Raw genomic sequence first — 144,179 nt, 5'->3', positions numbered from 1 at the left:
GTATCTACAAGATTAGGGCAGTAGTACAGTGTGCTCTGCAATTAATCTTATGCAGTTATGATTTTAAAATGCATCTTTACATTTGTTTACAATTCTGTTAACAGGGAATGGTGCCATGTATGTAGGGTTTCCCAAAGTCCCTGTGTGTGCATAAGCTTTAATAAATTCTAACTTCTTACAATAGATTTGTGTATACTTTATGGTAGTAAATGGTAAAGTAGACCTGTATCTACATATGTTTTATGTATTCATGACATGTCTAACTTTTTCTTAATTTTTTCATGTATTTGGGCAATGTGATTCATCTGTTAAGTTTTTTCAGATGTAGAAGATCTTTTAAAATGTCCCAATATATTTATTGAAAAAGATCTGCATATAAGTGGACCCATGCAATTCAAACTCATGTTATTCAAGGGTAGCTATGTGTATGTGTAATTATTTAGTATAGCTATGCTATTTCATTTTTGATTATACCAGTAACATACTTTTCTGTGAACAAAATTAACAAAATGTGAGTATTTTGTATAAATGACTACTCATTTAAATCAAAGTGCACAGAGAGCAGTATTTTCTAAATTGCACTTTTTCCCCCCCTTCGTTTCTACAGATTTCCTTTAGGCTCTTTTCTAATGGGGCTTCCCAGCTGATAAAGAAATCCTGCAATGCAGAAGACCTGGGTTTAATCCCTGGGTTGGGAAGATGCCCTGGAGAAGGAAAAGGCTACCCACTCCAGTATTCTGGCCTGGAGAATTCCATGGACTGTATAGTCCATGGGGTTGGAAAGAGTCGGGAGTGTTGAAATCAGAGATTATTTTATATAGAAATTAGATTGTAATAAGATCCTTTTTTTCTGTTTTAATGAGACCCTTTATTGATAGGGTTTTTTTTTTTTTTTTTAAAGAAAACTTTTTATTTTGTATTGGGGTATAGTCGATTAACAATGTTGTAGTAGTTTCAGATGAACAACGAAGGGACTCAGACGTGCTTATACATGTATCCATTCTCCCCCAAGCCCCGCTCCCATCCGTGTGCTGTACAATAGGTCTTTGTTGGTTATCCATTTTAAATATAGCAGTGTGTACATGACCTTCCCAAAGTCCCTAACCGTCACGTCCCCCGGCATCCATAAGTTCATTTTCTAAGACTGTGAGTCTCTTTGATGAGACCCTTTAATATTGATTTTTTTCCTCAAATGTAGTTTATATTAGATAAAGTAAACAGTACTTTAGTTGGGGAAAGTTAGTTGCCTTGTGAGGTACATTTTGAAGGCTACCCATCTGATCTCCTATAAGTTTCACATACATGAGAAAGAAGGTTCATTTTGAATTACAGTATATATATTGTCTATTATACATATTTATATTATAACTGTATATTAAATATAATATTTAAAATTATAAAGCTTGTTAGCAAAGCTTCCTGATTTTTTCAGGAAAATATAAGTCTGTTTATATCTCTTAAATATCTTAAAATATGCTTCTCACCTAGTAACTCTAGGAATCTAAATATGTCCTCAGTTTTATAAAACAATATCCTTGATAACTGTTTTAAAGTTTATCAGCCAGTTTCTTATCAGTTTCTTATCATTGTGTATTAGAATGAACAGAAGTAACCCAACTTCAAGGGCAAGTAGCAAAAAGTTTGATTTTTAATCTAAATATGGAAATCTATTGATGGCCTATACATTAAGAATACGAAATATATCTTGCATAAGTCTTTTAAAGCAGCAATTTTGTTTTTTTGGTTTTTTTCTTAATTCAGTTAATCCTATCCTGGGCTTGATTGTTTGCTTTCTTGGTTTTATTTTGTTTTAGAATAATGAAGTGATTGTAAGAGAGAAAGATTTTCTGGAGAGAAAGGCTTTTTGCTAAGGATGCATTACTCAGTTTTGCTAACTTTCCTTTCCAAGGTAACTGATGCCCCAGAGTCTACACCACCAGCACCTGCACCCACTTCAGGAATTGTAGGCGCATTAATGGAAGTGATGCAGAAGAGGAGCAAAGCCATTCATTCTTCAGGTATATTTGCATGTGTATATGTATAGTTAATAAATTTGAATATTTGAAGTTCTGTTTCTCTTTTTATTCTGTGACACAGTCTTTTCTAGATTTTCTTCCTGCTATTGGATAACTTATTGATTTAGGTTCTCAGACATATTTTAAGAAGTTGTCACTGTGACTAGTCTGTTTGAAGCTTAATGGATGCTATGTCATAACCATAAATTAGAAGAACAGTTTTGGCAAAAAATGGCAGTTTTGTTTCCCAAACTAGAAGTATTAATAGAATGCCTGGCAAACAGCTTCTTAAAAAAGACTTGACATTCCTGTATCTCATTCCTGAGACATTCTTGTGACTTAAGAAATTTAGGTTTCCCTGATTTGTAAGAACTGGGACTGAGAAATGAGATATATTGTATTGTTTCCGGGGTTTACTAAAGAACCCTAGTTTTTTGTTTCCTCTTTTTTGTTTTTTCCCAAAACATTGTTTGAATAAAATAGTTTGTACTTGTGGTTATTAAACATAGGCACACCACTGTTAAATGAGTATCATTTTTGAAAGAGAGAAGGAATATGCGTTTTGCTGTGGTAATGGTTGAGATTTACCGAAGAACATGATGCACTAGAAGCAGATCTTTGTTCTTATTAAATCTATTATTTACTCTGTGTGGTGGACCTCAGTTCTCCAGTTTGTTACCTGGAGAGAATTCATAAATCAGATGATTGATATGAACAGCAAATTATTATGCAAATAACCAGCAGGTTGCTGAGCACATAGTAGGTGCTCAATAAATGTTGTTTTCTTTCTGTTTATTTCCCCTTAAGGATGTGAATGTCTATGATCCTTTAGCAACATTTGTTTTCCTTAAATAGGCATTTTTATTTCTATACTGTGCTAAAAAGATAGAATAGGCTAATTCAGTCCACAAGTATTTATTGTGAGATAATAGAAAAAGAAAAATCCCTGCCTTTATGGAGCATGCATTCCAGTGAGAAAGAGAGAGACAATAAATAAAACAAATTAGAAAATATGTACTTTAAATAGTGATATGTACTAAAGACAGAAAGTAAGCAGAAAAGGAAAAGACTAACAGACTGTGAGAGAGAATTTCATTTATCATAGGATAATGAGGCTTACCTAAGATATCATTTGAGAAAAGACTCAAAGGAGTTCACGGAGTAAACCATGTAGAAAACAGGAAAGTATGTACAGCCAGTACAAACTCCCTGAGGTCAGTAGGGGTAGAACAAGAAGAAGAATAAGGAAGAAAAAAATAAGGAAGTAGTATGAGAGGTGACAGGAAGCCAAGAGTAAGGCTTTGGAGGCCATGAATGTGGTGGGAAGCCACTGGAAGGTTCTTAGCAGAGTAATGAGTGGCAGTGATCCAAGCAGGAGATGATGCAGGTTTGAATCAGATTGGTAGCTCCTGAAAAGTGGTTGGATACTAGTTATACTTTGAATGTGGATAACATTGGGTTTGTTGATGGATTGAAAGCAAGGTTTGGGAAAAAAGGAGTGATGGATGAGTCTGAGGTTTTTGACCTGAGCAACTGAAAGAGTGAAGTTTTCATTAATAGAATGGAGAAAGATTTAAGAGGAGCAAGTTTGAAAGGAAGGATAGGAATTTGATTCTGTACATATTAAATTTGAGATACTTACTAAAAATTTAAAAGTAGATGTTGAGTAGGCATTTGGTTATGAGTCAAATTCAGGGGAGAGATGTGAACTGTTAATATAAATCTGCATGTCATTAAGTACGTGGTATTTAAAGGTACAGAACTGGATGAGATCATCAAAGAAGTGGGTATAAACAGAGAAGAGAAAGTCTAATAGAGTTTGGAGGACTGGCGAATGTGGTATCCTAGAAGTCAGGGGAAAAAGTTTGAAGGAGGGTGTGGTGATCATCTGGGTCAGATGGGTGTGATGGGTCACGAAACTGAGAACAGAGAATTGAGCTTTAGCTTTAGGAGAAGGGAAAGACTATCCACTCCAGTATCCTGACCTGGAGAATTCCATGGACTCTATAGTCCATGGGGTCGCAAAGAGTCGGATACAACTGAGCGACTTTCGTGTTCAGGTTCGCTTTTAGTGATAGTAGGTCCTTGGTGACTGGTTCAAGAGAGAATCGGGGTAGAAAAAGAGATGGGGTATTGGGGTGCCTACTCTGTTTCCTTTATGGCTTAGTGCTGATGCAGTTCCTACCTGTCACTGGAATTATAACTGAAATCAGCTAAACAATGTGCAAGTATATTTTTTTTTACAGCTTTTCTTGTGATATGTGTGTTGATTCAGAGAAAGTGAAGTTTTAGTTGCCCAGTCTGATTCTTTGCAACCCCATGGACTGTAACCCACCACGCTCCTCCCTACATGGAATTCTCCAGGAAAGAATAATGGAATGGGTAACCATTTACTTCTCCAGGGGATCTTCCCAACCCAGGGATTGAACCGGGTCTCCTGCATTGTGGGCAGATGCTCTACCAGCTGAGCCACCAGGGAAGCCCTGTTGATTCAGAGAGATCAACTCATGTGATTTTACACATAAGGAAGCACAGGTTGAAACTGGTTCCATAGAGATTAAGGAACTAGAATCCACATCTTCTTACTCCTAATCTTCAGCTCACAATCTAATACTCTTTAGATGTATTTTATTGATTCATTTTAATCCATCTTAGTAACTGGATTCCTCCAGGTTGTATTTTAGAAGTTGAATAGCAAAAATTATGTAATGTTATTTTATTTATGTGTATGTTTTAACTGTCTTACTGATTCTCTTCTAGATGAAGATGAGGATGAAGATGATGATGAAGATTTTGAGGATGATGATGAATGGGAAGACTGATCTATATATTATATATATATATTTTTAAGGTGAAATACTAAACACTACTTTCTGTCTATGGATTCTGTAAAATTATCATGTAAATGTTCTACCAATTTGCTGTATATTTTTGTTGCCTTTTTGCTTTTTTTTTATTAATCTGTGCAATACCTCATTTAATCTGTAAGGGTTTGTCATAATCCTCTGCAAAGCTACTCCCTGTGACTGTGTGCACGTTTACACCAGGATGCTCACTTGATTTGTGAGTGTTTTTCATTCCATCAACAAGGGAGTTTAAATATTATATGTGAGACTGACAAAAACCTTAATGTAATTTAGTTATAATGCCAGAAGGAAAACACTATTTTCATACCCTAGTTTTTCTGTACCTAAATTTTCTTATTAAAATCTAGTATAGCACTACATTCTTTTTTAAGTGATGCAAACCTTAGTTTATTTAGCCCCTTCTTTTTGAACACATGCCACATGAATGTTGAAACTGATACATTGCACAGTTCTCTAGACATCACTACACTGATGCAGGTTCTCAAATTTTAGCAATATGCTCGACATAAAATCACTACAGAGATGCTAGTTGGGAAAAGGAGTAACACACCTCTTAGAGCAATATTGCCTGTTGTTGTACAGATCTGGTATTTGGGGGCTGGAATCATAAGGAGCCCTTGCATCCCTAATACTTAACTGAGGTTATTTTTGTGTTATAGTAAATGTGGCAGGCTCTTTTTGGCAAAAATTTTTAAAAAGTATTTTTGGTATTATTCTGAAAGAAAAGTTAAGATGTTAAAGTTTAGGGCATCTTAGAGATAATTCCATACTACATGAACTGAAGGAGGCTATACATTGTGGTATTTGATTAATTCACTATAAAATTCAGAAAATGATAACAGTGAGGTAGGATTAAGTATTTATATTTTACAGTCTGTATGGATTGAGATATTCAGAAATACCAACCATAAAAATCTTACCTAGTTGGCAAAGGTATACCCTATAATAGTGAAACTATAATATGCGGGGTGTTTTTTTTTTTAATTTTGATAATTTCTCAAGGTTTTTGTCAAATGTTAGGTGAAGGGTTACCTTTTTCTTAAAAGATTGGTGGTCCCAATGTCAAGTTTCTTGGAACACAAAACCAAACGATAGATTTTTAAAAAGCAAAAATAAAACTTTACAACCTGCATATTTGTTATATATGCTACATGATGTGTTAAAATTAGGGTTTCCTTGCCTCTCTACAGTACACTAGTCTGCCTAAGGGTGATTGTTTCATATATATAGCATTAATTATCATACCTGCCTACTTTAAATTTTAGGTAGAAAAATGATCTGATTTAAATACAGACACCTATTTTTCTCACATTGAGTCATATACAGAATGTAGTTCCAAATGTATTTCATTACTAGTCACAATATCTGACTAAAAATTAAGCTCTCAATTGTACCGACCAAAATCTAGTTATTGGCATGATCTTGACAGGCTGGACCTGCAAGATGTGGCTTGAATTTTAACCAGTTATCACATAATCTCTAGTGATCATGCATCTAGTTATCATGAGAAATAATTTAAAAGGTTTTGTTGCTGAAAGCAGTAAGTGGTGCAGTACAATAGTTAAGTTATTCAGAGAATGTTACCTACCTTGCAGGAATAATTTAAGCTCATGGGAAAGATTCTAGACTTTTTGTTTCTTGCAAAAAACAGTGCCCTCTGCTGCTAAAAACCTTTTTCTGCTTACTTTTTTTTCTTTTTTTAATTGTGGCTTAATCTCTGTGGGTCTCGTGTGGATGAGGCTGGACAACAACTAACCAATAAAATTAGGAATTTGTGCAAATGGTAAATAGAACGTTTTAATTATTTTAAGTAATATCATTTTCCTTCTTGTTTCTTTCTTTTAGACATTATATAAATTTTTTACAATATCTTAGAAATGTCTTTAATGCCAACTTAAGATATCTGTTCACTTTGGGGCAAGGAATGCAGGGTTTTCTAGCTAACTTTGTTATAAGAAAGATTTATCAGGAGCTGCTCTGAGCAGAGGATATCAAATCTTCGAATTGGAAACACAATTCTAAACATGTAAGATGGGTATAAAATTTGCCAATGGTAATTGAGTTTATTCTTTCTTCTTAAAGGAAAAAAAAAATAAGACTTTTGTTGTTGCACAAAGTCTAAATTAACATTGGTTGAAACAGCAGCTGTGGGATTCAGTCCAGGCATGAAGACTAAATCCACTTGAGTGTAAAGGTTGCATGTTTTCAGTCCTCCACCACCTCGCACTGTGGACAGCATTATACCTGTGCGTCGTCTGAGAGCTTCCCACATGCACTCCAGCTAAATGATTGTCTGGTAGCCTTCGCGTTTAACAAACTAGCATGAGGCTTTTTATATCTAAACGCTATGTGATAGACAATTTCAGCTAGCCACATATTGTATGTATGAGATTCATAAAGACTTTCAATCATTCATTTCCATTTATCAACTGAAATTTTGTTTAGTATGTGAATTTTTTTTTTGAAATGTATAGTGAATAGGATGTTGCACTGGTGGCAATTCATCATGGAGCATAATAAAATTAATTTGACCCAAATAGTATAAAATAGTGTGTTTTTATTTGTTTATTGTTAAGAGATTAAAATGGGTAAAAAAAAAAAATTCAAACTGTTTAGTAATGGATTCACAGCAGTGAATGGAAATGGTTGAAGTTTTCAGCCAACTGCATGCCCTGAGAGTTGGAGTGTGCCATTAAATAAACTTGGTGAGCAAAAGAATGTTACACCCTGTTCTGCCGGGAAACGTGACAGCTGCTCAGCTGTTCCCCTGGGAGCCACTGCTATGGTATACAGAGTGTTCACATTGCAAGGTCACATTGGAACTCGCGTACACCGAAAATGTTGTGCTTTCCTAAATCAGAGTGATAGTGGAGTTTACTGGTAGCTTCACTAAAAGCCAAATACAGTAATTCGTGTGGAAGGAACTTAAAGAGCTTGCTATCAAAGGTGGTGCTTACTTTTAAACAGGAAATTCAGTTTTTGATAAATAGAATTTCCTGTTCTACTCACCCTGGCACAAGTGGGTGTCTGAAGATTAAGCTGAGTTGTGGAATCTGTTGTGTAGGATGCTACAAAATGCCTTCTAAAAGCATTAGTCACATTTAAACATTTTCCATAATGATATGTCCTATTACAAATTTGTTTCTGTTGTACAAATGTGAACCCTTAAGAATGTATTAACCACGCTTTTTAAAAGTTTTTTAAAGAGAGAAGGGCCTTAGAATTGCTCTTGTAACATTATATTTATCTATTCAATTAAATTCCTGAAATTACTTACTCTGCTTTAGAAATGGAGTTCTTAAAGGACAGCTATAGGGAAAAGGCCTATTACAATACAATGGAAAATTCTTTATGGAAATTTTACTTGGCACACTTACCTTATTGACACTGTCACATTATACCTCCAAAACAGCATACTTTTTGTAATCTCTTGTTCTATTATTCTTAGATTTTTTTCCTTTAAGTATGCTTTTTAGTGAAGCCACTAGAAAAAGGCATAATAACCTGGCTCTTATGAATATGATGGGGAACTTTCTTTGCAGTTAATGTTAAGACTGTCTGTACCTTTTGTATGTGCTGCATGACATCTTCCTTTGCCATGAGGGAACCCGTTGAAAATTTTGGATTTATAAATAATAAATCTGGATAAATCAACAGCAGCTTAAATTTTTTTTTTTTTTAATTTACATGAGTGATCAGGCTTGCCTGATGGTTCAGATGATAAAGAATATCCCTGCAATGCAGGAGACCCATGTTCAGTCCCTGGATTGGGAAGATTGCCGGAGAGGGAAACGGCAACCCACTCCAATATTCTTGCCTGAAGAATTCCATGGACAGAGGAGCTTGGCAGGCTACAGTCCATGGAGTTGCAAAGAGTTGGACACAACTGAGTGACTATCACTCACTCAACTCACTAAAAAAGAAATGTTAATTTGCACCAGTGATCAGTCTGTTGATACATATATAGTACTACATTTTACACAAGTCCAGTGTAAATCTAAACCAGCCATGTGTACCACTCTCAAGATCAGTCAAGATATGAATAACAATTACTTTGAGTAAAATATAACAACAGTAGCTTATAGGTGGTTTCTAGCTTAGGTGTTTGCATATTGGGGCATTGCTGGTAAATTTGAAGTACTCTTAATTTTTTAACAACTGCAAAAATTTCTTATCCTTAGTAAGGATTTTTTAAAAATTTGTTAACTACAATTTTAGGAGTATCAAATTGCATTATGGAAATTGAAGTTCCACGTGTCATATTGGCATTTTTTAATCTTGAATTTGGTTGGCATGTCTTGACCTAAATTGAGTTTTATCATAGATCTTGCTAGATGTTTGAGGATTTTCATCAAGGCCAGCATCAATATCTCCTTATTTAAACTGATTATTAAAATTAAATACATGATGGGCATTAAAATATAACAATAGTCTCTGATCCCCTCCTTCCTTAAATCTAAACTACGTCACAACTGAAAAACAGTTGGGAGACCATCGAGTTAAATCAAGCATATACTCATATCCTGGATGAGAGAGTATCTGGGATAGTTGAGGGACTTGCTTGAGTCCCATTAGAGCCAAATAATAATAGTAAAAGCCAGATCTGACTACTAAATCAGTTGATCTTTCCCATATACCATAATACTGTTTTACTCTTGTTTTCTCTGTTTTTCTTAAGTTGTGGATAAATTGCAGATTTACTTTGTTTCTGGAAGATTTATGGCTACAAATTTCACCCTTTTTCACATGTCAGCTGGGTGTTGATAAAAGCCTCTAGCTTCCTGTTCCCGTCTTTGCCTAGTAAAGCTGGCTGGCTTTGAGGAGCCAGCCCCTGACTCTGAAGCATGTGATAGTATCTTGGCTCAGTGATAGCAGTCACCCTATATTGTCCAAGCATTCAGTCAGCACAGGACACTTCTGTCATTTAGTACTGAGTTGAAAACAAATTGAGGTTTTTATTCTACATCCAAATTCTTTTCATTAGGTTCTTGTAAATGGGCATTGCCTTTATTTAAACATAAGTGTTTTGTAAACACTTATGGTCAATGGCCTGACAGAAAATTACTTTGAGAATGTATTAATCTTTCTGCCTAATTATCAGCCAACAGCTGTACTGTCAATTTAAAGACCAGGAGTTCTTCCAAGGAGCACAAGGACAAACTGGATACTTGAAAGCCAACTTTTTGCTTCTCTTATTGTTGAGACAGGAGAATTCTAACTAGGTTGCATGTACTTCACCTTTGCTGTAAAAGGGACAGGAAAATAAAATATATCTAGTATTTGTGGTGTTGAAAGAAATTAAGTGAAAGGAAAAGACATTATCCTGTCCACGTAACTTTAGGGAAATCAACAAAGCCACTCATAATGTCTCAGTTCTGTAGTTGTCTATTTGACAACTTGGGTCCTTATATCAGCTTCCAGGCCTAAAAAGAAACAACCCTTTTTTTTTTTTTTTTTAAATGAGTGGGAGTCTAAGGAGGCAGAGCACAGAAGAGAATTTTGTGTATGTTTGTCTACACAGAATTTGTGTCTCCAGCCATTGTTTTTAAGACGGATTGAGAGAAAACTCAGCAAGTAAAATTAAGTGGGTTCGAATCTCCATTTTGAAGGATAATAACTAGTTAGGGAGAAAGTGATGCAATAGAATATTTGGGTTTTGTTTGCTTATTGAGCAAGGATGTAAGTGTAGAAGGGCCAACTTCTTAGTTGTATATTCAACTAAGGCTCAATATAGTCCATTCAGATAGAAAATTTTTAACTTTCTTAAAAACGTTGCCAAACTTTGCTGTGGGTATTTGCTGAAGGTTGTGATGTAGGTAACATTAATAGTTAAGTAATTATGACAGTCTAATAAACCTCATCCTAAAACGAACTACTTTCCAAGCCACCTCTAAATGATCTATTGTTATAGTCTTGTTTTGTTTATGCATTAATGCCTCCAAATCCCATAGAGCATGATTATAAGGTCCTGCTGCCTGAAGATGTTTAGAAAGTGCAGGTAGATTGTGAGCCAGTTGAATGCTTTAAAATCTCTACTAGGGCCTCACAGTTTATAGCCGACATGCCTGGGACAGCCTGACATGGTTTATGCCAGTTAAACAGCAAGCAAAGAGAAATTCTACATACAACCTGAGCCCTGTCAGCATGCTTTTTACTTGACATTTTCATTGCTTTGATTTCTAGAACTCAGAACAACAAAACCTTGTTGACAGGAGTCACTGCAGTCAGCCCTCTGTTTCTGTGGGGTTTGCATGAAAAGATGAAGGGCTAATCATATTCCCTGTACTAAACCATATTATTTTTAATTTTTTATTTAAATTTTTAAAAATTGTATTTTTTAATTTAATTTTTTATGCCACACCATGCAACTTGTGTGATTTTACTTCCTCAGCCAGCGATCATGGCAATGAGAGTGCAGAGTCTGAACAACTGAACTACCATTTTATATAAGGGGCTTCAGCAGACTTGAATTTTGGTATCCATGGAATTCTAAGTCCTCTGTGGATACTGAGGGATGACTGTGTATTTTTCATATGTTTCCTCACTTCCCAGCTAACTGAATATTAAACCAATCATTATTCCGTTGGTTATTCCAATAGCCTGCTTGGGAAAAGATGGTAGGGAGATAACATTATGCATTTGAGTTCCGTTTTGATTCTCTAAAACTTACTCCTCTAGTCACGTGCAGTTCAGGTCAGTTGCTCAGTCATGTCCGACTCTTTGTGACCCCATGGACTGTAGCATGCCATGCCCTGTCCATCAATCCCAGAGTTTACTCAAACTCATGTCCATTGAGTCAGTGATGCCATCCAACCATCTCATCCTGTCATCCCCTTCTACCATCCTCAATCTTTCTCAGCATCAGGGTCTTTTCAAACTTCGCCTCAGGTGCCCAAAGTATTGGAGTTTCAGCTTTAGCATCAGTCTTTCCAATGAATATTCAGAACTGATTTCCTTTAGGATGGACTGGTTGGATCTATGCGTCCAAAGAACTTCAAGAGTGTTCTCCAACACCACAGTTCAAAAGCATCAATTCTTCGGGGCTCACCTTTCTTTATAGTCCAACTCTCGCATACATGACTACTGGAAAAACCATAGCTTTGACCAGATGGACTTTTGTTGGCAAAGTAATGTCTCTGCTTTTTAATATGCTGTCTAGGCTGGTCATAACTTTTCTTCCAAGGAGCAAGCATGTTTTAATTTCATGGCTGCAGTCACCATCTGCAGTGATTTTGGAGCCCCCCAAAAATAGTCTGCCCCTGTTTCCACTCTTTCCCCATCTATTTGCCATGAAGTGATGGGAACAGATACCATGATCTTTGTTTTTTGAATGTTGAGTTTTAAGCCAACTTTTTCACTCTCCTCTTTCACTTTCACTTTCACCTTTTTCACTTTCCTCTTTCACTGTCTTTCAAGAGGCTCTTTAGTTCTTTTTCACTTTCTGCCTTAAGGGTGGTGTCATCTGCATATCTGAGGTTATTGATATTTCTCCCGGCAATCTTGATTCCAGCTTATGCTTCATCCAGCCCAGCATTTCTCATGATGTACTCTGAGTATAAGTTAAATAAGCAGGGTGACAGTATACAGCCTTGACGTACTCCTTTCCCTATTGGGAACCAGTCTGTTCCACGTCCAGTTTTAAGAGTTGCTTCTTGACCTGCACTCAGATTTCTCAGGAGGCAGGTCAAGTGGTCTAGTGTTCTCATCTCTTAAAGAATTTTTAAGGCTTTATGGCATAGTCAATAAAGCAGAAGTAAATGTTTTTTTGGAACTCTTGCTTTTTCGATGATCCAATGGATGTTGGCAATTTGATATCTGGTTCCTCTGCCTTTCTAAATCCAGCTTGAACACCTGGACGTTCTTGATTCACATACTATTGAAGCCTAGCTTGGAGAGTTTTGAGCATTACTTTGCTAGAGTGTGAGTATACATATACATATATCCATTCTTTTTAAGATTCTGTTCCCATATTGTTCATTACAGAGTTTTAAGTAGTGTTCCCTATGCTATACAGTAAGATCTTATTATCTATTATATTTTTTCATTTTTATTGAAATATAGTTGATTCACAACCAGTCTGCTTTACAACAAAGTGACTCAGTTACACACATATATACAGTCTTTTGTAATGTTTTTTCCATTATGATTTATTATAAGATATTAATGTAATTCCCTATGCTATACATTAGGACCTTGGTGTTTATAAACCGAGCTGTTTTAAATGATTGTTGTTACTGTAATTTGGAAGTAAGCCTCAAGATAAATTTCTCATGCCATGTATTAATATATTTCTACCTTAGGGTAATAGACTAAATTCATGTGACCACATAATTTTAAGACCCATTGAGAGATCAGGCTTCCATCTCAACCCTGTCTGCCAGATCCCTAGTAGGTTTTTGTAGTTTGTTACCTTGACGCAACTAGGAATAGAAAATGTGTGTGCATGCTAAGTTGTTTCAGTTGTGTCAGACTCTTTGCCACCCCATGGGACTGTAGCCTGCCAGGATATTCTGTCCGTGGAATTCTTCACACTTTAACAATGCTATCAACTCATGAGAATTGTTCTGACAAGTCTGGAGAAGCAAAATTGATGCTATGTCAAGATCAAAATATAGAAACCTTTTCCCCAAGTTTTGGTTTCCATGCCTTAATTCCCAATGGCTTTTTTTTTTTGTTTTTACAGCATCTTCCCTAAAGATAGAAACTACTACACAATGTTGAATAAGAAACCGGAAGAAGCAACAGGTTTCAGAAAATTACGAGGCTGCTTCCCAGTCTTCAGTTACTGCTTCTCCTGAAAGCATTGTCCCCTTAAGTCATCCTCTAGCTTTACTTTTTCTCTGACTCAAAGCAACAACCTCTATTCTGCTCACCTCTCCTGGAAATTATCCAACCCAATTTTTTGCTATTGTTGTATGGTTCCAGTCATCCCTCCCCCATGACAGAAAATAATAATTGGTAACCAAGAGGGCTAGCTAGGGAGTATAAAATGCACAGAAGAGGACTTGGCTTTGCATGTGTGAGTTCTTGAAACTTGTGAGGTATTACTGGGACTTGGGGAGGCACAGTGAAAGTTGGCTTCTAAGCATTCATGATATCAAGAACACCTTCAAGTAAGGACTACCCTGGTGGTCCAGTGGTCAAGACTACACTTCCAGTGCAGGACATATGGATTTGACCCCTGGTTGGGGAACTATTAATAAGATCTTGTGCCCAAAAAGAGGGGGGAGGTGGGAAGAACACCTTCAAATATTGGTTCTGCTTTGTCTGGGGAGTACATTACCTGCCCACACAAGTGTTTTTCTAATAAACACTGTCCCCAGAGGGTACTGTCAACACTTGCTTGCAATTCCCAATGTAGATTGATTTCTGACTTCCTCAGCGAGGCATCCCCTGGCCCTGTCTCCTGTCTGCAGAGGGTACTGAAATGTGAGCACCCAGCTAGTTCGGACCAAACCACTTTTTGATGATAATGGTGAAGCCAGTAAAGGGGCTTCCAGAAGCCCCTTGGCTGTGCTTTCGCCACTGCCAGACCTTTCATCACTGAGATGCTGAGAAAAATCAGGTTTAAAGGGACCCATCATTTCCAGGCAAGAATACTGGAGAGGCCATTTCCAACTCCAAAGGATCTTCCCGACCCAGGGATCAAACCTGCATCTTTTGCATCTCCTGCATTGCCAGGCAGATTCTCTACCAATAGCGCCACCTGGGAAGCCCCATAATATTAATATAACCACTATTCATTGGAATACTTAGTAAGTTGGGCATGACATGAAATGTTTTACATGAAAGTTATTATTCCAATTTTTTAGTCAAGCAAATGCAAAGTTGAGTTAAACAATTGGCGCAAAGTTAAATAGTAAATTGGGGCTTCTCTGGTGGCTCAGCTGGTAAAGAATCTGTCTGCAATGCAGGAGACCTGGGTTCCATCCCTGGGTTGGGAAGATCCCCTGGAAAAGAGAATGGCAACCCACTAGTATTCTTGCCTGGAGAATCCCACAGACAAGAGAAGCCTGGTGTGCTACAGTCCATGGGGTTGCAAAGAGTTGGACATGATGAGTGGCTAACACATACAAATAGTAGATGGCAGAGCTGAGCATCAGACTTAGGTCCGACTTAATACAAAAGATGTACCCTAAACCACTATAGTTCTCTGTCTCCTAACAGCATTGACACCAGTAATGATCTGAATAAACAATTAAAATATTACTGCATTATCTTTACTCAACTGTAGAAGGCTTGGCATTGTTCTGCTTTTGCAATGCGAAGACCCAGAGGGAAATGCTGTCATACTCCAGGTCAGTCGCTCAGTCATGTCCGATTCTTTGCAACCCCATGGACTGCAGCACACCAGGCTTTCCTGTCCATCGCCAACTCCCAGAGCTGGCTCAATCTCATGTCCATTGAGTCAGTGATACCATCCAACCATTTCATCCTCTGTTGTCATCCCCTTCTCCTGCCTTCAATCTTTCCCAGCATCAGGGTCTTTTCCAATGAGTCAGTACTTCCCATCAGGTGGCCAGAGTATTGGAGTTTCAGCTTCAGCATCAGTCATTCCAATGATTATTCAGGACCGGTTTCCTTTAAGATCGACTGGTTTGATCTCCTTGCAGTCCAAGGGACTCTCGACAGTCTTCTCCAACATCACAATAAAAAGCATCAATTCTTTGGTGCTCAGCTTTCTTTATAGTCCAACTCTCACATCCATACTTGACTACTAGAAAAACCATAGCCTTGACTAGACGTACCTTTGTTGGCAAAGTAACGTCTCTGCTTTTTAATAGCTGTCTAGGTTGGTCATAACTTTTCTTCCAAGGAGCAAGCATCTTTTAATTTCATGGCTGCAGTCACCACCTGCATTGATTTTGAAGCCCCCCAAAATAAAGTCTCTCACTGTTTCCACTGTTCCCCCATCTATTTGCCATGAAGTGATGGGACCAGATGCCATGATCTTCGTTTTTTGAATATTGAATTTTAAGCCAGCTTTTTCACTCTCCTCTTTTGCTTTATCAAGAGGGCCTTTAGTTCTTCGCTTTCTGCCACAAGGGTGGTGTCATCTGCATAACTGAGGCTACTGATATTTTTCCCAGCAATCTTGATTCCAGCTTGTGCTTCATCCAGCCCTGCATTTTGCATGATGTACTCTGCATATAAGTTAAATAAGCAGGGTGACAATATACAAACTTGATGTACTCCTTTTCCTATTTGGAACCATTCTGTTGTTCCACGTCCAGTTCTTCTTGACCTGCATACATATTTCTCAGGAGGCAAGTAAGGTGGTCTGGTATTCCCATCTCTTTAAGAATTTTCCACAGTTAGTTGTGATCCGCACAGTAAAAGGCTTAGGTATAGTCAATAAAGCAGAAGTAGATGTTTTTCTGGAACTCTCTTGCTTTTTCTGTGATCCAATGGATGTTGGCAATTTCATCTCTGGTTTCCTCTGCCTTTTCTAAATCCCGCTTGAACATCTGGAAGTTCTCGGTTCATGTATTGTTGAAGCCCAGCTTGGAGAATTTTGAGCATTCCTTTTCTAGCATGTGAGAGGAGTGCAACTGTGCGGTAGTTTGAACATCTTTGGCATTGCCTTTGTTTGGGATTGGAATGAAAACGGACCTTTTCCAGTCCTGTGGCCACTACTGAGTTTTCCAAATTTGCTGGCATTGAGTGCAACACTTTTCACAGCATCATCTTTTAGGATTTGAGATAGCTCAGCTGGAATTTCATCACCTCAACTAGTTTGGTTCTTAGATATGCTATTAAAAAAAGAGAGAGAAAAAATATGTTAAAATCATACAGCTAAACCAGCAGCCACTGAAGCAAACCAAGGCAAGTTTTGAGATTACAACAGCCTCAGACTTTTGGAGTATTCACGAATAGAATCTTGTATCATTTTTTTGTTTGCTCATCCCCAATTCCCATTCCTCTGCCCATCACCATCAAAATATTTTTTTTTCCATTTAAATGTTAGCTTAGGTAACTGGCATGCTTAATAATCCCACATGTTTAATAAATGATTACAAGTGATTTGAGTCATCCCAAATGCTTAATAAATGATTACACAATAATTTATTTGGAATTACCTTAGAATCTTGTCTCTGAATTTCAAATTATCTCTGTCAGTGTGTCTCTTTCTTTAAGCATTTTTCATTGATTTCATATTTTTTCATCCCATGGTGACTTTTAACTTATGACAATCATACATGGAGAAGAAGCTGGATTTGTTTTGCCTTTTATTCTTTTTCTTCTCTTAAAAATAATTCACATTTTAAAAAACAAATTTTATTGATATTAATGACAGCTTCTGGGGGTAAAAACATAGATACCATCCCCATAAGTTTGATGGTCAAGTTTCTTGTTACACTTGTTATACTTCCTACAAGTGTCTCAGAGAAGAGTCACCGAAAAGTCTTGGCAGCATTCAGAGAAAAATAAATATATGCATTGGAGAGTCTGCTCGTGCTCCTCCTGACTGTGTTATTTTCAGGTTTCTGCTGGTCTCCTGCATATTCTGTACCACCCCCCAGCTGAAAACGATGATAAAGAGTCGCAGATTAATGTGTATCTGCCAGAAAGACATTCACAAATACATATAAGTGAATGCATTTTCTCTCTGACACTTCCTTTAATGTCAAAAAAATAAAAATAAAAGCTTAATTTTCCCAATTTTCCTCCAGTGTAAAGAGTTTCTCCAGCTGCTGTTTTGTTTGTTGGATTATTGGTTCACGTGTACGTTAAGTGCAGCTGCCACCCAGCCCCAGCTTGGAGGGGAACTGATGCTTGAGAAATGCAGGAAGAGCAACTTCCAAACTGTAATCTGAGACTGCCTTTAGATCATTTTTGTATTTATGTACTTCACTGGTGGCTCGGAGGTAAAGAATCCACCTGCAATGCAGGAGATGCAGGTTCAGATCCCTGGGTTGGGAAGATCCTCTGGAGGAGTAAATGGCTACCCACTCCAGTATTCCTGCTTGGAAAATTCCATGGACAGAGGAGCCAAGTGGGCTACAGTCCCTGGGGATGCAAAAGAGTCAGACACGACTTAACGACTACACAAGGACTACACAGATGGCTCAACTGAGATTTCATTCAGGAAGAGAGAAAATTTAACAGTTGGTGCTACTGATAACAGGATTTTGATCAGAGATGACCAGACTTTCCAAATACATACCTAATTTTTAAAACTTCTAAACATATAACCACAAGAGTCGTGTTGCTAAGAAGCTGCTGAACTTGTCATAAAGCCTACATGGCTAATTACACAAGGTTTCAATCTGAGACAAGTGATTAGTCATCTGAAAATTAGTGCAGAATAGCCAATGAACAAGCAGATAATAGATCAAAGTAAAGACTTCAGCTTCGGAGTGAGAATTTGTCTAATGAATTCAATGTTAGGAGGTTAAGGATTATACAAATTTGACCTCAGGATGGTTTATTTAGAGAACAAGACTTTTGTTTTCCAGTTGTCAGTCCTCAGCTCACCCAAACACTCATGACTGTGTCCTGAGCACAGATCCGTGATCCCACGGGAGAAGGTAGAGTGAGGCTTCGAGGGGAGAGAGCCAGCAAGAGTGGATGCAGATATTCTTAGAGCTCTGGCCCTGCCATGCACACAGACAGCCTACCTTTGGCTGCTCCCTAGAGATGCCATCCTTGGAGCTCCTAGTCTCCACATGTAGGTCCTGCCCTGTCATGAGTGGTCATAGTAGTTTGGTCGCTCAGTCCGAATCTTTGCTATCCCATGGGCTGTAGCAAGCCACATTTCTCTGGCTATGGGATTTTCCAGGCAAGAATACTGGAGTAGGTTACCATTTCTTTCTCCAGGGGATCTTCCCTACCCAGGTATCGAACCTGTCTCCTGCACTGGCAGGCAGATTCTTTACTGCTGAGCCACCAGAGAAGCCCCACCCTGTCATAGACCCTGGGATAAATCTTGCCTCTACACTTCCTTTCTCAACCACTACCATTTTTGGTTCCTCATTACCCTTTAGCCACCTGGGGAGGAATGGCGAGGATATACGATCACACTGTCTCTTCATTGCTGAGCAGCTAATCATCTCCACCAATTCGTATGTATTGAGTGCTTGCTGTTTATTAGCAATGAAGGTAAGATAAAGTCTCTGATCTCTAGGATATAGAATCCAGTAGGTGAGCAGGAAGATTAAGACATCTACACAGACAGCATATATAATGCAAGGCTAGATGTATTGTGAGACTGTGGAATGTAGAATACAAGAAGGGTAGATGATGGAGGAAGAAGATGAGCTCAGCCTTAAATACACTGTGACTGGGGTGCTTGTTCTTTTAAAAGAGTGGATTTAGAATCGTAAGGGTGGTATTTGTGCTGGAGGTAAGAATTTGGGTAAGAGTGGAATTTAAAGATGAGACTTTGGACGAGGTCACCCAGGGAGAGTGTGGAAAAGAATAGATCCCCTTAGAACTCATTTCCCCATCTCCTTGGTGCAATAACTGACTCATCTTTCAAGGTCTTCTGAAGAATGTCCCTAGATGTAGAGAGTGGGAAGGGAATTCCTGGCAGATCGATGGTCTGCGAAAGGTGTGTGTCAAGAGGTGGCATCACTGATTCAGTGAACTGCTTAAGTATGGCTTAAGCATGGGGAGCATGAGGATAGATTGATCTCAGGTCGTCTCGGTCTACAATGACTTGAGGCTGGGTTTGGGTTCCCAGGCAGAGATTGAGGCTGAGTCATGGTGGTGAGAGAACCAGATCCTAGCCACTGGGTCGGTGGTCTGTGACAGGGCACCTGGCCCTTTGGCTTTGCAGAAAAGAATTCCCACTAAGACAGAAAGTGATCTCTGATGGCTCAGATGGTGAAGGATCTTCCTGCAATGTGGGAGACCCGGGTTTGATCCCTGGTTCAGGAAGATCCCCTGGAGAAGGGAATGGCAACCCACCCCAGTGTTCTTGCCTGGAAAAAATCCTCAGACAGAGGGGCCTGGAGGGCTACAGTCCATAGGATTGCAAAGAGTTGGACATGACTGAGTGACTAACATACACACAGTGAAACAAGTGAAAGTATTTATTGATAGAGAAAAGCATAGTATGTGTAAACAGAACTATCTCAGAGAGAGAGAGAGAGAATTGCTGAGTTGTACCCTTTTGGCAGTTTGAATTACTTTTATGGAGCATTTCTTCTGGGTTTCCTTTGGCCAATCCTTTTGGTTTGCCTGAGTCACAGTCCATATTTGGTGTATCTCAGGATCCTCCCATGAGTTCACACACAACTCTTAGCCAAGATGAATTACACCACAAAGGCCTATGGGTAGAGCATCCCTTGACATCGCTCTCATTTTGATCTCCAAGGAGCTTTCCTGAGTATGTGTAGTTGGAGAGGTCTCCTGACTTGGAGAATGAGAAATATGTGGACTGGGTAGGGCCCAATTTTAATTGTCCTGCTATTCTTGTCTTGGAATTTTGGTCCATAGGGAATGACTTGCCAATCACTTTACCCTTGGGGGCCCCATCTACTTCCTGCCTCAAGATGAGGACGAAAGATCAGCAGGGCCACGTTTGCCAGGCCAAGGGAGCTGAGCTTTATTCTGTAGAATGTGGGTTATCACAAATTGCATTTGGGAAAAATATCACTTAAGCAAGTAGAGAAAAAATGGGCGAGGGAGAATGGAGACAGAAACCAGTTAGGAAGCAATTGGTTAGGAAAAAGCCAGTTCAGAAGCAACAGTCCAGATAATAGATTGTGAGTGACTCCTCAAAGGTTTTTATGGTGGTTAAGGAGAGGATATGACATTTTTAAGAGGAGAAATTCTATTCATGACCATAACCTGAGGGAATCTCCTGTTAAATTAAAGCTTCTTCTGATCTGCCTCACCCTGACCAGTTTGCATATGCAAAAGTAAACCGGAGTTGCTCTTGGGCAGGGGTTGAAGAGAGTTGAATTTGCTGTGCAGAACAGAATGAAAAGAACTTGGAACTCCCAAGAGTGATATAGGAGGATAGTAACGAAGACGAATCAGGAGAGAAGAAGAAGGAGTGATAAACTAACAATAAAATACAGACTATTATGTTGTATAAAATTTAAGTGGGGGGAAAAATCTCAAATAGGGAGTTAGTCCCTCTGTTACTATTTTAACATCTCATGCTTGAAGTCACTGTGTCACTGTAATAACAACCTTTCCTTCATTTCCCGAATTTTCACATAATGTCGAGCCTGTGGAAACCAAGAAAGAGGGCTGATTGTCACAGGTCTATTGTCACATTAGGTCACTGTCGACTGAAATAGGGCCAGGCAACCATAGGTTTGCAAGAGGCATGCTTGGTGCATGGAGCCAGAGACAACCATGAGCAGATAAGCCTCTAGCCCCTACCCCTTCATCCCAGGAATTCTCAGAACTCTTTGGACTGTCACAGAGGTGCACTGAGGTTTCCAGTTAACTTTATCTTGACTATTAAATACATGTGTATGGCACATACAGTCTTCCCTGCTGGCTCAGATGGTAAAGAATGTGCCTGCCCTGTGGGAGACCCGGCTTCAGTTCCCGGGTTGGAGACATCCCCTGGAGAAAGCAATGGCTAGCCACTCCAGTATTCTTGCCTCGAAAATCCCAAGGACAGAGGAACCTGGCGGGCTACAGTCCACGGGGTCACAAAGAGTCAGACATGACTGAGTGACTAACGTCACATCACATCATATGCACATACATGTCACTTTTATTTGACATGAGGAAAAATATGTACATAATATATACAGGTATTTATATTTAAGCATGTAAATATTATATATAAATAAGATTTTCTCACATCAAGTAAAAATTATAGTAGATACTTGCATATGTAAATACATCTGGTTGGCCAAAAATGTTTGTTTGAGTTTTTCCATAAGAAGGTACAGAAAAACCCAAATGAACTTTTTGACCAACCCAATATATATACTATAATGCAATATAATGACATACCAGGAATATGTGACTTTTACTTCTGAGGTTTGTGGACACTCCGACCCTCCTCAAGAGGAGCATATCCATTTTCTGAAGCATTGTGCCACGGTTGTCATCCTCGTGATAGAGTTATCGCACTCCACCCCTCCAACCTGATGTCCATCTTCACGGCTGCCGTGGACTTGCTCCTGCCAAGAGCATCAGTTCGAATGATCGCCTTTGAGCTCAGGAACACACTGAGGCATTTTGTACTGCCAAGTGGCCCTTCCTTAGCGCAACTCTCTGCTTTGCCACCTGACTCTCCTCTGGCTTTTCTTTAGACGTACTCAGCCTCTGCCCTTTTCTCGGAGTGACCTCGTCCAAACCCCCATCTTTAAGTGCTACTCATACTCAACCCCGCAAATCCTTATTTCCAGCACAAACCTACCTTCCCCATGATCACTACTTTCAAATGGACAGGTACCTCAGACACAACACTATTTAAAACTGAATGTATCTTCTTCCTCCGATGCTTGCTGTATCCTGTTCTCCCATTTTGTGACTGTCCACCCAAACGGCCCAGCCTGGATGTGTCAACCTGCACACCTCTCTTCTGTTGCTCCCTGCCTCCCTTTGTCTAATCAGTCACTAAATTCTGTGGAGCACACGCTTTCTCAGTCTCTGCTTTATCTGTTCTGATGTCTTCACACCTACACAGTGTTCACAGTCTGTCTGGATTGCTTCCTTCCTAGATCATTGCAGTGGTCTCCTTACTGGTCTTCTTGCCACCAGCCTGGGCCTCACCGAGTCCATTCTCCTCTCAGTTGCTGTTGCTCAGTCGCTCAGTTACGTTCGACTCTTTGCAGCCCCATGGACTGCCCTGCCAGGCTTCCCTGTCTTTGCTGTCTCCTTGTTCATGCTTATGTCCATTGAGTCAGTGATGCCATCCAACCATCTTATCCTCTGTTTCCCCCATCTCCGGCCCTCAATCTTTCCTAGCATTAGGGCCTTTTCCAATGAAGTCAGCTCTTCGTATCAGGTGGCCAAAGCTATATTTTTGCAAAGTTGTCCAAACATCATGTCACACTTTTTGCAATTCTTTGATGCTTTCCAGGACCCTCAGAATGAATCCCCATTCTTTAGCTTACGCTGAGTTGTTCAGGGCATACTATCGTGGCTCTTAGACCCTTCCAGACTTTTTATTCAGACATAGATAATTTTATGGACTTTTGGAAATTTGTCTTACCGAGGCATGCCTCTGTGGTTCAGATAGGCGTATGATTTGACAGAGAGAAAGCTGGTAAACAGGACAGTTTGGTTGAAACCTAATTTCCAGTTTTGATGTACCATAATGATGGTGTACTCACAAACCCTTGTCTAACTAGGGGTGGCTTCTCAGCTGTGATTTTTTTTCAGTCAGTCATTTCTTCTAAGGGTTTTTCAGAAAAGTTGAATGTTAGAATGACTCAAAAAGATAAGTTGGAACAAACCAAATTCCAAATCAGCAGTCTAATCAAAATAACCTAAATATCCAAGTTATTAAAATTGCTTAAATAAAATACAGTAGGTTATGTGATGGTATGTAAGTTATATGTGTGTTTAAATATGCATTAAGGGTCTAAAAGGATATACTAAAGGGTTGTCAGCAATTCTGCATGGGTGAGATTGTGGAGATTTTTATGTTTTTTGCCTTATCTGTATATTCTAATTTGTCTTAATGATCACATACTGCTTTTGTTAAAGACCATGCAGAAACTAAATACTAGTACTATTCTTAATCCACAAAGCCTGTCAATACTAGAAGAAAGACTGAAATATTAACTCTTCACCAAATTCTTGCTTTTTATAGAATGACATTAACCCTATGACTTTCTATTTTCTGTAATACCCTGTTCTCTCAAGCTTAAATGTCTCTCTTCATTCATCACCCTTACCATTTGATTCATTTTTCAGCCTGGTGTCGTCTCCATTCTTTAAAATTCTAAAACAAGTGTCACTTTTCTTGAGAAGTTTTTCTTGACCCCTTATCTGCTTATGGTCAAGGGTCTATGGTAAACAGTGGCTAGCTCACAAGTCAAACCCATCCAATTCTTCTACTGTCCAGTCTGCAGACTAAAGAGAGTTTTAACATTTTTTAATAGTTGAAAAATGATCAAAAGAAGAATATGAACAACACATGAAAATCCCATGAAATTTGAATTCTAGTGTCTACAAATAAGTTGTATTAGAACACAGACATGCTCATTCATTTGCATATTATCTGTTGCTGTTTTCACCCTATAATGGTAAGGTTGAGTAGTTGTGACAGAGATCAAGTGGCCCAAAGAATCTAAAATGTTTAAATATGTTATACAAAATTTTAAATATCTCTAGCCCTTTATAGAAATTTGCTAACACCAGTTTTAGAAGATTAGGCTTCCTCAGTGCTCACACAGGACTCTATACCTACTGGAAATTCTGGAAGGAATGAGGATCGTCACTGTTTGGAAGTGAAAGACACTTTCTAATTCAGCTTGGGCTCCCCAGCATCAGGCAGAGAGCCTCAACCACAGGAGGTACCTGATAGGCACACAGTGCCTGAAGGAATGGTATCAGGTCCCTCCCCTAGACTTGTAAGTGACATGAAGACAGGCAGTTTTATCTCCTTTGTTCACTGCACATCCTCGGTGTCCAGAAGTTTTTGGAACATGGCAGGCACTCGGAGAACAATTGTGAAAGTTCAGTGCCTCAGTATCAGTGCAATATTTCTGAGTTTTGTAATTCTTAGGTCAGGTCTTTGACTTTTACATCTACTATTTGATGACAGATGAAAACAAAACCCCACCTTCCAAACCTCAGAGAAACAAAGAAAAGACAGTGTGAACTTCTCATGAAAGGAAGTAGTTAAGAGGTCTTTTCAAGAATATATCGATTTACCCCTGTCTATGGCGCCTCTCAATACACACACTGCAGTCTGTTTTTACCTCTTCTTCTCCCTCACTTGGAGCAACTGCATCAGGGCAGGTATTAAATCACGATCCTGCTGACACTGAGTTATTGAATACCTGTGGCAGCAGGGCTCCAGACACAGAGTGAGACTCAGCATTTTGGCCCTGTTTCAACCAGGATGAGGTGTACTTTAAGAGATTAATGTGCAGATATAAATCATGGTCTAAACACTCCATCTGGTCTTGGACAGCCCCTCTCCCAGTGAGCTGAATGCTCTTTATAGGGGATGAACTAGCTAGCTTTCATACCAGCTCTGTGAGTTTGCAGGGACGATGAACTTGGGATTCCTGTTCTGTGCTGAAGAGTCATGACACCTTGCCTGGCTCCAGTGGTGTCTTCTGAAATCACATTCTAAAAATGCTTTCCTTGAACGAAAAATATGCCAACTTAGTGTCTGGCTATATCATACTTGTCTTATTAGGGGCTTTACAATGTTTTGAAGGTTGAGTATGGGGATCTGGATGCTTATTTCCATTTTGTTAAGTGCCTTATCAGTGCCCCAAAATTTCCAGCAAGGTCAAAATCTGAAGGAGGAGATATTTGTCTCCCAAACACTCTCGTTTGGCGAGAAGGCCGAGCCAGTCCCCACAGCCTAGCATCTCCTAGCAGCCAAGGAACTAGTCTTTTCCTCTTAGCTCTGCACACCCTCTTTTTTCTGGCATTTATACATGGTTTTGGAAAAGGCAATGGCACCCAACTCCACTACTCTTGCCTGGAAAATCCCATGGATAGAGGAGCCTGGTAAGCTGCAGTCCATGGGGTTGCTAAGAGTCGGACACGACTGAGCGACTTCACTTTCACTTTTCACTTTCACGCATTGGAGAAGGAAATGGCTACCCACTCCAAAGTTCTTGCCTGGAGAATCCCAGGGATGGAGGAGTCCGTTGGGCTGCTCTCTATGGGGTCACACAGAGTCCGACATGACTGAAGCGACTTAGCAGCAGCACACATGGTTTTATCAAAGGATCTATTTATCAGCAACCATTTACTCCTTTGCTTCATCATGGTGGAGCTGAAAGCTCTTCACATTCAGAAGAGCCCTGTTCTCATGCACACACAGAGGCCAGGAGAAAGGAAGATCGGTCTTGGCTTTCTGTGCTAATTCACTACACACACACACACACACGCTTGCCTTTTAAAAACCTCTATTTTAGCTTTTATTTTTGCACAACAGTCAGTTCAGTTCAGTTCATTTCAGTCGGTCAGTCGTGTCCTACTCTTTGCAACCCCATGAATCATAGCACGCCAGGCCTCCCTGTCCATCACCAACTCCCGAAGTTCACTCAGACTCACATCCATCAAGTCAGTGATGCCATCCAGCCATCTCATCCTCTGTCATCCCCTTCTCCTCCTGCCCCCAATCCCTCCCAACATCAGAGTCTTTTCCAGTGAGTCAACTCTTCGCATGAGGTGGCCAAAGTACTGGAGCTTCAGCTTTAGCATCATTCCTTCCAAAGAAATCCCAAGGCTGATCTCCTTCAGAATGGATTGGTTGGATCTCCTTACAGTCCAAGGGACTCACAAGCACAATTGTGAACACTCATGAAAAGGGGTAAAATACTGAAGTCACTGCAAAAGGAAACTGACATTCCCACTGTCCTTCAAAGCACAGGAAGCCTTAGGACTCTGAGTCCAGATGGAAGCAGAGACATGCAGTGATGCAGAAGGAGCGTGCATGGGCTTCTGAAACAGTCTCCCACGCATCCCCAGCCCCTCTGAACCCGGTTTTCCTTGTGAATTAAATGGGAAGAGCACCTTTTAATGTTGTGAAAAGTATACAACTTAGTTCAGAAAATGTCAGGCACTCCCCACACAAAGTCAGGAAGTAATTATTAAATGGGTGACCCAAGAGCTCACACTCTGTAGGACACAAAGGAAACATTGCTAATCAAAGATAATACGAAGGACTTTAGAGGAGATTTGTAGCTTTCATAAGCTGGAGTGCAGCATCAGGTGGAATGAAGGTAATCTCTGACAGATCTTTCTCTTATCTGAAAATCCAGATCTTTCTTGAATGAAAGAGAGATGGGGTAGGATGATTGCAAATGCATGCACCCTTGTCCGTGGATGTGTGTAGTGGACGCTGATATCACCACTATGTAGGCAGAGTACAGACGCACTAAACTCAGGGTCCCCAACCTCCAGGATATAATGCCTGATGATCTGAGGTGGAGCTGATGTAATAATAATAGAAATAAAGTACATGTAATGTTCTTGAATCATCTGGAAACCATCTTCCCCTTCCCCACCCCCTTCCATGGAAAAATTGTCTTAAATGAAATCAGTCCCTGGGTCCAGAAAGGTTGGGGACCACTGCACTAAACTAAAGCTTACCACAGGGAGAGCTCAAAGGAGACTTGCGTGGTGACTCTTTAGCATTACCCTCGAGACAGCTCTGAAGGCAGGGGGCCTATCTTCCAGGTGTTCCCTTAGCACTTGTTCCATCTCTACCAAGAAACTTTCTAATTTGCCATTTTTTCCCCAGAAATAGTTAACTTTAATTATAAATGATTGAATGACTTCTGGGTGTCTATCAGCCTTATGGGAATGGGGGAGTGTCACTCGACATCCTGGGTTTAATATTCATGCCTCTAGGATGACAATGGTCAAGTTGGGTTTTTTCCCAAGCTTTTATTAGTATCTCACTACCAAAAAGACCTTTAAAAGGGTTCTTGATTCCAGACCTTTAGAGAGAGCTCTGATCATATTTTCTTAGACATGAGAAAACAAAGGCAAATGCTTAGTACCCAAACCTTTTTTGGGGTGAGAATGTAATATGTTTAATATTTAGCAAAGTTACAAACACACCTGACAGATGTGATTATCCACTTACAAAAAATATTAGTTTGCTTTAAAAAAAAAAACAAAAAACTTCAATCCAAATTTATTAGGATTACAAAAATAACAGCACATTTCATGAACTCATTACAGCTCAGAGTTACCAACACATCCAGAGCATCTTTAAATAAACTGCTTCTTGTCAATACAAATATCTCATGACATAAAAAAGAAGTTTATTTTCATATTTACAGAAGAAACATGCCGGTAGTTTCTTAACATTCTCTTTGGAATTAATGGGTGAGGCTATTTTTAAAGTCAGAGAACATTTCAAATTGAAGAAGGTATTTTAGAAACATCTCACAATACATTTTATCTAATACCAACTGAATAATTCTGCATCCTCTTCTAAAAATCAGGCTTTTATCGCAGAGCTTCTGGAACTTCCACCTACAAAAATAGGGGATTCTCTTTCAATAAAAACAATGCAAATGATAAAGTGAAGAAAAATATATCTGTAGAGTATAACTTTAGCAGTATTTTCCAGAAAGAACTCAGATTGCTGTGAGTGTGTGTGTGCAAATTGCTTCAGTCGTGTCCAACTCTTTGCAATTCTATGGACTGTGGTCCACCAGGCTCCTCTGTCCATGGGATTCCCCAGGCAAAAATACTAGAGTGGGTTGCCATGCCCTCCTCCAGGGGACCTTCCCCAGGGACTGAACCCAAGAGGTCTGTTACCTCTCCTGCATTGGCAGGTGGGTTCTTTACCACTAGTGCCACCTGGGAAACCCAGATTTTTGCTGGGTGATGTTCAAATTTTTTATTATAAATTAAGTGTTAAGTCATTTGCAAAAAAGAAAGAAAAGGAAAAAGTCGCTCAGTTGTGTCTGACTCTTTGTGACCCCGTGGACTGTAGCCCACCAGACTCCTCCATGCATGGGATTCTCCAGGCAAGAATACTGGAGTGGGTTGCCATTTCCTTCTGCAGAGGATCTTCCTGACCCAGGGACTGAATCTCCTGCATAGCAGGCAGACACTTTACCCTCTGAGCCACCAGGGAAGTCCAATCACTTGCAACTCGGTGGTAAAATTTTTGTCAAGTGATGAATCTGTTTTGGAGACATATACCCTGATTTCTTATTAAGGAAATTGGTATTTTTTTTTTCTTTTTTAGGTTGAAATGTCTTAAGATGAGCCTGGCCCTTAAAAGAATGAGATGCCAAGAAGGTGGACCAAGCGCATCTCTCAAACAGAAACGTGCTCTCTCTAGTGAGCTGCTCTTGATGTTCCAGATTTGGCAGCCTGCTCTGGCGTATACTGATAAGTGTTAGAGAGGTGCTTTGGTACCCGAGTGCGGTGGAGGCTGACTCCTAAGCTAGGTGCTCGCCCCAGGCTGCCCTTGCGTTACTTACCCGCCTTAGCTGTTTAATGCTGCTTCCCCGAATAGCTTCCATGAGATTCTCGTGAGCTGATCTCTGTGGGGTAGAAGGTCGGGAACTGTCTTCCATTTTCTTCTCCTGCACCGACCTCAGGGAATTTTTTATTTCCTTTAGGATATTGTTTGGCTGTTTCTTAGCCTTTTTCCCTTTTTTCTTTTTCTGTCCGTTTTGTAACGCCCGCTGGGCACTCTCCTGCTGTTTGATGACTTCCGCAATGTTGCGGGTGATGAGCTTCTTCTCTGCGGGCGGAGGCGGGGGAGGCGGAGGCGGGGGTGGCAGCCTTTGGGGAGCAGGGGGGGGGGGCGGGGGGGGGGGCGGAGGGGGGGGCGGGGCCGCCGGAGACGGAGGGCGGCTCCTCACAGTTTGGACCTTCTTGGGGAGTTTGGGGGACGACCAGGGGGAGTGCTTGGGAGACGCGTAGGGTGAAGAGCCTGGCGTGCCTCTCTGCCAGACTTTGGTCCTAAGGTTGGCTCCTCCGTCGTATCCCTCCTGCTGTTTCTGCTCCTGCATCCGCTTCTGCCGCTGCTTATCCATGTTTCTGGTCAAGAGGCTGGTCATGCTCATTCTTGGTCCTGGCAGCTCGAAATGGTAGCCCAGCCTCAGGAGCGTGGTGTTGTCCCTCAGCAGCTTGACGATCTCCATCTCCACCTGGCTGCCCATGATGTGTCTCTGGTTGTGGAAGCGCAGCTCGGTGAGCGCGGGGTTGTGCTGCAGCGCCCTCATGATGGCCAGGATGCCCTTGCCCGTGATGAAGTTGGACTCGATGTTGACGCTGGTGATGTGCCGGTTGACCCGGAGCATGTCCGCGATGGCCGTGGCCGCGCTGTCGTCGGCGCGCGTGTTGGCCAGGCTGAAGGCCTTCACCACCGTGTTGGCCTTGAGGGCCTCGGCGAAGCGGGCGAGGGTCTGTGAAGTGATGTTCTCGATATTGTTCAGATTGACTTCTGTGGTGTAGGGGTCGTTGTTTTTAATCTTTTCCAGAGCATCCTCGATCACTGTGGGGTTCCCGCAGGGGTGAATGGCAGCCGGGGGGGACTCCGTGTTCCTTCCACCGTGGCCATTAGTCAGATGTATGTTTTCGATCTGACTTTTAAATGTCTTTGGCCTCCCGTTGTCAGAATGGACACTATCGGAATGCACAGCTCCGTTCATCCCTTCCTCGTTCGCACCTGTTCTTTCCTCTCCTTCGCTGTCCTCCTCCTCGTCCTCGTCCTCCTCCTCCTCTTCCGTGTATACATCCTCAGAAACCTCACTGTTACATTCTGTAAAGACAAGCTCTTCCTCACTCTCCTCTTTGTCCTCTTCTGCAACCTGAAGAGCAGAGTATCCTCATGAGGTTTGCCGTTTTAAGCACGTTGTTACATTTTACAAAAGTAACACATGGTTTTGCAATATATACATGTATCAGATCATCACGGTGGTCCCTCTAAAACTCCCACGATGTAATATGTCAATTATATCTGAATAAATTCTTTAAAAAGTAACACACAAGCAAGTAAGACAAAACTTTCTAAGAATAAAAAGTTCGTCTCCAGCTGCTAATCTCCCTAGTTCAGGTGACCAGGGTTAACATTTCCTTGCATAACTTTCACCAACTTTTTCTGTATTCTGCAGAAATTTTTTGTATTCTGCAAAATAAATATCTAGAATTCAGTTGATGGAATAGAGTTTGCCATCATTTTGCCAGTTTTTAACAAATAAGCGGGAGCTTCTGCTCTGGAAAACCCTTGATAGCATTCTTATTCTCTTAACTCCCTCTCCTGAGCGATTTGGCTTCTAGTCTACTTACAGTTTAGCAGAGTCAGCCATCCCTTGGGGAATCACCCTTCTGTCCTTCCTTATTTCTCCATCCCAAACATACAAATGACAACAAAAATACATAACACATTTATGAGTTCCCTTTCTTTTCTTTAAGATTTTTTTTTTTGAGGGGACCATTTTTTAAAAGTCTTCATATCGAATTTTGTTCCGTTATTTCTTCTGCTTTGTGTTTTGGCTTTTTGGCCTTGAGGCATGCGAGATATTAGCTCCCTGACCAAGGATCAAACTCACACCTTCTGTACTGAAAGGCAAAGTCTTAACCACTGAACCATCAGGAAAATCCTTGGGTTCCCTTTTTTAATGTTCAGGAATTCTTCCCCCAGTCTGCCTTCTACAGTCTCTGTGACAGGAGCCCAGAGCCTTCTGCCGTGTCCTATGTCAGGGCATACAGAGGCTGGGCACCTCCCTCTAAGTAGAGCCTGGCATGGGGTCTCAGAGACCACACCACCTGGAAGCTGAGGCTGTATCTGTTTTTTTTTTTTTTTTTTTTCTGAAAAAAAAAAAAAAAAAAACAAGGGAGCAGGTCAAAACTCATCTCTATTCAGAAACTCATTTGGGTCATCCTTTGCAGCAAATCAGCTTGAAATCTCATGTTATCACTGGGTTAAATGAGATGGGACTTCAGAAGACATGAGGTGGGAAAGTGCCTTTGGCATTTCAACCGTCATGTGGAACAGCAGAGAACAGTAGAAAAATCTTGAAGCAAGCTACTGCCTCAGCCTGATGGTCTTAAATTATTTACCAGGTATCAATTATGAAAGACTTTCAGGCAAACACAATTTCACTTCATCTTGGTCTTTCCTGTTTACAAGACTTTGTACTGAGAAGTTCAGCTGACCCCCCCCCTTTATTCTTTGCCTCTCTACCTTTTCTGATAAAATAAAAATCTGGCAATTGCTGACAGAGTCCAATTTTCCCTAATGCTATCTTTTTAATCCTTTAGTTTCTCTAAAGCCTGGAGACCCTTTCCTGTCCCCAAAGCCAGAATTCTTCCTTCTACATGGGAATGGTTTTGACCCCAGCCTCCTGCTGCCCAAGGCACGTGGAATGAGCTTTGGAAAACACTGCACTGGTCTCCAGGTTTGTTTGCCCAGTTGCTGTCACAAAATAGCCTCCAGTTATCCGCTTGTTTGGAGTGGCAGGCACCAAGTGATGGCCTGGGGAAGGGGTCAGCCACTCCTGGGATGGCTTGTCCAGTCTTAATTTACTCACTTGTTCAGGAGCAGGAGGGAGAGTGACACTGTGTGTGTGTGTTTGTGTGTGTTTAGCTGTTTCAGTATTTGGAGAAAAGGGGCCTGTCTCAAAATTCAAGGTATACTGCCTGTCACACCACTGTTAAATGGTACCCCTCTAGTTTTTCAAAGACCTTTAGGCTTTATCTGCAAGAGATGTTTTTCCCTTAAATATATTTGCAGAGATCGTATCTGAAACTCTTATCCAGCAATGAGTTGTCCTGTGACATCTCAATGACATTTCCTCCAGAAAGCCTTCTTTGACATCTCAAATTATCTTTGTGATGTGATCCCACAATGCTGTAACTCCTCCAATAAAGTACCTCTTTAATTATTTGTTTTTTTTCTCCCAAAAGACTGTTTGCAGGGTGACAAAAAGGATCATATCTGTTCTCACTTCACACAGTGCTCAGCAGGTAGTAGGGGCTCGGTAAAATTTGTTAACTGAGTGGCTCTAAATTGACATTGGTTAACAGCCTCTGGTGTTAACAGCCTCAGGCTTCCCTGTGACTCAGTTGGTAAAGAATCCATCTGCAATTCAGGGGACCTGGGTTCGATCCCTGGGTTGGGAAGATCCCCTGGTGGAGGGCATGGCAACCCACTCCAGTATTCTTGCCTAGAGAATTCCATGGACAGAGAAGCCTGGCGGGCTATAGTCCATGAGGTCACAAAGAGTCGGACACGATTGACTAACACTTGCAAGAATGGGGGTGGAAAGGTCAGGGGTGGGGTGAGGCAGGAAAGCTTCAGGCACTGAAGGGGGCGATAGGGAGAGGCGAATATGGGTACACTTAAGGAATAAATAAGGCAACAAGAAGAGGGTGGCCAACCATTTCTCCTCATTACTTCCCTAGCACCATTACATGAAGAAGGAGGCAGCAAGAGTGGTTTCCATTCTGGTTCTGGTTCTACCCATAACGAGCTGGTTTTGTTTGTTGTGTTAGTCACTAAGTCATGTCCTACATGTGGTCACAAAGATGTGACCCCATGGACTGTAGCCCACCAGGCTTCTCTGTCCATGGGATTCTCCAGGCAAGAATACTGGAGTGGGTTACCATTTCCTTCTCCAGAGGATCTTCCCCACTCAGGGATCGAATCCATGTCTCCTGCATTGGCAGGCAGATTCTTTACTGCTGAGCTACCAGAGAAGCCCCAAAAAGAGCTGGTTGATTTTAGACAAATCACTAAATCCCTGGGATAGACAGTCTCAAGGAAACTGCAGTAGAGGCGAGCGGTTCTCCAACCACAGGGTGTGTCAAAATCACCAGGAGCACCGGGAGAAGCCACACAGCGCTGGGCCCTACTCCCAGAGTTCTTCGTTCATCTGGTCTGGGGGAGCCCTAGAATGAGTTGGAAGGTCCCAGGCGATGCTGATGTACCCACATTTTGAGAATTGCAGTCTTTGTGCCAACAGGACTTGGTTTGAATTTCAGCTAGAAGCTGTTAATCTCAAGTGAGTTTCTTAACCTCTCCCAGTCTCACTTCTCACATCCAGAAGGTGAGAGTTCAGTGAAGTAATGTGAATGTACTTATTGTCACCTATGCCTGACACCCAGCAGATACTCAAGCTCAGGGAGTTGGACCTTTGGGTCTCCAGGGCCTCTTGGAGATGTTTAATGCAGGATAAGTTTGTGGGAGTCCAGGTGGACAGAAGCTGTCATTCAGTAGGTGTTGAACATGATTTTCATAAATATTTACAGCCCACAGCAGCCTGAGAAGCATGACCCCTCATCTCCTTCTCATGGTCTACACTGGGCTGCTCTTCACTTTCACTGTCACCCCTTCCCCCACCCGCCCACCAGTCAGCTGCTCTGAGCTTTTTCCTGGAGTTGAAATGGGTTGACACCCTCCACTGGCAAACTTCTGCTCAGCACTCCTTGTGACTCTAGAGACAATTTGCCAGCAGGGAAAGGGGAGCGGGAGAAAAGTTAAGTAGCTGAGAAAGGAATCAAAGTTCATCAACACACAGCCTCTCTAATTGAGCTGATAAGCCATTGGCAGGGCTCAGGGATCAGCAAAACCTTTGGCAGGAGCAGGTGGGTTTCATCAACAGCTGACAACAGGCTTTGTCCTTTGTTTTCCACTCATCTCAATACGTTATGACATTAAAATGCCTTTGTTGGGTGATTACTCCAGTGGCTGTCTGTCCTAGATATTATGAGGCAATTTTAATCTTTTTTATTAGGGAAAATCTTGAACTGTTAGGAAAATGTGATACTTCCTATATTTGACCAGATTTCAGACACACATTTCCACATCAAAAAAAAAAAAAAGACCTTACGTTTGTGGAAGAATTGACCAACCCAAATCCTGGCCCATTTTGTGTATCCTTCCTTCTCACCACCACCTTCAGACCCTCAATGCAGGTCGCCACTGTGGCCTTGGCGAACCCTGGCCTGATTCTGGTGGCCCATTCTACAATGATTGACATGGACAAAACTCACACATATCTTGCTACAAATGTGGCCCACACACTCTATCATCAAGATCATCTAACAGTTCCTGGATTAGTACTATGAAAGTCTTGCCATTGGCTTCAGGCCATTTTGATCTTAGATGATTCCAGTAGAGCACACAGGTTTTAAACTATTGCTCCTGACCAGTGTTCTTCCACAAATTCAGGAATTTGTTATTTTTATATTCTTATTGCCATAATTATCTTTCCAGAGCTTAGTCTTTTGAACCTCCTTTTGTGAATGATTTATTTGACAAATTCAAATTAACTATTTACTGGGCAGAGAATAAGAGCTTAATAGACCTGACCTTTAATATAAGTGCATTTTCTGGCCTCAGAATCACCATTATAAAATAGGAAGGAATCTTAGAGATCATCCTAGCAGGGATGCTTAACCTAGAGCCTTAGGAGGGTTTCAGGATGTGTGCCATCATTTTGAAATTCTATGTAAAATTTTGTGTGTTTACACAAGCACACATGCATTTTCTTAGGAAAGTCTTTAACATAAAAATCTCAAAATGGTGTCTGAAGAACACCCTCCATTGATATGAAAGAGAACTCTGCGGAACTGACTCTCTGTTCAAGGTCTTACAACTTCAGTGCAGAGCAGGAATAAGAAATAAGGTCCCCTGACTCTCAGCCCCATATATTTCTCACCACCCCATGTTTCCTGGTGTTGGAAAAAGGAATTAGTTTTATTGTAGCCACCGTCACAGTCCAAGCAACAGATTACCCACTATTGTCTTTATAGAAGAAAATAAATTTACTCAGTTGCCATATACATTTATGTTATTGCCATATATATATGTATAAAATAAGTAGTATGCCACATCCTTAACTTATAACTCAAATTAGACTTTTGTTTGGCAAAATATCTAAACCCATGCTTTGCTTATGAATTATTTTCCTCTTGAAGATCCCATCCTTGTCAATCATGGGACCCCCCAACTAAGAATCTTTCATATAATCCATTAGGTTGTCATAAAAGTTAAGATGACTATTTCAGCCTGAGAAAATTTTCAATAGCAGGTGCAAGTGGATTACAAGAAAAGTGATGTGGAATGAAAAATTAGAAAAAAATAAGAAAGATTCCTGGGTTCTGGGTTGGGGGATTGGGAATAGCTAAGGAAAAAATATCCAAGAGCCTACCTTTCCACACTCCCCCAGCCTCTCCTTCTCCAAGAGTTTCTGGGACTCCTTTTCCCAATAGGCCATCAGCGCCTCTCTGCTGAATGTCCCTGTGGGGGTTTTCTCGGTCAGACTCTTTTGCCTCATCCCCACCGGGAGGCTGTGATCAGGTTCAATGTCGTCCAGCTCCCTCTCTAGCTCCTTCAGCTCCTCAGCTGACAGGGAAGCCAGGAGTTCGTCCTCATCGATGGATTCATATTTGCTAAGTCCTCTCCTGTAGCCAAAGGTAGACATGGTCCCTGCTTCGTCAGACCCACAAGGAGCTCGGGGAACCAGGCATTCAAGGCAGCCAGCAGCAGGCAGGGAGGAGAGTGGGCAGGCTGGTTAGCAACTGGTGCTGGGAGTGCCTGCGATAGCCTTTTAAGAGTGGTGATACAGGCTGTGACAATGCAGACAGGGGTGAAGGCATAGGCTGTTTTAAGCATCAGACGTCAGCTAGACATTTGAACACAAAGAATGTCACATCAGTGGTGGATGGAGGTCTCAGAACCAGTGGGGATTATTCACATACTGGCCAGGGACATATTTAGCTGAGCCTAATGGCTCATGAGGACAGGCACACAGCGCTTCAGATAGGAAGTAACCAGCTTCTTACTTTGTTTTCAAACAACAAGAGGGTAAAAATGTATTTCTAAAATGGCTCACTACCACCACCCTGGTCATGAAAAGATTCTCTTCCTATAATCTTCCAGGGTGAGAAATTACTACACATGCATTTAGAGGCATTATTCTGGTTCTCCTAAAAGACATATTGTGGGGTGGCACTGATGAGGACAGAAGGTTATAATGAAATAGCATTTTTCTACTGTCATTGCATTTTGCAGTTTACAAAGCACTTGAATGTAATTTTCCTAATCATAAGTCCTGAGAGATGACTTACATTAATTATCTCCCTTTACAGATTTTGGCAAGTGAGGCTCTGAGAAATTAAGTGAAGTCAGACAGCTACAAGGGTGGAAGCCTTTGCACTCTCTCTCCTCTGCACAAAATGGTTTCCTTCTCCTCACCCCTAAGTGTTAGTAAACAACTTGATTCACAAACAAAACTCCCCCAAAGACAAATAACAATATTGGACAAGATTTATTATCTTGTCCAATAGCCAGTCTAGTGCTAAGCATTTTAAACATTTATCTCACTTAATCCCACAGTCCCATGAAGTGTATACTATTACCCATATTCTACTAGTACAGATTCTGAGAGGTTAAGTAACTGCCCAGGACCACAGAGCTAAGAAATGGTGGAGCTAGAATTGTAGCTGGATTTGTGTCTGGGCTGAAAACTGAAGAGATGCTAATTTGAAATTATATACCTTCCCACATTTTTGTGAATGTGATGAAATACACACACAGTTTACAGGGTTTCATAAATATATCATCCTAGCATACAGATACATGAACATCTGTTAAAATGTATATATATAGAGAACTATACATATGTCAACACAAATACATGATATTTTGTTTATACATTCAGTAGTTGTGAATGTTTGGGTTGTTTCCAGGTTTGGGGAGTTATAACCAATGTTGAACACTTACTGCAAGTCTATGTAGCCACATGTTTTTATTTCCCTTGGGTAGCTAGTTTGCAGTAATGGAGTTGCTGAGTTATATGGTAAATTTATTTTTCATGAAACTGCCTAATTATTTTCCAAAATGGCTGTACCAATTTACTTTCCCACCAGCAATGAGGAGCATTCCAGTTTCTCCACATCCTAACATGTTTTTGCTGAAATGTTGGATTATAGCTATTTCAATGCCTATGAAATGGTATTTCTTTATTGTTTTAAATTTCATTCCTCTAATAACTAATGATGTGTGCTGTGTTTAGTTGCTCAGTCGTGTCCGACTCTTTGCAACCTCATGGGCTTTAGCCTGCAGGCTTTTCTGACCATGGAGATTCTCCAGGCAAGAATACTGGAGTGAGTTACATGCCCTCCTCCAGGGGATCTTCCCAGCTCAGGGATCGAACCCAGGTCTCCCACACTGCAGGCAGATTCTTTACCATCTGATCCACCAGGGAAGCCCATAACTAGTGATACTGAACATCATATATTTACTGGCAATCTTATGTCAACTTTGGTAAAATATTCATTTAAATCTTATGCTCATTTTTAAATCGGGTTGTCTTATTACTAAGTTATAAAAATTCTTTTTATAATCTAGACTTTATCAGATTTGCAGATATTATCTGTCATTCTGTGGATTGTCTTTTGAAAAGTAAACCTATTTAATTTTGATGAAGTTTAGTTTATCTATTTCTTCTTCTATTGCTTGAGCTTTTGGTATTATAACTAAGATATCTTTTTCCTAACACAGGATCTGAGACTTATTTTTATGCATTCTTCTAAGAGTTTTATGGTTTTGGGTTTTCAGAGGTATATTACACATTTTGATTTAATATTTGCATCTGTGTAGGGTAATGGTCTAAATTCATCTTTTCGTATACAGATGTCCAATTGTCTTAGGATTTTTTTATTGAATTGCATTGGTGCCTTTGTGGAAAATTAATTGGTCATAAATATAAGGGTTTATTTCTGGACAGTAGGTTATGTTCTATAGATCTCTGAGTCTATTTTCTTAAGACAGTACCACCTAGTCTTAATTATTATAGCTTTGTAGTATGTACTGAAACCAGGAAGTATAAGTTCTTCACTTTTTTTCTTTTGCAAGAATGTTTTGGCTAAGTATTATGGTCTTAACTCATTATGAAATTCTGTCTCTCAAAATAACTATGACTCTTTTCAGTGATACTACTGGGATAATTATGATATTAGAAATGATGAGTTCATTGTTTTTTTATGGCCTTTAGCATATACCTTTGTTGTAGCCTTAGTGATAATACATTTTTTATGTGAAAATAGTTTTGATTTTTGGAAATGACATCAAATATTATATCCAAATCTGATGAATAAGATGAGTTATTCAGCTGAATAATAAATTTTAGGTTAAAAGATGAATTATGATTACAACTGTATAAAAGCCTCTGTTTTTTTTAAAAAAAAGATGAAAAATGCATTAAAATGATAGTATACTTTTGTTTCAACAAGTAGGTATTAGGCACATATGATATGCTGACCACTATATAAATTTGAGATGCATAACTGTAAAAAAATGAAATTGTGTTTTACTTTTTCTCTCTTGTTTATAGTTTTTCTATAATATTTTAATATTATTTCATCTGACAACTTATTGAACATACACTGCCTGTCAGATTCTAAATTAAGTGCTGGCATTGAAGAAAATCAAAAATAAAAATTTCTTCCTTCATGGAGTTTACAGTCTCACTGGGGGAAACAGACAATATGTAAATAAATGAGTAAATACAGAACGTACAGACAGAAGTTCAATGGAGAGATATAAAGTGGGATAAAAGGGAAGAAAGAAGATTGTGCAGGTAATATTTCAAGTAGGGAAGATCTCTGTTTTAATAAGATGACTTTTGAGCACAGATCTGAAGTAAGGTCTTGATGCAATAATACACAGTTAATATGACTATAAAATAATGACTGAGATATTTTTGGAATCACAGATTCTCAGCTTTCAAAGGGACTTGGAAAAATATCAATCCTCTGTGACTTCTATAAGTGGTCATTTAGTGTTTGCCTGAGTGCTTTCAGTGAAAAGTGTACATTACCAAAAACTCCTTCCCTTGTTGGAGGGCTCAAATCACTACAACATCTTTCTTTCTATTGTGTTAAAACTGATCTCTTGAAAACTCACCATAAATATATTTAAGTTTTCTCATTGGAACAATGCAGAATATATGTTCTCATGTGAGTTTCTTCTTCCAAATCTTGGGTAGCCCATGAATGACTCTGAAAATAACTCTGGAAAAGGAGACATTAAAGTGTTTTGCTCTGTGGCAGCATCACTGGCAAAAAAAAAATATTATGGCCTCTCAAGACACTCCATGAAGAACAATGGTCATTCAGACATCCTAGTATATATATTACAAATCACTCTAATTATGATAAAGCTCATGGATGATCTTAGTTCACTGGTTCCCTCTTTATGTTTTCTCCGCAGACTTTAAATCCATTGGATAAAATTGTGTTGACTAATTAAACACCAATGCCTGACTCTGGCCAGACCTAAGTACAATGAAAAATTCAGATTTCTTTTCAAACTTGTCTGCATCGAGGGGAAAAATCTCAGTCAAAAGTTCTCTGAGCATCACCATTTTCTATTTTGTGATTTTTTAACCTGATTACACTGTGTTTTCGAGTAGGATTGTTTTTAGAGCCATCAGTACTACAAGCCGTCTGAAGATTTATATTTTCTCTTTAGAACCATCTCTCTCGGAGAGAATTGTTTTCATGCTTCTTGATTGTCAATCAGATATACACTATTTCCCAGGACATCAGCAATTTTCTTTTTAGTAAAAAGTTTTTTTTTTTCTTTCAACCTTTTTTTCCCTTTGACTTCCTCTTGAAAATGCTATTATTTGTTTCTTTATTCAACGTTCATTTACCAGATGTCTGCTGTGTGGATAGGTGCTATGCTAGAAGCTAGGGTTATAAACTGAAAAGTAAAAATTGATCTAGACACTGCTGCCCTCAGGAACTCTGCTCCTCATAGAGAGGCAGACAGCTGACAGTAACACAGCGCAGTGACAGCTCCGCCGAGGTGCCAACAAGAGTAGAGCTGTGGGATAAATACAGATGAAGAAGCAAGGCAGCCCACGTGGCGGCAGTTGGAGAAGTCACAGGAACCATAAAGAGATTTCCTGGAAGAGAGAGAAGCCTCTGAGCAAACACACAAGAGTATGAAAACAAAAACGCAAACAAAAGCAAAGCCAGGCATTGTTCAGTAGAGACGAGGAGCAGGTGGAGCTAGCATAAACTGGCCCTGGTTCTTACTTCCCCTGCAACTCCTTTATTCCCCTCCTAGCCACCACCATCATGGCTGACACCTGGTAGACACATATAGATGCTGAATATTTTATATTTGAAGGGTCATGTCGAGAAGTTTTGGACTTTATTACATCTAAAGTTAAGTGGAAATCTCTAACATTATCCCATAGCCACAACTTGCCTTCTTAAATACAAGCTACCGTTAATCCCAGCAAGTGTCCTGGTACTAATGGAGACTCAAGAAGAGCAAAACTCATCAGCACCTCCAAAAATCAGCACTACGGGCCCTGCCAGCAGAGCTGGTATTTCACTAAGTAATATTTTTAGGCAGTGATCAGACACCTCCTAACTCCAGTGGTGTGTAATAACTACTTCAGCCTAACCCTCGATAATTGAGGGAGACCCTCTCTTTAAGGTGAGTTTCTTGGCTTGTGGCTTATGTGCTTTTGGCTCTTAATGTTCAGAAAAGTTGAGAGGTCAGTTCAATTAAGTTCAGCCTCTCAGTCATGTCCGACTCTTTGCGACCCCATGAACCGCAGCATGCCAGGACTCCCTATCCATCACCCACTCCTGGAGTTTACTCAAACTCATGTTCATAGAGTCAGTGATGCCATCCAACCATCTCATCCTCTGTCGTCCCCTTCTTCTCCTGTCCTCAATCTTTCCCAGCATCAGGGTCTTTGCAAATGAGTCAGCTCTTCACATCAGGTGGCCAAAGTATTGGAGCTTCAGCTTCAACATCAGTCCTTCCAATGAACACTCAGGACTGATCTCCTTTAGGTTGGAGTGGTTGGATCTCCTTGCAGTCCAAGGAACTCTCAAGAGTCTTTTCCAACACCACAGTTCAAAAGCATCAATTCTTCAGTGCTCAGCTTTCTTTATAGTCCTACTCTCACATCCATACATGACCACTTGACTAGTCAGATCTTTGTTGACAAAGTAATGTCTTTGCTTTTTAATATGCTGTCTAAGTTGATTATTAACTTTCCTTCCAAGGAGTAAGCGTCTTTTAATTTCATGGCTGCAGTCACCATCTGCAGTGATTTTGGAGCCCAGAAAAATAAAGTCTGATACTGTTTCCCCATCTATTTCCCATGAAGTGATGAGACCAGATGCCATGATTTTAGTTTTCTAAATGTTGAGCTTTAAGCCAACTTTTTCACTCTCCTCTTTCACTTTCATCAAGAGGCTCTTTAGTTGTTCTTCCCTTTCTGCCATAAGGGTAGTGTTATCTGCATATTTGAGGTTATTGATATTTCTCCCAGCAATCTGAACTCCAGCTTGTGTTTCCTCCAGCCCAGCGTTTCTCATGATGTACTCTGCATATAAGTTAAATAAGCAGGGTGACAATATACAGCCTTGATGTACTCCTTTTCCTATTTGGAACCAGTCTGTTGTTCCATGGCCAGTTCTAACTGTTGCTTCCTGACCTGCATATAGGTTTCTCAAGAGGCAGGTCAGGTGGTCTGGTATTCCCATCTCTTTCAGAATTTTCCACAGTTTATTGTGATCCACACAGTCAAAGGCTTTGGCATAGTCAATAAAGCAGAAATAGATGTTTTTCTGAAACTCTCTTGCTTTTTTGATGATCCAGAGGATGTTGGCAATTTAATCTCTGGTTCCTCTGCCTTTTCTAAAACCAGCTTGAACATCAGGGATTCTACGGTTTATGTATTGCTGAAGCCTGGCTTGGAGAATTTTGAGCATTACTTTATTGGCGTGTGAGATGAGTGCAATTGTGCAGTAGTATGAGCATTCTTTGGCATTGCCTTTCTTTGGAACTGGAATGAAAACTGACCTATTCCAGTCCTGTGGCCACTGCTGAGTTTTCCAAATTTGCTGGCATATTGAGTGCAGCACTTTCACAGCATCATCTTTTAGGATTTGAAATAGCTCAAGTTGAATTCCATCACCTAAGGTTCTGCAAAAGGTTACGCAAAGTAGGAAATCAAGTAAGGTTATACAAAATAGGAAATCAAGAAACACCTGGAGTAACAGGCAAATTTGGCCTTGGAATGCGGAATGAAACAGGGCAAAGACTAATAGAGTTTTGCCAAGAAAATGCACTGGTCATAGCAAACACCCTCTTCTGACAACACAAGAGAAGACTCTACACATGGACATCACCAGATGGTCAACACTGAAATAAGATTGATTATATTCTCTGCAGCCAAAGATGGAGAAGCTCTATACAGTCAACAAAAACAAGACCAGGAGCTGACTGTGGCTCAGATCATGAAGTCCTTAAAACCAAATTCAGACTCAAATTGAAGAACATAGGGAAAACCACTAGACCATTCAGGTATGACCTAAATCAAATCCCTTATGATTATACAGTGGAAGTGAGAAATAGATTTAAGGGCCTAGATCTGATAGATAGAGTGCCCGATGAACTATGGAATGAGGTTCGTGACATTGTACAGGAGACAGGGATCAAGACCATCCCCGTGGAAAAAAAATGCAAAAAAGCAAAATGGCTGTCTGGGGAGGCCTTACAAATAGCTGTGAAAAGAAGAGAGGTGAAAAGCAAAGGAGAAAAGGAAAGATATAAGCATCTGAATGCAGAGTTCCAAAGAATAGCAAGAAGAGATAAGAAAGCCTTCTTCAGTGATCAATGCAAAGAAAGAGAGGAAAACAACAGAATGGGAAAGACTAGAGATCTCTTCAGGAAATTAGAGATACCAAGGGAGTATTTCATGCAAAGATGGGCTTGATAAAGGACAGAAATGGTATGGACCTAACAGAAGCAGAAGATATTAAGAAGAGGTGGTAAGAATACACGGCAGAACAGTACAAAAAAGATCTTCATGACCCAGATAATCATGATGATGTGATCACTAATCTAGAGCCAGACATCTTGGAATGTGAAGTCAAGTGGGCCTTAGGAAGCATCACTACAAACAAAGCTAGTGGAGGTGATGGAATTCCAGTTGAGCTGTTTCAAATCCTAAAAGATGATGCTGTGAAAGTGCTGCACTCAATATGCCAGCAAATTTGGAAAACTCAGCAGTGGCCACAGGACTGGAAAAGGTCAGTTTTAATTCCAATTCCAAAGAAAGGCAATGGCAAAGAATGCTCAATCTACCACACAATTGCAGTCATCTCACACGCTAGTAAAGTAATGCTCAAAATTCTCCAAGCCAGTCTTCAGCAATACATAATCCGTAAAATCCCTGATGTTCAAGCTGGTTTTAGAAAAGGCAGAGGAACCAGAGATCAAATTGCCAACATCCACTGGATCATCAAAAAAGCAAGAGAGTTTCAGAAAAAACATCTATTTCTGCTTTATTGACTATGCCAAAGCCTTTGACTGTGTGGATCACAATAAACTGTGGAAAATTCTGAAAGAGATGGGAATACCAGACCACCTGACCTGCCTCTTGAGAAACCTATATGCAGGTCAGGAAGCAACAGTTAGAACTGGCCATGGAACAACAGACTGGTTCCAAATAGGAAAAGGAGTACATCAAGGCTGTATATTGTCACCCTGCTTATTTAAATTATATGCAGAGTACATCATGAGAAAAGCTGGACTGGAAGAAACACAAGCTGGAATCAAGATTGCTGGGAGAAATATCAATAACCTCAGATATGCAGATAATACCACCCTTATGAAAGTGAAAGAGGAGAGTCAAAAAGTTGGCTTAAAGCTCAACATTCAGAAAACGAAGATCATGGCATCCGGTCCGATCACTTCATGGCAAATAGATGGGGAAGCAGTGGAAACAGTGTCAGACTTTATTCCTTTGGGCTTCAAAATCACTGCAGATGGTGACTGCAGCCATGAAATTAAGAGACGCTTACTCCTTGGAAGAAAAGTTATAACCAACCTAGATAGTATATTCAAAAGCAGAGGCATTACTTTGCCGACTAAGGTCCATCTAGTCAAGGCTATGGTTTTTCCTGTTGTCATGTATGGATGTGAGAGTTGGACTGTGAAGAAGGCTGAGCGCCGAAGAATTGATGCATTTGAACTGTGATGTTGGAGAAGACTCTTGAGAGTCCCTTGGACTGCAAGGAGATCCAACCAGTCCATTCTGAAGGAGATCAATCCTGAGATTTCTTTGGAAGGAATGATGCTAAAGCTGAAGCTCCAGTACTTTGGCCACCTCATGCGAAGAGGTGACTCTAAATTTTACAAGACTCTGATGCTGGGAGGGATTGGTGGCAGGAGGAGAAGGAGAGGACCGAGGATGAGATGGCTGGATGGCATCACTGACTTGATGGACGTGAGTCTGGGTGAACTCTAGGAGATTGTGATGGACAGGGAGGCCTGGCATGCTGCGATTCATGGGGTCGCAAAGAGTCGGACACGACTGAGCAACTGAACTGAAAGTTTTGTCAATTGAGTCTTGATTTTCTTTAATAACCCCCACATTTCAGGAAGAATTTGGTAATTTCATGAACTGTTCATATTTGAAAATATTTATATGCAAACCATTATATATAGAATGGATAAATAATAAGGTCCTAGTGTATAGTACAGGGAGCTATATTCAATGTCTGGTGTAATAAGTCATAACAGAAAAGAAAAAGAAAGTTTGTATAGGCATTTTTAAAATTTATAACCACAAAGAAAAGTATGTATTATAAGAATATATTTAATAAACCTTTTGATTTCCCCTGGTTCTTGGCTTTATTCTGTAGGCACTTGTCACTCACAAATTTAATATATGTATTTTCAGTGATTTGAAAGGACCCCAAAGGACCAAGATTTACAATAACATGTAATTTGACTGAGCTAATATTTGTGTCCTCAGGAATTCTTAAGAAACCACCAATAAAAACTTCATTGGAGGTGGGGAGGAAGTGGGGTAGGAAAGAGTGTTGTCTCATGGCTTGAAACCTCAACTTGCTCCAAATCAGTAACCTGATTTTCTTCTTTCCACTTCCCCCACCCCAAAGCTTTCACATTTCTGAAAATGGTCTCCTCATCCACCTAGTTGTGGACCTGTGTGTCATCTTCTCTCACCAATATTACCATATTCAGTCACAAGCTCTTGAATCCTACATCTGAGTATGCTCGACCCGGTCCCAGTCTAAGCTCCTGTCCTCATTTTCCCTGATGCCCAACATCTTTTCCTTTGCCACAGTATAGCTAGAGTAATTTTTTGAAACCACAGATCTCATCTGGTCATTCTCTACCTAAGACCCTCATATAGGGCTCCCATTGTCCTTCAGAAAGAATCTTTCATCGTGCCCTCTGGCCACTCCAGGAAAAGTCCCCGCTCACCTCTCCAGCCTCAAGTGGGTCACTTCCTCCAACCCTCACCCGCAGCCACTCAGAGCTTCCGAACCCTAGGCTGGCTCCCTGGCTCCCATCCCAAGCCATTCGTGTGCTCCCTCCACTTGCCTGGGAGGCCTCTGCTTCCTCCTCGCTTTTTCTTTTTTCCTTTGTGGCAGTTACTATTTTATACATTCTTCTTTAAAAATTTAATTTTTAATTGAAGGATAATTACTTTACAGAATTTTGTTGTTTTCTGTCAAACATCAACATGAATCAGCCATAGGTATGCATATTTATGTCCCCTCCCTCTTGAACCTCCCTCCCATCTCCCTCCCCATCCCACCCCTCTAGGTTAATACAGAGCCCCTGTTTGAGTTCCCTGAGACATACAGCAAATTCCCATTGGCTATCTGTTTTACATATGGTGATGTAAGTTTCCGTGTTACTTTCTCCATACATCTCACTCTCCCCTCCCCTCTTCCTGTGTCTGTTCTCTATGTTTGTTTCTCCATTGCTGCCCTGCAAATAAATTCATCAGTGCCATCTTTCTAGATTCCACGTATATGCATTCAGTTCAGTTCAGTTCAGTCGCTCAGTCCTGTCCAACTCCTTGAGACCCCATGAATTGCACCACGCCAGGCCTCCCTGTCCATCACCAACTCCTGGAATCTAGCCAAACCCATGTCCATTGTGTCCACGATGCCATCCAACCATCTCATTCTCTGTCGTCCCATTCTTCTCCTGCCCTCAATCTTTCCGAGCATCAGGGGCTTTGCAAATGAGTCAGCTCTCCATATCAGGTGGCCAAAGTAATGGAGTTTCAGCTTCAATATTAGTCCCTCCAATGAATACCCAGGACTGATCTCCTTCAGAATGGACTGCTTGGATCTCCTTGCAGTCCAAGGGACTCTCAAGAGTCTTCTCCAACCCAACAGTTCAAAAGCATCAATTCTTCAGCACTCAGCTTTCTTTATAGTCCAACTCTCACATCCATACATGACCACTGGAAAAATCATAGCCTTGACTAGATGGACCTTTGTTGGCAATGTCTCTGCTTTTTAATATGGTGTCTAGGTTGGTCATAACTTTCTTTCCAAGGAGCAAGCGTCTTTTAATTTCATGGCTGCAATCACCATCCACAGTGATTTTGGAGCCCAGAAAAATAAAGTCAGCCACTGTTTTCACTATTTCCCCATCTATTTGCCATGACGTGTATATGCATCTGTATGCGATATTTATCTTTCTCTTTGTGACTTCACTCTTATAATAGACTCTAGGTTCATGCACCTCATTAGATTCTTTACTCTTAAGTAACACTCCCAAAGAGAGGTCCTTCCTGATTCCTGAGGTCAGCTTAGTTCTCTAAGTTCCCACAAAACTTTATTCTATGAAGCCTCCCACTTGGGATCACTTGATTTGAATTTGTCTTCACAGGAAAGGAATTTTTTCCCAAAGGAAGGAGTTATGTCTGCCCATTCATCCTCCCCAAGGCCTACTAAAGTTCTCAGGTGTTTAAGAAGAATGTGTGTGTGTGTGTGTTTTTTTCCAAAAAAGCGCAAAACCCAGAGACTTTCCTGGCAGTCCAGTGGTTAAGACTCAGGGCTCCCCATTTGGGGGTGGGGGGCAGTTTCCCTAGACAGGGCTAGATCTCACATGCCATCTGGCACAGTCTATAAATAAACAAATAAGATAAAGTAAAAATATAAAAGAAAGAAAAAGTTGAAAAATCAACTCAGATGGTTTCCAGTGTAGGCAGGGGTAGATCCAGGTCTTATGGAGTCTAGTGATTTTACAGTGGTGGAGACCTCTTTAAGAATAATAATATAAAACAAAATTAGTTATAAGAGTGTATAAAACACCGCTACCTTTGTGGCTCAGCAGTAAAGAATCCACCTGCAATGCAGGAGATACAGGAGACTCAAGTTTAATCCCTGGGTCCAAAAGATCCCCAGGAGGAAGAAATGGCAACCCACTTCAGTATTCCTGCCTGGAGAATCCCATGGATAGAGGAGCCTGGAGGGTTACAGTCCATGGGTTGCAAAGAGTCAGACACGACTGAAACAACTGAGCAAGCAGAGCTTTTTTCTCTTGAAGGGGCTTACCAGAAATGCATATAGAGAAATGGCACCTAATTATAACCTGGCTTCTTTCTCACACAAAAACCTGCTCAACATTCCATTACTCCTGGGACTCCCAACACTCACAAGGGCCCAGAAGCTCCTGCTTCATGATCAGTCTGCCTCTGAATGTGGCTCCCAAACTAACAAATTAGCCTGACTGGTCACTATGTGTTCATATCTCACAATGACTTTTTTGTTCCTTCCATAGATGCCTTTCTTATTTAAATTGTTCTCAGTTTGCTGATAAGGAAACATGAAAATCATATGCTACAGTGTCATCTGCAAAGTTGGGGAACTGGAAATTCCCTTATTTTCACAAGTATCCACTACCTACTGTTAACAAGTTATTCCTAACTTTCAGCTTCTATTTTTGCTCTTTTTTTTTTTTTAAGGCTTAGCTCATCTCTCTCATTGTACAATTGCCAGATTACTTCCTGAACTAGATTTAACCTGTTTCTCACTTATGCAGAAGAATTTGGGTTTTCAACAATGCCTATGGCTGGTTGATCCAAAGGCTGTAAAACTAACGCAATGACCTCTAAGGAAGTGAAGCTTCCGACTTCACTCAGTCTGTCTGCTGGGAGCTTCTCAGATAGCAGGAGACAGGATCCCAGGGGGAATGTCAGGCAAAGGTCAGGCCCAGCACAGACAACAACCCAACAGGCCCCATGGATCAGATGAGAACTGGCAATACCCTTATCAAGTCTTCTCTCTCAGGCTTGGCAGCCAAGTAAATCTCCCAGCTGTGCCAGCTTGTGGTTGTGAGCATGAGTCAAATTTAAAATTATTAGAGCTATTTATAAAGCTAATATCTTACCATTGTATAACGTTTATAGTTTACAGAATGCTTTTACCTACAGTGTGCCAGGCAGTCCGACATAGTAATCGGATCTCCACGGAATAATTGTGTGTAGCTGCCACTTACTGCGTGTGAGGCAATGCTTGGTGAAATAGATACTATGCCACCCATTTTATAAAGGGTGAAAATGGGTTCTGGGGTTCTGAGAGGTTAAAAAGTCTCTTTAAGTATACCCAGCTACGATGTGATAATTAGTGTTATGTTCTGTAAGTCCGAGTGCTTCTCATGTTGAGATTTTCCAGTTTGTCATTTCAAAATGTACCAAAATAGAAGACAGATGGGATGAAAGACAGAAATTTTTAATAGCACAGCTAATGCTTTGCCTTGTGTGTAGCAGGTTCAAGTATCCTTTGCTGAAGTAATTTAAACACATAAAAATGAGCCCTGGTGCAAATTAATAGACAAGCTGATAATGTTAAAATTATAAAGACCAAAAAAAGTGGTTGTTAGAAAAAATTCAAAAGTGAAGAAAGAATAGCTGAATTTCTTCCATCAGATTTTCCTTCTGAGGCAGCTCATAAGCATGGAATTCCATTTACAGAAGCGGGAACAGATTTGACATATATCATATGAAATCCTGATAAAGGAAATTTTACGTGGGGTATCCTGGAAGGTCTGAGGCTTTCATCTGTTTCAGTCACCAGTTAGTTGTAACCCCATGTGTTGATATGACAGTTTGGGGCCGGTTTGTTCACTGTGTATTAGGAAGAATGATCGGCACTCTAGACCACCCAAGACACAGATTTGTTCCCTGGGAGGGCTCTCTCCTCAGGTTTATGACAACTGTCACTTAAGAAAACTCCAGTCCTGCAGGGAAGTAGTAACTGAAAGGACAGAACAGTTGAGATTCCACTGTGAAGAGGAGCTAGAAGGGTAAGTTCAGTGTCAAAGTCTAGGAATTGTGGGGACACGGTGTGTTCCGAGATGGCACAGTCAGTGCTTGAGAGCTGGTGTCTGGTTACTGAGCTTTTTCATTGGCAAATTTCTCGGGAAAATCAAGGGCACTGTCTTTTCACACAGACTCACAGTTCCTCACTGACATTTCCTTCCTCGGTTGTCCTGGATCCCTGAGATCCACAGCCTTTTGAAAGCTTGCCTTCTCTGGTTTCCCCTGGAATGCCATCCCTCCCCCCATTTCTCCTGGCTTTCTTTTCCACTGCACCCCCAGGGAATCTGAACTAGTTCTCATGAGTGTTACAAAACACCCATCCATCCCAGGATACCGTGATTCCTTGTCGGTTTATGCCCTCACTTGGACAGGAAAGCTTCATTTCTAGCTCTCTAAACTGCACGTTTTTGTGTGTTTTGTAGATAATAATAATAATAGGTGGGAAAGTCGTATTATAAGCCTCATGGAGATGTCAGAGGCTGGCAGAGCAGGCTGTTTGTTTGGGTTTGAGAGCCAGGGACACTGGTGAAGGCAGCAGGCACTGCCCTTGAATGCTGTGTCCTCCTCTGCTTTTCATGGTCTTATCAGCAGCGCAGAGCTAATAACTCATGGGCTGCCAGTGCAGGAACCGAGCGCTCTCCTCGGAGCCAGATGACTCCATTGTTCGGCTGGGCGACCTCGGCAAGGTTGTAAACATGGCACCACCTGTCAACAAGAGACATGCTCTTCTAGTTCGTTTCTGTGTGTGTTTTTTAAAGTGATTTATTCAGATGTAGTTGATGGGCCATAACATTCACTCAACTTTGTGTAAAGTTCAATCCTTATTTTCCGTAAATTTACCAAGCTGTGCAACCGTCACCATGATTCAGTTTTAGAACATTTCCCGTGACCTCCCCAAATCCCTGTGCCCACTTGCATTCAACCTTTGTGCCCACCGTGTTGAGCTCCAGGCAACCACTCCTCTGTTTTCTGTCTCTGCTTTGGCTGGACATTTTCATATAAACGGAATCCTGCAACAGTGTTATTTCACGTGTGGCTTCTTTCACTCAACATAATGCTTTTGAGATTCATCCATGTTGTAGTATGTTGCCAAATAGTAATCCATTGTATAGACTGGCCATACTGTCTTTATTCATTTACCAGTTGATGGACATTTGGATGGCTTCCACTTTGGGGTTGTTCTAAACAATGCTCTCCTAATCCGTACTAAAAATGATGTGGTGAAAACAACATGGGATTTGCAATCAGAAACCCTAGACTGCATCCTAGCCCCAGCATTGACTATCTTAGTTAACTGTGAAACTGATTTCCTTATCTATAGAGAGGAGTTCTTTAACCCTTTCACTGTCCTGCTCCTACAGCAAAGGGGGATGACATATGAGAAATGCTTTGTGAACTGTAAAACACAGGACAAAGGAAAGGCATTGTTATTGAAGTAGTACTGCTGCTGCTGCTAAGTCGTTTCAGTCGTGTCCGACTCTGTGCGACCCCATAGACAGCAGCCCACCAGACTCCCCCGTCCCTGGGATTTCTCCAGGCAAGAACACTGGAACATATTAAAATGAACTATATTTCTCTCAAGAATCTTTCCACATTCATAGAACAAATGATCTATGGCAGGAGGGTAGAAAGTAACTACTTTTTTCCTTCCATGGTCATTGGGGTCTCATCATTTTCCCTTACCAAACCCTGCTATTTAGAAAGATTTTTAAATGATTCTTCTTAAATTTATTTGTGTTTTAGACTCTTATTTTTGACTGTCAAATAAAAGGCTTTGTTTCCCATTGAAGAGAGGGTCTTCAGATATCCTAGAATCAATCATGAAGTTGGACTCAGTACAGTTGCAGTTCAAATTTAATCAGGGCATCCAACACACAGATTCACTTTTTGCCTCTTCGGTACCTCAGATGACTCTGAAGGTCAGGCCCCCAATAAGGGGCTGAGGGCCACAGTTGAGTCCAAGTTGAAAGGCTTCTAATGAGTTAAAGTCTGTGCAAATATTTCCATCCTCCAGACAAAAATTATTAAAGCTGGTGCTTCACTGAAACAATATTAAACCAACTGAGGTACCTAGATCATGAGGGGCTACTAGAACAATCAGGAACATAGATTGTTGACTACTGAATGTCATGTCTGGTTATTTGACATCCATAAAGCATGAAAAAGTTTTTTTAGGAAGCCAGTACAGGCTTTGCTTCAAACCGAAAAAACCAGATACTGCTGTCTCACACCCACTCGATCCTCAAGTAAGTATCATATTTATCACCCTCCACACCTTCTACCTTATCCAACACTACAGGCTGCTTCCAAGGAGTTTTATCTAAAATCATTGGAATCTCCCGGGATGAAAGACTTCCAAAGAAAGAGAAAGGACTGTCTCTCATCTACTAGAATCTGAAACACAGAATGTGAGCACCCATCCAGTGCCTCTGGTGGAATCCCTGGTCAATCCATCATTAGAACTCAGGCACTCCCAGTGCCCAGATTCAAATTACTAGACTGTCTCCTTCCGAAAACAGCAAATCCCCAGACATCTCTAGCACTCCATGAGATTACACAACACAGGCCGCTGAGGTCAAATAAGTCTATTTCCTTCCACACATCTTCTCCCCTAAGAAGCCCTTCTTCCTTTTTGATGATCAGGACTTTATCGAGCAATAGCAGATGTGGGGTTTCATGTGCTATGTCATAAAAGACTCCATCTTTTTTTTTGGATCCATGCTGTCTCACCCTTATGCACTGATTTTTCAAAAACCTGCATCAAAGCAAGTGTTCCCTAAGAATATTTGCTGTACAACATTTACACAATTGTCACAACTTATGCACCATTGACTTATGCCTGGAAACATGTTCTGAGACTATTTAAAATGATTAACCCATATTCTTCAGGAGGTACATGGCTTCAGTGAGCTTATGAAATTATTGTAAGTCAGAAATGGAAATAGTATTTAAAGATGACCTACTGAAAAACTAAACAAACCTCACTCAAATGAGAGGCCATATCTGCTTCTTCCCAACCAGAGTCTCTGTATGGTACAAAACAGAATCCACAGTTACCAAAACAGCTATGATCATCTTGGCAGCATGGAAGATGTCATCAAAACCCTATCGTGTTGATTAAACATGATAGTGGTTAAACAGGCACCATGTAGAATGTTTGGCTTCTCCTGAAGCTCACTGGGGAGAAGCAGCTGTTGCCCTCCCAGATAAAGTGACATATTCTTGGAGAAACAGAGTCCTAATTAGATATAAAATAATCCTCTTACCATCCAGCTCACCCCCAAAGAAAAACACTGCTAGAAAATTTCAACATGTAATAAGAAAGAGGTTGAATCCATTTTGAATATAGTGATTGTCTCAGTTTCATAGAATATATTTTTCTCCTGCTTCACAAGTACCAAAGAACCACTTTCAACCCATAGTAGGTGCAGTGAATTCATATCCTTTCATTCAAGTGTTTCTTGAATATATTTACATAAAACGCATTAAAGAAAATGTCAAACTTTTGTGTACTAGAGTTTATTTAATATCTGAGGTATCTTGAATGTATTTATACAAAAATACAGTAAATATCCAAGTTTTAGTTTACTTAATATCTGAAGTATCATATGGTACACTTAAATCTTTAAAAAAAAATCTACTTAGAGTAATATTATAGATAACAATGCATTTTAGCCACAAGTAGGAGAGCAACAGAGGAATCACAAAATCCCATACCCAAAACATTATAGTTCTAATTAAATACATTAGAGTTTAATCTATATGAAAATATATTCTTTAGGGAATAAAAGTGGTTAAAAGGATATGTCTAATTATACAGTTTTTTCATACTTATAGCTAGAGCTAAATACAATTTGTATAGCTCATAAACTAGTGAGATAGTACTATTGAAAGAATACAATAACTCAAGATAAAAATGATTATAAGAAAATCTAAGAATGAATCCAAGTAATTACATAATTAAAGCTATATAACCAATTCAGAGATTCAGAACTATCATTTTACCATGAGGTCACTGATTAATTTTGTCTGGATCCTATATAACGTAACATTCACTATTCAGTGTATTCAACAAGTAATTTTTGAATTCTCTCTATGCTCTAGGGAATGTGTTTGGCCCTAAGAAAACACTGTAAAACAAATCGGACATAGACCCTGCCCTCACAGAGCTTACAGTCTAGTGGACAGACAGATGGGAACACAGGTTTCTGTAATACAGCATGAGAAGTGCTGTTCTAGGGCCTCCCATCCTAGAGGAGGGAACACCTAAACTGAGACCTGTAGGATGAGGTGTGGAGGGAGGAAGAAGGAGATGGAAAGGGGATTCCAGGCAGAAGAAGAAGAGCATACAACGACCCCGAGGGCCAAGAAAATAGAGACTCTTTTAAAACAGTGGTTCCCAAATCAAAGACCTCAGAGACTTGTTGGGCTAGAATGAAATTTTCACTCATCAATGTGGAAATGAAGACCAAACTGTTAAGTTTTTACAAAGATAAAGTAATTCAATTTTAATAATCTAGTTTAAGGCAGCCCCATTTTCTGGCATTAAAATGGCCCTTCTTTTATGAAATATCCATGATAATAGATTTTATATATGTATATATAAAATAGATGACCCTATTTTTAAAACAGAAACTAGTGATGTATAGGTAGCCTAGTTGGTGAAGAATCTGCCTGCAGTGTAGGAGACCCAGGTTCTATCCCTGGGTTGGGAAGATCCCCTGGAGAAGGAAATGGTAACCTACTCCAGTATTCTTGCCTGAAAAACCTCATGGACAGAGGAGCCTGGTGGGCTACAGTCCATGGGATTGCCAGAGTCGGACATGACTTAGCAACTAAACCACCACCACAGTGATGTACAAAATCACTGTTCAAAGCATTAACTTATCAGAGGTATTTAACATGTTTAAAGAGCTGGCATACGGGAAACACCAAGAGATAAGGCTAAGAGGAAGGCAGGGATTTGGAGCAGATGGAGAACTTTGGACTTTATCCCAAGAGCAGTGGGAATGATTTTAAGCAGGGGAGTGAAACTTGCTTACATTTGTAAAAGATCACTCTGGGATGTTATGTGCAGAACATGGGTTAGATGAGGCAAGATAGCAGAGAGGAGGATCAGTTTGGCAGCACTGCAATATCCCAGGAAGAAAGGAGATGAGAGCTGGTATTCAGGCTGAATCAGTGAGACTGAGTAGAAGATGACTTCATGAAATAAACTTGGATAAGGAAAATGGGATGGTCAAGTTTTATGTGCAAGCTTTTGACTTGGGAAACTGAATCAATAATTGGGTTAATGAGAGTCTCTTGGGCTGCAAGGAGATCAAACCAGTCAATTCTAAAGGAAATCAGTCCTAAATATACATTGGAAGGACTGATGCTGAAGCTGAAGCTCCAATACTTTGGCCACCTGATACAAAGAACTGACTCACTTGAAAAGACCTTGATGCTGGGAAAGATTGAAGGCAGGAGGAGAAGGGGATGACAGAGTATGAGATGGTTGGATGGCATCACTGACTCAATGGACATGAGTTTAAGCAAGCTCTGGGAGTTGGTGCAGGACAGGGAAGCCTGGCATGCTGCAGTCCATGGGGTCACAAAGAGTCAGATATGAGTGAGCGACTGAATAATTGAGCTAGAGATAGTAAAAGAAGGAGACCTTTTGTGTGTGTGTGTGGAGGAAGACAGCACATTTGCTTTAGGATGTGTTGAATTTGGAGGTTTCTTTGTGTTCAAAGGTCCTTTAGGCCAATTGTCTACACAGGTCTCATGTGCATGAGAGAAAAAGTTGAACTTCAGATATAAATTTACAGTCAAAAAACATGTAGGTTGTAAATAAAACCATAGGTATGGATGAAATGTCCTGTTGAACGGAGCGTAAAAAAAGAGAACTTAAGGTATGTTACTAAAGAGTTGGTAGGAGATGCACAACATAGAAGAAGCCAGAAACAGAGTGGTTAGACCGGCTGGAAGAGAGCCAAGAGAACAAGACACCTGGAAAACCAAGGGAAGGTCATTTCCTGGAGTAGAGTAGGTAATAGTGTCAGATGCAGCAGCAATCAGTTGCAAAGACTGGAGGATGCTCACGGAAAGTAGCAACAAACAAGTTGATAAGGACCTTGGGAAGGGCAGTGGAGGGAGTAGAAGCCAGATGACAATGAGGGCATCTGCAGAGACAGGGAGGAGCCCTTTTATATAGTGTGGCAATAAGAGAAAGGACAGAGTGGGCCAGCAACTGGGGTTTGAGAAAGTGATTGTTTTACGAACAAAGGAGAGACTTGCTCATGGATACTGTAGGAGCCACCTGATAAGGAGAGTTTGAAGACTTGTTGCAAGCCAAGATAATCAATAGAAGATCACATGCAGAATATTAACTCTCTTAAAAAAAATCACAATGTAAAGTTCTTTAAAAATGTGAAATATGGTGTTCCCCAAAGAACCCAGGATCCAGTTATAAAATTGTCAATGGTTAAATATATGTCAGGATGTAAAACGATTCCAAGAAATTCTCAGAGGGAATCTCATTTAAACATATTTTTAAAGTCACATTTAAAAATATTATTTTAAATTATGGCAATTTTAGCTCTTGTCCATAGAGGTCATACTCTTTAAATAATATGTATCTTTGAATAGTTGGTGGTAGAGAGAGCTTCTCCATCGAGGTTGGCTGGCAGAGCCGCTGTAGCCCCATCAGTCTTCGAATTTTTAACCGACATAAATGCTTTAATGAGCATGGATTCTCTAAAGTGAATGGGAAAAACAAGCAAAAAATAGAAACAATATGAATGAACCTGTAAGATACAGACTGTTTTAGAATAATACTAAGTGTCATTCTAAAAAACAAGCATGCACATGTTAGTAACTGGTGACTAAGTAAAATTCAAATTGCAATTAAGCATTCCACACCCTTCCTCTAGAATGCAAGCTCCATTGAGGTAGGTATTTAGTGTGCCTCTGTGTCAAAAACTCTGGTACTTTGGCCACCTCATGCGAAGAGTTGACTCATTGGGAAAGACTCTGATGCTGGGAGGGACTGGGGGCAGGAGAAGGGGACGACAGAGAATGAGATGGCTGGATGGCATCACCGACTCGATGGATGTAAGTTTGAGTGAACTCTGGGAGTTGGTGATGGACAGGGAGGCCTGGTGTGCTGTGATTCATGGGGTCACAAAGAGTCGGACACGACTGAGCAACTGAACTGAACTGAACTGTGTCAAAAACAGAGCTTGACTTCTAGGGAGTGTTCAACTAGAATATGCTTTTTGTTTTTGTTTTAACCTCGCCATGTGACATGGGGGATCTTCCTCCCTTGGGGATCAAACTCCCTGCAGTGGGAGTGTGGAGTGGAATCTTAATCCCTGGACCATCAGGGAAGTACAGAATATGTTAAATGAATAAATGGACTTGATTAAAGAAAGCAAATGCTCATATCTCCTACTATTTATTTTTTAGAACAGTATTTTAGAGATATATTCCTTCGCTTCTGTTCTCTCCTACCAATCTTTCTGGTGAATAGTTATCTGTGAAACATCTGATACAACTGATTCCATATGTCAATGATTCAATCTTAGGTTTGGTTCAGTGTATGACACCTAAAAATTTTATATTTTCCAAAAAATCTGCTAATGTTGTTCAAATAACTGATGTTAGTCTTTCTTTTCAACTCGTACTTTATCTCTAGTAACTTTATCTTTAGTATAATTACAGTACAGAAATATTAATCCAGCAACAGGAGTGAGTGAAAAGGCAGCATTGCCCACAAGCTTAAAGGTAAGCTCTGGACTCAGTCAGCTTGGATTAAAATCAAGTCTCTGCCACTTAAATAGTATTTGTGTTACCCTGGACAAGTTACTTAACCCGTATGATCTCAGCATTCTCACCTAGGAAATGTGGATAACAATGGGACTCACCTCATAGGGCTGTTTAAATGTCAAACAAATTAATTCATGTAAAGCATTAGAAAAGTGTTGGTACATTGTAATCATTTGTGAACGATCACTCAATTCAATAATCAAAGAGATCACATTTCTTGTTATATTTGCAATTATAAGTACTCAAATTATTTTGAAAAAATTAAGACTGTTTTTCAAAAACTATTGAGGCAAAGTTATCATTACTAAAATAGACAGAATAAACCCATCTTTAAAAAAAATTTATTTTTTCCTCTAACAAAAACTCTGCCCTACATATACCTGGAGAAATCCTGACATCCAGTGGTTAACTATACTTATAGCATCCAACTGACTACACTCTAGTTGCTATGATGTGTCTGAAACAACTAGAAAACTTTCTGGTCTTATTCTTACTTGGATTTCTTTTCTAAAGTCACAAGAATTTGTCATTCTTTTCCAATACAAACACACGGACAATGTATTACTAATTAGAAGCAAAATCTGTTCTATGACAGGAAGTAGAGTAGTATTGGAGAAAGAGCCTGTGTTTAAATGAGATGGACTAGAGTTCAAATCCTTGTTTTGCTATTTTTCTGTCTGCAACTTTGGGAAATAATTTATATAAGCCTTATGGTTTTTTCCTTTACAATCTCCAAAATATTTTAACTCTTTCATTGTAAAATATAGATAAAGCAACGGTACATATCGTTTCTTAAATGATTATCAGGTGAACATCTGCAAACCTCTCCTAGGTCATGAATAGAACTTCCCCAGTCATCCCAGAATTCCCTTCACAATCCATCCAAACTTCATTCCTTCCTTTCCTGTAAGAAACTACTCTTCAGACTTTTATAGTAATCGCTTTCTTTACAGCTTCATTATCTTCATGTGCTATCCCTAAACTATAGTATTGACAGTATTTTTTTTTTTTAGTTTGATGTGTTCTTTTTAATTCTTTTAATCTGTTGGTCCTTCTCTCCATCCCCCTTCTCTTTCTTTCAGTTAATCTTTAAGATCCAAAATGCTGTAGTTCTTCATCTATCCTGCTTGATTTTGACTTCACTCCTAAGTTGGGCTTTTGTTCAGAAGGGTAACTAGCTTCAAGAATTTATAGAGTCCAGACTATTATGTAAATCCCCTTCAGCCTTAGTTTTTAATTTTTAAAAACTAGCAATGATAATATCTAACTCTTCAAGTTGTGGGGGTTCATGACATGCTTCCATACACATTTCAGATACTTCATATAACCTTACCATGTAATAAAATAACATAAAAATACTAATAATTTAGTCTTTAAAATAGGTAAATTTACTAAGTGTTTTTAATGCTGTAGGCATTATGCTAAGTGCCTTATATGTGACATCTCTTTTAATTCCCACAACAACCTTAACAGGTAAATATTATGCAAGCCCCATTCTGCAGTGGGAAAACCTTGATGTAAAAAGAATAAGTAACCATGCTCAAAGTCACACAACCAGTATGACTATCTTGGTTTTCTTATAGGAAATTAAACATTAAAAAAAATCCCCTCCCCTGAATGAAACAAAAATGACAGAATAAATTGTTGCTTGTTTCTCTGAAAATATCAGCCCTGAATGACCTAAACACTATGTGGCTCAGCAATTCTATACCAGGCCAATGTTGCATCCTATTTCAGACCTATCTGACCCCAGAGGTCAATTTCTAGGCTCTATCATTCACTAGATTCTCTGAGATTCTTGTTTTAGTTGCCCCAAAGTCTATTCTATCATAGAACTCATTCCAGTGGAAGAGCCATGTGAGGAAATTCCAAGCTTACCACCTAATGTGTGTTCAGCTGAACTAACACTCTTTCTAGCCAATCAAATCTCCACCGTTTCTGCCAACTTCCGTCTCTTGCTACCATGGTCAAAACAGTCCAGATTCAGATCATATACTTTAATGTATGAGACTCTGATTGAAACTAAGTACTTAGATGAACATTTCTTTTTATAGAACTTTATATCTAACAAATATGGTATGTAAATCAGGTAAACATTTCAATCTCACCTTTTTGACTATAAAATATCATCTACTAATTTGCATAAAATTTGCTTGATCTTAAAGAATGGGATGTTGTGGTTTTGTTATACCATTGAAGATTGATTTAGGTGTAGGTTCTAGGATGCTTCTTTAGCCTCCATGAAATTGTCCAAGTAGGTTTTGAAAGTACATTTTTCCAAACTCATATTTTGAAAGAGAAAACATTCCAAATTTATAAATTATTTTCTGGTTGTTATATGTATTTGGGCTTCCCTGGTGGCTCAGAGGTTAAAGTGTCTGCCTGGAATGCAGGAGACCTAGGTTTGATCCCTGGGTCGGGAAGATCCGCTGGAGAAGGAGATGGCAACCCACTCCAGTACTCTTGCCTGGAGAATCCCATGGAGGGAAGAGCCTGGTAGGCTACAGTCCATGGGGTCGCAAAGAGTTGGACACGACTGAGCGACTTCACTTTCTATATGTATTTGGAGTAATTTTAGATGTATTTTTATTGAAACTTTCATAATATGATTCACTTTTATGATTGTAACTAAGCTTTAACCTAGAAAATACAAAATGGCCTGCCTTAAAACATACTTTTCATAGTAGGAATTTGTCAGTAAAGACCCAGAGAAACTGGATCAAAAAGGATATTTTAATTCATTCCATTCGTTCATTTATTTAGTATTGAGTATCTACTGCTTATGAGGCATTATGCTAAGCCCCGAGAGTACAAAAATAAACAAAACAGATCCCTGCCCACATGGAGAATCCTATACTTTATGATATTATAGAAGTTAACTTTTAAAAAGTGAGTTCTATTCAGAATGTTAATATAGTTATGGTATTGTTCATTATACAATTAAACAGTTGGAAAGTGTCAAGAAAAAGCAAAAAGTATCTTCTATCAGAGGAACAATTAAGGATTATTTGAGAAAACAGATAAATCCTAATATAAGGTAGCACTGAAAAAGTATCAAAACTGACATTAAGAAATTTTTCCTATATACATTCTCCATAAAAAATTTTGTAGAAAAAACTTTTGCTTTTACCTAGTATTTGACGGATTTCTGGCCATTCTCTCTGTACTTCTAGCGCAGACTTCAGTTTAGCACACAGAGGGATATAATCCGTGTAATCTATTAATACACGAATAACACTGCCTACCAAGTGCTTCATCCAGGGGACTGTAATAAACTCACAGAACTGAAAGAAGGAATAAAATTGAAGTTAGTAGCACTTTTAATATACTATATTCATAAACAATTTTGTTCTGACAAATTACTTCCTTTGCCTTTTTACATGAAATAAAAGTACACTTCTTGTTATGAACCAAAAAAGCAAAGTAAATGATTTGTTTGTTTCTGTTAAACAGTGAGCCCTGGAGCATGCATGGCTCTGATGTGACAGTACTTAGCATAATGTGGAAGAACCATGCTATTTTCCGTGATTCTTCTTACCATGTTTCTAGCCCCCAAATTCCACCAAATAAGCATGAATTATTAACTGCATACATTTTCCAAATTATTCAACATTTGGTTTCCAATTCAAGAAAACTATACTTTGGGGGGCTTAGTTTAATGTTTATTTCCCCATCTCATTGCAAACAAAAACACAAGAAGAAAAATATAAAAGTTGGAGTTGATTTTTCTTTTCTTGGAACATCCCTAAACGAGCAAAATTATGATGCTGACCCAATATGAAGAAGAGAAGGGGGTAACTCACCGGGTTATCTTTTATGACACAAGATGTCCATCCCGGCAGTACCTCTTCCTCTATCTCCGACCACACAAATGAGTTTCCAAAGATGTCCCCGTGCATGCATTCAAAGCACATCTCCACCTGGTAGCCATTATTCAGCAACAGCCTGAGCATTACCTCGTCATTTAGGGCATACTGTATGGCACTGGGGAAACGAGTGTCATTCACGTGCATGAAGTAACAATTGACATTAGCTCCATGGGCAAGAAGCAGCCGGACAATTTCATGATTACTGGCCCTCACTGCCACCAGGAGACAGTTGAGGGGATCTAGGTTTGGGTCTGCCCCTGCAGCCAGGAGGATTTCTGTGCAAAGGATATCATTATTGCAAACAGCAAAATAGAGCGCAGTCTTTCGTTCGTCATCATAGCTCTCAGAAATGTGGTCAGAAAGCAAGCTATTGACATCAAAGCCATTTTCAATAAGCAGTTCTAGGCACTGTGCATTTTGTCCATCTGCTGCTGAGTGAATTGGTGTTAGCCCACTTTTCTGGATTGCATGTTTGGATGTTACTGGAATAAGATATTTCAGTGCACTAAAAAAAAAAAAAAAGAATTAAATATCCACATGGCAGGAAGAAAATCAAGAAGCGAAATAAACCAGCTTCCATGCTGGACAAGTGAATGCAATTTGATTAGTTTATTTTCTCTAGATAACCTTACACAAAAACGTTCAGTCTTTTTCCATAGACTTAGTACTATTCAGTTTAGTTTTGATTTAGCTTCCCAGTCTAAATATTCCTGGGGAACCTACTAGATCTTATATATTTGGTTCTAGAATTGTGATTCCTCAGGAACCCTCCCCAATTTTTCAGTTCTTCTCTGAACAACATATTATCTATAATCAACCAAGGCTACTTAATGAAGAAAATATAACAGAAAAGTAGGTCCATTCAATGTTACAGATGAATGCTTCATACTGTTGACCATTAATTAGAACCACGGAGTCACAGGAAATTAGAGCTGGAAGTCACCTTGGGCATTGCTGAATCCAACCCTTTTATTACCAGCAGAGCCATACGAAGACTTGAGAGGTGAAATGACTTGTCCAAGGTCACACAGATGCAGAAGAGTAATGACTAGAATTTAGGCCTCTTGAATTTTTATTTGTTATTCCGCTTTCACTGCTCCATGAACAATCTATGCTTTAATATTGTCCATGTATTTCCTCTCTACTTACTTGAATTTGAATTATTAGCAACAAGAAGGGTCTTTATTGTTCCATCAATCTTACATGATTTCAATTGAGATAACTAATCACAGCTTGTATTACTAAGAACCTGTGACGAATAGCTGTGAATTTCACACTTGACTGATGAATTGGACATGTATGAGAGCCACAGGCAAGGAGAACTTGATCTCTTGTGCCTAATTCAGAGCTACCAGGTGTGAATTTATGAACACTGGGAGTAAATCCAGGTAAACTTTAACAACATGTCACTTCGCATCAATTACTTGTCATTAGCCACTTAACTTAGCCAACGTCACCACTGAAAGTGATGAAGCCTAATGAGTTCACAGTTTTTGAATTTATGAAATACATTTAATTGCCAAACACCATCCTTTCAAGGTGGGTAGTTTATTATGATTATAGATTTCTATTGATGTGTTGGTTGTGGCACATTTTGTGATTTTAAAATATATCTGACCATTTTCTTAAAGAAACCTAAATTTATAATGATACCTTTCTATTCAAGGATATATTTTATATTTATAATATCTGTTGATGTTGATAAAAATTGGAGTAATACAAATTTTAATCCTTTGCCAAGGGCAAAATATTTAGAAGCCCTGTAGTCTTCTGTTAAACAGATTTTTTAAAAAAGGCACATTTGGGTGGCACATGCAGAAGTCTCACTTATAACTTTCTTCTAAGAGAAAATACCTTTTCATTTGACAAGCAGTATAAATTCAATGTGGAAATTTTTTAAGGTATAAGAATATAAAAAGAAGGGGAAAATCAAACAAACACATAGATATACAAAACTTGTGAACATTTTACCTTTTTCTTTTTGGATTTTGGGAGACATATTTAAGATTATACCACATATACAAATCTGTGTTTTCAACTTGAAGTGATCATGCTATGATTTATTACTCACAGGTAATGTCCCTCATAGGCAGCTCGGTGTATAGGAAGATGCCCTGCTCTGTTAGGTATGTTTCCACTTCCTCCGTATTCCAGCAGGAGGGAGATGCAGTCAGGATTGCCCCCTCCTGCTGCCTCAAACAACACCGATGCACCATCATCCGCCAAAGCAAGCACATCACCTCCTGGCAGTATAACACAAGCAGCAGAGTGATCACTGGGCAGATGCAAGGTCATCTCCTTAAAAATAACTTTTTGTTTGCCTTTCTGATTAGGACTTAAAAATACAGAATTAAGAACATCTGTGTTCTTAGCCTTTTCAATAAACAATCATGAAGCCTCTTTCATTCTATTAGAAAATCTTTCCCTCATTGACATCTGAGAAATCAAGTCAATTTTCATGATAAATTAATGCTCCCTAAAAAAGGTCTAGTTAGACTTTTAAAGACAACAGTTAATGCTCTGTCTCATTTCAACAAATCTTTATCAGCTGTCTTCTATGTGTAAACACCATGCATGATCCAGCAGAAGATCCTAAGATGAATAAGCCTGACTATCTTAAATGGCTCAGAGGGGAAATGACACAAAATATCATCAGAGAACACAAATTGTGTAATATTCAAATGTCATGAGGACCAGAAGGCATGATGTAGGGGAAAGTGGTCTGTTTGAATTACGGCTTTGTTGCTAACTGTGAGAGTTTGGGGCAAGCTACTTACTTGCATGAACTTCCAACTCCTTATCTATAAACTAAGTAATATAGCTTATTTCATATGGCTTATTTGATAATTAAATGAGTTGCATTGTGGGGAAAGTTCAAAAATGCTAGTCTTTTCCCTACAGAGGATCCTTGAGAATAATGTGGTCCTAGGCAACCCACTCCAATACTCTTGCCTGGAAAGTCCCATGGATGGAGGAGACTGGTAGGCTGCAGTCCACGGGGTCGCTAAGAGTCAGACACGACTGAGCGACTTCACTTTCACTTTTCACTTTCATGCATTGGAGAAGGAAATAGCAACTCACTCCAGTATTCTTGCCTGGAGAATCCCAGGGATGAGGGAGCCTGGTGGGCTGCCATCTATGGGGTCACACAGAGTCGGACATGACTGAAGCGACCTAGCAGCAGCAGCAGCAGCAGAGATAGCCATCAGGGCCGGGCACTCAGATTTGTAGGTCCCCATGCATAGGATTCAAGTGAGTCGTGCAATAGGGGCCTATTGCGGGGCTTATTGAGGGATGGGGTAAAAATCTGATGCCCAGATACATTCAGGAGAGGAAGAGGGGCCAGTGAGAGATGGAGAAAAGGAGATCTGAAGGGAGGAGAAACACTGTGCTTGTGCTCAGTCGCTCAGTCGTGTCCGACTCTGCAACCCCATGGATGGTAGCCCTCCAGGCGCCTCTGTTCATGGGATTTCCCAGGCAAGAATACTGGACAGAGTTGCCATTTCCTCCTCCAGGGGATCTTCTGACCCACGGATTGAACCTGTGTTTCTTGCATTGGCAAGCAGATTCTTTGCCACTGAGCCACCTGGGAAGGCCAGGAGAAACATCAGCAACATGCAATTCCTTTCCACGTACCTTTGTGGATCAGATGTTCCAACACATCACAGTGACCATACTCGGCCGCAACACCTAACGGGGTCACTCCAAATCCGTCTTTTAGGTGGACATTGCCTCCATTGTTTAGTAGCAGAGCTATGATGTCTTTTCGGCCTTGTTTGGCTGCTTCATGCATTGCTGACCATCGCTTCACACAGGGCTGGTCAAGACTGGTGTTGTGTTTAAGCAGAGCAGACACCATGTCATAGGAGCCTCTTTTAACAGCTTGAAGATGATTTTTAAAAAGAACAGTCAACAGGAGGCATATAACATGAATCCCTTACATGGCACTAAACTAATTACCAGATTTAATGTCAAGGGAGGTATTAGTGACAACTTTTCTTGTATTTTCCATACCCCTCTGTTTCGCATAACAGGTTTCTCTTGAGGAATGTAAGCATATAAGATGATACTGCCTTTTCTTTAAGACCCTGACCTGAGGAGAGGTAAGAATTTGGTGGAAAACAGGGTGCATGTCACTGAGTTAGGATACTTTGTGTACTCTTCCTAAACTTCCACGACATTGCCAAGATGGAAATAATATCAATTTTTGTATCAGTTAAATAAATAAATTAAAATGTATATAAAATGCTTAGTATACAGTAGGAGCTCAATAAATGATAACCATTATTATTATTATGATTTCCTCACTTCTAGGATCATGGAGCCACCTGTGCAGATAATGTTTATCAAGTTTTTCTCCCTCTAGAGAGTTTTTTTCCCACCAAATTAGGACATATTAAATGAACATTTCTTTCCCGTACTCTTATGAGATGTTAGCAACAGAAATGTTTAGAATCCAGGTAGGTCACTTGTTCTTACAGGTGAAGTACATAACAGCTGATGTACTATGTTTTCTGAGGTTCAGTAAATCAGATGTCTCTCTCCCTCTCTTATTTTTCCTAGTAGCTAAAATTACACTGTTAAGTCTTTTTCTCTTCCAGATTGTTAATGGATTCTCCCAGTTCAGTTCAGTCACTCAGTCATGTCCGACTCTTTGCGACCCCATGAATCTCAGCACGCCAGGCCTCCCTGTCCATCACCATCTCCCGGAGTTCACTCAGACTCGCATCCATCTAGTCCGTGATGCCTCCAGCCATCTCATCCTCTGTCTTCCCCTTCTCCTCCTGCCCCTAATCCCTCCCAGCATCAGAGTCTTTTCCAATGAGTCAACTCTTCGCATGAGGTGGCCAAAGTACTGGAGCTTCAGCTTTAGCATCATTCCTTCCAAAGAAATCCCAGGGTTGATCTCCTTCAGAATGGACTGGTTGGATCTCCTTGCAGTCCAAGGGATACTCAAGAGTCTTCTCCAACACCACAGTTCAAACGCATCAATTCTTTGGCGCTCAGCCTTCTTCACAGTCCAATTCTCACACCCATACATGACCACTAGAAAAACCATAGCCTTGACTAGGCGGACCTTAGTCGGCAAAGTAATGTCTCTGCTCTTGAATATACTATCTAGGTTGGTCATAACTTTTCTTCCAAGGAGTAAGCGTCTTTTAATTTCATGGCTGCAGTCACCATCTGCAGTGATTTTGGAGCCCCCCCAGAAAAGTCTGACACTCTTTCCACTGTTTCCCCATCTATTTCCCATGAAGTGATGGGAACTTGGATTCTCCCAAGTGAGGTATAAATACTTCTCCAAGATGTCATGCATTTTCCTCTTATCAGTATGTAAAATCTTTTAAGAAACAGAGCAGAATGAAGGTTACTCTCTAACGCTTATTCATTCTTTCATTCAGTTAATATGTGCTGGCTATATGTAAGTGTTAGTCATTCAGTCGTGTCTGACTCTTTGTGACCCGGTAGACTGTAGCCCACTCGGCTCCTCTGTCCATGGAGATTCTCCAGGCAAGAATACTGGAATGGGTAGCCATGCCTCCAGGGGGTCTTCCCAACCCAGAGATTGAACCCAGGTCTCCTGCATTGCAGGCAGATTCTTTACTGTCTGAGTCACTTGTTAGGTAGAGGGGGCAGCAGGAAAAAGACAGACATGGTTCTCACTTGGGGAATTTGCAGCCTGGGGGTGAAGGCGATACTGTCTTCTGTTTGAATAAAAGATTCAAAGACTGGGCCTTTGCTGGGAAAGACAGAAGGGGATGTGGGGGCACACGGAACATTCTGGGCAGGTAAGAAGCCGAAGGTGGAAAGGCTCTGAGGCCAAGGCAAGAGAAATGGCTCCAAAAAGCAGAAAAGGAGGATGAGGACAAATTGTCTATTTCACTAGGAGGGAAGCAAGCCATCACTGCAGCAACATTTCAGTTTTTCTCCTGCTCACTGTCTGAAGCAGAATCTGTTGACAAATGCCTTTCTCTGAATCACCCACCTGCCACTGGCAGCTCTAATTACAGTGAATTACCTCATTCTAGCTGGTGCTCTTGCGAAGCAAACATCGATAACTTAAACTAAATAAGAGATAATGTGCTCTCATTTATCTTCTTGCTCCTATTCCATTTTTTCTAATTAGAAAAAAAAATGTGATAAAATAATGAACCTCTTCCTTTATGATCTGTTTTCCTTTCATCTGACTCAGGGAACATGTTGATTAGAGATACTAGCCTTTCTTCAAGAAAATAACAGCATATATAAGCCATATTCAACTTGAAATAACCAAAAAAATAAAGCTTATTTGTAGTTCAGTTTTTGGAACTAAGAATATATTTTATTCCTCATAGAAATAATAATGAAAATCGTGGGGAACCCCTCTTCCAAGCTAAACCGTGAAGACATCCTTAATCGATAATTGGCTAAAATACTGAAAACTAACAAGGTACAGTATGTGTGAAATGTAACTAAGTAAAACACAAATTAAATAATTTATGAAGTAAAGAATACATTTCACATAATATATGTATCTCTATATGCTTAGAGGAGAGCAAGCCTCAGCTGAAGAGTTAGGGAATTTAAGGGGATATTTTGCATAGGTTATAGGCACTTTTGAACACTTTATACTTTACTGGCACTTTCTTTCTTTAAAAAAAATGTTGTCATTTCTTTCTGGATATATGTGTTTTGCCCTTCCAGTTCCAGTTCAGTCGCTCAGTCATGTCCTACTCTTCATGAGTTTTGCCCATATAACTTACTTAATATTTTCAGTGATCATCTGACTCATACCAATAGAGATTTTTTTCTGTAGTACCTAGACAAAGATTGGAAGACTGAAAGAGGAGATGGAGTAAAGAGGATATATACTGATTTGTAAGATAGAAAATGAAGTAAAATTAACTGAGCTGTGAATGGCGCCATGTTTTGGGAAAGTGGAAAGCAGAGGAGCTGAGCTGTTGTACCAGACAGTTCCCTTGGCTTCCTCTGCACCCTGGGACCCTCTGGCCAGGACAATCATGTGACTGTCCTACTGGAGGAAGGCGACACCAAGTTTAGAGGGATGGGCTGAGAAGGAGTCTGTGTGCAAAAAACACTTAATAACTATAAGATCATCACATATCAGATATCTACACTTGGCAAGTAACTGTATAACAAGATTGTAATATATCAAAGTACCATAATTAAGGGTCAGCTGGCTGCTGGGGGAAGAAGGGCCCTTGAGGGACCAAGAGTGAATTTACTTTTTTCTTTCTAAAGGATATCTCTAGTGTTAAAGAATCTGCCTGCCAACACAGGAGACTCAAGAGACACAGATTCAGTCCCTAGGTTCAGGAGATCCCTTGGAGTAGGAACTGGCAACCCACTCCAGTATTCTTGCCTAGAAAATTCCATGGACAGAGGAGCCAGTGGACTACAGTCCATAGGGCTGCAGTCGGACACAACTGAGCGACTGAGCACACACAAGGATATTTCATAAATAAAGAAAGATAATAGTGTCAGGTTAAGACAAACATGGTGTTGTGCATACATTAAAAAAATAACAGCACTTTCCTCCCTCGTCTCTCCTTTATAAGTTAATTAACTATGAGTAGCATATTTCAAGTAGCTTCAAAATGCAAGAAAAGGGAAAACAGAAAGTGCCATGGAAGATCCATTTTCTTATGAACCTAAAAAGATGACATAGAATCCACAATGAATGGCCTAAAGAAGGTAACCCAAGGGGTGTCCCTATCCTCCAGAAATGTGGCTGGTGGGGACATAAGTGAACACCTCCATAATATTTCCTCTGTGAGACTTTTGTTTTATCTATGATGTTACCATTTGGTTTTTAAAAATATTATTTCTAAGCATTAATTCTATTTTGATTCTTATAACTCAAGGATCAAAGTTCCTTTCCCAATTTCAGTTATTGCTAGAGCAGAGAGACTAACAATTGAGAATTTGAAATGCAGACAAATATTTAATGCTCTGTTGTGGGCATTAAGCAGTAAAGGAAATTTTAAGTGAAGTAAAATGAAAACAAATGAGTAATAATCATGGCTTAGTTGTCCCTTAACAATATTAAGTGGATTGAGAATAGCAAGCAGAGAATAATTTTATATTTGCAAAGTGAGATAATATATAAACTCTGGAAGAGTATATCTTTTTTGCAGAAATCAAAGACTATAGAAATGGCAACAAATACATGCAAATAGTCCATGGTATATGCCTTTACAAAAATAATAAGTCATACTAATAGTGGTGAAGCAACCATATGTGATATTCTGGTAGTATCAGTAGATCTTGCTCAGGAAAAGTGTTCTGTTCATTTTAAAAAGCACCATGTTACTGTGACATAAAGTCTGGTAACATGTACGTAGAAACAACCGTATCTTCTTCAGTACTTGTATTTCACCTTTTCCTTTAGAATCAGAAGTTCCCGAGTTTTAGCTGTTCACAGTCTATCCAGGTAGAAACTAAATACCCCAATTTAAGACTATGTGACAAAATCTGAACAAACGGTATGAACAGAAGTGCTGTGTACAACGTCCAGGTGATCTTCTTAGAGGCTGAAATTTTCCCAAGGCTGCCTCTTTCCTCTTCCCTGATGGATGGAAAAATGTAACATCTACAGTCTTATGTAAAGGTGGTATAGCCATTCTGCCAAACCCTGGACCACTCGCTTCTGAACTGTTGTGAGAGAGAGGAATGAACTTCTTGCTTTTCGAAGTCATTGCAGTGTGTCTGTTTTATGTATCTGTGTTTGTATGCTTGTTTTGTTATGGAAGTTTTATCTGTACCCTGACTATAATAATTAGTTTTTCCAATTTAATCTGTATTGGAGAAGCCTAAAAGCTGCCACCATGACCCGCCCATCTTTGGCATTCCAAACCCAAAGAAAGGCAATGCCAAAGAATGCTCAAACTACCGCACAATTGCACTCATCTCACATGCTAGTAAAGTCATGCTCAAAATTCTCCAAGCCAGGCTTCAGCAATATGTGAACTGTGAACTTCCAGATGTTCAAATTGGTTTTAAAAAAGGCAGAGGAACCAAAGATCAAACTGCCAAAATCCGCTGGATCATCGAAAAAGCAAGAGAGTTCCAGAAAAAACATCTATTTCTGCTTTATTGACTATGCCAAAGCCTTTGACTGTGTGGATCACAATAAACTGTGGAAAATTCTGAAAGAGATGGGAATACCAGACCACCTGACCTGCCTCTTGAGAAATCTGTATGCAGCTCAGGAAGCAACAGTTAGAACTGGCCATGGAACAACAGACTGGTTCCAAATAGGCAAAGGAGTATGTCAAGGCTGTATATTGTCACCCTGCTTATTTAACTTATATGCAGAGTACATCATGAGAAACGCTGGGCTGGAAGAAGCACAAGCTGGAATCAAGATTGCCAGGAGAAATATCAATTACCTCAGATATGCAGATGACACAACCATTATGGCAGAAAGTGAAGAGGAACTAAAAAGCCTCTGATGAAAGTGAAAGGAGAGTGAAAAGTTGGCTTAAACCTCAACATTCAGGAAATGAAGATCATGGCATCTGGTCCCATCACTTCATGGCAAATAGATGGGGAAACAGTGGAAAGAGTGTCAGACTTTATTTTTTTGGGCTCCAAAATCACTGCAGATGGTGACTGCAGCCATAAAATTAAAAGACGCTTACTCCTTGGAAGGAAAGCTATGACCAACCTAGATAGTATATTCAAAAGCAGAGACATTACTTTGTCAACAAAGGCCCCATCTAGTCAAAGCTATGGTTTTTCCATTAGTCATGTGTGGATGTGAGAGTTGGACTATAAAGAAAGCTGAGCATAGAATAATTGATGCTTTTGAACTGTGGTGTTGGAGAAAACTCTTGAGAGTCCCTTGGACTACAAGGAGTCCAACCAGTCTATTCTAAAGGAGATCAGCCCTGGGTGTTCTTTGGAAGGAATGATGCTGAAGCTGAAACTCCAGTACTTTGGCCACCTCATGCGAAGAGTTGACTCATTGGAAAAGACTCTGAAGCTGGGAGGGATTCGGGGCAGGAGGAAAAGGGGACGACAGAGAATGAGATGGCTGGATGGCATCACTGACTTGATGGATGTGAGTTTGAGTGAACTCCAGAGTTGGTGATGGACAGGGAGGCCTGGCGTGCTGCGATTCATGAGGTCGCAAAGAGTCGGACAGGACTGAGTGATTGAACTGAACTGAAAAGCTGCCAAATAGAAGAAGAGTAAAGAAGAAATCAGAGCAGAATGCTCCCTAGATGTGATGACACTATTCATTTAACATTTATGTGCAGGGGCAAAGACCTGTTGCTGATCCCCTCTATGTCCCATGAGTCACAACTATTTCTTTGGAAGTTTCACAGATTCCACTGCTCTCTTATTTCCCCAACTTACTTTGGATATACACTTTTGTTATAGCATTTATTAACACTTGTTTTCTATTTCGATCATATCTAGGCTCTCACTAGACTCTTTGAAAGATGATCATTCCATTTGTACTGTGCTATTCAGCATAGAATCTGGTTTACTGTGACTTCCAGACTGGTTCCAAATTGGGAAAGGAGTACGTCAAGGCTGTATATTGTCACCCTGCTTATTTAACTTATATAAAGAGAACATCATGAGAAATGCTGGGCTGGAGGAAGCACAAGCTGGAATCAAGATTGCTGGGAGAAATATCAGTAACCTCAGATATGCAGATGACACCACCCTTATGGCAGAAAGTGAAGAGGAACTAAAAAGCCTTTTGGTGAAAGTGAAAGAGGAGAGTAAGAAAGTTGGCTTAAAACTCAACATTCAGAAAACTAAGATCATGGTATCTGGTCCCATCACTTCATGGCAAATAGATGGGAAAACAATGGAAACGCTGAGAGACTTTATTTTTAGAGGCTCCAATATCACTGCAGATGGTGATTGCAGCTATGAAATTAAAATACGCTTGCTCCTTGGAAGAAAAGTTATGATCTACATAGACAGCATATTAAAAAGCAGAGACGTTACTTTGCCAACAAAGGTCCGTCTAGTCAAAGCTATGGTTTTTCCAGTAGTCATGTATGGAATTGAGATTTGGACTATAAAGAAAACTGAGCATCCAAGAATTGATGCTTTTGAACTGTGGTGATGGAGAAGACTCCTGAGAGTCCCTTGGACTTCAAGGAAATCCAACCAGTCAATATTAAAGGAAATCAGCCCTGAATATTCATTGAAAGGACTGATGCTGAAGCTCCAATACTTTGGCCATCTGATGCGAAGAACTGACTCACTTGAAAACACCCTGATGCTGGGAAAGACTGAAGGTGGGAGAAGGGGACGACAGAAGATGAGATGGTTGGATGGCATTACTGACACAATGGACCTAAGTTTGAGCAAGCTCCAGGAGTTGGTGATGGACAAGGAAGCCTGGCATGCTGCAGTCCATAGGGTCACAAAGAGTCAGACACAACTGAGTGACTGAACTGAATGGAACTGAACTGATTTTTCTCTAATTATTTTTGTAAATTAATTTATATATTTTAATTGGAGCCTAATTACTTTACAATATTTTAGCAGTTTTGCCATACATTCACATGAATCGCCATGGGTGTACATGTGTCCCCCATCCTGAAAATCTCCCTCCTCATCACATCCCTCAGGGTCATCCCAGTGCACCGGCCCTGAGCACCCTGTCTCATGCATTGAACCTGGACTGGCGATCTATTTCACATATACACGTGAAATACGCATATACATACTATATACAATGCGGGAGACCCGGGTTTGATCCCTGGGTCGGGAAGTTCCCCTGGAGAAGGAAATGGCAACCCACTCCAGTATTCTTCCTTGGAAAATCCCATGAACCGAGGAGCCTGGTAGGCTATGGTCCATGGGGTCGCAAAGAGTCTGACATGACTGAGCGACTTCACTTCACACATATACATATAGGTAATATACATGTTTCAGTGTTCTCTCAAATCATCCCATCCTCGCCTTCTCCCACAGAGTCCAAAAGTCTGTTCTTTACATCTGTGCCTTTTTTGCTGTCTTGCATATAGGGTCATCATTACCATCTTTCTAAATTCCATATATATGCATTAATATACTGTTTTGGTGTTTTCCATTCTCACTTCACTCTGTATAATAGGCTAATTCTGCATGGTGGATGTTGTATTTCCATTTTACACATGAGGAAACTGAGACCCATAACTGCAGTCTCCCAACTAGAATTAACATTCACATGACAATACTGAATTGTATACTTGAAAGTTAAGAGAGCAGATCTTAAAAGTTTGCAAAACAAAGTTTGCAACACAAGAAAAAACAGTGTGTAACTATGTGAAGTGAGGCATGTTAACTAGGCTTTCTGTTGTAATCATTTCATAGTAATACATACATCAAATCATGTTGTATACCTGAAACTAGTACCATGTTATATGTCAATTACATTTCAAAAAAATGGAAGAAAAATAAATACAAGTATCTCAGATGCCAAAACCCTAATTCTTTCTCCACACCTATGTCCCTGAGAGAAAGAAAGGTTATCTGTGGTCATCTGTAGTTAATCTCATCTCACTCTGGTACTGCAAATAGATGTGCCAATTCTTATTGGTCAACAAACAGCAGGATATACAAGCCTGAGAAGAAGCTGTGTACAGATAAACGACATCTTCAGGCTTACAATCATTCCTTTGGTGTGTCGCAGTGGTGACCCCAGTGAACACTTATGTGCTCAGAATCTGCCGGCTCTCCGCCTTCAAATTTGGTCTCATCATTCTGCTCTGTACCTCATGTCTCTCTCTGGAGTCCCTTTTCTGCCTCTTTGTTTAAGCTACAGATCACATATGCAATGTCCCTTACAGGCCAGATCCCACTTAGAGACTATTTCTGCAAAACTGGCACTCCTGGCCTCATAAAACTCCTCATTAGACCCCTTCTGATTAACTGGTGCTGAAAGAGCTTTCACGTTTCACCTCCTGGTGGGAGAAGAAAACAAAATCATATGGCAAGTGAGATGGGGGTTAGGAAAGGACGTCAGAGAGTGGAAACAGATGAGGTCACATAATTTTAGCCAATACACAGTGGCTTCCATTAAATACTGAATAAATATTATTTGTCTCAAATTGTAAAAGTTCTAGGAAAAATAGGTCATTTACCAAGCAGAAGGGGCGTCTCTCCTTTGTCATTTTTGGTGTTTGGCCACACTCCTTTCTCTAGTAAAGTTCTTACATTTTCCACCAGACCAGCTTTGACTGCCAAAGTCAAAGGTGTTTCTCCATCAGAGGTCTTGAATTCCCAGAGAGTCTTATAAGATGCTGAGATATGAAAGCATGTAGAAAATTAAAAGTCTTTACTTAAAGGATGTCATATAGAACAGAACGATGCAATATCATCTACACTAGATTAGACAAAGTCAATTGACAAAAAAGAGAAGACTAAAAAGAGAAATGATTAAAGTCTAGCAAACGATGGTGAGTAGAAATAGATGAGCATGGGCTTGCTAATCAAGTTGACAGCTAGCAAACCAACATCTGTGTTTCAAGGTGTTTTTTACAAAAAAAGATAATGGGTTGTGACTTCTCACTTCTTAATAAATTATGAACAACTTCTATAATCCTTTGTATTATTATTTAAATTGAACCTGAAATTGTTTTTTGTCAAATGAAGTCTGTGCCTGTGGGAATGAGAAGTATTTATCAATGATGTATCCTATCAGAATATGTTACAAAAAAAAATACCATGCTTAACATCATCTTCTATATCTGACTATCTATCCTATCTGTCTGTCTATTTTTAACTTTTTGTAGCTGGCTGACTAGCTGGAGAGTTAATTATCCAGTAGCTATCATTATCTCTTACAACAGCACTAGGAAGCAACATTGAAGGTTGAAAAGAAGGGCATTCTCCAAGTGTTTTATAAGATGCTGGGATGTGAAAAACATTGTTGGAATGTAGAAATTATTAATAATATTTAACCTTGGGTAGATATACCACAGTAGTTATTCATGTTTGCATGATGAAAAAATTAATGTAATATAAGGACAGATAATGTAATGTAATGTAATTTTGTACAGATATTGTACAAAATAATACTCTTTTGGAAACTATCAACTCAGTTCAAGATGAAAGTTTACAACCAACTTTGAAAAGCAAAATATTTTATATTTAAATCAATTAATTAATGGTATATATAAACTTTTAGGTGATAATCACATCCTCCCACCAAACTGGGTCATATTTTTAGAAAGATGTAAAAGGTAAACCCTGAACTCCACAAAATAGGCTAATTTCGTACTCAGTTTAAAGCATGGGTACTATCTTTTCCAAATTGCAAATCATCTTTTATTCGACTTTTTCTTTTGCTTATTATTTTCATTGGGAATACTCCAGAACATCTGCATTTGGGCTTCAGTTTGGTTAAGGGCATTCTACATTTTCTTACCATCCAAGACAACTTCAAGTATCTGCTGAATGGGTTGGACAACAGCTTCATGCAATGGAAACCATCCTTTTTCATCAGCTTCATCCAAAGCATGTTTATATTTCACATACTCCTGGAGCTCAAGAATGTGACCTAAAATAAGCACATGGGCTGATAACAAATCTCTCAGCCAGGTGGAATCTCCAGTCCATTCTACTGTAGGTGATAAATCCATTTACCTTGCTGTATGGCCTCCACAAGCTTTCTGTTCTGATTGCTTAGAGGTACAAATCTAGCAGGGAAAGAAATATAAGCCATATTTGTATTCATGATATACTCCAAGGAACCAAAACATTTGTTTAGTTTTTGCACATACATTTAATTATCAGGATCTTCAAGAAATGCACACAACTGATGTTATCTACTTTAAAAATTAAATGTCTAAAAGTCAGATACAGAGTATGTTTATGATACACTGGACCTATGAACATTAGGGAAGATGGAAAAGTAGAAGGTTAAAACATTGTCTTTGAAATTAATTGTAGGCAATGAAAAGGGGGTAAATAACTGGAGTCAGAGATGGAAGAGCTGCTTTCAGATGTTGTGATTTTGTGATCCTGAGGAGGCCAGCAGCCTCTCTGGATGGTGGTTCCTGCATCAGTAAAATGAGAAGATTATATAGGAAGATCTCTAAGGTTTCTCCCAACTTTAAAAATTCTGTGCTCAATAAAGTTTTCTTGCTTTGAATTTAATAATGGCTAATTAATGGTTGCTTATTTGGGAGCATATGCTGTATATTGCATGTTAGTATTTAATCAACTGTGAAAACTAGTGAAAAATAGGCTGAGCATTTACTGGACAAATTCTAATCACTGACCCAGGAGGTCATTGTCAACCCTCATGGAAATTCTCTGATGTGTGTTTATTCAAAGGTGACTAGGTATTGAATAACAAATTGATTTAACTCTATTAAAGCAGAAACATCCACTGGTATTCCAGGGTTGTGAATGCCTTCCTGGGAGATAAGGGAAGAATGAAAAAGACCAGAAATATAAATGTTAACATGTCTGTTTTTTAAAAGCTCAAAAGCAATCATTTTATAGCACTGAATCTTTTCAAAAGCACTACTAATTTCAGAATACAGGATTCTAAATACTATAATCAAATTTAAAGGTAAATTGAAGTTTAGTTTTGTCAGAAGTATAATGTGTGCTACTCAAAATGAAAATTTACTTTGGCAGTTTTAGATGCTATAACTCTTGCCAACACAAACCACCAATTTCATGTATAATTTCTTAACTGCTGTCACTTTAACAGCAGATAATTAAATAAGTTCTGGTTTATATATCACTTTGCCATATATTATAAAAGCCTTCAACTCTTTTCCCACTCATTAAGCTTATAGACAGGTGAGTTAGCATTATTCTTCACATTTTAACTGTGCAAAATGGAATATATTACTTATAAAGTTTGCCTGAGTCAGTAGCACAACAGATTCTGTATATGTATCTATACCTTAGTCATATAAACAGTGTTTACAATTTCGTTCACATTATTTACCATCCTTTTTGATTCTATACGATTTGAGGAAATAGGCAATCCTATACAACCAAATTGAACTGGGAATTTCCTATCTAGGTAGTCTCATACTTCACAGGAGATGGGAATTTGTAGAATCAGATAGCTACACCTGTGCACAGCAGTTCTTGTAAAGGTATTGAATTTCCTGCCACAAAAAAATAGGTAGAGGGGTCTGGAAACATCATTCATTTAATCTTACAAAAAATGAATACCATGAAGTTTAGTTGAGGATCATCAATTTGAATGTTACCTTTCAGGATAAAATACAGTCTTGCTGGCTTCAATAGATTCTTGAATACTGAGCTGAACATCATAACTTGTAAGATGGTCTTCATCAGGGTCATCATTAGCATCCATGACGGGATATAATCTCAAAGCAGGCAATTTCTTATCACCAGCAAAAGCCACAGAACAGCATATAGAGTCAACACGAAAGAGGCAAAATGAAAAATACATTCACCTTTCCTCATTTAAAAAGATACAGAGATAGTTAACATTTAATTTATATTATATATGTATAAAATGCCCATTCTAACTTTTGAAACCTTTGATTACCTGCCCTTTAAGTGTCTGCGTTTTCTGATTTTTTACTTTCTGTTGAGTAATGACTACAGTTGGGCTTAGAATGACTTTTTCTACATTTCTGACTTACACTAATTTGGCCCATCATTTCCTCAAGACATTGCTCTACATAACACATTGCTATTGCTATTGCTAAGTCACTGCAGTCGTGTCCGACTCTGTGTGACCCCATAGACAACAGCCCACCAGGCTCCCCCATCCCTGGGATTCTCCAGGCAAGAACACTGGAGTGGGTTCCCATTTCCTTCTCCAATGCATGAAAGTGAAAAGTGAGAGTGAAGTCGCTCAGTCATGTCCGACTCTTCGAGACCCTATGGACTGCAGCCTCCCAGGCTCCTCCGTCCATGGGGTTTGCCAGGCAAGAGTACTGGAGTGGGTGCCATTGCCTTCTCCACATAACACATTAGAAGCTTAAAACTCCGAGAAGACAGCCAAAGGAAGGAATAAAGAACAATTAGCCTTTCTCTTTGCTGTTTTGTTGCTAAATTGCGTCCCATTCTTTTTGGATCCCATGGACTGTAGGCCACCAGGCTTCTCTGTCCCTGGGGCTTCCCTGGAGGAATACTGGAGTGGGTTGCCGTTTCCTTCTCCAGGGGATCTTCCCAACCCAAAGATGGAAGCTGTGTCTCCTGCATTGGCAGGTGGATTCTTTGCCACTGAGCCACTTGGGAAGTCCTTCACATTCTTTACTTTTTCTTTATTCTCTGTCCTCTGTGTGTGCTTTTTCACTGATTTAGTTCTTTCTACTCCCAAAGTGGTTTGAGTTGACTGACTTCAATTGCAGTTATTTCTGTATTTGCGTTCAACTCCTTCTACCAAAATCTATACTCTTGGAAGTGAAGGGTTCTGTGTGGCTCATCTCTGCATCACCTACAACTCTAGAAGGCGCTTGGCATATGGAAGCGTCCCAGTGAACATCTGTTGAATTAAAGTTGAGAGAACGGAACGTCACAAACGTAGTGACCTAGCTCTGCCCTCAGGAGGTTTGATGGTATACATGGGGAAGACACAAAGGTAACTTTAAATAGAAGGTACTGACAACTTTCAGCCTTGTTCTCCCTGAGAAAACACTGTCTAGTCTCACAATGAAGTGAACAGCTTTCAGAAATCCAGAACTTTAATACAGGAGAGGATTAATCTGATAAAAACGGCCTTAAGTGCTTGAAGAACTTCCTAACTGTCCAGATGGGTTTGATAGATCATGTGGCTCTCTGGATGCTCCCAGAAATCCACATTTATGGACTTGGGCTACCTGTGTTCCTGGCTGTAGAAAGGTCCTTTCTCACACCTTGGTAGAAGGGCATCCCTAATGCAGTTAGGGATGCTGAGTGCTAATGTAAGGAAGTGGTAAGGACCTGCTTTATCCAGGGAGGTTTAAATGTGGGAACTGGCAAACATGAAGCCGAATTAAAACAGACTTCTTGCTTTTGAAAACAGTCAAAACAGAAAAACTTTTGGACTGACTTATTTAATTTATTGATGGCTATTTCAGTTCTCCCTAATCCATGTTTCAACCAAATCAGAGCTACCATGAATGGGAGTGCAGGTTGCATACTGCACAAGTGCTCCTGGCTGATAAAATCCAGCCAAACCTCCCTCACATGAGCTGTGCCCGCTGGCAGGCCGCTATGCACAGCCCGAGGAAGCAGCATTTTTCTTCATTTGCATCAAAGGGCTTATAGCTTGTGGGATTCCCCAACTCAGTCAAGCGTTTTTAACACCAGAAAGTTAAACAAAAAGTGGCCAAGTTATTTAGTATTTCAGATAAAAAATGAGGAGAAACAGACATGACATCTTTTACCATCTAGTCTTCAATCCTCTCCCAAAGTGGAAGGACCTCAGAATTTGGTTACTCTCCTTCAGAAAGGATAGGGATACCATACCCATGATATTCATGAAATTTTATGCAGCTACTATTTGGTTCACATTTTCTTTTGCCTTGTTTTGCCAGGGAAAGTTCTAAGGTCTGACTGGGTCTCAGCATCATGTGAACAGTTAAAATTTGGGTCATTTTAACTCCATGGCCAGATCAGAGATCAGCCCTCCTATAGATTCCCCGTTTCTTCCCTACCGCTGCTGCTGCTAAGTCACTTCAGTCGTGTTCGACTCTGTGAGACCCCATAGACGGCAGCCCACCAGGCCCCTCTATCCCTGGGATTCTCCAGGCAAGAACACTGGAGTGGGTTGCCATTTCCTTCTTCAATGCAGGAAAGTGAAAAGTGAAAGTGAAGTTGCTCAGTTGTGTCCAACTCGTAGCGACCCCATGGACTGCAGCCTACCAGGCTCCTCTGCCCATGGGGTTTTCCAGGCAAGAGTACTGGAGTGGGTTAGCACTGTTCTATTACAAGCCAATACTATTGACTGGCTCAGCTCCTCTGAAGACAAACACAAAAATGTAGCTTATTTCTCATTGTCTTATTTCTTTCAGATATCAAATTAGAGGAGTATGTGTCTCCCATTACAGTTGGATTAACTGCTTTACCTTATAAAGAGAAAGTTTAGTAAGTATACACATCAAAATAGTTCTACAGCTGCTTCACGCTAAGTTGCTTCATCATGTCTGACTCTTTGTGACCTCATGGACTGTAGCCCACCAGGCTCCTCTTTCCATGGGATTCTCCAGGCAAGAATTCTGGAGTAGGTTTCCTTCCCCAGGGGATCTTCCTGACCCAGGGATTGAACCCATGTCTCTTCCTGGCATTGGAACACGTCTCTGTGTTGGCAAGCAGATTCTTGAGCACTAGTGCCATCTGGGAAGCCAGTTCTACAGCTAGATTGGCTGATAATCACAGGAAATTATTTTGAGCCATAGCACTTTTCAAGCCAAAATGTATTATCTATGCAAGATTTTACATTGTCAAGGGGGAAGTCACAAATAGTATTCGGTGGGCAATTTCCAAAACACAGTTGATTGTTGCTTTGCCTCTTCTTATTGTTCAAACCTTAAGGACAGTTCTATACATGCTGACAGTCAAGGTCTCTGACCTGCGGACAGACTGCACATGAACTCAATGGCATCATACTTTATTGCTTATTGTTCTGCACCAGTGGCCTTAACTATAACCTTGAAACAGAAAGGGGAGAACAGTGATAATGTTTGGAGGATGTCCATGAGATAGTAATAACACTCCACTAAGTATGTCTGTCACACCAGGGCATCTTAGCAACCTTAAAAGCTTGACACGTGGGCTTGGGATCCTATTCACCAAGTAGACTCAGATGGCATTTTAAAAAAATTATTGCTTATTGGTTCATTATTTATCTCTTCCTCCTAGAATGTGCTGTAATGAGTAGAGAATTAGTCTACCTTCAGAGACTAGGAAAGCAGTATCTCAAGATACATAGACTCTAAACACGTGTTGAAAGAATGAAAAAAATGAATGAATGAGTTAATAAATGAACTAACATAATCTAGGCTCTGCTTTATTAGAACTAACCATTTTTGTATGGAAGTCTTTTTCTGATGGGAACAGTTTTAAAGTCTCTATTGAATTTGTTATAATATTGATTCTGCTTTATGGTTTAGTTTTTTGACTATCAGGCATGTGGGATCTTAGCTCGCTGACCAGGGATCGAACCTGTACACTCTGCATTGGAAGGCGAAGTCTTAACCATAGTACCATCAGGGAAGTCCCTGGAGTCTTTATTCTAACAAGATGAATTTGATTACCCATTCTGTGTTAGGCTTCATTTTTTGCCCTGCTGTGCCTTCATGTCTTATGTCTTATCTCACTTCATTCACAAGGCCCTCCCAGCTCTTTCACACTCATGGTCCCCACAGCCTCGAGCCTGACTCCAGCCACTCCTGTGGAAACCTTTGGTGAATTCTTCAATTCCTCTCTGGCCCTTTTAATCCCTGAGTATCTCTGCTCACCCGGTGTTTTCCAACTGAATTTACAATCCTTTTGTATTAGTTTTGCAAGTTCTTTACATTTTTGTATTTTGTATTCTCACCAGGACTATTAATTTTCTGAGGGGAATAAAGTCTTAACTTTTTTGTCTTGTATATCTTTTCTCTTTGCTCCCACTCCTAGTCAACTATAGGAAATGGCCGTTCTCATGGTCACTGGAAAACAGTTGTTGACTCATTACTGGCAGACAAGTGCTGAGTGTCTTCAGGGAGCAGGACTGGATGATGGAGTTAGATGTATGGCATCGCCTGTCGCCTTTCTCACTAATGTCATGTGGTGATGGGGGGAGGATCGCATGGCTCTGGGATTAGTAATAAGATACAGAGCCTATTGCCTATTTAAATCACCAGCTTAACGCTAAACCTGCTTGAAATTTGGCCTTCCAGTACGTGAGATATCACAGACTCCTTACTGCAACAGTTCCCAAACTTTTGGCACCAGGGGCTGGTTTCATGGAAGACAATTTTTTTTCACAGACCAGGGCTGGGGAGATGGTTTTGGGATGATTCAAGTGCATTACATTTATTGTGTACCTTATTTATATTCTTATTACATCAGCTCCACCTCAGATCATCAGGCATTAGATCCAGGAGGTTGGGGACTCCTGCTTTAGAGAACTGAGTTGCTCTGTGAAAAGTTCTTTTAAATGTCTTTTAACTACCACCAAGAAGGAAATTATCTAAAACTCTTTAACTCTTTTGTGGGCTTTCCTGGTGGCTCAGATGATAAAAAAAATCCACCTGCAATGCAGAAGACTCAGGTTAGATCCCTGAGTTAGGAAGATCCCCTAGAGAAGGGAATGGCAACCCACTCCAATATTCTTGCCTAGAGAATTCCATGGACAGAAGAGCCTGGCGTGCTACAGTCCATGGCGTCACAAAGAGTTACAACTGAGCAACTAACACACAACAACTGTTTGGTATCTCTAACAACAGCGGGATCTCAATGGAGAAAAAACTGTTACTACTACATGGAGCAACCCCCATCTAAAACAAGCTGTCTCCAACCTTTTCCTGAAAGCTTTGGATGAAGGTGTCAGGCAGACAATCAAAGGAGCATCAGTGGAACAGAACCGGAGACATCAAGATGCAGAGGAGGGCAAAAGGAGAGCCTATCTACTGTCAGGCTTTGTTTAAAACTATTCAAACAAAGCACCAGCCAGCAGTCTGAGAAAGGGCCAAATAATATTTGACATCCTTCAAGATTGCCGGGAGAAATATCAATAAGCTCAGATATGCAGATGACACCACCTTTATGGCAGAAAGTGAAGAGGAACTAAAAAGCCTCTTGATGAAAGTAAAAGAGGAGAGCGAAAAATTGGCTTAAAGCTCAACATTCAGAAAATGAAGATCATGGCATCTGGTCCCATCACTTCATGGGAAATAGACGGGGAAGCAGTGGAAACAGTATCAGACTTCATTTTTTTGGGCTCCAAAATCACTGCAGATGGTGATTGCAGCCATGAAATTAAAAGAAGCTTACTCCTTGGAAGGAAAGTTATGACCAACCTAGACAGCATATTCAAAAGCAGAGACATTATTTTGCCAACAAAGGTCTGTCTCATCAAGGCTATGGTTTTTCCAGTGGTCATTTATGGATGTGAGAGTTGGACTGTGAAGAAAGGTGAGCACTGAAGAATTGACGCTTTTGAACTGTGGTGTTGGGGAAGACTCTTGAGAGTCCCTTGAACTGCAAGGAGATCCAAACAGTCCATCCTAAAAGGAGATCAGTCCTGGGTTTTCATTGGAAGGGCTGATGCTAAAGCTGAAACTCCAGTATTTTGGCCACCTCATGCGAAGAGTTGACTCATCTGAAAAGACCCTAATGCTGGGAGGGATTGAGGGTAGGAGGAGAAGGGGATGACAGAGGACGAGATAACTGGATGGCATCACCGACTTGATGGACATGAGTTTGAGTGAACTCGGGAAGTTGGTGATGGACAGGGAGTCCTGGTGTGCTTGATTCATGGGTTCTCAAAGAGTCAGACACAACTGAACAACTGAACTGAAGTGAACTGAACTGAAGACATATTCATGAGAGCCCCACTTCTCCATCTAGATAATTGATTCTTTCTAGATAACAGTTTGTCAACCTTGTTCTGGAAAAGCCCACTAGTGAAATTTAATTATTCTTAAAGTAGCTGATATATGAAATAATTGGGACAATCCTATTGGAAAGTTAGCCTTTTCACTTCAGGCACTGGTTAATCTTGCTTTGGCCACCTGACAAGAAGAGCCAACTCATTAGAAAAGACCCTGATGCTGGGAAAGATTGAGGGCAGGAGGAGAAGGAGACAATAAAGGATAGGATGGTTGGATGGCAACACCGACTCAATAGACATGAGTTTGAGCAAACTCCAGGAGATGGTGAAGAACAGGGAAGCCTGGCAGGCTACAGTCCATGGGGTCACAAAGAGTCCGACGTGACTGAGTGACTGAACAAAACAAATCTTGCTTAGAGTCAGGAACATGTTTGATGAAAGCAATGGATTCTCTCTCCAGAGGGATGTATGTCACTCAAAAGTTTGCATAAAATTGTAGGGCATTTATGGGGTTCTCTGAAGCCCATTCTTGTGTCCCAGTTCAAGAACTACTAAATTAAGGATTTCCAAATGCATTATTCAGAGACCAGGAATTATTCATTTACTTTCAGAATGGACTGAGTGAAATCCTAGATTTAGATAGTGGGAAAGAATAACTTTGGTAATCATAAAAATGGTGGTTATAATAATAGTGAGGGCTTGCTTTGTTTCCAGCACCGTGTAAAGCACTTTGCCTATGCTGCCTTGCTTTAAATCCTCCAGTTCTACTTTCTAGGTATTAGAGATTCATCGTGCAAAAGTGGAAACTTAGACTTCCTGAGGTTAAGAGACCCACCCATTGTCACAGAGCTGATAAGTAGAGTCTAGACAGAGAATGGTACCTTCATTTTAATGTCTTTCCAGAGCTGCAGGAAAAAAACCCACAGTATGTTGTCCTTGAAAGAAAGCACTCTGATCTTGTCAGCCAGCTCTTGATGACAATAACTTCCAAAAATAAAACATAGCTTCCAGGGATACATGAGTCTTTACCGTTGACTCTGTGCAATAAGGCTTTGTTTTGCTTAGGGGGGATGTGGTGTCCTAAACTTGCTTTCACTCTGTATTCTAAACATTACTGTCTAAAAAATTGGATCAACATTCCATTTGGTGCCTGCCTGAAGTGGCCGGGGGTTGGGACAATGTTATAGGATATGAGGCAGAGGTGAATATGGGTATATGATGCCTCTCGGCCCTGAATTCTCTAAACCACCCTCAATCCACAATTCAGGCTTCTCCTCTGCTGTTGATAAGTTTGTGAGGCCTCTCAGGCCTTCCCCTGAAACATGGGAGCTCCCAGGACATGGGCTCAAGGTTCTCCTTTTACCGGGACCAGAGCCAACATAACTTTGTCCCCTGTGAACTGTCTGGTTGGCTTGTTTCCAATTACATTAAGTCTTCACCCCTCTCACTCACATGCCCTGTCTGGGCATAAAAAACTGAAACCATCTCTGTGGGTCCTAAACAGGGCTGGCCTTAAGAGTTCCCAGAGTGGACAGGTGCTTCCATGATGCAAGGAAGGACTCTATGTTCATAAATATCACCCTGCCCCAGCACCTGTCACACCAGTGCAATTCTGTCACATCAGTGAGCAATTCTGTCCTTTGTGGCTTATTGTTCCATCTTCCAGTTGCCCCTTTTAAAGAGCCAGTAGCACCATAGTGGCCCCCAGAGTAGAATCAGGATCTCTTGGAACAGTTGCTGAGGGTTGAATGGGATGGGGAAGATGGTAAATGATCTAAGACTGAATCTTGGTGGCTTCCCTGATGGCTCAGACAGTAACGAAATTCTACCTGCAAAGCAGGAGACCTGAGTTCGATTCCTGGGTCTGGAAGATCTCCTAAAGAAGGGAATGGCAAGCTACTCCAGTATTCTTGCCTGGAGTATTCCATGGACAGAGGAGCCTGGCAAGCCGTCGTCCATGGGGTCACAAAGAGTTGGACACAACTGAGCAACTAACTCTTTCACTTTCATTAAGACTGAATCTAGGGGGAGGTAACAGGAGAGGATAAGAAAAGGGCAATACAGTAAAATTTGGTTTTCTTTATACAGGGCTAACCCAATTCCAAATGCTCTGAGGTTCTGCTGTTTGAAACAGGGGCACAGGAGCAGGGGGTAGGGGCAGTGCTGATACTCTGAGGACATTTTCTTTTACCTTGAAACTGCTGTGGTCCCAGAGAAAATCATCTGCTGGAGATTCCAGAGAAAATCATCAGGATTCGTCCTACGAGAATGGTTTTGTGAAGATTTCACAGTTAGTGTATGCAAAACAATACTCATTTTCATTTTTCTGCACTTTGACCATTCACTTGTGTAATTCTGAAGACATACAGAAATAAATAAAATGTTGCAACAGTTTTGTTTTTTATTTGGTGGCTACACACGTTTGCTTCTTCAGAATCCTGTAGTACAAAGCGGCAACTCAGCTTTATTAGGCTCATTTCAGCAACAGAGTCAATCAGCCCCCAAGAGATTTCAGGAGGAGGTAAAACTGTCAGAACTGGTTTCTAACACACAGACACAAGTAACTTCTATCTACAAATAATAAGTCACAGTCATTCCCTCTACATGAAATTTGTCTTTTAGAGAGAAATCCTATGGATGATAAGGAGACCTAGACCAGTCCAAATAGCATCTTTCTTAACAGCACAGCTAGTTCTGATAAAACACACACACACACACACACCCCTTAGTCCAAATGATGAAAGCTACTTTCATGTTGCCTTAAAATATCTTCAGGGCTTCCTTGGTCGTTCCCTGGTAAAGAATATGCCAGCCATGCGGGTGGGCTACATTCCATGGGGTTGCCAAAGAGTCAGACACAACTCAATGACTGAACAACAGCAACAAAATGCCTTTAACATTTTAGAAATGATATAAAAAGCCAAAATAGATATATTTTTGTCTAGACACTACATATGATATCTGGTATGTAATAAGAATTCACTATGTATTTGCTGAATGAGTGAAAAATGGAATGATCAAATACACACTCTTAAAATTAGCAAAAAGATAGATTAAGCCTGTGTTTTTTCTCCATGTCACACATATGTTTTTGCCAAGTTCACTTCCAATTTCAGGACTGCAATAACTTAGGCTTAATTTCTAGGTAAATACACTATGATAAAGGCTGTCATACTAGTTTTCTTTATCTTTAGTTCCATATAACAACATTAGACATTTTTACTCCATAATATTGATTCCAAGGCAATTTCAATCGTGACAGATGGAGGAAGATGGCATACTACCTTTTGAAATTGATGCAAAGTAGGAGGGAGCTATAGGTTTACAATTATGTGGATTTCCAGAGGAATATAAACAAAGAATGGGTAAGAATAGAGCAGGCATGGCCTGTGAAGAGGTAAATTATTCATCAGTTGAGTTCAGTTCAGTCACTCAGTCGTGTCCGACTCTTTGCGACCCCATGAATCGCAGCACGCCAGGCTTCCATGTCCATCACCAACTCCTGGAGTTCACCGAAACTCGCGTCCATCGAGTCAGTGATGCCATCCAGCCATCGCATCCTCTGTCTTCCCCTTCTCCTCCTGCCCCCAATCCCTCACAGCATCAGAGTCTTTTCCAATGAGTCAACTCTTCGCATGAGGTGGCCAAAATACTGGAGTTTCAGCTTTAGCATCATTCGTTCCAAAGAAATCCCAGGGCTGATCTCCTTCAGAATGGACTGGTTGGATCTCCTTGCAGGCCAAGGGACTCTCAGGAGTTTTCTCCAACACCACAGTTCAAAAGCATCAATTCTTTGGCACTCAGCCTTCTTCACAGTCCAACTCTCACAGCCATACATGACCACAGGAAAAACCATAGCCTTGACTAGACAGACCTTAGTCGGTAAAGTAATGGCTCTGCTTTTGAATATGCTATCTAGGTTGGTCATAACTTTTCTTCCAAGGAGTAAGCACCTTTTAATTTCATGGCTGCAGTCACCATCTGCAGTGATTTTGGAGACCAAAAAAATAAAGTCTGACACTGTTTCCACTGTTTCCCCATCTATTTGCCATGAAGTGATGGGACCAGATGCCATGATCTTCATTTTCTGAATGTTGAGCTTTAAGCCAACTTTTTCACTCTCCTCCTTCAGTTTCATCAAGAGGCTTTTTAGTTCCTCTTCACTTTCTGCCATAAGGGTGGTGTCATCTGCATATCTGAGGTTATTGATATTTCTCCCAGCAATCTTGATTCCAGCTTGTGTTTCTTCCAGTTCAGCTTTTCTCATGATGTAATCTGCATAGAAGTTAAATAAGCAGGGTGACAATATACAGCCTTGACATACTCCTTTTCCTATTTGGAACCAGTCTGTTCTTCCATGTCCAGTTCTAACTGTTGCTTCCTGACCTGCATATAGGTTTCTCAGGAGGCAGGTCAGGTGGTCTGGTATTCCCATCTCTTGAAGAATTTTCCACGGTTTATTGTGATCCACACAGTCAAAGGCTTTGGCAGAGTCAATAAAGCAGAAATCGATGTTTTTCTGGAACTCTCTTGCTTTTTCGATGATCCAGTGGATGTTGGCAATTTGATTTCTGGTTCCTCTGCCTTTTCGAAAACCAGCTTGAATATCAGGAAGTTCACGGTTCACATATTGCTGAAGCCTGACTTGGAGAATTTTGCATGACTTTACTAGCATGTGAGATGAGTGCAATTGTGCGGTAGTTTGAGCATTCTTTGGCATTGCCTTTCTTTGGAATTGGAATGAAAACTGACCTTTTCCAGTCCTGTGGCCACTGCTGAGTATTCCAAATTTGCTGGCATATTGAGTGCAGCACTTTCACAGCATCATCTTTCAGGATTTGAAATAGCTCAACTGGAATTCCATCACCTCCACTAGCTTTGTTCGTAGTGATGCTTTCTAAGGCCCACTTGATTTCACATTCCAAGATGTCTAACTCTAGATGAGTGATCACACCATCATGATTACTCGGGTCATGAAGATCTTTTTTGTATAGTTCTTCTGTGTATTCTTGCCATCTCTTCTTAATATCTTCTGCTTCTGTTAGGTCCATGCCATTTCTGTCCTTTATCGAGCCCATCTTTGCATGAAATGTTCCTTTGGTATCTCTAATTTTCTTGAAGAGATCTTTAGTCTTTCCCATTCTGTTCTTTTCCTCTATTTCTTTGCACTGATCACTGAAGAAGGCTTTTTTATCTCTTCTTGCTATTCTTTGGAACTCTGCATTCAGATGCTTATATCTTTCCTTTTCTCCTTTGCTTTTCACTTCTCTTCTTTTTACAGTTATTTGTAAGGCCTCCCCAGACAGCCATTTTGCTTTTTTGCATTTCTTTTCCATGGGGATGGTCTTGATCCCTGTCTCCTATACAATGTCACAAACCTCATTCCATAGTTCCTCAGGCACTCTATCTATCAGATCTAGGCCCTTAAATCTATTTCTCACTTCCACTGTATAATCATATGGGATTTGATTTAGGTCATACCTGAATGGTCTAGCGGTTTTCCCTGCTTTCTTCAATTTCAGTCTGAATTTGGTAATAAGGAGTTCATGATCTGAGCCACAGTCAGCTCCTGGTCTTCTTTTTGTTGACTGTTTACAGCTTCTCCATCTTTTGCTGCAGAGAATATAATCAATCTTATTTCGGTGTTGACCATCTGGTGATGTCCATGTGTAGAGTCTTCTCTTGTGTTGTCGGAAGAGGGTGTTTGCTATGACCAGTGCATTTTCTTGGCAAAACTCTATTAGTCTTTGCCCTGCTTCATTCCGCATTCCAAGGCCAAATTTGCCTGTTACTCCAGGTGTTTCTTGACTTCTTACTTTTGCATTCCAGTCCCCTATAATGAAAAGGACATCTTTTTTAGGTTAGTTCTACAAGGTCTTGTAGGTCTTCATAGAACCATTCAACTTCAGCTTCTTCAGCATTACTGGTTGGGGCATAGACTTGTATTACTGTGATATTGAATGGTTTGCCTTGGAGATGAACAGAGATCATTCTGTCATTTTTGAGATTGCATTCAAGTACTGCATTTCGGACTCTTTTGTTGACCATGATGGCTACTCCATTTCTTCTGAGGGATTCCTGCCCGCAGTAGTAGATATTATGGTCATCTGAGTTAAATTCGCCCATTCCAGTCCATTTTAGTTTGCTAATTCCTAGAATGTCGACGTTCACTCTTGCCATCTCCTGTTTGACCACTTCCAGTTTGCCTTGATTCATGGACCTGACATTCCAGGTTCCTATGCAATATTGCTTTTTACAGCATCGGACCTTGCTTCTATCACCAGTCACATCCACTACTGGGTATTGTTTTTGCTTGGCTCCATCCCTTCATTCTTTCTGGAGCTATTTCTCCACTGACCTCCAGTAGCATATTGGGCACCTACTGACCTGGGGAGTACCTCTTTCAATATCCTATCATTTTTCCTTTTCATACTGTTCATGGGGTTCTCAAGGCAAGAATACTGAAGTGGTTTGCCATTCCCTTCTCCAGTGGACCACATTCTGTCAGACCTCTCCTCCATGACGCGCCCGTTTGGGTTGCCCTGAGGACATGGCTTAGTTTCATTGAGTTAGACAAGGCTGTGGTCCTAGTGTGATTAGATTGACTAGTTTTCTGTATAGTTTCAGTGTGTCTGCCCTCTGATGCCCTCTTGCAACACCTACCGTCTTACTTGGGTTTTTGATAGATGTGTTATTCATAGATGTGTCCTTATCACAAGTTGGCATGATAACTGGATACTTTTAAAGACTCACCCTTTTGTCTGTAATTCTAAGAATCTATCTTCCAGAGATTCAGAGATGTGGAAAAAGATTTGTATGTGAAAATGTTCATCGCAGGCATAGTTGAACTGCAAAATCATTAGAAACAATATAAAATGTCCAACAAGAGGGATTTTGTAGAAGATGTTATTGTGCAGTCAAGCTATGGAAAACTATACAGCTATTAACATTCATATCCTTGAAGAATATTTAATACTATAAATAAAGTATCATATAAGAGAATGAGGTTCATGTAATCAGATATGACCAGACACTTTGAAGGAACTATGACTGACTTTATCGAGCCAACTTACAAAGTCTTCCAGAAAACAGGCCTGATATCTGGTTCACGGGGTAAACCTTACAGGTGGTAAGACAGGTCGCTTCCTGGCAGGCCACACTTTGTGAGGTCGAGAAGAGAGAAAATTGCCCTCATTTATAGTAAAGCAGAGAAGGAGGATCCATGCAATGCGGGAGATCTGGGTTTGACCCCTGGGTTGGGAAGATCCCCTGGAGAAGGGAAAGGCTACCCACTCCAGTATTCTAGCCTAGAGAATTCCATGGACTGTATAGTCCATGGGGTCAAAAAGAGTCGGACACAACTGAGCTACTTTTACTTCACTTAATACTTAACAGGGAAGAAGGAGCAGAAATCTGAAAGACTGATCTATTTACATGAGTCATCCAAGCAAAGGTTTCATCACCTAAGTTATTGTGCCATCTGCATGAGACCAGATTTATTTTGCACTAATCAGTGAGTGGCAGCTCCTGGGGACAGTGAAGCCAGTTACAGATTATAAAATAGCTGCACTCTATTTATACAATTTTATTACACTGTTGAGGTGTAGGGTGAGTAAAATCTTCTGATTACATTGCTGCTGCTGCTGCTAAGTCACTTCAGTCGTGTCTGACTCTGTGCGACCGCAGAGACGGCAGCCCACCAGGCTCCCCCATCCCTGGGATTCTCCAGGCAAGAACAGTGGAGTGGGTTGCCATTTCCTTCTGAAATGCATGAAAGTGAAAAGTGAAAGTGAAAAGTAAAATTGAAGTCGTTCAGTTGTGTCTGACTCTTCGCAACCCCATGGACTGCAGCCCACCAGGCTCCTCCGTCCATGGGACTTTTCAGGCAAGAGTACTAGAGTGGGGTGCCGTTGCCTTCTCTATAATAACGATAAAAATAATATCTTTAGACCTTGATAAAAAAATGTACATAATATGCGCATATATGTATGTGTACATGTACAAAAACATATATTGTTATTGTTGTTTAGTCAGTAAATTGTGTCTGACTCTTTGCAGCCCCGTGGACTGTAGCCTGACAGGTTCCTCTGTCCATGGGATTTCCCAGGCAAGAATAATGGAGTGAGTGGTCATTTGCTCCTTCCGGGGATCTTCCTGACCCAGGGATGGAACCTGCGTCTTCTTCATTGTAGGCAGATTCTTTACCACTGAGCCACTAGGGAAGCCCAAATACATATATACATACACATATATTCTTTCTTTAAAAATATTTGTTCCTGAAAGGTTTCACTGAACAGGGCAGAACTTCCTGTTTGCGTCCACGCATGCTCGGATGCCCAGTCATGTCAGATTCTTTGTGACCTCAGGGACTGTGATCTGTTTGGTGCTCATCAAATCCTTTTCTATTCAAAACTCAAACAATAACGAGTCATTGCATTTCTTCATATGTTATTTTGAAATCATATACAGGCTGTTGATTTCTTTCTGCTGGAGACAGTAGTTGAACCTGCCTTCCTGGCTTAGCTGCCTTATTAGCTGTGTCTGACATGTTGCAAGTAGTCAAGAAACATTACCTGTTACCTGTTATTATTCTGTGACTGAACCCCTCTGGAACAAGGAAGTAAAATTCTAAGGATTGTCTGGTGGTTTGAGCTCTAATCCTTATCTTAAACAGGTTCTCTGGCACACTCATTATTTTATTTCTGGGGCTTCTCTGGTGGCTTAGATGGTAAAGAGTCTGCCTGCAATGCAGAAGACCCAGGTCAGGAAAATCCCCTAGAGAAGGAAATGGCAACCCACTCCAGTATTCTTGCCTGGAAAATCCCATCAGGCTGCCATAAGGAGCCTGATAGGTTACAGTCCACAGGGTCGCAAAGAGTCAGACATGATTAAGCGACTTCACTTTCGTCTTTCTTTCTTTTCTCTAGAATCACCAGACTTCAGAGCTGAAGACCATTAGGTAAGCCCCACTTGTAAATTTCATTTACAGATGCTGTCTAGAAATTGTCCAGCCTCAGCTTGAAAAGCAAAGTAGCAAGAAGATTACTATACCCCACACAACCCTTCATCTTTGGCCAGCTTTTAAAATTGGAAAATATGTTGAACTTGGATCCATCTCCTCAAATCAGTGTTCTATACTCCCAGTTCTAGTTTTCAGAGCCACGCTGAGAAAATATTTGTCCTCTGCCACATGAGGGGCCTCAGGAAGGCTGTCAGTCTGCACTGAGCCTTCTCCACCCAGATCTGGACAACTGTTCCTCCTGTGAACAGTTTGCCTCCCTCCACCATGGTGATTGCATTCCGGTAAACACACTCATTTATCCGTCTATTTCTAAAAGCAGCTCTGGACCATGGACTCTGAAGACAATACAACAGCTACAGTCACACCAACACAACATTAAGCGACTGTGACCACTTCCCTTTTGCTGGACACTGAAGAGGTGTTAATTTAACCCAAGTTCAGATGAATTTGGGGCTCTCATGTTACAGACTTGATTTGGATTCCTGTTGCCCTAAATTCTACATGTCATTTTTTCCATCCACTTTATTGCTGCACAATTCTGTACAGGACTCTTTATTTAGTCCTATTACATTTACTTCTTTCTTTTGGACTTGACATTTATTTCAGTCAGCTAAAAGAAAATGCATTTCCTATCCTCCAAGTATTATTGTTCTATTTGCAAGTCTTCTGTGTCTACCTGCTCCATTAATAATGATAAATGTTGAACAGAAACTGGCATAAGACAGAGGTTGACATTGATCTATTATTTAGCACCCTTCAAGAAAGGCTGTTTATCCATTTACAAATCCTCCCAAAGACACCTCATCTAGTATTAATGTCTCCTTTTTGATAACAAGACAGTCGTCAAGAGATACTGTCAAATATCTTGTTGAAATACAGATATGTAGTATCTACTACGTTCTCCTTCTCCACTGAGGCAAAAAAGCAGATTAGGAACACTGACTCACCAGTTCTCAATAATTATTATTAATTTTTCTTAGGAATTTCAGACCATCCTATTTGTTTATTCAAAAATATTCAATATCTGCTATATTTCAGGCACACTGCTAGACACCAGACAATAGGATCCATGCCCTAAGGATTTGCTGCCTTTAAATAATGCATTCTCCCCAGAAACAACACCAATATCTGCCCTTCCTTCAAAGGTTTAGCAGAGTTAAGCACACAGGAGGTCCTCAATAAATACTTGTTTTATCAATTTTAATAATTATTTTAAGTAACATCTATTAAGTGCCTACCTGTTACATGCATTAGGCTAAGTATGCTAAATAGATTATGTCATAGAATTTCTATGACACATTTTCCTCCCATTTTACAGATGAGGAAACTGAGGCACACAATGGTTAGGTAATTTGTCCAAGCCTGAATATCTACTGAGTGATGGAGATGGAGATGTGAACAGAGGCATTTGACATTAGAGGTCACACAGCTTGACCCTTGTACTGTAACTGATGACTTGCCTACTTGCAATTAATACCAAAGGATCTTATTCTATAACCTAAATATTCATAAGCTTTAGAAAAAAATTTCTAATGAGTTTAAGCAAGCAACTAGCAAACTACCAAACAACTCTAGTAAAACTAAATATTTTAGGTATATTTTCATTCAAAACAAGGTATTCCCATTAAAAACAACAAAGTGTAGGATTATGATATTTTATGACAATTATACAAAGTTCTCAGCAAAAAACGTGTTAAAAAAAAAGTGTTCTCTGTGCACACTGCTGTTTCCTAGGAACCATTTTATTTTAGATGTAGAATGTTCCTTAGAAATTATCTGTTCACTGAAGAAGCAGGTGAGTGATGGTCTCAGATAAGTTCTAAGGACTTTCCAGCCTCCAGACTCTATGATTGAACTTCCAGAAGTTAATTTACAATTCTATTGAGTTCCTTTGTTTTCCATCTGACTTAAAAGAATTTAAAGGAATTTTAAATCTGAATATAAATTAATTTTTAAAATTTAACTCATTTTTTTGTTATGTGATTTTAAAAAGCCTTGAGAAAAATTTAATTATTTACAAAAATCATTTAATTTTTTCTCAGAAACCAAAGCTAGCAAAGACATTCCACAGTGTATATATTGATACTTATAAGCATATTCATTCTTGATCTGCTTTACTCATGATACTATTTTTTATCAAGCTTAATAATTATGCAATTGAGTTAATATTCTGTAAACAAACAAAACAACCCTGGCTTTATTCTATAATTAAAAACGCCATTGACAAGCAAACCCACAAGTGATCAATCAGAAAGAAGATAATGACAAGTGATCACAATAAGTTTCCATCTCTTCAAAATATTCCCGATACTAAGCTACTGAAGCTAGTTGATGAGGTACAGATCAAATATTTCATAATCTCACCTTTTGGAATGATCGTCTTGTCATTCTTATCCAGGGCCTTGCCTTCCTAAATCAGAGGAAGTGCCCTGGAGCCAATGTGTTCCTCTGTGTATCTAAAATTAAGTACCCAGTTGGTGGCTAAATTAAGCTCTGACCTTGTACAACTGAAACATGAGCGATTCCTGGCACACAGTGAAGGCACCCACCACTTCTCTGGACCCTCATCACAAGAAGCACACGGCCACAGAGGTATAATAAGATTATCCAGATCCTCATTGGTTCAAAGAGCTCTCATGAAAACAAACGATCTGCCAACCCAGGGTCCTTGCTGAAGGAACACAGCAAAACCAGCTAAGTTAAATTTAAAGATATTTTAAAGTCAGTAGTTCAAGAAACAAACCTGTGAGTCTCTGTGTCTGCAGACTCCAGTCCACTTTTAGTCAATTTAAACACACATTATTTCTCATTCTTCATCTTTCAGACTCACGTCAAATCTCATTACATACAATCTTCTTGTTGTAGGAATCTACTGGTTTTGATCTGATTTGCATTTCAAAGCTGCCAGTCTGATACACAGATGAGGATATGATATGCAACGACATGTAATATGATCAAGACTTTTAATGTCAAGTTATAAAACATAGAAAGTGAGCAGCAGAGGTAAAGCAAGCAGAAAATTATTTTACTCGGGAAGAGTTGTTTGTTTTCTATTAAAAAAATAAAGTTTACAGTCTCACTGATTTTCTAATGAAAATAATCTGCCTGAAGTTTGTTTTGACATGGGTATCCTTGGATTAACTCAGTCACTGTCAGCATTCACAAAGCCATCTGGCTTCTGTCCCCACCACTCCACTAAAACAACTCGTCTCAAGGGTCTCATTGACCTGCTCGTGTCTAAGGCTGATGGACACTTTTTGTTTCTTATTTTTCAGGCCCTCTATTGGACTTCCTGCTCTTACTGCCTCCCTTTTTCCCTGGAACTCCTACTCCCTCGGCTTCGGGGAGTACTATATGCATTAGTTTTTCTTTGTACGTCTCTGATTTGTCTTTGTGTCACTCTGTACTAGTGTTAAGGAATAAACACATGGTCTGTAGTGGATTTATCAGGTTTACTTCAAAATGTGGAAAACCATAAATGTGAAATCAGAGGTTCTATCTTCTCTTTGTGATTAAAAAAAAAAGGCTATATTTCTGTCAGCCTTGGAATAAACCCTAAGAAATATTTTATATTTATGTCATTATTACCATGTCTTGAAATAATCAAGGTTGAAGGCTAGAATACTGTGCATGTTTTATAATTATTAATCTGATTTGGAATTTTTCAGTGAAGCACTCTTATAAAAAGCAAGCAGCATTGTGAAACTCTACTTTTTATTGAGCTTTTCTTAACTTACGATATTTAAAAATTTATATGAAGGTTAAGAAAAATCTATACTCAACATTTAAAAATGTGATTTGGCACATTTCAGGGACATTTCTGCTCTTATATGAATAAATTTATGTCCATTTTATGCATTTATATAATGATTACTGTGGATCTAGTTATGTTGCACAATATTAAAAATAATGTTTAATATAATAGAAAAAAAGAGAGTGTATCAAATCAATGAAAATATGCTACTGATGACACAGATCTATGAACAAGTCTTGCCTTACTTCTTACTCTGTCACCTTACATTTGCTATTTAAAAGCTCTGAGATTCAGTTTATTCATCTGTAATATGGGGGTAATATAATCAAAACCATAATAATAAAAGATAACACAATGACCTTGGCACTCACCATTTTTATGAGATTTATTCCTCAAGTAGCTAATCATCTATATACACACAGTAAAATAGGCTTTGAGTAATTCAAGTATTTAAGAAAATGAGCTTTTCATAATGGTAATAATCACTTCCACATTTGCTTGTTTTGGAAATTGACTTTTCCTGCTAGTTTTCTCAAATGGAAACAAAGAAACTTGCACCCCTGTTTTGTAGATTAGGGTGAGTTTCAGTGAGGGGTATGATCAGGCAGTGAAGGGCTATTGAATATTATCATTGTTCTGAGAAGGTACACACAATGATACCAACATCCAAATACGTGTCCCTTCTATCTATATATAGCAAGAAATGCGTGTCCTGTGTCAAGATGCTAATTCTAGCAACTGACACCAGGAGGCTTAGGGGGAAATGGTTGTAACGCTTTGTTAAAGGGACTGTCCCTGGAACTTGGGGGCCGGGAGGTTGGGCAGCACTGTATGGTGAACTCCCGGGGAGTGAGGTGGCTTCCTGGCTTTCGTGTTTAAGGCACGCATGCTGCCACACTTCTCACTTGCCCACAGGTACTCTGTGTTCCTGAAAACAGGCGGGGGGCTTGTGGGCCTTTGACTGTGACTTTTAACATACAACTCTTGCTATGATAAGCCATATAATGCCATCTACCCCACAAGGCCATACCATATTCCCTTTCAATACATCCCCTTATTCATAAAAGCCTTATCAGAGCACAGCTTTATCTTTGCCTCTGGAGCAAAATGGGGCTGTTCACACACCTTGGAGAACCCTACTTTGTTCTGCTCTGTTATTCTGTAGTGTAGTGAGTGGTTCTGTGTACCTCACTTCGTTTCATTTTTACTTTAGGATAGTTTAGATTTTCTTCTCCTCCTTCCCCCCTTTCTACACTTGTTCATTAGTTTGGTCTTGGGGGCTGTTATTAAAAAAATGCACATTTTATTTCAGTTGGGTATAAAACAGAGTAGAAAAATGTGAGAAAAGTACGCTTTTTATTTTAGTGTGCTTCCTAGTACTTTAATAATCGGTTGTTGGTATTTGTTGTGCTTTCTATTGTTGTTGTTGTTGTTTTTTTCTCCCAGACTGAGAAACGACTAAAACTGAGTCGAATGTTAGCACTGCCTTCCATCAGTAGCGCTGATGTCACAGGCCCCTGGGAGAACCTGCACTGTTGACATCACTGTCGTTTTGCTTCCACGCGGAGGGACAAAGGCAAGTGACGAGAAGGTAGTTTTTAGTAAGATAGTGCTGTAGATAGCACACTGAACTAATGAGGGCAAAAAGCGGGAGTATTCTGTCCTGGCTCCCGGTTATACTTACCACTTCATCAACAGTGTCTGGTAAAGAGTTTGCCACGCAGAAAGCACACACCAAATATGTGCTAAATGTTCTGCCAAACACTGGTGACTTATTATTGCCTAACACTGGGTTAGCAGTTACTTCCTGTCTCACTTAACTAAAGGCTGATTCAGTTAAAACTTAAGGTGAATGTTAAGAAAGCGAGTTGATCTTTCTTTCTTTCTCTCTTTTTTAGCACAAAGCTCTTAATTTTCAATATCACGAGAGACATTTCAACGCATCTAAGAGAAAGAACTCTAAATTAAAAGAAGGCAGGGAATTTCTATTTTAGCCTCAGATCTGTCCATATCTTTGTGAATTAAGGCAAATCACTGAAATGCTTGTACTTTAGTTCCCACCTGTGTAAATACTGCTCTCTCTACTTCCCACCGCTGTGAGAATAAAACAAGAGCATAATTATGGAAATTCCTTGAAAAATAGTAATCACTGTACAGACACAGTACATACTAATAGTATCATACTTCTGGGATATAAAATGAACAAAAAGCAACTGTCCCATTCGGTCGTCTATGCTATAAATGCAGACATTTTAGTATACGCAGAATGTGGTGCTAGACCGCTCAAGGCATGCACACCAAGATGGCTGGGACACGCAGCTCTATTCCTGAAGAAGTTTACCATCTTGTAGAGAAAAAGAGGCCCAAATTTGGTAAGAGAGATAAGACATAAGTAGGCTACAGAAGAGAGGGTCAGAGAATAAAAGACTCATACAGATACACATTTGAGTTTTTAAAAGAGAGATCAGTTTTACATTAGTGGATAATCAAAGTATTTTGAGTCCTTTTCTTCTAATCTTTTCTAATTCTAACCTCTTACATATCCTAAATTGATAGTGACTTAAGGAGACTCTCACTATTCTTAGTATCTTTTTATATCAATTGAACATAATCATAATTAAGACTGTATAACAGAGCTTCATACTGACAACCAAAGTAAAATTTGAATTATTGAAAATTCAGTATTCTGTTCTTTCTGAAAAGAATCACGCTTGTTGTTATGTTTTGATTTTTGAAGTTGCTAGTGTATGACATTTCCCCAATTAATAGTTAATTATGAAAAAGAGCATTTTGACATTACCTATTATGGAAAAATTATAAGAATTTGATGAATAAAAATTACCATGTTAAAATTTTAAAATTTCAACATAAACTCATTACCATTAAGAGATACATTAATACCCCACTTGCATTCAGATCTTTTATTTTTTACATATCAAAATTGACTTACCATTTTGTTCAAAAAATTTCAATATAAAAGTTAAGCTTAGTGATTCTTTCAGGAAACTAGAAAAATGTGATTCTTTCTGCTAGATTTAGATTTACCTCTAGTAAATAGTGTCAGTCCAGGAATAAAACACTCTGATTTTTCCAAAATGGAATGTCTACTACCATACAGTATATGCAGCTTAGTTGTAACTTGATTTGAGGATTTAATGTGCAATTACAATACAAATAAGGTACATTTTCACATTTCCTTCACTTGGGCTATAATTTAAAAATGTTAAAATCAAGTTGAGTTTTGAGATTTGGTGTAAACGTTTGGATGCAGTTTGGAATGTCTGGGTAATTCTCCAGTCCCAAGATCTGGACCACCCAGTGTCAGGTAAGTGAATACTTTCTCGGGGGGCTTTCTTTTCTGGGTACTCAGGATACAGGAGGGCTTCCCAGATGGCTCAGTGGTAAAGACTCTGCCTGCAATGCAGGAGATGCGGGAGACATGGGTTTGATCTCTGGGGTCAGGAAGATCTCCTGGAGGAGGAAATGGCAACCCACTCCAGTATTCCTGCCTGGGACATCCCATGGACAGAAGAGCCTGCCAGGCTATGTGCAGCCCATGGAGTTGCAAAGAGTTGAATGCAGCTGAGTGATTGAGCACAGGATACAGGAAAGAGCATAATATTTCACCAGCTAATATGAAGGTATTTTGCTCTGTTTGAAGGTAAAATTTACAGATTTTGTCTTACTTTTGATGTCAGGTGTACGAGGTGGAGAAAGATAGAGCCTAAACTACCAGAAGGACAGGGTTTCCATCAGTTGAGATGAAAAAGGTCCCAGAAAGAGCAGGTTTAAAGAGGAAGAACAGGAGTTCAGCGTGGATCATGTAAAGCATGAAATACCTGTTAAAATTCAAGCAAGAGGAAAGGTTAAGGAGGCAGGTGAATGTGAGTCCACATTTAGGCAGGGGAGTCTGAGCTGGTGATACATAAAGCCATGAGGTTGGATAAATTCACCAAATGAATACACAAAGGCTTAAAAATACAGGCGTTCAAGGGATTAGCCTTGTGCTAACCAAAGTCCCAGGATAGAATAGAATGCAAGCTAGGGGAAGAAAAATATTTGCAGCAGGAGAGAGCAATTAACTGTATCAAATTCTGTTGCCAGGCCAAGTAAGATGAGGACTAAGAACTGACCATGGGACTCAGCAAACTGTCGGTTTGTCTTCTATTCCAGAATCATCTCCCTAACTGACTTCATTTCAGAGGTTTTCCATCTTTTCTCCCCTCTGTCCTTCTTCTCAGTATAAAGAATAAAGACACAGGGTTCTTATGTCGAGGGGCTTTTACGACCCACATACAATTTCCTTAAATTTAGGAACATTACTTTCTTTACTCTGGAGAAGGCAATGGCACCCCCACTCCAGTACTCCTGTCTGGAAAATCCCATGGATGGAGGAGCCTGGTGGGCTGCAGTCCATGGGGTCACGAAGAGTAGGGAACGACTGAGCGACTCCACTTTCACTTTTCCCTTCCATGCATTGGAGAAGGAAATGGCAACCCACTCCAGTGTTCTTGCCTGGAGAGTCCCAGGGACGGGGGAGCCTGGTGGGCTGCCGTCTATGGGGTCGCTGTTTCTCTCAAAGAAAAATCTTTCAGCTCATTTTGTTTGTCTCACTTTGTGAAAAAGGGCCATTGATCTATTAAAATCAGTTCTTTTAAAGTTTATATCATCAGCTACTTGAGGATTAAAAGGATGTCAAAAAGCAGAAACTGAAGTAGAATTGAAAACTGTTGTATTATACTTCCAAAGAAAAATCATCCAACACAGGAGAAGCAAACACAGTCCTGATGTTCGAGGTGAACATCAGGACTGTGCCATGGTGACCGCCGTGCAAGAGGATTTCCTAGGCTTCTTAGAATTTTGCTGTGCTTCACGGCCCTTACTTCCAGCTTGTCCTGAGAACTCACTTTCCATATCGCTTCCTGTGATATAAGATCATCAGAAATGAAAGCTCCGAGATTCTTTGAAATGGGTCAGTCTCTTACTTCTTGGGATCCTCTTTCTCAGTTGAAGTATTGAAATTAGGCCTCGAACTACCTGAGCTTGAATTTCTCTTTTAAGAATCTGTAATGTTATCATTTCATCTTCTATTGCCTTAATGTTTCAGATTCTGCTAAAGTATTTTTGTTTGTGATGCGTGCCATCTCTTTGCCTTCTATCTAAATTAGATTTTAAAAGGCTAATTAATTCTTAAATAAGATTTACATTGATTTCTTTCACAGTCCTAAGTTGTTATTATTTCTGAGTAAACTAGATGACATGTATCCCCTTTGAACAGCACTACACTCATTTATTCACTAGTCATGGGTTTATTTGCTATTATGTTCCTGGTACATTGATAATATTAAACAAGGCCATTTTTAGTATCAGTTAATGGAGTAGATAAAGAGATGACCAAAAGAAGGTGATAAATAGCTTCCAGGAGAGGACAAGAGTGTGTCACAGAGAAGATAAAGGCTTGAGACTTGAAGGATGAGGGTTTTTTTTTTTAATAATCTAAAAAAAGGACGAGTATTCAAGGCAGAAAAAAAAATGCACATTGGTCTAAAGGAAAATGCATACATGGGGGGTAATTGTGAATTACCCCGATGGGGACAGGGAGGCCTGGCGTGCTGCAATTCATGGGGTCGCCAAGAATCAGACACGACTGAGCGACTGAACTGAGCTGACGGGCAGTTGCTGGTCACAGAATGCAGTGGGAAGGAAGCCCGCCGTAGACAGGCAGGAGACTTAGGCAGGAGTCATAATATGCCGGATGTTATATACTGAACTAGGGGAATTCAGGATTTTATTTCTTCTTCTAGGGCAGTGGAGATGAGAAAGGGCTTTCTCTCTGGGGTGAACTAGTGTATGTGGTATTATTCACCAGAATCTCAAAGGCTGTGTGTATGGTCTGAACATTTCGAACATACACTCCCTTTCAATATTCTAATATAGCCTAGTCGCTCATCCTTTCTTCCACAAAGATGTAAGCTTCAAATGTTGGGGAATGAGTCTATCCTGCAAGCATCTGAGTCTGAGAACTGCCCCGGCAAGAGGAAGCTACAGGAGCATCCCAGGCAGGACAATGCCCTGATCTGATTTCACAATTTCTCCTCCCTTTTCTCATTTTGCAGATATTTCACCACTAAAATTGAGATGTAGATTTTGTTCCAAATGAATAAGAGGTGCTCTGTATGTAAATGGACCTGGAGCGCCAGCAGCACAACGTACACCTCAGCATTGCCCAGATTGACTGGCAGGAGCAGTCAAAAGGCTCTTTACAGTTTGTTAATCCATTTGCTTCACTTAAAAATGTAATTCATCTTAAGTGGTCTGCAGTAATCTTTTGAAAAATACTCACAAAGTCTCGTATTTTCCACTCCAAATCTGTTAGACTTGGGATTGAGAAAAAGACAGAAACTATGACACATATATGTTGTATTCACAACTAGACTTAAACAGCAATAAAAGAAAAATTTCAGTTTATAATTTATTAAATAATTTAAGTAGCAAGTTATCCTTATAATTTGATGTATATAACTTTAACCGAAAGAGTTCCCCAAAACTTATTTTATGTGGTGAAGCTCACAAGTTCTTTAGAACCAAAAACATAAAATGATAAAGATAATAATAACAAAAACACAGTTTTAGGACTTAAGTTGAGCAGAATCTTCTTCTGGTGTTGAGACTAGGTATTGGAGATTGACTTTTTTATAACCACACAGTTGAATTATCATGTCCTGCCTCCACACTCACACTCTAGCAATGTTATAGGTCGTCAAATAGTAAAGTGGTGCCGTTACTTGTTAAAGAAATTATTCACAACATTTTGGTTTTGAATCCAAAGAGTTAGGAAATTAATGGAGCTTTTTTTTCACAACAAATGATAGCCTTCCCTCAGCTTTCCACTATCTAGAGACTCTTTCCTTGAAGCGCTGTTTAAGTATACACTTTGAGACATAACACCTCCAAGGAGTTGAAGGAAGCCTGTGGGTCACAGATACCAAGTCGCTATTGATTGAATGATTGGTAAATAAAGCCATTTTCTAAACGGAGGTCAGTTTCAACAAAGCAAGCGGAAGCGGAAACTGCGTGGAAGACAGCGCCACCTAGTGGGAGGAGAGTCACATAAGAAGGCTACTTAGGGATTTGCTTTCCAATTCTGCGTTTTGGCTCAGATGGTAAAAAATATGCCTGCAATGCAGGAGACCCCAGTTCGATCCCTGGGTCCGGAAGATCCCCTCGAGAAGGAAATGGCAACCCACTCCAGTATTCTTGCCTGGGAAATCCCATGGACAGAGGAGCCTGATGGGCTACAGTCTATGGGGTCATAAAAAGCTGGTCACGTCTTAGTGACTAAATAAGAACAAATCCTCACAACATTCCTGCAATGTAGGAGGAAGGAAGACTTTCAAGGAGGAAGCCAAACTTAGGGGGCTAAGTAAATTGTCCAGGTTTGCATGGCTACTAGGGGCAGAGCTACAGTTTTAACATAGTCAGTCTGGCCCACGTGCTAGAGGGCTCCCAGAAGTGTGACTGAGGGTGTGTGTGAGTGTGTGCACCCAAGCTCTCATGTGGAATCACTGCCCTCTCCATTCCCATACTGGAGCAAGAGATGTCACCCAGTGACTGCACTACAGAGTAGCCCCTGCTCAACTGGCCCAAAGCAGAGGCAAGCTCAGAGCTATCCTTGTACCCAGCAAGTTCCATCCCAGCAAGTTTGATTATACTGTAATTGCTTTGTTCAGTAATTCAAGCAACTCAACCAAATAGCCAAACCACATTCTTACCAAGCACTGCAGTGGAGACCCGAGGGTTGTCAAGCCCCTCAAGTCTTCCCTGGCTCGCCTAGCTCAACTTGCTTGCTCTCTGATCAAGCTCTGCACATTCTTCCCTCTGGGTCCTACTCACTCTGTGACCTGTCTCAAAGGCCCTCAGTGCCATTCCCTATTTCTGCCTGCAGAGGAGAGGTTCTGCTCTTTTAAGACATAGCCTAAATCTTTGCCCTTCATCTGTATGAAGTTCTAACCCTGTCAGAGCCCGTCTGTTTTCCTTTTTTATTTTCTGATGATGTATTTTTTGTTTGCCTTGAATTGTAATTGTTTATGTACATTTCTTACATCAGCTGTTATTTGGAGACTCTGAGGACAGAGAATATAACACATGAGATTTGAACAATAAAGGTGTTCAATAAATCTGAATTGAATTGAAGGCCTGGGGACCTAAACAGCAGCCAGAGAAACCTGCAGCTTCACCATATGCTTAAGGTTCTCACTTAAACTAAATGTCTAACTACAAAATTTGTCGGGAAAGACAGCTGGGAGTCTCAAGGCAAATCCACAATGCATTGCTAAACACAATAGATTTGTTTTTAATAAAGACCTTGTAAATAATTTAATTAGTGTGATTTGCCATAATTAACTCAGCTTCCAAGAGCTGAATGAGTTATAGATTTGCAAGCCCTTGGTATCTGGGAGTTACAAACCAGTTCTGAATTGATTTTAAACTTCTATTTTGACTACGATTACCTTTTCGGCCCTCAGGCTAAAGCCAGGTAGGGTTAAAAAGAAGAAAACAAACAGAAAAGCCATTCAGAATACTTTTGAACATATTTATGGAGGATTTATTTTGCATAAAAATGGATTGGTAATAAAAAAGAATTCAGAGAACATAACTATTATAACCTCTTCAGTGAGTACATAGCAATGTAGAAATTTAACAGTAGATATTCATTTAAAAAATAAACTTAAGATCCTTATTCTTCAATCCTAGCTAAGAAGATATTTTTCATCTAAGATTTTTCCTAATTAAGCTTTGAAATTATCAAAGAAAACACGCTGTTACTATGGAATCAAGGTACTCAAACATAATTGGTAAAATAAACACGACTCACATTTTTATATATTGTATAACATCTACTATTAACACTGTTACTTGATTCTTAATCTTTACATATAAAATACATCATATATAAATTGTGTTACCACAGATTTACACTAAGGAAAACAAAAATTGTATTTTTCAGAAAGGAAATAAGAGGAATTAGAATTCGTAAAGTTTCCAGATGACAGTGATTCAGAAGGAGGGAAGACCATAGGATAGAAAATTCTCACCAGGCAAACAAATTTGACTGAGAAAGGAAAGGGTGATTAGCAATCTCTTTAATGAGTTCAGATATTAAAAGGGCCTGTATAAAAGATGACAAAGGCCCCTATAATATGGATAAATATAAAGACTGGTGCTAATAATGTTAAAAGCTAAAGCCTCAAATTAACTGAGATAGCATAAATGAAGGAATGATTGAACAAGTACTAGAACTACAGAAATTTTTAAACAGTTTAACAGTTTATTAAAGAGAAAGAAGTAGAAGCAGAAAGAATAGTATGTTCACAGTTTTGTTGTTGTTTAGTAGCTAAGTGGTGTCCAACTCTTTGTAACCCCATGGACTGTAGCCTGGCAGGCTCCTCTGTCCATGGGATTTCCTAGGCAAGAGTACTGGAGTGGGTTGCCATTTCTTTCTCCAGGGGATCTTCACAACCCAGCACTTGAACCCACATCTCCTGCATTGACAGGCGGATTCTTTACTGCTGAACCTATGTTCACAAATCAGGTAAATGGCGAATATTAAAATGACAGGTATCTAAGCTGAGGCAAGTTATTTCCTGTAGACTGAAGAACAGTCAGTTCTGATCAAAGAACTACTTTTAGTAAAGTCTGAACAAGACAGAGAATGAAAAAGGCATCAGGAAGCTTTGGAAGGGAAAGTGCCATGATTTTTTTTAAACTGATGCAAAAATATAAGCAGATAGTTTGTGAGCAGTTAGGTCTAGATTATCCAGTATGGATTGTGAATAATTTTTATCATTTGAACTTTATTTTACTATTCATATATCTATTCCTTCATTCAATATTTTAACAGCAGTTTCTATGTGCAAATTATATATGCTTGGCATATGTATCACGGCATATAATCACGGCTGAACATCAGAAATTCCTGACACATGTAAGAACCAGCATAAATTCAGATGAGATCTGATAATAACCTATAGAGAAAAAAAAGAAGTGTCTAAAGGATTAAATGTGCCAAACAATAAATGACAGGCATAAACATGACATATGGATTAGCAGCAATGGAGGTCAGGGCAGGATGCCCCCAAATATGCCACTTTGACATGTTGATTATTTTGAATTAAAGTTAGTTAAGAAACAGCTGGTGTGAGGAGGACCTTCTAACTCTCTTTCGCTCCCTTGAAAGTAGGAAATAAATCTCCCCTGCGAAAGGAATCTTCTCTGAACCAGAAGGCAAAGAGACACCCTGATCTCCAGAGATACAAAGTTCAGGGCCAAGAAGGCTGTATAAACAAAATGTGTTACTTCTTTACCAATTTACTACCTCAAGTCCAAACTTCTTTCTCTTTTCAATTCTTCACAAATTTATTGTTTCTTTGTCCAAAAGGTATAGAAGCTGCCTGCTCTGGTCACTTATTTGAGTCTATATTTGTATGAACTCCTGTACATACAAAATTATTTCTTTCCCCTGTTAATCTGCCTCATGTCCATTTAATTATTAGACCAGCCAAAATAACCAAGAGGAGTAAGGAAAAATTTCCCATCCTTGATGGCAGAGAATATTGAAAAAATATATTTACTGTAGAAAAAGAAATGTAGGAATTAGGATGACAGAATGGAGTGTTGATATTATATGCCCTGACAACACAGGTATGAGACAATTATTTGGAACAGAAAGGAAAAGAAGGTAAGTAGCAGAGATTGCTTCCTCTGGTGTAGCTGGGAGTTAAATGATAAAAAGCAAATCTGACATACCAAATGTCAGAGTATAAAAATATTTAACATGTGAAGATGAACACTGAGAAAAGTAATTGTGTGTGTGTGTGTGTGTGTGTGTGTGTGTGTGTGTGCTAAAATCGAATAGGAGAGGGAATGCAGAGCAGAGGAGACAAAAAAGGAACCGCATAATTTTATCAATTTTTCCTAGCAGAAAACTGACAGTAAAATTGTCTAGGATATTGTCTAGGAAAATTGGAAACCAAGAGAGACACAGAATAATATTATAAATATAATCATGAAACAAAAACTAAAGTCTTCCTAAATATCTGAACAACATAAAAAACAGAAACAGATTCATAGGAAAAGATCATTTTAAAAACTACAAAACCCAAAACAAACATATCTGTTATCCATGAAATGAAAATGAGCTTACCATTGATTAAGGAAAAGAATCAGCTTGACATATTTATGGTGGTTTCTTACCTTTCTCTCCGTATTTTTTTAATGTGTCTTAAATAGAGTCCAAGGGAGCAGGAAGGAAATAGAGTTGGATCTAAATCCAATCAAGTCTTCAAGACTGAAACAGAAAAATAAAGTAAAAGTAAACTAAAATAGGGGCTTTCCCTGGTGGCTCAAATGATTAAGCATCTGCCTGCTGCTGCTGCTGCTAAGTCGCTTCAGTCGTGTCCGACTCCGTGAGACCCCATAGACAGCAGCCCACCAGGCTCCTCTGTCTCTGGGATTCTCCAGGCAAGAACACTGGAGTGGGATGCCATTTCCTTCTCCAATACGTGAAAGTGAAGTTGCTCAGTCGAGTCTGACTCTTCTCGACCTCATGGACTGCAGCCTACCAGGCTCCTCTGTCCATGGGATTCTCCAGGCAAGAGTACTGGAGTGGGATGCCATCACCTTCTCCGAAGAATCTGCCTACAATGCAGGAAATCCAGGTTCAAATCCTGGGTCAGAAAGATCTCCAGGAGAAGGGAACGGCCACCCACTCCAGTATTCTTGCCTGGAGAATTCCATGGTCAGGGGAGCCAGGGTAGGCTATAGTCTATGGGGTTGCAAAGAGTCAGACATGACTGAGTGACTAATACTTTCAAAGTAAACTAAAAGAGTCCTATGGAGGAAAATGAGACTGTAAGAATTTAAACACGTTATATATAGCCTGTTCCTGGATAAGAAATGAATTCACTCAAGAAAAAATATTGAAGAGGTACAAGGTACAAGGTCTTCTGAACAAAACACAGTAGGTGAAGGAATCAACTGTCTAGCTGTCTGAATGAACTGCTAGAGTAAATGGAGATTACTAAAAAATAAATAAATAAAAATTAAATAGTGCAGCCTCAGGCCAAAGATGTATTTGTGAAGAATAGAGAACAGCTTATGCCCAAGCTGCAGAACACTTCTTCAGAGCCTGGATGAATATTTTCCTTCAGTGATCTTTAAGTCTGAAATACTAAAAGCAAAAACAAAATACTGATGGTAAAACAATAATGGTTCTCAAATCTAAGTTTCTTCTATCACTTATAATTGCTGAGGACTCCCTCAAAGCTTCAAGAATCTATTCATTGATTTAGGTATATTTGTTAGGCACACCTACTTTCTGACTAGCTCTGTAGAAAAATGTAATGGGAAAGTGCAAGTAGTAAAAATCATGCTTTCTGCTCTCAAAATTAGGAAAGAGAAAGCAGAAATCAAACTATTTTTAAGCTGCCTGGTACTAACTTAAGAGTACAAAGGAAATCAAAGAAGTGAGAAATTAGCAAGTTAAATAAAGTTAGTGGTGTGCTGGTAATTTTTGTTTGTTTTATTGATGTATAATTGACAAAACTGTATAAATTTAAAGTGTACAGTGTGATGATTTGATGAACGTATATACTGTAAGATGACTGCCATAAGCTAGTTAACATACCCATTACTGATCACTCATACAGCTACGTTTTTATTTTTTGAGCGAGAAGAGCCTATACAAATGATAAAATGCATGAAAAGATGTTCAACATCAATAAACCATTAAGGAAATGCAAATTACACCCACAATGAGATATAATTACACATCTATCAGAATGACAAAAAAAAAAACAAAACACACACAACAAAACCAAAAAAACAGTAACAACACCACATACTGGCAAAAATGTAGAAAACTGCATCATTCATGCATGGTTGGGAGAAATGTAGAATAATATAGCCACTCTGGAAAATAGTTTGATAGCTTAAAAACTTAAATATATAGCTATCATTCAACCCAGCATATGCACTTCTGAACATTTATATGGGAACCATGAAAACTTATGCTGACTCAAATATCTGAATACAAATGTTCATAGCACCTTTGTTTGTAATGGCCCAAAACTGGAAACAAGCTGGATATCCTTTGATAGGCAAATGGTTAAACAAACACTGTATATCCATAGTGTGGAATACTACTCAGCAATAAAAAGGAAAGGATTATTGATACACTAACACTCTGGATGAATCTTTAGAGGAATATTCTGAGTGAAAAAAGTGAATTCCAAATGGTTACATGTTGTATGATTTCATTTACAGAACTTTCTCCAAATGAAGGACAGATTAATGGTTGCCAGGAGCTAAAGGGTGAGGTGGAGGCAGGGTGGGGGGTGGGGAGATGCGTGTTGGTGAATGAGAGAGAATTAGGAGTAGTTACTAAAAAGGCAACTTGAGAGACCCTTACAATAATGGAAGCTCCATATCTTAACTGTATAAATGTCAAGAGCTTGTATAAATGTTAACATCCCTTCCACAATTAAAAACAAAAACCATACTGAGTAACATTCAAAATTATTCAGAGTTTCTCTGTATAGGAGCAATGAACTGTTCCCTAATAATCTGACTTTCACGAACCACAGCACATAGTCACTTGCTGTGCTATTGGAGGAGCTCAAATATTTCCATTTTAATGAGAAATTTAAAAGAATTTTTATTACTTAAAAATATAAATTGAAACAAATATCATCATAACATATATTGACTGGAATGCCCTGGAACACAGTTTGGAGCAGCTAGGGATTCTACAACTACTTGCTAGGAAATGAAGCCCGAGACCAACCATCATGAGCTTTATAGATGGAGATACTCATCTGGATCCAGAGAAGAGAAAGGATCTTCCTAAATCAGAGCTGGGCTTCCCTGGTGGCTTGGTGGTAAATAATCTGCCTGTAACGTGGGAGACTTGGGTTCGATCTCTGGGTCAGGAAGATCCCCTGGAGAAGGGCACGGGAACCCACTCCAGCATTCTTGCCTGGAGAATCCCAAGAGCAGAGGAGCCTGTCAGGTTACAGTCCCTGGGGTCGCAGAGTCAGACAACTGAAGTGACTGAGTACGCACAAAGGTCATAGAGCTGGTAAACAGTGCAGCCAATATTCCTGCTTAGAGTTCCTTTCAGTTCATAATTATTTTGAGTAAATGGGTGGAGTATATGTTTCAGAAGGCATATATAAATTTCAGTGGGAATCGGGAATGGGCAGGGCTGAAGAAGTTAGATATATAGCTTACTTGATTCTTCCAAATTAAGACAGGGACAGAGAAATTGCTTTGGTAACTCTCTTGTGTTGTGTCCCTTGCAGAATTAATTGCTGGTTAACTAAAGGACTCTACAGTCAATCTGCTCAGACCATAATTTGTCGAGGTGTATTAGTTCCAGCCTACAGGTAAAGATGAGCAGGCATGCCTACTGCAGTAAATGAGTACATGGAAACCCAGTTTCTTAATATTTTCAGCTTTCCTTTCCCATGCCTAGAATATCCTTCAAATAAAGGTTGGTCAGGAAGGCATCACGTGACTGCAGACATGTGTTCTGTGCTAGCAGGAGTCCTGACAGGTCTCTGTGGAAGGTGGACAGTCTGGAGGTTGAGGATGGAGATTATGCAAATAATTATTTTTATTCCCTTTGGAAAATAATCACATTTGGTAATTCTATTTACGAATCACCTTATATGTTTACTGTATGTCCAGCCACTAGAACAAAGCTCCTTGATAACTGAGACCTGACCACCTGGTCCACTGACAGACCCTAGGACCCCTGGTAGCTTCTGATACAAAGTAAGCAATCAATATACATTTGTTTAATGAATCATTATTTTATTTTTCTGTTGCTTGTCCAGTTTTTAAAAGCAGTCGTATGCTTCCTCTCACATTTCTGAAGTTCTTGCTCTGCTTTAGCTAGTGCCTTCCTCCCCCCCATTTTATCTTGGTTATTTTATTTCACTTAATTTGTCCTTTTACTTTGGAAGAACTAGTTAAAAAAAATACGATGTTGATTATCTTTTCACCCTTTTCAACTTTTTTCTTGTACCTCATTTTATCTTCCTATTTCTAAATTCTGTTAAGAAATTTATTTTTAAAATAATTAGTTTTATTACCATTTTTAGTATATTATTACCTTTTTTATTAATAAATACTTTAGTCTCAAACAATAGTTTTTTATCTCCTTAAAACAATTCCTGTTTTTCATCACTTCTCTACTTTCTTTCCTGCTTTTAAATAAGAAGTGTTAAGTACACACTTAAGTACAGAGACATGCCCCATCAAACATCTTTATTATTCCTTCCTTCTGTAGGTTCTCTCTGTTTTTCAATGGAGATACGCAAAGAGTCGGACACAACTGAGCGACTGAACTGAACTGAACTAAACTGTACTATGTTTAATCTCAGTTGTTAAACTTAATTCAAATCTGGGTGGGAGTGTTGTGTTAGTCATTCAGTCATGTCTGACTCTTTGCAACCCCATGGACTATAGCCTGCCAGGCCCCTCTGTCCATGGAATTCTCTAGGCAAGAATGCTGGAGTGGGCTGCCATTGCCTTCTCCAGGGGATCTTCCCAGTGCAGGGACTGAACCTGGGTCTCCTGCATTCCAGGCAGATTCTTCACTGCCTGAGCCATCAGAGAAGCCCAGGTGGGAGTGTTGGATAGCCCCATCCTGATGTGTTCTAACTCAAACATCTGGAAGCCAACAGCCCGTCAGATAGAACTGGGGAATGGCTTTAATTTGACTTACAGCCCAATTTAGAATGAGGTTCTAAAACCCACCATACCAGAAACACCTAATTATCTGGTTACAAACACTTTTTAGAAGTATCCATAGCACAGACAGAGAAGAAGACAGGAAGAAATCCAAATTGTTATGGATGGAAGCATTAGAGATGGATAATATCCAAACTATTAGGATTTTAATATGTCAGTCTGTTCTAAGAACTCACTTGAGAAAAATGACCTTTTTTTGGTTACAGAGTTAGAAGAGGAGAGAACACTCCCTAAATGGCAATTATTTTCACCCCCGTTCCTGCCATGAGAACTAAGGTGAGCGTGCCCAAGACAGGCCCATCATCTCTCGATTTTGAAGAATGAACTCCTCCTGCTCTGAAAACTGAAGTGTTTTCTTCTTTCTCAGTCATTTGGTCTCATGCCTCTCTCAGGTGAGAGGTCCCTGAGCCATACCTTCTAAGGAAATACTCTGTCTAACTTTGGTAAGATCCAGCCCTCCACACAAGAGTTCTGAGTCATTAAGAAGCAGTGTGTGTGCATGCGTGCTAAGTTGCTTCAGTGGTGTCTGATTCTTTGTGACCCCATGGACTGTAACCCACCAGGTTCCTCTGTCCATGGGATTCTCCAGGCAAGAATACTGGAGCGGGTTGCCATGTCCTCCTTCAGCGGATCTTCCCTACCCAGGGATCGAACCTGTATCTCTTATATCTCCTATATTAGCAGGCACATTCTTTACCACTACTGCCACCTGGGAAGCCCAAGAAGCAGTGTAGGAGGTTCTAACTCTCTTAGTTAATTTTAGAGAAATAAGACCTTCAGACACGACTGAGCAACTTCACTTTCACTTTACTGGCTAGGCTAGAGGTCCTGCAGAGCAAATTGTGTTACAGATTTTAGCTCTAAGTCACCTGGCCTGCTAACTTTATTTGCCGAATAACTCCCCAACATGTATCTCCAATATTTACCCCTCTGGGAACTCTTACCTGAGAATATAGTGCATTTGATGTGCTTGCTACTCACAATAAGATATTCCCAAATCCCCTTCTGATATCATAGATGCCAAGGTTGATTTCCCTCTGTAGCTAAATCTACTGCCACCAGCCATGGGACACCACTATCAAACCCCTCCAGACATAGCCTGGCAACTCTGCAAAGGGGTTAGTTCCGAAAACCTACACATTTGCCCACCACATAGAACTGATTAGCTGTGCAGTACCTTAGCCAGGATCAGCCAGGTCTGTTTAGCTGTGGTGTCTTTAGCAAAGGTGATACAGCAGAAGCCCAGACTCAAAGTTACAACCAATGAGAACACATGCATCTTTTATAATCACATGATTCTACTTTCTAGAACACACCCTACAATGGTGAAAATTCTTAGAATCTGGAGGGCCAGGGAACAAAGACTGTGACCTCATAAACTTCTATTCATCTAAGTTCCAGTCACTCTTCCAGCATGATCTGGTTTGAAAAAGGACATTTCCTCTTAGTCCTAATGGTGTTTCCTGAATCTAATCCAGTATGTCCAGATATATATGTCCCCTTTGTAGGAGCAAATGTGTGCATCAGATGGTTTGTTTCAAATCAACAATTTCTTTATATTTACGTATGTGTGTATATCCATGCACATGTGTCTGTGTATCTTAAAAATGCCATTATTCATTATATATTTCCTCTGTCCTGATCAGTAACTGTGGATGATTTAAATACTACAAGATATGCAAAACCTATGATTAAGAGCTATCGGTGAATCTGAATTATGTCCCCTCAAAATTCTGTTTGAAGTCCTAACCCCCACAACATCATAATGGGACCTTATGTGGAAATAGGGTCATTTAAGATGTAATTAGTTAAGCTGAGGTCATGGGAGTGGGCCTCCCAAAAGTTGGAAATTATGATGGAAGTTATGGTAAAGCCTAAGTCTTGCGTGCTTCCGTGATGGCTCAGTGGTAAAGAAACCACCCACAATGCAGGAGATGCAAGTTTGATCCCTGGGTCCAGAAGATCCCCTGGAGAAGGAAATGGCAACCCACTCCAGTATTCTTGCCTGGGAAATCTCAAGGACAGAGGAGCCTGGTGGGCTACAGTCCATGGGGATGCCAAAGAGTTGGATACAATTTAGCAATCAAACAACAAAATAACAAATTCATGGGTAATCTGAACTAGAAAGATTATATCCCCATAGCTCATGTGTCTAGGAGCAGCTATCCTTTAAGAGAAGAGAGGAGCATATGATTAATCTATTACTTGGTTTGTGAGTTTGCTGTAACAGAATACCACAAACTGGCTTAAACAGAATAAAAATTATTTCCTCAGCCATCTGGAGGCTGCTTGGAAGGAAAGTTATGACCAATGTAGACAACATATTAAAAAGCAGATAATTACTTTGCCAACAAAGGTCCATCTAGTCAAGGCTATGGTTTTTCCAGTGGTCATGTATGGATGTGAGAGTTGGACTATAAAGAAAGCTGAGCATCAAAGAATTGATTCTTTTGAACTATGGTGTTGGAAAAGAGTCTTGAGAGTCCCTTGCACTGCAAGGAGATCCAACCAGTCCATCCTAAAGGAAATTAGTCCTGAGTGTTCAATGGAAGGCCTGATGTTGAAGCTGAAACTCCAATACTTTGGCCACCTGATGCGAAGAAATGACTCATTGGAAAAGACCCTGATGCTGGGAAAGATTGAAGGTGAGAGGAGAAGGGGAGACAGAGGATGAAATGGTTGGATCTCACCACCTCAATGGACATGAGTTTGGGTAAACTGCAGGAGTTGGTAATGGACAGGGAGGCCTGGTGTGCTGCAGTCCGTGAGGTCGCAGAGTCGGACATGACTGAGCAACTGAACTGAACTGAACTGGAGGCTGAAGTCCAAGGTCAAGGAGTCAGCAGGGTTAGTTTCCTCCAAGGGCTAAGAGAGAGACTTCATTCCTGGCCTCTCCCCTAACTTCTAGTGGTTTTCTGGAGATCTTTGGTGTTCCTTGGCTTGTAGAAACATCATTTCAGTCTTTGCTTTCATCTTTGCATGATGTTCTCCCTGTGTATATCATTTATGTCCAAAATCCCCCTTTTAATAAAGACACCAGTCATATGGAACCAGGGCCCACTCCCACGACCTCAGCTTAACTAATGTACATCTTCATTGACCCTATTTCCATGTAAGGGCACATTCTAATGTTATGGGGGTTAGGACTTCCAACAGAATTTTGAGGGGACACAATTCAGATTCATCAATAGCTCTCAATCATAGATTTTGCATATTTTCAACTAACTCCTGCAAAATTATTCCCCAAAGTGATTATACTAATTCTCTCCCATCAGCTGTGTATGAGTATTCCTGTTGCTCCACATCCTAGTTAACAATTGGTCCTTAACTTTTGCCCATAAGACAGCAGTAAAATTATTACTTTGCATTTCTTTTCTTAACAGGGAGGTTGAGACCTTTTCATGTCTGTTGACTGTTCCTGTTTCCATTTCTGCCAGTGGTTTATTTCTCTTGCCTGTTTTTCTATTGTATTCACTAAATCTGTATTAACTGGGTGTCCATTATGTACGAAGTACTATTTCAGGCCCTTGAGATATGGTAGGAAAAAAAAATTCCCACCCATACATGGCTTATATTTTAGAAAATGATGATACATAAAAACAATATAAGATAACTAGACAGTGTATTAGAGGGTGACAAGGGCTACAAAGAAAACTGCAGCAAAGAGGGTAAAGAGTGTCTTTGTGATGATTTGCAATTTTAAATCTCAAAGCTAGAGCAGGACACACTGGGAAGGTAACAGTATGCAAATATTTGAAAGAGGTGAGAGAATGAACCAGGCACCCATCTGGTGGAAGAGTTTCCCAAAAAAAGGGTTAGAAGAGCAGCTATCTGGGTTGGGAGAGGGAAATAGGAGGTTAGGTCTGAGGGGAGAAGGGCAGAGGGAGCAACAGTGCTGGACAGTGTAGGCAGATGCAAGGACTTTGGTTTCTACACTTTGAGTGAAAAAAATCACAGAAGAGCAAAATACTTTCTAAAAGGATTAGTCTAGCTACTGGGTTGAGAATAACAGCAAAATAAAAAATAACAGTCACCTATGTGTTGCTATGTTCCATGCATCGAGCCAGGCCCTTTACATACTTACAAAGTCATTTGATATATAATCTCCCTCTGAAGAGAGAGAGGCAAGAACTGAAGCAGGAAGACTTGTTGTGGTTATTAGTTCTTTTCTTACTGTTTGAAGAAAATTCCTTATGTATTCTAGGCACCACTTATCTTTTGGTGATTATATGTGGTTGCAAATATCTTCTCCCATTCTGTGGGCTGTTTTATTATTGATGCTTAAGCTATATGCAGGAGGAGAAGGGGACGACAGAGGATGAGATGGCTGGATGGCATCACTGACTCGATGGACATGAATCTGAGTGAACTCCGGGAGTTGGTGATGGACAGGGAGGCCTGGCGGACACGACTGGGCGACTGAACTGAACTGAACTGAAGCTATATGTAGTCTCAATTTTTTGTGCTCTTTTCTCATTGACTTTTTAAGCAAATGCCCCTTTTTAACAACAGTAGCCCTACAATTTTTAGTCATTTCCTCTTACCTGCTACCACTGCACTTGGCATAAACCTCTTTTGGAACACTTAGCCAATTACTTATTAACGCATGTTTTGGTCATTGTTCTGTGAATTCCGGGATGTGAGATCCTGTTGTACAAAATCTGTCCCAGAAACTAACACACAATGGGTGTTCAATAGATCTTTGTAAAGGTACAGGAACTGAGACGAGAGACATCTAAGAGAACTCTTTCCCTGTTTGTGCTTGATTGAGAGACTTGTGCACTCCTTACTCAGGCATCAATTTTCCTCATAGGAGTGGGCAGTGCCTCGCCTTTTGCTCCCCGGCAGAGCCTCAGCGGGCGGGGCCAAGCTGTTTCCAAGGTGACGGAGCGGCGGCCTCGGCGGTGGATTGAGCGGGTCTGAGAGAGGCTCCCAGAGGGCTGCGCGTCCCGGCTTCTCGGCGCTATCATGGCGGGCTTGCTGAAGAAGGTGAGAAGGGTGGAGGTCACTGCTGGAGATTAGACTGCGGGAATGGAGTCAGTCCGCGGGTGGTGGCCTGAACTGGTGCGGGCTAGCGATACTTCTTGGAGACTCATTTTGCTGTGCCCCTAGGGGTGACCAGTTTAGCGGCCTCGATTGGAGAAGCAGGAAAAAACTCCGAACCAGAGGTTCTGAGACACCGGTAGCTGGTTTTAGGCCAGTTTTAACAAAGACAGTGATGGTTTTGCTTTTCTTAGCGTGGGAACCCTCGGAATTGTAGTTAACAGCATGACTCTTGTTTGGTTTTTGAACAGACCACTGGCCTGGTGGGATTGGCTGTTTGTGAAACTCCACATGAGGTATGTACCTCTTTCCTTCCTTCCTGAGTTTCCAAGGAAGCCTAGAGCCCCGCTACCTTCTTTTTTGAGTGGTTAACGGAATACGGATGTTTCCGGCTCCGGATTTCAAGTCGGCGTGAACTCTTAAGACAATAGCGGTATTTAGTGCTTCGTTGATTTGGTGCCACTTTATATTGTTTTTGTTGCCGTGATCTCTTTCTCAAATCACTTTTCTTGTTGACTTTTTCCGTGGCATTCTCGTGTTGTCACTTGTACTTTTGTGTGTGTTCTCCCGAATCTAAATCGCCATTTTTCCACCTTTCTCCCCTGCCTCACTTTTCTTAAGTGCCTTAGATTCTATACACTTTCGATTACCTAAGATAGCACTCTAGGCGGAGAAAGCAATGGCACCCCACTCCAGTACTCTTGCCTGGAAAATCCCATGGATGGAGGAGCCTGGTAGGCTGCAGTCCAAGGGGTCGCTAAGAGACACGACTGAGCGACTTCACTTTCACTTTCATGCATTGGAGAAGGAAATGGCAACCCACTCCAGTGTTCTTGCCTGGAGAATCCCAAGGACGGGGGAGCCTGGTGGGCTGCCGTCTATGGGGTCGCACAGAGTCAGACACGACTGAAGCGACTTAGCAGCAGCAGCAGCAGCACTCTAGGAGTTGCACCCTTTGTCATCAATTTTCTCTTCTAGTGGGACTTTCCCGCTAATATTGTCATGCTTCCATAAAAAAAAATAATAAAAATAAAAAACTTCCCTTGATCTTTTTCCTCCCTCCATAATCACACCATTTCTCTCCTCTTTTTTTCCTTTTCCTGCTGTCATTACCACAGTTTAGTCCCTTGTTCTTGTTTAGAGAATTGCAACAACTTTGTTATGGTCTTCTCTGTTGCTCCTTTATCATTTTAACTCACTAGTGCCAGATTACTTTTTCTAAGGCACACATCTAGTCAGAATTTCCATAAATCTTTTAATTGCCCACAGAATAAAGCCCAAATGCTTTCTTTGACGTGCAGAACCCACATACAACCTGATTCGCTTTTTCTCTTAACTTTATCTCCTAAGCATTTCCTATGTGTACTAAACTCTAGCCTCATGCTGTCCAATGAAAATATAATGCGAGTCATAAATGTAAACTGTGTTTGTATTAATAGTTCAAAATTTTCTAGGAATTACTTTTTTAATAAAGGATTCATATATATATATATTTAACCAACATATCAAAATATTACCATTTCAGTATGTGTGTGTGTGTGTGTTATTTGCTCAGTCATGTCCAACTCTTTGCGCCGCCCGGGACCTGTCAGGCTCCTCTGTCCATGGAATTCTCCAGGCCGGAATACTGGAGTGGGTAGCCACTTCCTTCTCCAAGGAATCTCCCCCACCCAAGGATCAGACCTGGGTCTCCAGCTTTGCAGGCAGATTCTTTACTGTCTAAGCCACCACGGAAGCCCATTTCAATATATAATCAATATAAAAAATTAATATTTTATGGTCTTCTTTTCATGCTAAATGTTCGAAATCTAGTGTGTAGTTAACAGCACACGTTAGTTCAGAATCATCACATTTCAAGTGCTCAATGGCCAAATTTAGTTAGTGGCTGCTATATTGGACAACACAGTTGTAGGCAAGTAGAACTAGGTACTAATTACTTAATGCTCCCTATATTTTCTGCCATTCAGTCTTCGTATGTATGCTGTGTGTAAGATTGCCTTTTCTGACATCTTTAAGTGTCTCAGTCCTGCCATCCCTCCAGTCTGTCTCAGATGCTGCCTTTTCTAGGAAACCTTCACTGATACCTGCTGATGGACTCTCTTTCCCCAATAGAATAATAATGCTATTATTTATTGAAACTTAACGTGTGCCAGGTACTGCTCTAAGTTATATAGTGTCCTTTGAAATTGATGATAGTAACACCCCCATTTTAGAACCTAAGTCTCTTAGAAGACCTTGTATTGTCATACCCTTAAATTAAAAAATGAGGCTAAACCACCCCCCCCCCCCACAATTCAGATGATATGTTATCTGATAAGCTCTACATTAGTATAGTAAAATATATGTTATGGAACATCATAGTCAAGTATAAAGTTTAAATATGCAGAGTACTTTTTAATAAAAATGATTCTTATAGGCCCTCAAGGTTGGTTTTGTTTATTCATATATATGGTAAATATATATGAATGAAATTAGGTATTGCACCTATGGTGTTACACAGTTAAACAAATTTCAAATACAAAGAAATAATTAAGGGAAAATTTTTCATTGCTTGGTATGTTTATGATTATACTTACTATTAATGTACTGTTGTGAATTCGAATCTGCTAAATTAACTTTCCTGTGGCTCAGTGATAAAGAATCCACATGCCAGTGCAGGAGACCAGGGTTTGATCCCTGGATGGGGAAGATTCCCCTGGAGGAGTAAATGACAACCCACCCCAGTATTCTTACGTGGGAAATCCCATGGACACAGCAGCCTGTGGGCTACAGTCCAAAGGGTCTCAAAGAGTTGGACACACCTGAGTGACTGAGTGGCAGCATCAAAAGGGGGTAGATAAGCATAAATGAGAAGAAATTACAGCAAGGAATAATTAAATGCTTTCTTTAAAAACAGATGTGAATTTTTTTTAAAAATATCATCTGTGAAACTTTTAAATCTTTGGTGATATGTTAAACTGGAAATATGTATGTTGTCTTTTCAGAGGCTAAAAATATTATATACAAAAATTCTTGATGTTCTTGGACACATCCCTAAAAATGCAGCGTATAGAAAGTATACAGAACAGATTACAAATGAGAAGCTGAGTATGGTTAAAGCGGTAAGTAGCTAACTCGGTTTGTCTTTCTAGGATTTTTGGTATGCAGTGCAACATTTAACAAAGCAAATTAACTTGATTAATTTTTGCATATTCTGCACACTTTTCTCTCTCATTTCTAATCTCCTTCCTTTCATGTGTTTCTTCCATTGTTTCTCCCTTTCATCCATCAGACTCCTGGCTACCTGAATAGTTTTTATATCACAAGCACTACTAAACACAGGATTGAAAGAATAAGATCAAGTCCCTTCCTTACATTAACATTATAACTTTCTTTTACCTCTGTTACCTGTCGAGTGCTTTATTGATCTTTACCTGTTATCTATTGATACGTCAATCTTTATTTCATTTTTTTAGTTTTAGAGTAGGGAAGAATGAAAGCAAAACGGAAAAAAAATATGTATGTTGTGTTTAACACCTGTCAGGACTAGCTATTTTAAAAAGTGCTTCATTACAAAAAAAAAAAAAAAGGACCAAGTTAGTTTCTTAACTGCTAGAAATTATATTGAGCATTGTTATGGACTGAATGTGTCCTCCCAGATTCATATTTTGAAGCCCCAACCACCAGTGTGGAGTAATTAAGATTAAAGACACGGCAAGAAGGTCAATATATATAAGCCAGGAAGAGAGCTCCCACCAGAAACTGACTCTGTTGTACCTTGGCCTTGGACTCTAGTCTCCAGAATTGTGAGAAAATAAATCTTTCTCATTTGAGCCATCCAATCTGTGTATGGTATTTTGTTATGGCAGCCCAGGTAGACTAATAGAAACATTTTACAGCTTCTGAGTCATAGACCCTAGACAGGCACACAATAGACTGCTGCCACTTCTTTTATACCAAACTATATTGCACTCTTGGTAAATTTCCACACTAGCAGTTATTTCACGGACTTTTGTTATTATCCCAAGTAGTGTCCATAAACCCCCAAAGTAATTTACATGCATATAGTAAGTGGCCCTAATAAAGTTTTCTTATTATTAGAGCACCAGCCTCTGTAGCCCAGAGGAAATTCTTATATTTTCTGCAGGTATATGGCAAAACAGTCGAATTTGATTTGGAATTTCTGTTCTTATCTTGGCAGATCTGGAAGTAATTTGCAGATTTTATATATCTAAGGGAGATATTAACATTTCTTTTCAATTCTTCTTTAAGGAAAATGGGCTGATGTAGTTTCTCCCATCTCTAAATAAGAAATTTCACTTTTTTTTTTCATGAGGTGAACCTCTTCATCTGTGTATTCTCCTCTTTCTTTGCCTTTCCTTCTCGATAACCTTCAGTTCAGTTGCTCAGTCGTGTCTGACTCTTTGAGACCCCATGACCTGCAGCATGTCAGGCCTCCCTGTCAATCACCAACTCCCGGAATTTACTCACTCATGTTCATTGAGTCGCTGATGCCATCCAACCATCTCATCCTCTGTCTCCCCTTCTCTTCCCGCCTTGAATCTTTCCCATCATCAGGGTCTTTTCCAATGAGTCAGTTCTTTGCATCAGGTGGCAAAGTATTGGAGTTTCAGCTTCAACACCAGTCCTTCCAATGAATATTCAGGACTGATTTCCTTTAGAATGGACTGGTTGGATTATCTTGCAGTCCAAGAGATTCTCAAGAGTCTTCTCTAACACCACAGTTCAAAAGCATCAATTCTTGGCCCTCAGCTTTCTTTATGGTTCAACTCTCACATCTGTACATGACTACTGGAAAAATCAAAGCTTTGACTAGATGGACCTTTGTTGGCAAAGTAATGTCTCCACTTTTTAGTATGCTATCTAGGTTAGTCATAGCTTTTCTTCCAAGGAACAAGCATCTTTTAATTTCATGGCTGCAGTCATCATCTGCAGTGATTTTGGAGCCCCCCAAAATAAAGTCTGACACTGTTTCCACTATTTCCCCATCTGTTTGCCATGAAGTGATGGGACCAGATGCCATGATCTTAGTTTTCTGAATGTTGACTTTTAAGCCAACTTTTTCACTCTCCTCTTTCACTTTCATCGAGAGGCTCTTTAGTTCTTCTTTGTTTTCTGCTATAAGGGTGGTGTCATATCTGAGGTTATTGTTATTTCTCCCAGCAGTCTTGATTCCAACTTGTGCTTCATCCAGCCCAGCATTTCTCACAATATACTTTGCATATAAGTTAAGTAAACAGGGTGACAATATATAGCCTTGACGAAATATAGCCTATTGTTCCATGTCCAGTTCTAACTATTGCTTCTTGACCTGCATATTTATTTCTCAGGAGGCAGGTAAGGTGGCCTGGTATTCCCTTCTCTTTAAGAATTTTCCACAGTTTATTGTGATCCACACAGTCAAAGGCTTTGGCATAGTCAATAAAGCAGAAGTAGATGTTTTTCTGCAACTCTTGCTTTTTCGATGATCCAACGGATGTTGGCAATTTGGTCTTTGGTTTCTCTTCCTTTTCTAAATCCAGCTTGAGCATCTGGGAAGTTCACGGTTCACATACTGTTGAAGCCTGGCTTGGAGAATTTTAAGTATTACTTTGGTAGCATGTGAGATGATATACTTGTGCGGTAGTTTGAGCATTCTTTGGCATTGCCTTTCTTTGGGATTGGAATGGAAACTGACCTTTTCCAGTCCTGTGGCCACTGCTGAGTTTTCCAAATGTGCTGGCATATTGAGTGCAGCACTTTCACAGCATCATCTTTCAGGATTTGAATAGCTCAACTGGAATTTCATCATGTCCACTAGCTTTGTGCGTAATGATACTTCCTAAGGCCCACTTGACTTTGCATTCCAGGATGTCTGGCTCTAGGTGAGTGATCACACCATCATGATTATCTGGGTCGTGAAGATCTTTTTTGTATAGTTCTTCTGTATATTCTTGCCACCTCTTCTTAATACCTTCTGCTTGTATTAGGTCCATACCATTTCTGTCCTTTATTGAGCCCATCTTTGCATGAAATATTCCCTTGTATCTCTAATTTTCTTGAAGAGATCTCTAGTCTTTCCGATTCTATTGTTTTCCTCTATTTCTTTGCGTTGATTGCTGAGGAAGGCTTTCTTCTCTCTCCTTGCTATTCTCTGGTACTCTACATTCAAATGGGTAAATCTTTCCTTTTCTCCTTTGCCTTTCACTTCTCTTCTTTTCTCAGCTATTTGTAAGGCCTCCTCAAACAACCATTTTGCCTTTTTGCATTTCTTTTTCTTGGGGATGGTTTTGATCACTGCTTCCTGTACAGTGTCAGAAACCTCCATCCATAGTTCTTAAGGCACTCTGTCTATCAGATCTGATCCCTTGAATCTATTTGTCATTTCCACTGTATAATCATAAGGGGTTTGATTTAGGTCATACCTGAATGGTCTAGTGGTTTTCCTGAGTTTCTTCAATTTCAGTCTGAATTTGGCAATAAGGAGTTCATGATCTGAGCCACAGTCAGCTCACAGTCTTGTTTTTGCTGACTGTATAGAGCTTCTCCATCTTTGGCTGCAAAGAATATAATCGATCTGATTTTGGTATTGACCGTCTGGTGATGTCCATGTGTAGAGTCTTCTCTTTTGTTCTTCTCTGTAACATTTTTCCCCTTTAATTATTTCTTTGTTTTTCTTTTAGTCTCCCATTTTATCATTATCTTTCAATTAACCTCAAAATGTGTTCAGCTTTTTCTTACCTTAAAGAAAACCTATCCTTATGTTTCCTTTACTTTTGCCAATGTCAGGCAAAGAATAGTTCACTGTTACTGCTTTCACTTAGTTCTAAAATTCTTTTCTCTGACCTGTTGTCTTATTTCAGTTGTCTTATAACTAAATTGGCTGTGTATAGTTCCATCATATTTTATTTTGGTTTACTCTGGTTTCCTATTTGATGTTTTCTCAAAGGCTGAGTTTAAGAATTTATGCTTGGCTGGTTTAACCATCTAGCTACCTTTATCTGCATGATGTTGCTGTACAGCCAGGTTTGGGAACCAGTGGCATAGAGGATAAAGCCCTTATCATCGTTTGGAAGCCCCCTAAGATGTGGCTCTCAGTTATCTTCTCATTCTTACTTTGTCATTTCCTGTTTTGTACACTATGCTTCACTAACGCAAGACTGTTGACAGTTACATGAATTCTATGTGATTTTATCTTTGTATTTTCTGTTCCTCCTTCCTGTAATACCCTTACTTTCTCTGCCAGGCAGTTCTTACTCAGCTCTCCAGATCTGTCGCTTCCTCTGTGAAGCCTTTTATAACGTCTCTAGTAGTCTATAAGCTACTTATAGGTTGCATTTTTCTTTTTATCTCAAAAATCTAGTTTAGTGCCTGATATTTAATAAGTTCCTTAGAAATGTTTGTTTATCCAAAGTGTCTGTTACAGACAGTTTCTAAGAACATCAAGCACTGTGTATTAATAATATCTGTATTGCTGAATCCTGTTTGATAAAATCAGCACAGATTTTACACTACCCCAAAAGAGCCATAGATCCTTCATTGACTGTTGTAATGATTGTAAAGTTCATATTACTAAATTTAAAATGGAAATAAAAATAAATTTTTTTCCCCCAGATTATACTAGGGAGATAGTAATAGCATAGTGGTGAAAAGTGTTGGTTTGTGGCCTTTGCAAAATTTTCATCTCAGGTCTAATACTTACTTGGTGAGTTAGCATATGGCCCATTTTCAATTTCATCTATAACGTGTGTAATAATACCTTCATTCATCACTTGTTAGCACTGAATGGGTGATACATGTACAGTTGCTTAACACAGTTGCAAGGATGTAGGGAGCATTCAGTCCGTGTTACCTTATTAAGCTTGATGGCATTACACTGTTAGTAAATAAAAATTGCCAACATCTGCTGGATCATCGAAAAAGCAAGAGAGTTCCAGAAAAACATTTCTGCTTTATTGACTATGTCAAAGCTTTTGACTGTATGGATCACAATAAACTGTGGAAAATTCTGAAAGAGATGGGAATACCAGACCACCTGACCTGTCTCTTGAGAAATCTCTATGCTGGTCAGGAAGCAACAGTTAGAACTGGACATGGAACAACAGACTGGTTCCAAATAGGGAAAGGAGTGTATCAAGGCTGTATATTGTCACCCTGCTTATTTAACTGATATGCAGAGTACATCATGAGAAACGCTGGACTGGAGGAAGCACAAGCTGTAGTCATGATTGCCGGGAGAAATATCAATAACCTCAGATATGCAGATGACACTATCCTTATGGCAGAAAGTGAAGAGGAACTAAAAAGCCTCTTGATGAAAGTGAAAGAGGAGAGTGAAAAAGTTGGCTTAAAGCTCAACATTCAGAAAACGAAGATCATGGCATCTGGTCCCATAACTTCATGGGAAATAGACAGGAAAACAGTGGAAACAGTGTCAGACTTTATTTTTTTGGTCTCCAAAATCACTGCAGATGGTGATTGCAGCCATGAAATTAAAAGACGGTTACTCCTGGAAGAAAAGTTATGACCAACCTAGATAGTATATTCAAAAGCAGAGACATTAATTTGCCGACTAAGGTCCATCTAGTCAGTTCAGTTCAGTTGCTCAGTCGTGTCCGACTGTTTGCGACCCTATGAATCGCAGCAGGCTAGGCCTCCCTGTCCATCACCATCTCCCGGAGTTCACTCAGACTCACATCCATCGAGTCCGTGATGCCATCCAGCCATCTCATCCTCTGTCGTCCCCTTCTTCTCCTGCCCCTAATCCCTCCCAGCATCAGAGTCTTTTCCAATGAGTCAACTCTTCACATGAGGTGGCCAAAGTACTGGAGCTTCAGCTTCAGCATCATTCCTTCCAAAGAAATCCCAGGGCTGATCTCCTTCAGAATGGACTGGTTGGATCTCCTTGCAGTCCAAGGGACTCTCAAGAGTCTTCTCCAACACCACAGTTCAAACGCATCAATTCTTCAGTGCTCAGCTTTCTTCACAGTCCAACTCTCACATCCATACATGACCACTGGAAAAACCATAGCCTTGACTAGACGGACCTTAGTCAGCAAAGTAATGTCTCTGCTTTTGAATATACTATCTAGGTTGGTCATAACTTTTCTTCTAAGGAGTAACCGTCTTTTAATTTCATGGCTGCAGTCACCATCTGCAGTGATTTTGGAGCCCAAAAAAATAAAGTCTGACACTGTTTTCACTGTTTCCCCATCTATTTCCCATGAAGTGATGGGACCGGATGCCATGATCTTCGTTTTCTGAATGTTGAGTTTTAAGCCAACTTTTTCGCTTTCCTCTTTCACTTTCATCAAGAGGCTTTTTAGTTCCTCTTCACTTTCTGCCATAAGGGTGGTGTCATCTGCATATCTGAGGTTATTGATATTTCTCCTGGCAATCTTGATTCCAGCTTGTGTCTCTTCCAGCCCAGCATTTCTCATGATGTACTCTGCATATCAGTTAAATTAGCAGGGTGACAGTATACAGCCTTGACGTACTCCTTTTCCTATTTGGAACCAGTCTGTTGTTCCATGTCCAGTTCTAACTGTTGCTTCCTGACCTCATACAGATTTCTCAAGAGGCAGGTTAGGTGGTGTGGTATTCCCATCTCTTTCAGAATTTTCCACAGTTTATTGTGATCCACATAGTCAAAGGCTTTGGCATAGTCAATAAAGCAGAAATCGATGTTTTTCTGGAACTCTCTTGCTTTTTCCATGATCCAGCGGATGTTGTCAATTTGATCTCTGGTTCCTCTGCCTTTTCTAAAACCAGCTTGAACATCAAGGAGTTCACGGTTCACGTATTGCTAAAGCCTGGCTTGGAGAATTTTGAGCATTACTTTACTAGCATGTGAGATGAGTGCAATTGTGCGGTAGTCTGAGCATTCTTTGGCATTGACTTTCTTTGGAATTGGAATGAAAACAGACCTTTTCCAATCCTGTGGCCACTGCTGAGTTTTCCAAATTTGCTGGCATGTTGAGTCCAGCACTTTCACAGCATCATCTTTCAGGATTTGAAACAGCTCAACTGGAATTCCATCACCTCCACTAGCTTTGTTCGTAGTGATGCTTTCTGAGGCCCACTTGACTTCACATTCCAAGATGTCTGGCTCTAGATTAGTGATCACATCATCATGATTACCTGGGTTGTGAAGATCTTTTTTGTACAGTTCTTCTGTGTATTCTTGCCACCTCTTCTTAATATCTTCTGCTTCTGTTAGGTCCATACCATTTCTGTCCTTTATCGAGCCCATCTTTGCATGAAATGTTCCCTTGGTATCTCTAATTTTCTTGAAGAGATCTCTAGTCTTTCCCATTCTGTTGTTTTCCTCTATTTCTTTGCATTGATCACTCAAGAAGGCTTTCTTATCTCTTCTTGCTGTTCTTTGGAACTCTGCATTCAGATGCTTATATCTTTCCTTTTCTCCTTTGCTTTTCGCCTCTCTTCTTTTCCCAGCTATTTGTAAGGCCTCCCCAGACAGCCATTTTGCTTTTTTGCATTTCTTTTCCATGGGGATGGTCTTGATCCTTGTCTCCTGTACAATGTCATGAACCTTATTCCATAGTTCATTGGGCACTCTATCTATCAGATCTATTCCCTTAAATCTATTTCTCATTTTCACTGTATAATCATAAGGGATTTGATTTAGGTCATATCTGAATGGTCTAGTGGTTTCCCCTACTTTCTTCAATTTGAGTCTGAATTTGTAATAAGGACTTCATGATCTGAGCCACAGTCAGCTCCTGGTCTTGTTTTTGCTGACTGTATAGAGCTTCTCCATCTTTGGCTGCAAAGAATATAATCAATCTGATTTCGGTGTTGACCATCTGGTGATGTCCATGTGTAGAGTCTTCTCTTGTGTTGTTGGAAGACGGTGTTTGCTATGACCAGTGCATTTTCTTGGCAAAACTCTATTAGTCTTTGCCTGCTTCATTCCACATTCCAAAGCCAAATTTGCCTATTACTCCAGGTGTTTCTTGCCTTCCTACTTTTGCATTCCAGTCCCCTATAACGAAAAGACATCTTTTTTGGGTGTTAGTTCTAAAAGGTCTTGTAGGTCTTCCTAATACTGTTCAACTTCAGTTTCTTCAGCGTTACTGGTTGGGGCATAGACTTGGATAACTGTGATATTGAATGGTTTGCCTTGGAGACGAACAGAGATCATTCTGTCATTTTTGAGATGCATCCAAGTACTGTATTTCAGACTCTTTTGTTGACCATGATGGCTACTCCATTTCTTTTGAGGGATTCCTGCCTGCAGTAGTAGATATAATGGTCATCTCAGTTAAATTTACCCATTCCAGTCCATTTTAGTTCGCTGATTCCTAGAATGTCGATGTTCACCCTTGCCATCTCTTGTTTGACCACCCAATTTGCCTTGATTCATGGACCTGACATTCCATGTTCCTATGCAATATTGGTCTTTACAGCATCGAATCTTGCTTCTATCACCAGTCACATCCACAGCTGCGTATTGTTTTTGCTTTGGCTCCATCTCTTCAACCCCATGAACCATCTAGTCAAGGCTATGGTTTTTCCAGTAGTCATGTATGGATGTGAGAGTTGGACTGTGAAGAAGGCTGAGCGCCGAAGAATTGATGCTTTTGAACTGTGGTGTTGGAGAAGACTCTTGAGGGTCCCTTGGCCTGCCAGGAGATCCACATAGTCCATTCTGAAGGAGATCAGCCCTGGGATTTCTTTGAAAGGAATGATACTAAAGCTGAAACTCCAGTACTTGGGCCACCTCATGTGAAGAGTTGACTCATTGGAAAAGACTTTGATGCTAGGAGGGATTGGGGGCAGGAGGAGAAGGGGATGACCGAGGATGAGATGGCTGGACGGCATCACTGACTCTATGGACGTGAGTCTGAGTGAACTCTGGGAGTTGGTGATGGGCAGGTAGGCCTGGTGTGCTGCAATTCATGGGTTGACAAAGAGTCGGACATGAGTGAGTTACTGAACTGAACTGAACTGAGGACAAATTTTGAATTGTTTTTCCAACACAGGTTTTTCCTGAGTGAAAATAATGTTTAATATTCCTTGCTTTCTTTATAGTCTTCCCTTTCGGTCTTTACAATAATGACCAGCTTCATTGTTTAGGCTTCATAGCTCAGTCATTTTGAGTTAAACAGTCTATCAAACCTATTCCTCTGCTTTCTTTTTCCTTTTCTATTTTGTGTGTGTTCAGGAGACACTTACTGCATGTCTGTCATATACCACATATGGGTCTGGGCATGGAAGCTAGTGCCTACATGGCAGTGAACAAAACATAAAAATTCCTGCCTTGGAGATTATACACTAGTGATGGGAGGCAAATAAATAAATAAACAAGTGAATAAAGAACTGCATTGCATAGTATGTTAGAATATAGTATAAAGTGAAGGAAATTAAAGAAGGAAGAATGATGTATAGGAGGTACTAGGGTGGGGAGGGATGTTACAGTATGTATTAGTTTCCTGTGACTGCTATAACAAATTGCAACAACCTTGGTGAGTTAAAAGAAATTTATTGTCTTGCATTTCTGAAAGCCAGAAATCTAAAATGAGTAGTATCAGGGCCCAAGTCAAGGTGTCAGCAGGTCTGCACTCCCTTTGGAGGTTCTAGGATAGAATTCATTCCTTGCCTCTTTAAGGAATGGTGGACTTTTGGTTCCTTGGCTTATGTTGAAGTCATTCCCCTCTTTGCCTTTGTGGCCACATTACTTTCTTCTCTGCCTCTATCTTACAAGGACACATATGATTGTATTCATATTTAGGGCTCACTCAGATAATCTAGGATAATCTTCCTATTCCAAGATCTGTACTCACATCTGCAAAGTATTTGCCATATAAGGTAACATTCACAGATTCTGTGGACTAGTTCATGTGCATTTTGTGGCATTGTTCCAGCCTACCACTGTATACGTTATCAGAGTACTCCCATTAAGATGATGTATGAGTGAAGACTTTGATAAAAGTGGAGGAACATGGCATACAGATACCTTGGGTCAGCCAGCAGACGCCCTAATACAGATGCCGATTCCTATAGAAAATAACTTTTCTTCCCCTCCCTCTTTTCATTCTATTTATTAAGCCAAGAAAATACCCTGTTTACATTTGCACATGTATATATAGGACATGGTTTCTGACTCTCAAAAAGTGTAGTACTAGAAAATAAATATATGTTATTGGATGTTCTAGTTACTATATTAACATCTCTCTTTACAAAACCTTTTATTGAATGATATACAGAAATAAATGTGCAGAAGTCATAAGTATAGAACTTGATGTATTTTCACAAAGCAATTCATGTGTCAACACCAAATCAAAAAAGAGAACAATTCCAGAATGCCCGAACCCCCTCTTTCCCCTCAAGGTTATTGCCCTTCTAAAGATATCTATTCTTCTTACCTCTAATACCACAAATTCATTTTGCCTGGTTTGAACTTTTTATTAGTGGAATCATCAATATGTATTTGGTTTCTTTTGCTTAATATTATGTTTGAGAGAATTATCTGTGTTGTGTACAGTTTTAGTTTGTTCATCCTCATTGCTCTATGGTATTATATTCAAATATTATAATTCTATTATTTATGGTCATTTGGATTGTTTTTAGTTTGGAGCTGTAATTTGTGCTACTTTGAACATTCTTGAACCTGTCATTTGGTTAACGTACTATGCATTTCTGTTTGATATCTGTCTAGGAGTAGAGTTCTGGGTCATAGGGTAGCATTTATTTTTAATGCTAATGTTTACAGGATAGGAAATACTCAGAGAATAAAGCATTATTTAAAATCTGTATTTCAGAAAAACGGAATTAAACATCATATTCTTAACCCTTGATAAGCATATCATTAAATGTTTAACCTTTTTAATATTAAGACAGAAAAGCAATAAAATAGTAGAGAGACAAAATGGCTCTTGACCAGATATTTGGTAAAAAGTAGCAACAGTACAGTGAAAGAAAAGTTAATTCTGTCTGTCACATTAATTGCTTTTGTGCTGCTTTGTTTAAATATATTTTTCTCTTTTTTCCTTAAATGATAGGAACCAGATGTTAAAAAACTAGAAGAGCAACTGCAGGGTGGCCAAATAGAAGAGGTGATTCTTCAGGTAAAGAAAAAATTGAGCATTCAGATATTTGGCTTCAAGTGTTCAAAGGCACAGTATATAGAGGCATAAAACTGATTTTCCAGAAAGAATTTTTAATTTATATCAACTCATCAAATATAAGACTAGTCACACAAGAAAATACATACTTCTGACATGCTTGTTAGTTAAATATTTATTATCATTTTGACTATTGAAGGTTAAATTTTTATAGCACATTGTCTTTGTTTTGTATTTCATATTTTGTAAATTATATTTTTAATGTTTTTACTGTGTTTCTCTTTATGTTTTCTTTTTGAGTTTTATTTTTTTTTTGACTGTGTTGCATGGCATGAACGTATCTTAATTCCCCAACCAGGGATCACACCTGCACCCCATGCAGTAGAAGCATGAAACCCCAATCACTGGAAGGCCAGGGAAGCCCCAAGTTTTTTTTTTTTTTTTTTTTAAATAAAATATTAGCCTTTAATTTTTGCTATATTGTCTGCTTTTTTTTTTTTAAGTCTGTCTTTGCCTTTTGACCTCAGTTGAATATTTTCTCCCATATGTAGAGATTTTTAAATTTTTTATTTGGTAAAATCACCTTCCCCTTTCTCACCTCCCCTACAGTCTGCCCTCCTTTCCAATATTATAGGTTTAGAATGTCTTCCCCTTATAAGAATCTAATAAACATTCAACTATGTTTCATTAAATTTTTTTTATATTTTAAAAAACTGTAACCATTTCTTATTTTTTCTTCCTTTGTATCAAAGTGTATTAGCAATGATATACAGTCATATACAATTGTACAGTGATATACCAATGATACACAAATTCAAAAGAATTGTTGGAGGTGTCTCCTAAAAGAGGAATGGAGCATTCAGATAGCTTTCTATGAATGTAGACTGTTTCAGTCACTCAAAGGCCTGTTTTCTTGGCCTTTCTATTCCTTTGCTGGGTGGGATATGGTACTCTAGATATAGTATTGCAGGAACTTGCTGCACACTTATTATTTTCCTCCTATTCCTCTTTTATACCTGATTTCACTTGGATCTTGACTTTAGTTGATACATTAATTTATCATGCAATTAAAGTCTTAGGGTACACTAAATATTTTTAAGTTAGCTGTGTAATTCTCACATCTTCATGGGCATTATTAGGGTCCAATTAATTTTAATAATGTTTCATTTAATCTAACAGATCTAAAATATCATTGAAAAATATCATCAATCTAGAAAGTAAGACACTGAAAAACATTTTTTGAGTACTAAGTGTTTAAAATCTGGGGTGTATTTTATACTCTCAGCCCATCTGAATTTGAACTAGCTTTATTTTTAGTGCTCTCTCAATAGTCATAGGTAGGAAGTGGTTACGTTATTGGACAGCCCATTTCTAGAGGGACAGTATGAGAGAAATAAGGAAAGGATGGTGTGTTGAAGGCTGGAGAAGAGGGAGGGAGTAGAGCTACATGTAGCTGAGTTGAGCTCTGTGAGATAGGGCTGACCTCAGTGATGTTGAAGGATATGGACTTTCCCCAGCCTGGGCTTCCCAGGTGGCTCAGTGGCAAAGAAACCACCTGCCAATGTAGGAAACACAGGTTCGATCCCTGGCTTGGAAAGGTCCCCTGAAGAAGGAAATGGCAACCCACTCCATATTCTTGCTTGGAAAATCCCATGGACAGAGGAGCATGGTGGGCCACAGCTCATGGGGTTGCAAAAGAATTGGAGACAACTTCTCTACTAAACAACAACAACCCTTCCCAGCCTGCTGTCACTTGGGGAAATAGAGAAAGATGAGTGTTTGAGAGAAACAGGCCACAGGGCAGTCAGAAAAAGAGTACTCCTTAGGGATATCTTTAATCAGTATTTTCCCAATTGCAGCAATAAATACCTCTGACCCCAGATAACTCTGGAGTTCTGTGAAGACCTATAAGACTTTCTAGAACTAATACCCAAAAAAAGATGTCCTTTTCATCATAGGGGACTGGAATGCAGAAGGAGGAACTCAAGAGATACCTGGAGTAATGGACACATTTGGCCTTGGAGTACAAAATGAAGCAGGGCAAAGGCTAACAGAGTTTTGCCAAGAGAATACACTGGTCATAGTAAACACCCTTTTCCAACAGCACAAGAGAAAACTACACATGAACATCACCAGATGGTTAATACTCAAATCAGATTGATTATGTTCTTTGTGGCCAAAGATGGAGAAACTCTATACAGTCAACAAAAACAAGACTGTGAGCTGACTGTGGCTCAGATCATGAACTCCTTATTGCCAAATTCAGACTGAAATTGAAGAAACTCAGGAAAACCACTAGACCATTCAGGTATGACCTAAATCAAACCCCTTATGATTATACAGTGGAAATGACAAATAGATTCAAGGGATCAGATCTGATAGAGTGCCTGAAGAACTGTGGATGGAGGTTTCTGACACTGTACAGGAAGCAGTGATCAAAACCATCCCCAAGAAAAAGAAATGCAAAAAGGCAAAATGGTTGTTTGAGGAGGCCTTACAAATAGCTGAGAAAAGAAGAGAAGTGAAAGGCAAAGGAGAAAAGGAAAGATATACCCATTTGAATGTAGAGTACCAGAGAATAGCAAGGAGAGAGAAGAAAGCCTTCCTCAACAATCAACGCAAAGAAATAGAGGAAAACAATAGAATGGGAAAGACTAGAGATCTCTTCAAGAAAATTAGAGATACTAAGGAAACATCTTGAGAAACCTATATGCAGATCAGGAAGCAACAGTTAGAACCGGACATGGAACAACAGACTGGTTCCAAATAGGAAAAGGAGTACGTCAAGGCTGTATATTGTCACCCTGCTTATTTAACTAACTTTTATGCAGAGTACATCATGTGTAATGTCGGGCTGGATGAAGTGCAAGCTGGAATCCAGATTGCCAGGAGAAGTATCAGTAACCTCAGATATGCAGATGACATCACTCTTATGGCAGAAAGTGAAGAGGAACTAAAGAGCCTCTTGAAAGTGAAAGAGGGGAGTGAAAAAGCTGGCTTAAAACTCAACTTTCAAAAAAAAAGATTGCATCCAGTCCCATTACTTCATGGAAAATAGAGGGGAAACAATGGAAACAGTGAGAGAATTTATTTTTTTGCGGGGGGAGGTGCTCCAAAATCACACAGATGGTGACTGCAGTCCTGAAATTAAAAGACGCTTGCTCCTTGGAAGAAAAGCTATGACAAACCTAGACTGTATGTTAAAAAGCAGAGACATTACCTTGCCGAGAAAGGTCTGTCTAGTCAAAGCTATGATTTTTCCATCAGTCTTGTATGGATATGAGAGTTGAACTATAAAGAAAGCTGAGCGCTGAAGAATTGATGCTTTTGAACTTTGGTATTGGGGAAGACTCCTTGGACTCCAAGGAGATTCAACCATCCATCCTAAAGGAAATCAATCCCTGAATATTCATTGGAAGGACTGATACTGAAGCTGAAACTCCAATACTTTGGCCACCTGATGCAAAGAGCTGACTCATTTGAAAAGACCCTGATGCTGGGAAAGATTGAAGGCAGGAGGAGAAAGGGATGACAGAGGATGAGATGGTTGGATGGCATCACCGACTTGATGGACATGAGTTTGAGTAAACCTTGGGAGTTGGTGATGGACAGGGAGGGCTGGCGTGCTGCACCCCTTGGGGTCACAAAGATTCAGACATGAGTGAGTGACTGAGCTGAACTGATTCTTTAACTCATTGTTTGTATACATTTTAGACTGTTACCACTAAATGTATTTGCCTGTTCTGCATCACTGGCATAGAAACTAAGCACTCGTTCTGTGTTTGAATTCCTTCTTTGATATTCTGACAAATGTTCAGCAGTGTTCTTCTAGTGGCCAGAGTTGTCATAGGTTTTTTGCTATAGAAAATAATGCGAAGCAAAAAGATAGCTAAAATATAATCTGATTAAGGAAACTGATTCAATTGATCAATAAAAATATACCTGTTGTATTCTATTATTATATTCTGTAGATCTCTGCTTTACAAATTGTTGGTCTAAAGTTATTATGGATCATGAAATCAATTAGGTAGACTGTGACTAGTTTTTTGTTTTTTTTTTTTTTTACATTCATCAGAAAATTGAGTATGACAGCTAGTAAAGGTAATGATATTTTTAGTTTTGTTTTAGTTATATGTGTATGTCATGAATCCTTTACTCACCAACTAAATTTTGAACACTCTAAAAGCAAATTTTAGTCAAATAGAAAAATCAAAAGCCATCCTTTCTCACTCATGATGATGAAGGTAATTTATTTAAGTATGTTCCACATTTGATGATGAAACAGCTTATCAGGTATTAACATGTATGAAGTAGTTCTAATAGTTATATTTTAGTTATTAGCTATGATAAATACCTACTAAACAATCAAATGATCTTTTAAAAATCTTTTATTAACAGGCTGAAAATGAACTAAGTCTGGCAAGGAAAATGATCCAGTGGAAACCATGGGAGCCGTTAGTGGAAGAGCCTCCAGCCAGCCAATGGAAATGGCCAATATAAACAGCATTAAATAACTTACCTGTTGATAGGAGACTGCTGTAATTAAATATTCTGTTATATGTTAAAAAATGTTTCCATATTATCTTATCATCAAGAAAACTGATACAGAACACATTTAAGTGACTTGTTAAAGTTGATGATGATGGTAATTTGTGAATTCAGTTTTTGATTTGTAGAGCATTCATTCAAATTATTTCAAAGGTAATTAACAAAAAAAAACAGGTTGTGGGAAGATTGAAACTTAATTGGAAAAATTCTTATAGATCTTCAGTGTAGGGGCCATATTCGAAAGGTGAAGTATTTTTAGTAGTATCTTCAACAGATGATTTAATTTTTTTATTCTGGAAAAACAGAAAAGATTATTATTGTTTAAACAAATTAATAGGTCACTGTTTAAAATGAAGTAGTAAGAAAAAAACCATCAAATTTGAATTGATCATACACTTGGAAAAATTGATTTGGTATTTGAAAGAAAGATTATAGTAGTAGTTGGAAAATCTTTTCCTTTTGTTTCATTTAAGGAAATTAGTTTTCTGGCCCTTAGTCCTTAGTTTTTTTGATAACCAAAGTATATCAGGATAGAGAGAGAATTTCTGTAAAAGAAGAGACACTAAGAGTTCCTAAAGTTTATCTGACATACAGATAGGCTTATATTCAGAAGATCTTAGTTGTATGCTTATAACTTCAAAGTGGAATCGTTAAGTAGTTTTCACTAATTTTCGGTATAAGTGCAGTTGGATATCAAACAGAAGATAACTGCTGTTCAAAGAAAGAAGCAGTTTGGTAAGTTTAAGGTTAAACAAAAATAAAATTACTTTTAATTTGTCCTCACCTTTTGTTTTTGCTAATAGCTGCCTCTCATGTCTAAGTACTTAAATTTGGTAGTTCTTACTTCAAAGGTAGTTTTTTTTTTTCACCATCGAAGGCAACTAACATTATTGTGTGATGCTGGTGGGGCCAGGAGTGAGCAACCTGTTGGCCTCCATGTCTGAGCTGGCTTCCCTGAGGGCTCCCTGGTCCATATTTGCAAAGTGGGGCACAAGTGGGTCAACAAGAAGTTGACTGTCTTCTCTGTGGTCAACCCAGCTGTGGGCCTGCCTCTCACTTGCTCCAGGCTGCTCCCTCAGGTCCACCTTGGTCTTGTCCCCAGATTCTTCCCGTAGCAGATCTGGGGACCTATACTATAAGGGGAAGACTTGTTGGGTTGCCTTCAGATGATAAGTTCCTTTACCTGATGCTTCAGCAGGCTTTTCAAATGAGCCTTCCCACAGGACCAGCTCTTCTAATGCCTTCTGACAAGCAAGATGGTATTCTGGAGAGTCTGTGTCCTGTTTCATAAGGTTCTCTTCCATAAATTGAAGATCATTTTCATTATTCTCAAGAAGCCAAAATCTTTAGGTCTTGCAGGACTTAATGTTTAACTGCAGAAAGAGGACTTTAGATCTTGAACCCTTGCCAATTCTCCAGTTATCTATTAATATATCAGATCTCAATCACTGGAAGGTAGTTGCTAGTTTTTTTTTTTTTCTTCTTCTAAGGGAGAAAATCAACACTGCTCCATAGAAGAAAATTCCCACATGTAGGCTAATTAGGCTGATATTAATCAGCCTTTTCTTTTTCTTCCAGCTTCTATGGTTATATCAACAAATACAAGTTAAAGAAACCACCAGTGCAAGCGTGTTCTGGGGTCTAGGGTAGAACAGCAAATCACTGAACATACCATGAGTATTTTGCATTTGAGGGCAGAATTTCCTTTGAAGCTCAGTACTTAGTGGGATTACAGCCTAAAATACAATTACAGTAATTTTATGAGACAAAAGTAAATTGAGAAGGTAAGAGTTGGTTTAGAGGAGGATGAAGAGTGTTTATTTTAAATAGAAGTCACAAATTGTAGAGGAGTAAAACATGCTACCCCACTAAGTCTCTTTGGTATGCTGATTATTTTTGAGCTGAAAACAAAGCATAAAGACTCAAGAGGAAATTTTGAAGGAGGCTATCACCATACATAACTATAATACGAACTAAGTGTGCAGACAGGGAGGAACCTAGCAAAGTCTGTTAAAATTCCGGTGTCCTACTGTGCATGGCCTAACAAACATTTACCAAACATTTGTTTTTCTATATACTTGTGCAATGCTGTCTTCCCCGTGAAGTCCCAACCCACACCTGCAGTATCCTCTTTTGTCTTTCAGTTCAGTTCAGTTGCTCAGTCATGTCCGACGCTTTGCAACCCCATGAATCGCAGCACACCAGGCCTCCCTGTCTATCACCAACTACTGGAGTTCACTCAAACACAGTTTCATCGAGTCGGTGATGCCATCCAGCCATCTCATCCTCTGTCGTCCCCTTCTCCTCCTGCCCCCAATCCCTCCCAGCATCAGAGTCTTTTCCAGTGAGTCAACTCTTCGCATGAGGTGGCCAAAGTAATGGGAGTTTCAGCTTTAGAATCATTCCTTCCAAAGAACACCCAGGGCTGGTCTTTAGAATGGACTGGTTGGATCTCCTTGCAGTCCAAGGGACTCTCAAGAGTCTTCTCCAACACCACAGTTCAAAAGCATCAATTCTTCGGTGCTCAGCTTTCTTCACAGTCCAACTCTCACATCCATATATGACCACTGGAAAACCATAGCCTTGACTAGACAGACCTTTGTTGGCAAAGTAATGTCTCTGCTTTTGAGTATGCTATCTAGGTTGGTCATAACTTTCCTTCCAAGGAGTAAGTGGTGAAGATGGTATGCAATGTGAGGTTTTTAGCCATTTTGGTTGAGTTACTTGGGTGTTTCTGGGTCACTCCCATGAATACGTATTAAAATGTGTCTGATTTTTCTCTTGTGTCTTCAGTCAGTTCAGTAGCTCAGTTATGTCTGACTCTTTGCAAGCCCATGGACTGCAGCAGGCCAGGCTTCCCTGTCCATCACCAACTCCCAGAGCCTGCTCAGACTCAGGTCCATCGAGTCAGTGATGCCATCCAACCATCTCATCCTCTGTTGTCCCTTTCTCCTCCTGCCTTCAATCTTTCCCAGCATCAGGGTCTTTTCCAGTGAGTCAGTTCTTTGCATCAGGTGGCCAAAGTATTGGAGCTTCATTTTCAGCATCAGTCCTTCCAATGAATATTCAGGACTGATTTCCTTTGGGATTGACTGGTTTGATCTTGCTGTCTAAGGGACTCTCAAGAGTATTCTCCAACACCACAGTTCAAAACATCAATTCTTTGGCACTCAGCTTTCTTTATAGTCCAAGTCTCACATCCATACATGACTACTGGAAAAACCATAGCTTTGACTAGATGGACCTTTGTTGGCAAAGTAATGTCTCTGCTTTTTAATATGCTGTCTGGGTTTGTCATAGCTTTTCTTCCAAGGAGCAAGCATCTTTTAATTTCATGGCTGCAGTTACCATCTGCAGTTATTTTGGAGCCCAAGAAAATAAAGTCTGACACTGCTTCCATTGCTTCCCCATCTATTTGCCGTGAAGTGATAGGACTGGATTCCGTAATCTTTGTTTTTTGAATGTTTTAAGCCAGCCATGTTCCTGTTCCCCTGCCTCTGTGTTTATAAAAGCATGTGTTGAAATGTCACTATTTTCAGCCTGAATCCCTTGTGTATCTCTTGAGCACTGCCACCCCATAAGAAAATAACGTTGTATTAAGACAATTAGGATTTAAGGAAAGCCTATTCCAATTCACTATTTTTCTCATAATTTCCTTCACTAAGAAGTGGCTGCTGCTGCTGCTGCTAAGTCGCTTCAGTAGTGTCTGACTCTGTGCGACCCCATAGATGACAGCCCACCAGGCTCCCCCCCATCCCTGGGATTCTCCAGGCAAGAACACGAGTGGGTTGCCATTTCCTTCTCCAATAAGAAGTGGCTAATAACTTCTAAATAAAAACATACAAATAAATTTCTCCAGTCCCCATCAATAATTCCTGTATTACATTCCCACTTTGACTTTGTCAAGGAGGAAGACATTTTCCTCTAGTCTTCTAGGTTCTTCTGACTGGTCTAAGACTTAAAATGACATGACATGGAATGGTAGTGCTCAAGAGTCACACAAGGGACCAGGTTGAAAATAAGGACATTTCAACACATGCTTTTTATAAACACACAGGGAGGGGAATGGGAATATGCAAAGCATATATAGAAACATGAAACAGAAAAACAAAAAAATTTGGTATATAAAGCTCAAATTTAGCTTGCTATGTACTGCTAATGAATTTTACAAATGGTCTTTCAGCTTACATTAGCTGCTCAACTATTGTGGTGTGCTTACATGAAATGTATAGTGAATTAGCTTCCTTCTATACATAACTAGCTGAAAAGTATCTTAGGGATTTCTCATAATCTTTAAATATGTTGGTTTCTTTTTCAAGTGAACATTTTAGCCATTTTTAAAGATAAACATTAACTGTTTTATGATAGAATATTTCGTTTAACTTCTCAATAAGAAAAGGAGGCTTAATTCGTTTTCTTAGGGTAAATTCCCTGTGTAAACTATAAACTCCAAAAATTTTTTTAAATGGAAAGTTTTTTCATAACTCATTTGCAAGTAAAACCTGATTGCATTGATATGAGGCTGTTTATGGTCTTTATCCCACTTTAATGTGATTATGAATATAGTTTGCCAGAGAATATTAATATATTTGATTCTGGAGTATTTCCTCAGACCCATTAAATGTTTTACAGACTATACAGTATATATCCGTGTGTTTTAGTCACTCAGTCGTGTTTGATTCTTTGCTACCCTGTGGACTGTAGCCCGCCACCAGGCTCCTCTGTCCATGGAATATTTCAGTCAAGAATACTGGAGTGTGTTGCCATTCCTTCTCCAGAGGATCTTCCCGGCCCAGGGATTGAATCTGGGTATCCTGCATGGCAGGCAGATTCTTTTCAATCTGAGCCACCAGGGAAGCCCAGTATATATTCATATTGACATTCAAAATAGTGTAGGAAATGGAACCCCACTCCAGTATTCTTGCCTGGAAAATTCCATTGGCAGAGGAGCCTGGCGGGCTGCAGTCACAACTGAGCACAACAAAAATCTGAAAGAACCTAGATTTCAAATACATCTGTCCCTTACGGTTTCAGAAAAGGGACTATGTATTTCTAGCCTCTTAAGCTAATGAAGGTATTATGATCCAAATTCAGTTCATAATGAAAATTTCCAAAGGATAATTTTCAGGTCCTTGGCTTAAATTCTTCTAATCCTTTTTTTCTCTAATTCAGTCATTTACATCAAAATATATTTTAGCCTGAGGTAAAATGGAAATATTTTGAAATGCTTGATTTCATAAAGCCACTAGATGGCATCTTTGTAAAAATTAATGTTCATTGAATACATAAAGGCTGAGATAAAAATGGATTCCTATTTCATGAGAAACAGTGGTAAGTTATTTTGGGCAATAAGTCCTGAGAAAACTGCATAGATTTATTGGGAAAAGCAAAATGGAAAATGGTATTTTGAATTACCTTTCTATCTCCAGAATTGAGGGTCTGATTGGTTGTTTTCAGCTGGCATTTACATCTATTTTGTATAACCAAACAATCATATACTTGTGTATGTATGTATGTGTGTATATATATATATATATGTGACAGTGAAGTTGCTCAGTCATGTTTGACTCTTTGCGATCCCATGGACTGTAGCGTACCAGGCTCCTCAGTCCATGGAATTTTCTAGGCAAGAGTACTGGAGTGGGTTGCCATTTTCTTCTTCAGGGGATCTTCCCAACCCAGGGATCGAACCCGGGTCTCCTGCTCTGCAGGCAGATGCTTTACCATCTGAGCCACCAGGGAAGCTTGTGTGTGTATATATATATATATATGTATATGTATATATGTATGTATGTATACACAAATATATGTATGTGTATGTGTGTGATTTTGATGTGCTTTGCAACCTAAGTAGACTACCTGGGAAGCCTACCAATTAAGTTAGCCTTATATTATAAAACTGAGTTGTATAACATTGCCTCCATCAGTTCAGTTCAGATGCTTAGTCATGTCCAACTCTTTGTGACCCCAGGAACCGCAGGTCTCCAGGCCCCCCGTCCATCACAAACTCCAGGAGTCCATCCAAACCCATGTCCATTGAGTCGGTGATGCCATCCAACCATCTCATCCTCTGTCGTCCACTTCTCCTCCTGCCCTCAATTCCTCCCAGCATCAGGGTCTTTTCAAATGAGTTAGATCTTTGCATCAGGTGGCCAAAGTACAGGAGTTTCAGCTTCAACATCAGTCCTTCCAATGAACACCCAGGACTGATCTTTAGCATGGACTGGTTGGATCTCCTTGCAGTCCAGCAGACTCTCAAGAGTCTTCTCCAACACCACAGTTCAAAAGCATCAGTTCTTCGGTGCTCACCTTTCTTCACAGTCCAACTCTCACATCCATACATGACCACTGAAAAAACCATAGCCTTGACTAGACGGATCTTTGTTGGCAAAGTAATGTCTCTGCTTTTTAATATGCTGTCTAGGTTGGTCATAACTTTCTTTCCAAGGAGTAAGCATCTTAATTTCATAGCTGCAATCACCATCTGCAGTGATTTTGGAGCCCCCCAAAATAAAGTCAGCCACTGTTTCCTGTTTATTTGGCATGAAGTGATGGGACCAGATGCCATGACCTTAGTTTTCTGAATGTTGAGTTTTAAGCCAACTTTTTCACTCTCCTCTTTCACTTTCATCAAGAGGCTCTTTAGTTCTTCTTCTTTTTCTGCCTTAAGGGTGGTGTCATCTGCATATCTGAGGTTATTGATACTTCTCCTGGCAATCTTGATTCCAGCTTGCACTTCATCCAGCCCGACATTACACATGATGTACTCTGCATAAAAGTTAAATAAGCAGGGTGACAATATACAGCCTTGACGTACTCCTTTTCCTATTTGGAACCAGTCTGTGGTTCCATGTCCGGTTCTAACTGTTGCTTCCTGACCTGCATATAGGTTTCTCAAGAGGCAGGTCAGGTGGTGTGGTATTCCCATCTCTTTCAGAATTTTCCACAGTTTATTGTGATCCACACAGTCAAAAGCTTTGGCATAGTCAATAAAGCAGAAATCGATGTTTTTCTGGAACTCTCTTGCTTTTTCCATGATCCATTGGATGTTGTCATTTTGATCTCTGGTTCCTCTGCCTTTTCGAAAACCAGCTTGAACATCTGAAAGTTCACGGTTCACGTATTGCTGAAGCCTGGCTTGGAGAATTTTAAACATGATTTTACTAGCGTGTGAGATGAGTGCAATTGTGTGGTAGTTTGAGCATTCTTTGTCATTGCCTTTCTCTGGGATTGGAATGAAAACTGACCTTTTCCAGTCCTGTGGTCACTGCTGAGTGTTCCAAATTTGCTGGCATATTGAGTGTAGCACTTTCACAGCATCGTCTTTCAGGATTTGAAACAGCTCAACTGGAATTCCATCACCTCCACTAGCTTTGTTCGTAGTGATGCTTCCTAAGGCCCACTTGACTTCACAAACCAAGATGTCTGGCTCTAGGTGAGTGATCACACCATTGTGATTATCTGGGTCGCATGTAATCTTACATCCTTATAAAATATCAAACAGTGTTAGGTCAAAGGCAGCATAGAATAGTGGTTTAAAATGGAGGATGTGCTGTCAGACTGCTTGGGTTTATTTCTGGCTCCCCTACCAAACATGTCTGGGCTTTAGTTTTCCTTAGAAAAAGGAAGCTGATCACAGTTCTTCCTTAGTAAAATCTTTGTAAAAATTAAATTAGAAGTATAGGTAAAGTTCTTAGCAACAAATAACACAATAAATGCTAGCTATTACGAAGCACATGAGGTAGTTTTTGCTAAATTTACATTAGAAATAAAATTGATCCTTTCCCTCAATGATATGTGCTTCTTTAAAAACCTATAAATTCAATTGAAGGAATTTATAGTGATAGAGAATAATTCTTTTATAATCCAATGATTAACAATATCTTTGCTTCTTCAGACTTAAAAGAGGAATTATTTAATAGCACCTATCTCCCTTTTGTCTTTGGCTGCCAGGGAAGCAAGAGCCAAGTTCTTAGTTTAACAAAAGCAAGTAGGCACCTGCTGCAAGTAGGCACCTGCTGCAAGTAGGCACCTGCTGTTGTACCTGCCTAGGTCTTCACTCTCATTTCATAGTTACATTTCCTCCAACCTTGATTTTTCCTAAAGGGCAGATTGATGTCAGTATTTGTTTTGGAGAACCGTTCCATTTCAC

General features: G+C 39.8%; 4 protein-coding genes and 1 non-coding gene across 6 annotated transcripts in view; 2 read left to right on the top strand and 3 right to left on the bottom strand.

Moving 5' to 3' along the window:
• Window positions 1-7,424, top strand: part of WASL (WASP like actin nucleation promoting factor) — an 84,224-nt gene extending 76,800 nt beyond the window's left edge. For both annotated transcript variants that reach the window (XM_040259558.1, XM_040259557.1), the window contains 2 exons: window positions 1,910-2,018; window positions 4,776-7,424. In XM_040259558.1, the coding sequence (XP_040115492.1) occupies window positions 1,910-2,018; window positions 4,776-4,837 (171 nt within the window). In that variant the 3' untranslated portion in view covers window positions 4,838-7,424. The remainder of the gene's footprint in view (window positions 1-1,909; window positions 2,019-4,775) is intronic.
• A 20,092-nt stretch (window positions 7,425-27,516) lies between these two features.
• On the bottom strand, window positions 27,517-36,006 carry LMOD2 (leiomodin 2). The gene is made up of 3 exons (XM_040259556.1): window positions 35,635-36,006; window positions 28,951-30,288; window positions 27,517-27,988 (listed from the first exon to the last, which is right to left on the bottom strand). Exons 1-3 carry the CDS (start codon window positions 35,905-35,907, stop codon window positions 27,962-27,964), a joined length of 1,638 nt encoding a protein of 545 aa, XP_040115490.1. The 5' UTR covers window positions 35,908-36,006; the 3' UTR covers window positions 27,517-27,961.
• Window positions 36,007-53,120: 17,114 nt separating this feature from the next.
• On the bottom strand, window positions 53,121-95,247 carry ASB15 (ankyrin repeat and SOCS box containing 15). Its single transcript, XM_040259555.1, has 11 exons — window positions 95,165-95,247; window positions 85,970-86,038; window positions 77,495-77,631; window positions 75,903-75,955; window positions 75,685-75,816; window positions 74,399-74,557; window positions 64,935-65,180; window positions 63,370-63,541; window positions 61,233-61,803; window positions 60,560-60,713; window positions 53,121-56,358 (listed from the first exon to the last, which is right to left on the bottom strand). Exons 3-11 carry the CDS (start codon window positions 77,599-77,601, stop codon window positions 56,186-56,188), a joined length of 1,767 nt encoding a protein of 588 aa, XP_040115489.1. The 5' UTR covers window positions 77,602-77,631; window positions 85,970-86,038; window positions 95,165-95,247; the 3' UTR covers window positions 53,121-56,185.
• A 21,936-nt stretch (window positions 95,248-117,183) lies between these two features.
• NDUFA5 (NADH:ubiquinone oxidoreductase subunit A5) lies at window positions 117,184-136,810 on the top strand. The gene is made up of 5 exons (XM_040259554.1): window positions 117,184-117,359; window positions 117,665-117,709; window positions 120,398-120,514; window positions 131,417-131,482; window positions 135,878-136,810. Exons 1-5 carry the CDS (start codon window positions 117,339-117,341, stop codon window positions 135,977-135,979), a joined length of 351 nt encoding a protein of 116 aa, XP_040115488.1. The 5' UTR covers window positions 117,184-117,338; the 3' UTR covers window positions 135,980-136,810.
• Window positions 136,811-141,697: 4,887 nt separating this feature from the next.
• On the bottom strand, window positions 141,698-141,769 carry TRNAC-GCA. Its single transcript has one exon. It is a non-coding gene; the product is annotated as a tRNA-Cys (tRNA).
• Between the last annotated feature and the right edge of the window lie 2,410 nt (window positions 141,770-144,179).

This window comes from Oryx dammah, unplaced genomic scaffold (genome assembly GCF_014754425.2).
Source record: "Oryx dammah isolate SB20612 unplaced genomic scaffold, SCBI_Odam_1.1 HiC_scaffold_18, whole genome shotgun sequence".
Taxonomy (NCBI): Eukaryota; Metazoa; Chordata; class Mammalia; order Artiodactyla; family Bovidae; genus Oryx; species Oryx dammah.
This window is presented reverse-complemented; position numbering and strand designations above follow the sequence as displayed.

What these genes read in the sequence shown, in the direction of transcription:
- ASB15 (XM_040259555.1), bottom strand. Translation starts at nt 77,601, where the DNA reads ATGGATGCTAATGATGACCCTGATGAAGACCATCTTACAAGTTATGAT. An exon ending in ACTGTATTTTATCCTGAAAG is followed by an intron (nt 75,956 to 77,494) that starts GTAACATTCAAA and finishes TTTCCCTGCTAG; the next exon opens with ATTTGTACCTCTAAGCAATC. An exon ending in GTGTCATAAAAGATAACCCG is followed by an intron (nt 60,714 to 61,232) that starts GTGAGTTACCCC and finishes TCCTTCTTTCAG; the next exon opens with TTCTGTGAGTTTATTACAGT.
- LMOD2 (XM_040259556.1), bottom strand. Translation starts at nt 35,907, where the DNA reads ATGTCTACCTTTGGCTACAGGAGAGGACTTAGCAAATATGAATCCATC. An exon ending in GGCTGGGGGAGTGTGGAAAG is followed by an intron (nt 30,289 to 35,634) that starts GTAGGCTCTTGG and finishes TCTGCTCTTCAG; the next exon opens with GTTGCAGAAGAGGACAAAGA. An exon ending in GCATTAAACAGCTAAGGCGG is followed by an intron (nt 27,989 to 28,950) that starts GTAAGTAACGCA and finishes CTATTTTTGTAG; the next exon opens with GTGGAAGTTCCAGAAGCTCT.
- NDUFA5 (XM_040259554.1), top strand. Translation starts at nt 117,339, where the DNA reads ATGGCGGGCTTGCTGAAGAAG. An exon ending in AGCTGAGTATGGTTAAAGCG is followed by an intron (nt 120,515 to 131,416) that starts GTAAGTAGCTAA and finishes CTTAAATGATAG; the next exon opens with GAACCAGATGTTAAAAAACT. An exon ending in TAGAAGAGGTGATTCTTCAG is followed by an intron (nt 131,483 to 135,877) that starts GTAAAGAAAAAA and finishes TTTTATTAACAG; the next exon opens with GCTGAAAATGAACTAAGTCT.